The sequence below is a fragment of the Glycine max genome, chromosome 5, assembly GCF_000004515.6.
Source record: "Glycine max cultivar Williams 82 chromosome 5, Glycine_max_v4.0, whole genome shotgun sequence".
Taxonomy (NCBI): Eukaryota; Viridiplantae; Streptophyta; class Magnoliopsida; order Fabales; family Fabaceae; genus Glycine; species Glycine max.
Genome location: NC_038241.2, coordinates 35,599,386 through 35,740,199, shown reverse-complemented (window position 1 = coordinate 35,740,199; position 140,814 = coordinate 35,599,386). Strand labels below are relative to the sequence as shown.

The following is a 140,814-nucleotide window of genomic DNA, read 5'->3' as shown; positions in this document are numbered from 1 at the left end:
TAGAAAGGGGATATAGGGGTATAAATAACAAAAGTCTATTAAAAATACTTAAAAACACTGTACCTTTGGTTTCGAATAAGTATATGGACATTTTAAATTTGAGAATTGCTAATACTCACTTTTTTCAGTTGGAATAGGTTATCTACACCAAAAATTTTGGAAAAAAATAATTAGTTTTTGTTTTAATAAATTACTTTAGGGATATTAAAGTCATTTAAATAGGCCAACAGGTTCTCAAATTCTTGGGCAACCAAATACTTAACGGATTGAATGAACAGAAAGGTGCCCCCAAAGTCGATGATGGTGTTCCTGTCACAGTTAGAACCAAACCTTTTGAGAGTCAACGAAATGTTGAAGCCTGAAATTTTTTGGTGAAATGCAAAGAGTTTTTTTTTTAAAATAAAATAAATACTAAATTTAAAGAGTATACATGGATTTTAAGTCTAGAGGTAGTACATAATAAAATTACTAATCCTACTTTAAGAGATTAAGTGTAGATTTGATTTCAGTTAGAAGATCTTCAAACAGTCGTTAAATCACAAATTAAACCAAAGAAACCCTAATTGCAAAATGATCTACTGTAATAAGTTATGTTTTCAAGCATTCTTAAATCTTAAGGTCATTGTCGTTATGACAAAAGAAAAGTTATTAACCCAAAGTTCATACGGTGAGTAGGTGTGACCCAACACAAAATCCCAAAAACAATAGAACAACAATAATTATTAACTCTAGAACCGAAACAAACAAAACAATCCAAAAAGTCCTATTCAGACACACACACACACGAACGAGCCGGTTGTTTCCATCTTACAATAAACAATTAAGAGACAACCAAAAGATTATTATGTACATAATTACATATTTGAAGCAAAAGAGGTAGAAATTAATACCCAGTTGAGTTCACGAAAATGTTTAAAACAGTGAAAAGTTCACAGATGATGACAGAACAGAACACAAGTATCCTCCTACCCCACTAGTATTTGATTTCTTCTTCTCCAGTGCTTTAATTTGTTGTTCTGATTAGTCTTTTAAAACCTGCAAGGCTGCAAGACACCGATGTGCGTTTCTTTTTGGCATCTGGAATCTCACTCCCTAACGTGACATTACAAGAGCTAGGAATTAAGATACGCACTTTCCTTGGATTTCGAGATCTACAATATCTTTCCAACTTTTACATGCTAAGAAACCATATTAAACACTGCATGCAAAATTGTGCTTATTTTGAATCTCTTTTTTTCCCCATACATTGATGCTAATAAGATCTACGTGTTTACTTTTGGGACAATGATTTGGAAAGAGGCACCATTAGAGAGAGGAAGAAATAAAGGGATCGAAGTTGTTAAAATGGAATAGAGACCGAGCTTGTAGAGCTTTTTTTTTTATATATAATTAAATCTTATTTAAATTAGATAAAATTATTATACATCATAAAATTTTTCCTTAAGTGTTATGTATTAGAACTTAAACTCGAGACATCTAATTAAATTTGAAATAATCTTATGTCAGTTGATTTATTTATTCATATTTGAGTTTGTGGAGTTGAAAAGTTATTTTATTTATTTATTTATTTATCTGTTTTGAAATTAATGTGATGGTAAATTTGTTTCTTAACTTTAGCCTTAGCATTAATAAAAAATAATAAAGTGAAAATAATATTTTAAATAAAAATAATTTAAATGTAATTGTCTATCATTTGTATTTGTAATTAAAATGATTTAAATTCGTGTATCATTGTTATCTCATAAAAAAAAAATAAGGGTCCTGTTACTTAACCGGGGACAATCCAAATTTCGGAAAAATAAAAGGAAAACACACACACAAAAAAGTAGTGATATGTGATCAATTCATCATGCATGATAATATGGAATGATCCATGGTATGTTTAGGACATACACATAGTCATTCATACGTATACATACAATGGGATGGATAATGGTGCTGGCTTTAAATGCGGCTGAAGATCCAGTGGGCCCCACTTCCAGTACAAGATCTTCCTGTATTAAAAAGTTAATTCACTATTTCTGGCAGTTAATGCAAGTGCTGCATTGTGGTGTGAGAAAGTGTTTATGGCCATAGGGTGAAAATGAGCTTTGGGGGAAAATAATAAATAAATAAGACCTTTTATATTGTTTGAAAACATTTGTCCATTCACCTGAATAAACAAACTGGTCTAAGATTTTAGAATATTAGTAAGAAAACCAATAAAAAAGTTTTACTACAATGACAGTAGAGTTATCCTATTAAAAATTAGAATTTAATAATCATCAATGCAAAATAATTTTACTTAATCAATTAAAAATTATTGATAGTATAATTTTTAAGATATTTATTATAAAAATAAAAAATATATTACATATGATAATTTATAATTGGTTGATAACATAAAATTTTTTATACTATAAGTACATAATTTATTTTTTTTAAAAAAAAATATGTTAGCCATATATTGATTATTTTTATATAATGTCTAAAATACTTATTGTTATTTCATCAATGCTACCAAAATGGGTAAAACAATATTGATAATTTTATAGAATATCTTATAAATTTTGAAAAAAATTATATTGAAAATATTTTATAAATTATATTTTAATAAATAAATAAAATTTCAATATAATACACGTGATTTATTAATACATGAAATATTTTAATTTTAATATTTATTTACATATAATGTTTTTAAAAGTTGAAAACATGAAAAAAATGTTACAATTTTTTCACATGCTGTTATTTTATTTATTATTGATATTATTCAGAAGAAAAGAGTCATTAAGGTAAAAAAAAATTGAGACATGCCATCTAAGAACATGAGGGAAGCTTGAGTTTTAGCAGCCATTTAATGATCAGAAAAAAAAATAGAACCAATTTTCACCATCTAAATAAAAAAAAAAGTTCCTAAACAGACAAAGCATGAGTGATGAGTGTGACATTGGCATTACCTAACTGTCTCTATTCTAGTCGTGTGTAAACTTTAGTACAAAAACGGTATGACCCATGCTCTGTGTAATTATTAAAATAAGGTAAAATGATGAAATTTGGAGGCATCGGAGTACAATGGATGTGGTCTGAACTTGACAGTCTTGACTATATAAATAAGAGTAAGGATATGTACGCAAATAAGAATTTATTATCAATGTCCCTTTGTACTGTTTTTTTAGTCCATTTAAATTAATTAAACATTTTTGTAGTAGATAATTGAAGAGCAATGATAGACGAACAACAATTTTTACAATAAATTGTAAAACAAATATTACATCAGCCAAAAAATCAAATTTTAATTTTAATTAACAAACAAAAAAGATAATTAAGTTTCCATTAAAAAAAATTAAGCAGGGTTCAATCCTAATTACATTTTTTATACTAAAAAAAATCAGATTTTCTTGTTTTGTGGTCTCTCTTGCCTCCACCTCTATCATTGTTGTTCTGGGAAGCAACCATGCATAAATATGGCAAGAGCTTTTGTGGTTGTTTCACGGTACAATAATGGTAGAACATTTATGATTTCCAATAACGTGGGAGGAGATAAACCAACTTGATGATGGAGTAGTATTATTTTTGAAAGTTTTGAATTTGATATCAATCATAAATGTGATTTGTAAAAGATTTGGGGTTAATTTAGTTAAGATTTTAAATTTGATATTATTCTGTTAAAAGATAACACTGCTACCTTTCTATTTCTTGTATCTTATTTTGTTCATGTGTGCATAATCACTGGTTAGAACCATAGTTGCCTTTGTGGTTCCCATATAATTTCTTCCGATGACTTTTTATTCTTCATTAATTAGAATTAAAATTTGATTTTTTTTGGCTGACATGACATGCGTTGTACAATTTATTGAAGAAATTGTTGTACGTCTATCATTACTCATAATTGAATGATAATGACTCAGCCTTTCTATTGCTTTGGAGGTGTATATACACACAAACGATTATAAAAGATAAGATTCTGGTTAACAACCTGGTATATAACAACTTGTTGTGTTATCATCAATTCAAAGCAAATACAATTCAAATTAATAACAAACAGACAAGTCTAATTAATAACAAACAGATAAGCATAAAATTCCTTGATAATAGGAGATCAATTGGCTGGCCTAACAATTTTTCATTCGAGTATACTTCGCTTTATCATGGGTAATTTTATTGTGTGAATTATTGGTTTACAATATTAATGTTGTTCATGTTAATTGCCACCTTCCAGTTTAGGCATGGTTCGACTCAGAGTTCAGCATGTGTTTGTTTGGTTGCTATCTATTTAGTCAAGTGACATGAAATAATTATTTACTATTGTTGCTAAAAATCTAGTAAATGTCTCTGTGTGTGCTACATATTTAATGAATTTGTTGGTTCATCTTTTATGTGCCAATTGCATCTATACTAAATTTCTTTGTCATGTATGAATAGGTGTTGCGCCCTATTGGTGATTCAATTAATATAATGATAAAGTATGGAGGTTACACCTCAGAGTTCCTATCTGACAAATAGTCAAGCAAGGAGAAGATGGTAACTCTGGATTCCATGTTGTTTGTGTTGTAAACCTGTAATATGCTTGCTGGTACACATTAGTTGCCTTTTAGTTAAATTCATTTCTATATTGAAATGATGTCCAGGGGTTGTACCACCTTGTGTTTTGAATTATTTAATTTACTTCATAATAAAGGATCTCAAAGCATAGTATTATTATCTATTATATACGTATCTATCTATATTATCATTTCATATCCTTTTTTATTTCATTTTTGGTATTTAACTTAACTTTTTACATGAGCAATGTCAAGACCAATTGGTTTGATATTTTTGAAACAATCTGTCATTTTGATGCCAGAACAAAAAAGGCTGATCTTCATTATAACAGGATCATATTAGTGGGAATTTTTTCCTAAGAGGGTAAATTCTGTACTTTGTGGTGACTCCCAAAACAGGATCAGGCCTTGTGCAAAGTTCTGCACGAATGTGCTTGGTTTCCATAGAGAGAATTATTGTAACTTGCGAGTTTCCTTAGTCAACATTTAGCTTGCTTTATTTTGAAAACTTCAGAAATTTATCTCTTAGTAAGTAGAGATTGTAATCATCAATTTGCTTTAGTTTTTCAGTGAACTGATTCTGATTTTCGTTTTTTTTTTTGTTTGTTTTGAATCTAGACACTTTTTACATACACTGACTCTTGAAGTAGCTAGTTATTTCTTAAAGAAATAGACAACCATAAACAGGACTTTATGTCATAGCCAAAGGTGGCATGATTTATTATTCCATCAGTGAGTGAAGATTCAAACTGTATAGAAATGTTTCTACATTCATTTCATCAATTCTTCTTCAGGATATATGTCTTTCTCTCTTCTTCAGGGCATTTCCGTTTACTGCTTTGTTGACTATTGCATGCAAACAAACTGAAGTACTGACATGAGGGTTTTAATTGTTAGGAAAGCAAAGAAGGGATTATTACATTAATAATTAGCAATGAAATAATTAATCACAGCACATAAAATTCCTGTCTTGGAGATCCCAATAGCTTCATCCAGTCCAGGTGGAGGTGAATCCAGTAACTCGACACTATAGGCAGGAGAGGATCTCCATCCTAAAATTATAAATCTTAAAAATTTTGTAAGAAAATCTGCTTGAGCCAGTAAGACCATTAAGAATAGAAAAGTTTTTCAAATATTTGAAGCGACTACACAAGAACTTGAACTCAAGACAAAAATAAAAAACTTTTTACACTGAATTAAATTCTTTAACTGTATATTTTAAAATTCAAATCCTGTTATTATTTCACATGCAATGTATCACAATGTGGCCGTCACTACTTAAAGTAATTTTAGTCTCTAAATATATATTATATTATCAATTTAGTCTTTTTTTTAAATTTTGGATTGTGATTGTTTGATTTACATTTTTAGAAACTTTAAAAAAAATTAAATTGAAAGGCTAATCTGATAACATTTTACAAATTCAAGAACTAAAGTGATCCTATTAACACATTTACAATTGGTAATTCGATCATAGTTTATTATCTGACACACTCATTTATATTAAAATAGTCTCTTTAAAAAATGTAATATTTTAAATAAGAAAATATATCTTAGTTTTAAATTCTCTAGAAGGAAGAGGCACTACTTTAATCTTAAGTTTAACATCAAAACCCGCTGCGACAGAGTTCACAATTTCACATTACTTGTTTGAAAAGAAAGAATTGTGACAGACAGAAAGTTGAATTTCCTCCGAGACCATAAATAGAAATACAAACGATAAATAGGTAGAAAATTGATCATAAAACATTCCTTCTAAGATCTCACTCATTATTGTTGAAATCAAGACACGCTTCCTTCAACAAACAAGTAAAACACAATCATGACATGTTCCGGGAACAATAACAATGGAATCCTGCTGGATCTGTTGCCAAAATCAAAACGCCTCTAAAAAAAGGTGCAAAGAAAAACCCTCATTCAACACATTACACCTACAAATCAAGCTTGTTAAGCAACCAATCCGTGATACACCTTCTGTAACTTTACATTTTAGGCAATATTTTGACAAATTCAAGTCCGGCATTCGCAATTTAATTCATGAATTTATCAAATTAAGCATCACATTTTTGAGAAAAAAAGTATCCAAAGTAAATGTCATATTTAACTTTTTAACATGATATTAATTACTTTTTTACTAATATCCCCAATAAATATCATTATAGAGTTTCAATTTAATATTAATACTAAAACTAATTTTGTAAAATTATCACTTTTATTTACTTATTAACTTTTCTTAGTACATGTAAGATAATATAAATCTGACACTTATTTTGAGACGAAAAAAATCCTACTTTTGCATCTCACTCTAATACCTACAAAGATATTAAGACAATAAAAAATCTTATTCCACGAAGGTCTACATAAATCACAATGCCATAGAGTTCAATTAAAAACCAAAAAGATATATACGTGAGATTTATAAATTTAAAAGACTAAGTAACTACTCTAAATAAATAAATACAAAAACTAAACTGCCAGTGAAGGATAATTTTTAGGAATAAGTAGGCTATACTTCAACAAGGAGTTTATATAGTAAGAAAGGTACATCCTTGGTAAAAGCATAAAGCAAAGCTAATCTAATGGCACACACAACCATGAGTTCATGAAATCCAGTCATTAGTTACATTCGTTGTTGGTGTGACAATATCTTAGTAAAGTACTCAAAATATAAATTAATAGATATAATAAAGTATCTAAATGATGGTTCCCCCATCAGACAAAAGACCAGTTCATGAATACGAAGGCAAGGCAGTGATTGGAATCATCATCATCGAGAACTTTCCATGCAATGGCCTGCTCATAAGACACTGGTCGATTCATACTTGATACACATATTCCTGCTGGCAGATATGCAAATCCCTGAAATGAAAAAGGACAAATAAGATAAGAGCACTAATTATTGACTTGTACACACTAAAAGGATATATAAGGTGGGTTGGTTGAGGGAGAAGGGAAGGGAGAAAATGTCAGCTTTCGATCCCCTCTGCTAACAAAACAACATTCTAACAAGTAACATTTGCCAATAAAAAAAAGTAAACACTAAAAAGACCAGGACATGAATTTGTTTACAAGTGAATCACCTGTTGCATTATCTTGGAGAACTCAATGCAGAGAACCTTCCTGCCAGCTTCATCAAGAACTTTATCCAGCATTATGTCTTGAAGAGCAACAAGAGTGGTTTCAAGCATGTCAAGTCCAGCTTGGTTTGCAAAGGTGAACACCGGAGATGCCTGCATAATTTTGGCAGTCAAATGCCATACTTGATAGAGTTTATTGGACTAAAAATAAGAAACTTCTGGAAAATTAAAAATTGAGGCAGATTAGGATTATATAGAGGCAGCAAGTGATTTACATCTGTTTTTACAGAACAGCACAATATTGCATCTGGATGGTGCCAAAGTTGTTTCAAGATTGCATCACCAGATGTGGACTCAACGCTGAAAAGCTCTGTGCAGGTGTGGAGCCTGAAAGAAACAATCTTTACCATATCATACCAGCCACAGGAAATAAGATGGTAAAATTTGTGCAATTTGTATCTGAAACTGAGCCTTTTTCAGACAATTACAGGACACAGCTAAAAATTACAAATACAAGGTGAATAACCAAGTTAACAAATACAAGGTAAGTTATTTATACGTACTTTAACTAACCTTGAAGACAACTCAAGACAAGGATATCAAATGATTTAGGAAACTACATTAATCATAACAAAAATAGACTTACAGACAAGATCAATGGAAGAATACAAACCTGTAGCTTCTGCAGATCCATCTTGCTAAGGTAAGAGCCTCTGGTGGACCAGGAAATGACTTTGGCCCCAACTGTGTACTGAGCCTAGAGGGAGCAATTGCCATGGCAACCCTCTGAACAGATCGCACAACATTACGCACATACTGGCGAGCCATAACAGCCACATTGTCCCGCAAATGGTTCTCAAAGGTAAATTGGAATGCAATTGTGAGGACCGACCTAAGGTTGTAGTTATTCGAGTCACTTTCACCAGCTGAGCGGGCATTACCAGATCCTGTTTCCAGTGTTGATGCTAAGTCCAATGTCCTAGTTGAAGCCAAACCATCCTGCAATGCAAAACATACAGAAAAAAGAAATCTAGTTAGTCAATGCATGCTCATATGTAGTAGCATAGCATCTGTAAGAAAGGGTTGGTTTTGCTAAAAGCCCAAATCACTTCATTGAAACAAATGTGAACTAAGACTTCAAGATAGATAATTATTTAGTCAGCCAATTAGACAGCCAAGGTATAAATTGTATAAAAGAAGCACCAAGATATGACAATTATGAATTTTTACAACCTGGATGGTTCATGCTAATTTTAGACCCTCAAACTAAAGATAAAATGAAGTAGTGAAATGGCAATTGAACATAAAAAATAAAAAATAAAAAATCCAACAAAATATCTTCATGACCAATTAATTCCCTTCAAAACTATCAAGCTAATGAGAAATGTCACTAACTGTTTTAGGATCCAATGGTATGATACGGAAACCAGAAGGCAGTAAGAGAGCATCATCTGCAAATGATTCATCAATAGGTGCAAACACAAGCTGTGCACACGCTCCAATTGCATTTTCATCAATTCCACTGCACAGCTGCCACATCAAATTGCATAATAAGGTAAATAAAAATCATTCACAGTAACAGTTACTAGTTACTGCTTAAATAAGATGAGCAGACCAACAACCCGAACACAAAAATAACTTTACCTGCATTAGATACATATCACATGCCCAAGCTACATCATCAGGGGGAAATGCATTACCCTCAATACGAACTACCTCCAAGAACTGCATCATTGCAGTGGGTGGAAAATGAGCATATAAAAAAATAGGAATTATAAAATGAAGTTCATCAATCATTCACTGAAAAAGATTAATACCTCCTCATGCTCAATAGTATGAGCAAGTGGTATAATGACATGGCTGCTTGGGAAACCACTAGGTCTTGCACAAGGAACTGCATAAGGACTAGCTTTGAGACATGCAGAAGAGTATGCATCAACTTCATAATTAGCCCACTCTGAACGATGCTCCCTCAGAAAACGAACAAGCAAAGCAGGAGGAACATTCTGCAGACCACCGTTTTATAATTGAGTATAATGAAGATAAACACTCCAAAAATCCAGAAGATTCTAGCAAGTTGGGACATGGGGGAACAAGGAGGAGGAGTTCTTGGAATTGATTGCTGCTACTATACTAGAGTCACATAGATTGGTCTGAGAAGTACCTGTAGCAGCATTGATGCCTTGGCACACATGACCCCACCTCCAAATGCTGGAAGCATTGATGTATTGTAATGGGAACCGAAAAACTTGTTGGGAGACGAGTTTATGGCTATGGTCACATCTTCCACCCCATCATTACCCATCAGTGACCAACCATCATCCACAAACCCGTTGACAGCATCATTGAACCCTCTAAATCAAATTTTAAAAAATTATTAGTCAGCAAGGATTGATGAAGACAAAGTGATTAATCAAATGTCCAACTATGCAACCACCAAATATGAAAGGGCCTTACTTGCAAAGCCTTTGACTAAATGTCCTCAAGACAGCAGGTTGACGACCCCCACCATAATGAACATCTCCACTTGATTCCTGTGCAATTTGTCTTGCATGTCGCAATGCCTGCACAATAATATTTGAAATTTAAATCACAACTTTTGGCATGGTGAAACATATAATGCAGTGTTAGAAGAAATCTCACAGCAGTAGTCAATTTCTGAGCCAAGAATTTTGGTGATTCATAGAGGGGTCTAAGTACTTCAGGAACACTCCAAACCTACATCAAAAACAAAATTAATATACTTAGGAAGAAGAAGTTCAAATATATGGAAATTTAAAAAATGATTTGAATAGCATAATCTTCCTTACATCTAAATCAACATGATCAACAATGTGAATGATAGATCCACCACCCTCACAGGATCTAATTAGATAGCCACTGGGAAGCATTTCAGCTCGTATGAAGTTTGAAGCAGCTGGCCCTGTGGGGCCACCAGTTGAAGAAGTCAAGGACCTCTCACAAATCTGCAAGGCAAAAAAAAAAAAATAGCCATTCTGTCGAGACAAACTCTTCCTAAGAAAGAAGCCACATCCTAAATCAAGAAAAAGACAACAATCAAGATTCCACTCAGTACCACAAGACTTCCATCTTCCAAACTAGTAGAGTATCTCAGAGTCCAGAAGTCTCTTGCAGCTGCCAATGTTGTTGGTGCATATGTCTGGAAAAAAAATCAAATTTAAATATCAAGAAAAAAACAGAGGAATAATTAAAAAATAATTTAAACTACAGTTCAACTTTTTTCTTTTTGCATAAAATAATCAGTAGACCTGCATGTACATAAGCTCTATTGTGCCCCCATTCCCTGCGGAGACTACACTCAATACATTGAGGCATCGACAGTCACGATACCATGATGGACGATCTTTGAGAATCTCGGCAACCTGAGATGATGTGGAAAGCAATTAGTTCAATAAAACAAGGTTTCATTGTTCAGCAATGAATAAGCTTCATTACAGCATAATACCTTTGTGGGCTCTAGGCTCACAAGGCCACAGGCTCTTGCCGCTACGCCACTACAGTTGCGGGAAACAGCAACAATTCCAATAGAATCCGGACCAGGCTACATTAAGACAGAAAAAATGAGGCAAAATATAATTATACCAATATATTTATGCAAGCAATGACCATGAAGAAGTAGGTCATACCTTCATCCCAATCATCTGGACCCAGTTGACAGCAGTTCCAGTAGCTTTGGAAAGGAACTCCACTAGGGTCTCCTGAGCAATAGCAAGAAGACTGGCAGAATAAAGAATTAGAGACCCGTAATGATGGTGAATGAGTATATATTAATTAAACAAATTTGTTTGCATAATGAAGTTACTTACCCAGCTGGGTTGTTGGCATCCCACTGGGGATGCTGAGTTTTGGGGTTTTGCGGTTGGTGTTGACCACTCACTACCACAGACTCACAGCTATTGTCAGTAGTAGTAGTAGTAGTAGCAGATGCCTGTTAAGAAACCAGTAAATGAGATTCTTCAATAACAATAAAATAGTACACTACACATATTCTTGTATATAGATAGAATGGTACACCAATGAACATTCAGAATGATAATTGAGAAGAGCAATTGCTCAAAGGTTAAGTTACTCACAGTATGTATTTGTTGTTTCATGAATCCATTATCATAAACCAACTGTGAGACCTGCTTCTGCAGTCGGTCGTTCTCTTCCATTAACAACTTGTTCATTGAAGACAGCTTTCTATTCACTGTCTGCAGACGAGAGGCTTCCTTCCGCTGCTTTTCACGACATCTACAGAAGAAAATTGGCAGAGTATAAGGCAGGTAGAGTAGGTCATCTTTCCCATACAATTTACCATAACATTGTATGATAGTCATTCATTATTCATTTCACTCTTTGAAGTTTCCCACTTTACTTTTGGACAAGTCCCTTACACTATCAGACCAAGACTATTATACATGTTAATATCCTTAACAAGAATTACATACTAAATTAAAATACCTACCATCAGACCAAGACTAAAACTTGTTTTAATCAGTCAATGCAGAATTGCAGATAAAAGGTTAGAAACATGATATATGCATGTTGATTTAATAAAAAAAAATATTAATGCATGGACAAGGTGAAAAAATTAGTTCGAGCAAAGTTTAGAGTGTAGAACAAAACATAATCTCCTCTCTTCCGTAATTCAAAAGGAGAAAATATTAGAGACATGAAAAAAAAATCTTTAAAGAGGAAAAATGAAAGAAAAAAAAAGCTAAAGTTGAAAACTGATTAATCTAGTGGGAAAAGTAATTAAAATCAGCTGTCATTATCCTTCATCTTATCTATGACCAATCCCAAAACAAAAGGCAAATGATCATATGAGCATTTCTGTTAAAGCATCTTACACAGAAACATCAGAAAATGATCTAAAACAAAAATGATGAAGGTCGGAGGAAAGCAGATGAAAAAAACTCATCAGCAAAAATGAACAGCCAGCTGTCATTATCTCCCATTTAATCAACTCCAGAAGAGAAACTCCTTTTCAGAGGAAATAAATAAATAAAAACGATCGATCTTAACTAGTTAGATAACCACAAGGAAAATGACAAAAATGAAGTAACTTTCCCAGTAGATCTTCCTTTCAAGAGGGATGACTTTCTCTTTTTTCTCTAAAATTGAACCCAGATAGCACATTTAAAAAAAAAATGCAAATAATGAAAAACCACTTTATGACATTCTACTTTTGAAAAGGAAAAAAAAAAACCCTGAATAACAAATATACTACACCAAAAAACTCAACTTTACAAAGAGAAAGAAGCTCAGAAACACCCTTTGAGCATCCTCAACCATAGAACACACACACACACACACACAAAACATGACAAAAACAGTTTTTTTATGATGTGGCAATGTTGAAACCAAACAATGATATGCATGTTTTGGTTCTCTTCTTCCCTACCTGCGATTCTGGAACCACACTTTGATCTGCTTTGTTTCAATGTTAGCAAGGAGTGGACACTCCCTAATGATTTGTTGCCTTCTGGAAGAACTAGGCTTTGGACATTCAACATACACCCTCTCCAAAGCCTCCACCTGTTCAGGTGTGTACCTCACATACTTGCCACAATCCATGAGCAGCTTGTTTGATGCTGAATCTCTCTGCTGACTCTGCATACAAAGTGCCATAACAACAAAACAAAAAAAAACGTTTTTTTTGGGGTTCAAAAAGACAACACTTGTTTTGTGTAGTCCTCTTCTTCCTTGCCCTCTCCCCCAAGAGAGCCTCCACACTCCTTCATCAGATCATGCTCTCTCAAAATCCAAACTCTGAACAAAGTTTCAAGAGTTAAGGTAAAAGGGTTGTTGCTGCTGTGAGTGAGTGAGCTTTTTATCTTGAGACACACCACAGAAAGAGATGGAACAAAGCACTCTTTTTTCCTTCTGTGGAACGGTGAATGCAAACACGAAAAAATAAACGGGCACTGCAAAATGAAAGGGGCTGATTGGAACAGTGGTGGCTCCTTAAATTTACTTGGATTTTTTCTGCAAAACCGCTCTCTCTCTCTTTCTCTCTGATACTCTGTGATGCCAAAATGAAAAGCAACAATTTCTTTTTTTTATCAAAAAGAGAGAGAATAGCAAATGAAAGGACATGGAGCTTATTTTTAGGCCCTGCCAACAAAAGCATAGCAGAATCAAAAACAGACTTTTTTTTACTAATGATTACACGATTTAATTGTAATTTAGTAATTTACGTCGGTGAAAAATTTATATGGTTTGGTTTCATTTATTTTGATAAAAAAAAAAACTATCATTTGTCTTTTTTTTAATAACATCATCTGTCTTTTTTACTTATCGAAATTTCTTTTGAAAAATAGTATACGATGGATCCTTTGCATTTTATCAGCTGGAGCTTTTAAACTAAAGATCTCATTGTAAATATTCTCTTACTTTTTTATTAAATTAATTAATGGGTGTTTAATAAATATATTTGTGTAAATAAAATCATTAATATTGGAGTAAATTATACATATTTCCCATGAAATTTAAGGAAATTGTATATGTTTTTATTTTTATTTGTAAAACTTGTACATTTTTCTTCTTAGAAAATTACACATGTTTTAATTTTACTTTGTAAATCTATATAAATATATTATTTAAATATTTGATAGTAACAAGTTATATGTGTATTTGTAATTTTGATTAAAAAAGTTAAAATATATTTTTGTCTTCATAAATATGAAATATTTGAAATCTGTCCCTAAAAAAAAACTATTTATTGTTCGTTGTTACAAAATTTAAATCTGTTATTTTTTACCCTAAAATTAAGTTTTAATACATCCAAAGTTACATGTATGTTTATTGTAGAAACGAATATAACTTCAGACATATAATCCATGTAGAAAAGTAAAAAATCTAACATTTTCAATAACAACATACACATAGGGTCAAATATACCCGAACTTAGCTCTAGAAAAAAAAAATAACAAATCTAATTTATTTTAAATGATGAAAAATAGACAAAAAAATTATAATTACATATTTTGAACATTTTCATATTTATAAAGACAATAAATATATTTTAACCTTCTTTTAATCAACATTGTCAATACACATGATTTGTTGTTGTCAAATGCTTAAACAATATTTTGAAAATTTATGTAGGTTTTTAAAATAAAAGGAATATATATATACGTTCTTTAAATTTTAGGGGACATATGTAATTTTTTAAAAATCTCATAAGAAATATATGTAGATTTTTTAAAAGGAGTGAAGACATATGTAATATTTTCAAATCTCAAGAGAGGATGTGTAATTTATCCATAATATTTTTTCTTCAAGCAAACATACTACTACATTGAAAATACAAATAGTAGTTTTTGGTTTTCCCAAGGTCTCTTACTTCAAAGATAATCATGTTGAAAACAAGATTGAATACTATACATGAATACTCCCCCCATCAAGTATTTAAACATTAATTCACTAAGAGAATAACTACTTCCCCCGAACCCAACTCCATTCGTATACAAACAATATTTTAATCCTTATATATTATCATTATAAAATCAGTAAAGCAACCAACAGCACTTCTTAAATTAATACACCAAAGTGAAAAGAAACTAGAACCTTTCCTAGAATATGTCAAGAACTACTTCCAAAAGTAAAACCTGACCTAGAAATAAAACAATTAATGTAATAGACAATATAGAAGGAGTCTTGTAAATATAATAGCCAAAAATTTACTAAGATGTTTTTGTAAAAAGTAATAATAAGATATTGAGATACTAATAATTTCTGATAAATTAGAAATCATTTTTTTATTTGTAAAAATAAAAATACTTATTCACGTATTGTATTTAGTTAACTGAATTAGATTGTTTACCTAATAAATCAATTTTATTAAGTTAAATTATGGTTTTCAAATTATATTTAAAGATGATAGGGGTTTTCCTCCCTCTTGATGATTGTTTATTACTATTTAGTCTGTATTACTTTTGTAATAAAATTAAAATAGAATTAGAGGGGGAAAATAGTATATCACACATCTATAATGAGGAAGCCTTTTGGCTAAAAAATGCTTAATTAATAATCTATCTCCTCTTTGAGCAAGACAAAGATATTGGTGGAAGTACATTTTGTCTGTGGATCAATTAAAGGAATGCTTGGTACAATATTCACTAATTCATTATTTCAAAACGTTAGGTGGCAAGTATTAATTCAAAATGTGAATTTAAAAGAAATAAAAAAAAAAAAAACAGATGGTGGAAACAATTTGGGTATAGGGTTAATCCGTTGGATAACACTATTTCATTTCATGACAAATGGTTTGAAATTCAATGTTGATGGGTTGTGATGCATGCATGAGTGGGGGGCATGTGATGCATGTAGTATAATGCATGTGCATAGATGAGAGAGAGATGGGGATGTAGACATGGTACGTTAGGCGTGAAGGGAGTTAGCAGACAGGAAGATATGGCCAAGCGTTTTGTGTGCTGGTTGTTGCAGAGTGTGGTGTAGGGTGTAAAGGTTCCAGGTTCGCAAACTTTGACCTAAAACAGCATCTCGCGGTTAAGGGAATAACGTAATTGCACGTACATCTGCCACAACAACAACATGTATTAAAATAAATAGTAGTACAGTTTTTTGTAATGTCAAAAACCATATTGATTAGTAAGACTAATTTTAAGAATTAGATTTACATTTTGCTTTTAGTCTTCCTTTTAATCACTTGAACATTGCAATGAATACCTTTTAACTTGGCCCATTTACGAGGATTTGAAATTGGAAAATGATAAAGAATACGAAAACAAACTAGACAAATTAAAGAGTACAAATTGAATTCATACAATTTGACGGGTAATTTCTTTTTTTTTCATTTTAACTCATCTATACGTGTGATTTATACACATCATGATTGGTTAAAGTACCTATTTGTGACATTTTGGTATTAACAAATTCGTACGAAATACTAGCAGCATCTTTGTTTGAAAATTCGTTCGGTGCCAACTCCCACGTTACGTACGTGATTGAGTGAGGAATGCCTTGGCCAGAATGAAATGTTAGAGCATTGTATGGGGTTGGAAGATTTCTTGAATCTGGACCACAATAAAAGTTTATATGTTTCATATCCAAAGAGAATAACAGGACAAAAGTTAAAAAAAAAAGTTACACTGTAAATAAAAAATTGTAGTAATAAATATAATTTTAAGAATAATTATTATAAAAATCAATAAAATTATCTTATGTAATAATTTGTAATTGAATAGATGCATGGCTTTGCATGATTGCATCCTTCTGGATAAATCAATTTGCGCCTATAACTTCTTGGAAGAGGAGGAGTTTTAGGACAGAGTGGGTGTTGGGTCCACTGAAATCTCCTTTTCATATATAGTATAATACATTAATTTCTTAACAGAAAAACAAATATAAATTAAGGTAGAGATCCCCTTCAAGTCCCAAGGGGGGGACCTAAGGGTTTTTTGTTCCTTGGTGGACGATGGGTGATGATCTATTTCTTGACATGCACCAAAAGAGTGTCCTAGACTTTTGGGTGATGAGTGATGATCTATTTTCTTTACAAGACCCCTCCCACCAACTTTCTCAATTAATCTAGAGTGTCTTTACTTTCATTTTAAACTTTTCCTGAATCTCACTCTTGTTCTTGAGGTGTCAAAGGGATCCATGCAAGAGAAGAAACATGTAAGGTTGATATACAGAGAAATTGGATAGAGTTTTTTACTCTCTTTTTGTGTGACATTGCACCTATATTAGAAGCTTGGATTGGAAAGCCTATGATGAGATACTTAATTGGAAGGAAATATAAAGATGGAAAGAAGTGTGAAAGGGTATGTCGACAGTTATGAGTCTGAAAAATCATAGCTCCATGTTGACAATAAAAGGAAGCCCCGCGATTATATATTGGTTGTTTATGTAATGTCACTGCAATTAATTATAACAAGATATCATTTATTATTGTCATGGTTAGTTGCGGTATTTAACAAATTAAATACTGTGAATTTAAATGGCAAGTTATACTCGGATGTGTTTATTTACCCGACATAATATCGATTAACAATTAAGTTCCCAACTTGGCTGTCTTGTATCAGGAATTCAACCTGCATAAATTGATTCATTCTTTTACATTTATAGATATTACTAATCAGTACCTTTAGAATATTAATTACAAAATTAAAATAAAAAATATTTATTATAAAAACCATAAAAGAGTATAAAAAAGTTATAAATAACATAATTTTATACCTTTCAATAAAAATATTTTTCTTTTTAATTTTTTAACGAATATCACAAATAAGACTTTGGTATTTGCTTAGATTTATTTATCCATTTTTCATGGGTGGGTCATAAAGGAAGCTCAGGTGAATATAAAAAAAGAGAGAGAAGAAGAAGAAAACTCATGTGAGGAGCTCTAACGATGAAAAATGAAAATAAAAAATATTATGTTGAGATGGACAAAATTCATTCCAATAGTTGATTAATTTAGTCATTCATTATTAGAAAATAAATATATTTTAATTCCTTATATTTTAATTCAGATCTTACTCTTTGTATTTCAAAATTAGTAAAAGTGATCCTTGCCGTCCTTATATTTTTAATCTTACTATTTGTATTTCAAAATTAATAAAAGTGATCCTTCCATTTCTGAAAAATTGTGAAATTAAACTTTCACTCATAATGTCATTAAAATTATTTATTGGCTAGCTACAATTAACATGACATGACAGGCACATGGTTGTCACGCATAACATAGCTACCATGTACATCAAAAAAACTATTTAAAAATGTGAGAATCAAATTCATTAATTTTAAGAAATAAGGATGTAGATAAAATTGACTAAAAATACAGATCACCCAAAATTTAATAAAAAAATAATAAATTTATCTCCTTAACTAACCATTTTTTTTTGGAAATCCTATTGGCCAAGTTAATTGTATTAATATTATAATTACATAATTTAACTGTTATATATAATAAGTATCTTCATTTTTAATAATTATAATAAAATTAACTTAGCCAATTGATTTTCACATAAAAAAAAAAAAGAGGTCTTCAGAGAATTTTATTCTATTCAATTGTATTTTTAGGTAAAATGCGTTTTAGAATCCCTCTAATTTCAGTCAACTTGATCTTAGTCTTGTATCTTAAAATTGATTAATTTGGTGGCCATATTTCTGAGAAGACATATTAAATGTGTATCTCTTATAGTGGTGTTGGTAGTGCAACACAGAGCGCCTAGAATTTGATGTTTGTTTGGAATAGTTTTACTCTGGGTGTTGGCTATGTTGAAAACTCCCTGAAATGGTTAGCCTCGTGGAGATATGATATATGTATAGGTTGGGTAAAATTTAATTTGACTTGACACATTTTTATACTCAATAAAAAATTCATTTACTTCAAATTTGTGGATCTTAATGTTTGGGATGAAGAATAATGTAATATTAACACACACTAGCTTGATAATATCATCCATAATTTAACTAGAATGTCTATAAAGAAAAACACAGGATTGAAAATTAATCATGCAAGTCCTCTGGACTGAAATGTATTTTATATATATATATATATATATATATATATATATATATATATATATATATATTATAGTATACTACTCAATTATTGCTGGAATCAAGTCAAGCCGCCAAGACAAGTATTCATAATCTTCAGAATTTGGAATGCGCTTATAATAGTGAATCATCAGAAAAAATTGATGCTATTTGAAGAATGGTATAACGTACCAGCAAAATAATAGGAATAATAATGAGTAGGTAATGTAAGGTTCATTCAACGATCAGTATCAATTCATATGTGAACAAAAGGTTATAAATCTAAATTTTTCATGTTCTTGGTAATTCAAAATCTGGGTCACAAATAATTAAGAAGTTGTTGAAGTCAAAAGCATTATTATTGTATTTCTGAATAAGATTCCCAAACATGATTTTATCGGTACTCACTTTTGGTAATTCTTACAAACTTTGACTCCGTCAATTTCCAAATTTTGTTATACAATGATAAAAGAAAAATACAAGAAGGCTGATATACATATATTAATAATAAAAAATATATTTTTTGATGAGGCTAAAATAAGAATTTGAACTGCTTTATCCTTGGACCGAGCCTGAGGCTGATTGTAAAAGTGCTGCTTGTCCATGATAGGGAAATGCGTTTATTGATTAATTAGTTCTAATCCATATATGATGTGCCTCTTTTGTTACATTATATTATACCACAATTTAAAGGAGCTCTACTTAAATCCTAAATGCTATGGACTTTTTTATTTTTTGAAAGGTAATGTTATGGGCTATGATTAGAGGGCTTAGTGTAAGTCTATAATAATTTGACTGTTTTTCCGTGTAACCTTTTAGCAGCATTATTAATGATGAGAATAGAATCATATTCATAGGTGGACAAGGGCAAATAACAAGGGGACACTGCTAGATCCGTATAAGCCCAACTTGAAAGTTTTTTTTTTAAAAAAAAATATGTGTTACTAATTAATTTAAAATTAATGACCCAAATAAGAATCAAACCGATTTTATATCACCTTTTAATTCGAATTAGCAAAAACAATGTCTCCTTGCATAATATGGATTTCAAACATCCATAATCTGGATGTGAATGAGTCGAATTACTTATCCCTGGGTCTTTAACTTTTAAGTTATTAACATCACATTTTAACCAATTGAGCTAATAAACAAATTATGTTATAAAATAAATAATGTTGTTATACATAACACTAAACTTTCTAATGTGTATTTAATGCGCATGTAAATTTAAATAATAAATTTTGTGATAATTAATTTTGATATAACTCATACGAATTATTTAATCCGTATGAGTTAAAAAAAATACTTACAGATCACGTAATTCGTAAGTGTTTTTTTAATTTATTAATATATTAAATTATTTAATAGTAAATATATTTTATTTATAAAAAAGTATACAGATTAAATAATTTGTATAAGTTATATCAAAATTAATTGTCACAAAATTTATTATTTAAATTTACATGTACATTAAATATACATTAGAAAGCTTAGTGTTATATATAATAATATTATTTATTTTATAACATAATTGGTCTATTAACTTAGTTGGTTAGGACGTAATGTCAATAATAATCTGAAAGTGATAAGTTCAATTCTTACTTAGGGGATAAAATGAGAAATTTGTGAAATTATTGGATGTAATAACAATTTCACTAAGTTACGTGTAGTGGTGTGCCCATAACAACGATGACTAAGAAGTTTTCTTTGATCCAACAACCTCTGCTAAATAAGAAAACAAAAACCACGCAGTTTTTTTTTTTTTTGTAACAGTAAGACAAATACTAAATGATTGCTGGCTAGATTCACTTGACAATCAGATACTTGCAACTAAAAGATGCCAGCAATTCCCTTTTGAACTTTGAGGTCCCTCGTGGTTAGCAAATAATTGACGAATATGGTTAGTAATGACGGCAAAGAATAATTTCTCTATCCATTTCCTTCGGCTTTAATACTTCTTATGAATAATAAAGAAAGAAAAATATTTAAATTAAAATAAAGAAATGAAGATGTTAAACCCAAATTAATTTTTGAAAAATTTTCCTTTTTTTTTCTAATCAAGCAAGGATAAAACATTTTTTACAAATTTCAAATCCCATTTTTGAATGTCACATCATTATATCAACTCACATAATCTCTAACACGTCATTATAAAATTGATTATAAATTAGATTTAATTAATTATAAAGGTATGGAGATTTGATTTGAACAATTGAAATGATAGGATTAAAGCCTCTCATTCATTAAATTACCTATCAATAACTCAATTAAGCATAAAATCTATATATCTAGAGTGATTTCTGTTGGAACATTTACTCGTACCAAAATAAACTCCAAACCTTGTATTAATTAAGAAATTCTGACATTATGTGATTCGATCATATTCTCCATAATGTGATACGTTGGGCTTTGCTAGGCTCTGTCATCCATTGATGATCTTACCTTAAATAAAATTGTCTTCCATAAAGGACATCAAAAACCTCACATTGCATTTCAGTCCATTTGCAGAACTTGGAAAGCTAAATCATGCTTAATTAAATGTCAATAGACAAGCATTGTTAATTATCATAAAGAGAAATCTAAGAATGCAGCAACATGCTAGAGATTAGAAAAAAAACAAAGAGGAAAAGAAAGGAATAAAATGGGAGACAAAAGAAAGCCTTTTAGCCAATAGTAAATATAAAGATACCATCGAGTTGCAAACCACATTCTGGGCCAATCAAACTAGGCACATTATCATATTCAGGAATTGCTCAGCAAACAGGTTTCAATGTATAACCAATAAACAGAAGTTATAAAGCAAAGAAATCAGCAATAACAGCATAATCTGACATCAACATTATTCAAATAGATGCTAACAAAATTTATGAATCAATTTCTTGTAGGTTCCATCTCAATTGCAGTACAATTTTCAGGCACATAAAAGCACTAATATAGCAGGAATTCAATAGTCTAGACGAAACTAAGAAAAAAAAACTCATTATAATAAGACAGTAACGAAAAGAAGCAACATGATATGATAAACTCGTAGTCTACTTTTCCTTGCTGGCAACGCAAACAAAAAGACACAATCTAGTAGATAGAATAATTCTCACTAGCCCCAGGCCAGAAGTTTTTGTAGATAGCCTTGGCAATCGGAAGAATAGCAATAAGGGCAATCTGAAGCTGGTCTGAGCTACTTGTTCTCACAGAGATCTGTCCACTGAGCTTGTTGTTCAATCCAGCGCGAACAGCCACCTTATAACCTCGTCCAACAGAAAATTGGGACTGAAGATTAGCCCCCAAAGCCAGGTCTCCTCTCCACTTCACAAGAGAAAGGCTCAGTGAAGACTGGTCCTGGCCAATTGGAAAATCTGCCTCTCTAAGCCGCACTTCAACATTGGCACCATAAGCAGAATCAGTTTGAGACTTCACAACCCCTGTGCTACCTACTAATACCACGCGTTTCCCGACAGCAATCTGATCCTCAACTTTCAGCCCAGTAGACACATTTTCACCAAAAAATGTCACAGACACACCAGCAGAAGTTTTATTTCTTTTGAAATTTTTTAATTTGGTCTCTCCTCTAACAATGTAAGCTAGCTGCTTTCCAATGTTTTGAATGTCAAAGCCTGCCATGGCTGATCCGTTCTCTCCAAGTTTTGCAGCAACTGAGGAATCCAAGTGCATGCTGAAGTCTTTCTTATCCTTTGTTACCTGAACAGTAACAGCTGCTGGGAATTTATTGATGATGGCTAGACTCTGTTCAATGTTTACACCATCATAACCACAATCATGATCCCACCCATGGCTGTCTAAGACTGGCCTTGTCAGGAGCTGAGAAGTTGGCTCTAAGAAACGGTATCTATAGGCTGGATTGTCACTGTCAAAGGATGGTGGCAGGGCCATATCAGGCAATGGAACTGGCACTGCTGCTGGACTTCCATTCTCTTGATCATCTTCTTCCGTGTAACCATAGTCATTTTCTTTAGTGTTACCTTTTTTCTTCATCTCTCTCATCCTTCTCAACTCCTCTCTCCATTGCTTTTTCTGTAGAAGTTTCACCCGATAATCGTACTCCTCAAAATATGCTTTCTGCTGCTCTTTAGTAAGCTTAGCAACCTGAGATTTCTTCATAGGCTTAAATGGTGGGAGCTGGTCATACTCATCCTCATCTTCATCTAGATCAGAATCAGATAAATCAGCCATTTCAATATCAGAATCACCATTGTCAGCCCCACCCTGATCAGCAGGGAGTTTTGGGTAGGTACGTGTCTGCAATAACCAAGACAACAAGTATGGAAGTGGTGGGGAGCGAGGACGAAAACCAAACAGCCTGCGCTGGTCAAATGGTGATTCTTGAGTTTTTGAAACGTTACTGGCTTCAGAAAGAATCTTCATTGAGTAGCATAAGAGCAACAAGAGAGGCCTCCAACTTTGACCATTAGGAAGCACCTTCTGGCCATCTCTATTTTTCCGACAAGAAGGATGATTTTCAACAAGAGAAACTGGATTCATTAAGCTCGGATTCATAAGACGTAGGTCCCCAACAGCTTGTCCAATGGTTTGTTGAACTATGTGAGATCTTTGAGCAACAAATACATCATAACTCAATGGGGCACCTGATGGCCCGTCTGGAGGAGCAGAGGCAGCATGGGTCAGAGTGACTATGACATTTCGCCATATTGATGAACCCAGGACACTGGTAATTGATCTTAACATTGGCAGATCATTCATATCTCTAGTTTGCAGGTCCAGGCGATCCACGTACAGCACAATATCAGGGGGAGATTTTTTAGTCAATTTCTTCACCGCGGACAGGACTTTTGTATTGAAATTTTGTTCAAATGCAGAGGACTTGAGGCCTGGTGTGTCAAAAATCCTTATCTTCACTCCATCAACCACCCCAACAATTTCTGTCACAGCAGTAGTAGCAGGACCACAAGCATTAATGCTGGTCTTCGTCTCACCAAAAATTGAATTGATCGTAGCACTCTTGCCCACACCTGCTTTCCCAAGAACCAGAATATTTACAGAAAAATCAAAATTATCTCTTGCCTCAGCTTCAAGCTGGGAAGCAGTCTCCTTTGCAGACTCTACGCTAAACATTTGACCACTTTGCCTCCCCGCAACATGTGTCATCCGGTACAGTACCTGAGCTGCTATTGATTCTTCGGTAGTAAAACCCAGCCTATGAACCAGTCTCAAGTATTTGACCCTAATTTCATGCAATTTCTCCAGTTTCTTTTTCTCCTCTTCGCTCAAATTGCTATCAGAAATGGCACTAGCTCTACTAATGGAAGGAGTAAAAAGACTCGGACGAGTTTGCCTCATGGCAGGTTTACCTGAGGAGAGCGATGATCCCAAACCAGCAGGGCGCTCAACAGAGAAAAGCCTGGACCCATCTTGAGAGGTTATTGTGATACTGCCGCCATCCTGGTCCGCACCAGACGCCGCTTTCAAAAGAGCCGCCAATGTAGCAGTATCAAACAGCTCCTTGCCATCTCCTTCATCATCAGTCTCCTCTTCTTCATCCGAATCGCTAACAATCTGGCCATCATCCCGGGAACTCCCGCTGGCACGTGATTGCTGTAATTCCAAATCCTCCAGGAACTTATTGGCAGCATCCGTGCTTCCAAACACCACTCCATCACCCTTCTCATCCGACACCGAACCATTAATCTCCCTGTCACCATTGGCACCAATCTCCTCCACCTCCTCCACATGGCTCCCAATTTTCCCATCCAATTCCGAATCATCAATCTCCCTGTCACCATGATGACCAACCTCCTCCTCCACACGGCTCCCATTTTCTCCCTCAACAACATCACCCTCCATCTTTACCTCATCTTTCTCAACAAACTCCGAACCTCCACCACCTTCCTCGGGAGGAACAACAATGTCACTCTTCAACCCATCTCCATCATCTCCATTCTCACCAGACACATCATCCCCACCAACGACAACACCTTCAGCACCCGATTGACCATCACCCCCATCAACAAGCTTATCAACAACCTCCTCCTCACCCTTCTCAATGGGCTCAAAACCATTATCCAGACTCACCCCACGACTCTCCGGCTCTTCTAGCCCTTTAATCTCAGACTCATCAACCCCCAGCTCATCCCCAACAACAGCAACCCCAGACCCCAACACATTAACCTCGACGCTATCAACAACAGCATCTACACCACCACCATCGTCCTTTTCAACATCAACACCCTCACTCTTCTCATCCACCACAGAATCCGAATTGTCGGTCCCACCGTCGTTAACTTTCTCCTCCACCTCCTTCTCTTTCGCCTCTTCCTCATTCAATTCAACAGCAGCAGCCTCAAACCCTTTATCAGTACCACTCAGTTCGACTCCATTCTCCACGGCAACAACACCACTCTGAATCTCTTTAATATCATCATCACCGCCAGAAGCCTCCACAAAGACCTCGTTACTATCGCTAAAATCCCCCTCCTTCATTGCCTGCCCCGATTCCTCTTTCTCGCCGCCTTCCTCCAAAACGACATCGTTCGCAACCTCAACGACGTCGTCCGCGCCCTCAACAACGGAACCGTCTTCATCATCGTCCCCGGACACCTTCGCAACGGGCCTGTGGGCATCGTCGGGAGGAGAATCGAGGACGGGCTCAGAAGAGTTGACGAGAAGGGGGCGGGAGGGTTGGGCCTCCAAAGCGCCATCTTCAGCGCTTACGAAGCCATGGTGGTTCTCAGAGTCGGAAGCGGGAGGGAGAGAGGGCGATTGGTCAGAGAGGAGAACAGAGGTTTGGGGAAGAGAAGGGTCGGAAGAAGAAGAAGAATCCATTGGAATGAATTTAGAGATAAGGTTTTAGGATTGGATGAGGCGCAGCGAAAGGGTTTTAAGCTCTCTCTCTTACGCTACGGACTCAGCCATTCTTATATGTCTATCCATCCATCCATCCAGTAATGTTATCGAATCCCCACTCAGGATCACTGCTACTACTACCATACAACAACGCTTGTCGTCCAAACCCTTTTTTTTTTTTCTTTCTTTACTTTTATTCTAGCTAAATAATCAAAAATTTAAATTTAATTCTTCAATGTATAAAAATATAATAAATTAACTTTCTACATAATTTAATTACATATTCATCCTAAATTTAATAATTTAATATTAAATTAATCTCCAAAAATACTCCTTATTATCAAACTAGTATTTGACCTTTACAATTTGATAACAAAATCATATTTTTTACACGTTTAAAAATTAATTTTTTATTTTTTATTTTTCAAGAATTTATTTATCATCATCATATTATACTTTTAAAAGTAAATTTAACTATTTAAAATTTTTATTTTTATGGTATGTACACTTATAGTAAAATGATTGGACATAAATAATAAAGGATTAATATATTAAAGTTAATATTAAATTGTATGAATATTATTCGAGTTTAAACTTTTGAAAATAGTAATTTTTAATCAATCTTTATTTATTTTACTATTCAACTCTAAAGTAATCAGGAATTTTTTTCCTCTTGAATTGAACCATTAAGAAAAAAAAAACTAATGCATTTATACCCCACCCGAGTCTTATTTCTATTTATTTATCTCTATATGAACTGTTGGCTTAATTATCTCATCAATCACATAAATCTTTTTTTTCCTAAGAAACCTGAATACATAATCTCATGTTCCTCTTAAAAAGAATCATATGTTCACTTTTTTTTATAAAAAAAAATCAAGAATATAGAGATGAGTTGCAAAGAGAGTTTAGAGTTTATTTGGTGGCTAATATACGAAAAGATAGGATAGTTATTTTACAATTGTTGTAAAGGTTTTTTGTTTTGCGCGGATATGATATGACAGATGTATTATCCCTTATCCTATATCTTGTAATAGAAAATAATACATTTTTCTTTGATAATTTCATTTTAAACCAAAATATTGTCACTCATAAAAATATTTTGCGGTCTTCTCCAAACAAAAATATATATAATTTGCGCCTTTTATGATATTTGTTTATTATCCATATATATACACACATAATTTTCATACCTTCACTCTCTCTACTCCCTCGCATTCAATTTTGTTTGAATATTCTCTTTTCATTAATGGTAAACTTTATGATACAAATTATTTTAATGATAACTGATGATAAAAGTTATTTTTTTAATAGTAATAGAAATAATTATGATATAAAATACTTTTGAATTAATGATGACATAAATTACCATTTTTAATCAATTGAATTAGTTATGATTTTATCATAATTAATTTGGTTACTGCTAAAAAAAATTGTATCATAGTTAATTCAATTATTTATTATAAATGTTAACTTCTATTATACTATTCATACCTAATTTAATTTCAATGAAAATAAAAATTATTTGTATCATATTCGATTTCTATTAAAAAGAGAAAGTTATGTCATAATTAATTAGATTTTTTACTACTATTAAAAGGTATGCATTGGCAAACTTGGCATGTGATGTCATGATGATTTTATGATGTACGAGCAACTTCCTTTTGTCTATGAATAAAAAAAAAAAATATGAATCAAAAACTTCCTTCGATTTTGAGTTTGTTGCTCCCAGCTTATCTTAGTGGAGTGTCAACTCCTCTTTTATTTTAATGTAATTTCTCTTCTTTGGCCCTGTTGAACTGAAAAAAAGGCATTTTTTTAAGAAGAGTTATTTTACATCTAAAATTAATTACAGAACATAAATGTGTTTTTGTCGTGTATTGTGCATAACTAAAATGCATTTTCATTTTATATGGAGAATGCATCCCTTAATTTAATGAAAACATGTTTTCATTATGTATAGTGTACACCAAAATTGTATTTCCATCAAAGGTGTGTAAAAAATAGAAATAACAAACAAAGTTTTGGGTGTTAAAAGCAAAAACTAAGGTGGAAAAAGCATTTTCTATAATTGGGTTGCTGCATAAATTATGATATAAAAAACAGCAATGTACTAGACCAAAACGCACGAAATAGCTAATGTGTAACCGTGTGTGTTTCAATTTCTGATGTGCAATGCAATTATTTTAAAAATAATAATTTAAAATAGTATTAGAAACATAAAATAACATTATTTTTTTTCTGATTCTAGCCGAGATTTCCTACTAATCATGAATGCCCTCTCACAAGTGCTATGACACAAATAAAAGAGTCCTTTATGTTTGGTATATCTTCTGAAAATAGATTCTACAATTCGATTATGAAGTTTTTAGAAGGTCCCTAAACCAAAAAAATTATTTGATAAGAAGGACACTTATAAAATAAGCAAAAAATGCTGCCTTTCAAATACAAGGAAAAAAAAACTTGCAATTATAAGTGGGCTTTACATTATTTAGTTGTTATCACTACCCTAAGGGAGGAGGGGAAGGCCTGGAAGACTTGAAGTTCGATTGAAGTTTTAATAAGAAATATTGGCTAATTGCTGAAAGAAAGTCAATATGAAAGGGAATTGTGTGTCATGCCATTCATACTTTTAATACGAATTTTCTTTCGTACCAAGAAGCATTTCCGAAATAATTATTATGTTTATAAAAATACTAAAAAAATATATCAATATAAAGACGCGTGAATAAGCTAAAATTATTGCCTTTTCTAGATTAATGTTTTCTTGGATTTGTCCCTTGACCGGTAGTAGTATGTTGTGTTTTGTAGTGTAGTGTAGAAAGGATAACTTAATGGATGGGTTTTCTTATGAAAGGAATTTTGTTGGTATATATGCTCGTGTTGTTATTTTCTGCTTGGTACGTGTTTCTCCTTCCTTCCTCTTATTCCTCATCTTAATTGAAAGGTTAAAATTGGATACTTATTTCCTCAACTGAATATTCATTTTTTTAATGTCCATTTGTTTTTAAATAAATTCTAGGTGTAGTAATATACATCGTTTAACAATAAAAAATAATTTTTGGAGCCCTAGAAATTGGTATCAAAATTAAAAACAAAATGCGAAGTTAAAAATGGAAGATTAGAAAACCCGAAACTAGAATCACACATGGACACCTAGCAAGTTCTCGACAACATTTTCCATCTTTGATGGTGGCTACAAAGGTTGAACACTTGAGAGGGTAAGGGAGAGAGTGAGAGAAAAAAAATATAAAGATGTAAGGTAAGGAGTATTTTAACTCGTAATGCATTACTCAAGGTCAATTGATCAAAACGGTGCCCATAAAAAATAAAATATAATGTCACTCAAGGTTAATATACTCTATACTATTGCCTTTTCACTTCTCAACAAAACTAAAATACTTCTTTAAGTTTACTCACTATATGAAGTCAATGAATTATTCAACAGTTACTACAATCCCCTTAAATATTATAAAAGAATAATATAAATAGTGGAGTAAACATGGTCACAATTGTACTTTGAATCCACAATTCTGTTTATACAAGACCTTTATTATCGCTTGCAATGTGCCTGAAACTTACCCAGCCTAATGACTCATATTACAAACTAGTCCTACTGGCAAGGCCCAGATATTTCCACTGTAACTGGGTAAGTTACAGCAATTTTAGACCAAGGTGGAAGGCTTGAAATTGTAAATTTACACATGATTTAGATTTTAGTGTCAAGAGTTGGTAAATGTACACCTTAACATCTTATGATTGAAATGTGAATTGTATAGCATTTACAGGCCAAGTTATAACTATGCTAACAGTGGTACCTGGCAGTAAAGGCTATTTTGCATCAGAGTGGGTTGGTAATCTTCCTATAACTATAGATGCCCATGTAAACAAAAAAGTAAAGTTTCAAGTAATGAAATGTACACATTTGTATTGGATATCCATTATAAGAAATGAGTTTCAAGTAATGAAATGCACCGTAGTTTAACTTTGTAAAACAAAGAAAGTACTTTGCACCATAATAAGGAAAATACATTGTTTCATTGTTGTCAAAACTCAAAAGGGCAACAGTCATAATTGAGTACAAATTAGCCACATGACATGTATAACTTATACAGTTATACAATACAGTGTTACTGTCAGTGACATTGGCCTTTTCAGTGGATTTCAGCTTCAGTCATTATGTCAATGAGTATCTCTACTCTCTAAACACACTTCAAGTGGAACACCAAATACTTCCCTTGCCTCATTGGAGACGAGAACAAGGCATCAACCAGGAAAAGGAAATTCAGCCAAAACCAAAGCAGACACACACAATTAGCAATTGCCAATAGAAATAGAATCAATTAAACTAAGGAACCACCAAAATTATTCACACTCTCTGTCCTATGGATACATTAAATAGCAAGGTTCTGAAATCACTTACACAATTTAACATAAATTCATGCAAGGAAATGTAGGGTAACTTAATTTCGATAGGGTAGAACCAAGCTTTGAACATAATCATCATGGGAGAACAGCGGCACTTTGTCGTTGAAATCTTCAGTACGGACTATTCTATTATCTCTCCGATTATAGAAAATGTATTGGGAACGCGGGTAGTTTGCCAGCAACATGACATCATCATTTTCAAACATACACAAAGGCGCTGCCAATAATTGCCAAGGTGGAAAGAGTTGAACAAGCTCAAAACTCATATTCAGCCACGGAGTCCAAGAGTTTTCAACTCCAAATTCCCTCATTAGCCAAACAACAAAACGGGTTCTGACTTGCTCCTGACCATGATAAAGACACAGGCAACCCTTCAAAACCCCAAGACTAGGGTTGTCAGCATGTTCAGAAAGACCACCAGGCAACAACAAATACTTATATGTCTCCATGTTTAGATCATACGAAAAAATTACCAACTGATTCACAGTATCGGTTTCCCAGCGAACTGCTAACCAGTTAAGAGTGCCACTCACAAGCTTTCCATCGCGTCCTCCCCAAAGTGGGAAATCAGGGCAAGTTACAGTTACAGTATTTCTCCAACAAGTGTCAGTGTCACCCAAGCAGTGAACTCTCACCTCCCAATTGTTTGTTTTAATGTCCAAAAGGAGAAGCACCACCTTGTAAGTGTCACTCAAATCATCGTAACCAAACCCAAAGCCAGGATCATGATCCTGGGATGAATGGAAAGTTAAGTGAGACAAATTTAGGGACATGATCCTTGTGGCCGGGTTCCAAAACCGGACCCGGTATTCTATGGATCCATGTCTAACAAGAGAACGAGAATGATAAAGCAAGGAAACCAAGCCATTGCAGGAACCTATGAAAAAGTATCCGGGGTGTAATTGGTGGCAAGCATCATCAACAGTGGATGATGGGTTCTCAAGTAAACCGTGAATAGAACAGGGTCCGATGAATTCGTCAGACAGATTAAGCATGCTATCTCGGCGGCACCTTAATAGGAGGTGGGTGTTTTTGGAAGCCCTTTGATGTTGAAGGTGCAATTTGACGAATGCGGGATGGAAGATGAGGGAATTCCAAGACTTGGAAACGCACCTGAAACGCATCAGAGATTTCACTGGAACCCATGTTAGAATTTCCACTATCAGGTCCTCACTGAGTATCGCTGCCATCTTTGTTAGAATAGAACCCTAGGAGACCGGAACAAATTAGGGGTGGAATTACACATTAGTGCTAGATCTATGCTCTAGCCTATTATGGATTTTATATATATAGATTAGATATAAACAAAGTATTGATGATTTGTTATATTTTATTTGATAACTTGTTTTTCTTGCAAGTATTCTCTCTTGAATGACTAATTTTTTCCATGTTTAGTAGAATTTCAACATTGATTTGTCACGTTATAAGATACGAATGACAAAGATGAGAAAATAAAAATTAAATAATATTTCAAAAATATGTACTACAAAAAAATACGATTCTTATCATAATAACTAGATTTTAAACCCTTCGATTAAATCATATTTTAAAAAATATTTATATGTAGTATTTATATATAAAAAAATTATGTAGATTAATAAAAATAATTTTTTTAAAAATTTAGTAGCATATTAAATATAATTATATTAAAATTGATAAAAATAATTAATTACATTTTTAATTGATAATTATGAAAAAATGTAAGCAAGTTGAAATTTATTATGAATTATTCTTTTTCCAACTAATATTAATGATGTAATACTAATATTAGATGTATAAATAAAAAAAATAAAAATTATATTCTTTTATATCTGTATTTAGTTTTTTTAAAATATATTTATATAAATAAAATTATCAGTTGTTAAAATATTTAGTAATATATTAAATATAATTTTATTAAAATTGGTTTAAGAAAATAATCCTAAATTATAAGATAGTTAAAATTCCTATTATTGAAATTAAATTTTTTATTTATTAAATTGAGTATGTATTGTATTTAAAAATAAACAATAACAATAATTAATGTTATTCAAATATAAATATATTTAGTTGTATATTATAAAAATATTGCATTAATAACATTAAAAATTCATATTATTTTTTCTTGAGTTCATTTTAATTTTTTAGTTTTATTTTTTTAAAATATTGCAGGTTCACAAAATACACGTGATACCTTACATAGCACTTCAAGACATGTATATGTGTTTGTCCCTTAACACTCGGACTTCTTAATTGACGTGTGTGTTACCTCTAACATCTTATGTTTAAATGTATGTATTTGAATATCTTTATATATTCGCACGTAGTTAATTGGCTACAAAGTCACACACATTATTTACAAAGTCACACACGTTATCTGCAAGGTACAATCATCTATTAGTTTTTATCTTTGACATTATTTATAAGCTAGCTATTATCTATAATCCGATAATTATCTGTAAAGGCTATAACGGTCCTTACAAACAATGACCCACTACTCTACTCTTCTCGTGTAAATGTCAGGTTCCCTCGAACGCTCCGCACATTACAAACACAACATTCACATTTACTCACACCTCGGACTTTCGCCACTTATATGCATATACTTACTTATTTCTCTTAACTTATATTCTTATTTCAGCGTCAGAGTCCTTTTTTTGCAGGTCTTCCCTCCTGTCTTCTTAACAAAGACACCTTTCTAAACCAACTTGTAAGGTATGGGACCCCACATTCATCCTGTCAATCCTAATGTGCTCAATTTCTAGATTTTGGTAAAAACAAATATTTTCATGAATTGAAGACATATTTCATCATTTATATTTTATATTAATTAATTGTTGGGCTTTTTGTTAATATTATAAAAAGCTTACATGATTTATTCATTTGTAGGTTTTAATTTATATTCAACTAAAAAAAGTATACTATATAATTTCTTCTTCCTTTGACAGTTCTTTTTTACCAAAAGGAGTAAATGTTTTCGTTATTTTCCAATCGGGGATATGTTATAAAAAATGACCCAAAAAGGAGTAAGTCGTAAAAGTGTTACGATTTCTGAGTTAAAAGTCGTAAAATTATTTATAACTTTAGTTTTTTTTTTTTTACAACTTTAAAGTCGCAAGAAATTTTTATTTTATTTTTTGGTTTTACGACTTTAAAGTCGTAAAGCCTTTTTTTATGGTTTACGACTTTAAAATCATAAACCACTTTTTTGCTTTTTTTAAAAAAATGTTTAAGTTTTTTTTTTCAAATTTATAATTTTCTTAAGTTTTTTAAAAAATATTTAAATGTATAATAAATAATATTAACTTGACTTATTATTAGTATATTTTTTATAATTTTATTTGATATGTTATTAATTTATTTTAATATTTTATTATTTAAAACATGTTATATATTTTTAATATTATTTTATTTAAATATTTTTGTTCATTTAAAATTTAGATAATCTATTAATAAAAATACATAATAAAATTAAAAACAACATAATCAATACATTAGTATAAAATAATAACTAAAAAAATAATTGAATATATATAATAATTTATCTAACTAAACCCTAAATTAATAATATCTAAACACTAATTAGTAAAACATAAAATAATAACTAAACAAAAGTAAGTTAACATGTATAATAATTTAATCTAACTAAATCCTAAATTAATAATAACTAACCCTAATTAGTAAAACATAACTATACGAACGCGTATACACCAACAACATGCCATCAATATATGGATATATACAAAATAACAAAATGAAGAGTGAAGTCGTGTGATCTTCCACTACTTCAATAATTCAGTTGGAGCAGCGCCATCCATTCTTCTTTGATGCTTCAATCTTGACCATTGAATCCTCAACAGTGAAATTGTAGGAAGGAGCATGACTTTGAAGTGGTTTGTTTCTTCTTGACTTCTTTGCGGGCGAATTTGCAGTTGCTTGGTCTGCTGTTTTGGGCTATTTTCATTGCATAATGCACTTATATTTTTGCGTTTAATGCAGAGATTAACATGCAGTTAAAGTGATACAAAATGCTGAATAAGACTGCACCATTTTGGTTTTACATGGAGCTTATTTAATGCAGTGTTTTAATGTGTGCACATGATATCTCCTTTTAAGTTTATTAAGTATTTTTATTAATAAATTATATAATTTTTAAATAAACAAAGATATTTAAATAAAATAATATTAAAAATATATAACATGTTTGAAATAATAAAACATTAAAATAAATTAGTAACATATAAAATAAAATCATAAAAAATATACTAATAATAAGTCAAGTTAATATTATTTATTATATATTTAAATAATTTTTTTAAAAAAATTTATAGAAAAAGAAAAAAAAACCTAAAAAAATTATAAATTTGAAAAGAAAAACTTAAACATAAAAAAAAGAAAAAAAATGTTTTACAAATTCAAAAAGAAAAAAAGTTTTACAACTTTAAAATTGTAAAACTAAAAAAAAAATTATGACTTCAAAGTGATAAAAAAAATTAAGTAAATAATTTTACGACTTTCGTTAAAAAAAATAAAAAATTGTGTTATCACTTCTAACTCAGAAATCGTAACACCTGTTATAACTTATCTCTTGTAAAATAATTTTTTAAAACATACTCGCATTAAAAAATAACGAAAATATTTACCCTTTTGATAAAAAAAAAGTCTCCTTTGACGGCAATATGAGAAAATGGAATAACAAAAATCAAGTTCACATTTCATAATTGTGATTTAAATGTGCAATACCATTATCTTTTTTATTTTTGGTAAATCTGATGCTTTGTTGTTTCGAGACTCACATATTTTCTAAATTAAAATTTTTTGAAAATAAAAATTATTTTCAAAAAATAAAAACACAAAATGAAAATAGAAAAAAAATTAAATTAAATACACCCTTAAATTTCTTAAGTTTTCTTCTTTTTTAGCATGAAATTTATAAAATTATACAAGGAAGTTATATTACGATGCAGAGGGCAATAATTATATTTGGAAATGCATATTATTAACTTAGTTAACATTTTTAAAATTATATACTTACTAAATATTTTTTCTCTGATAAAAAAATACTTAATACCATTTATGTATTCTGTAAAAAAAATATGATTAATGTATGCAAATTAAGTACTCGTTAAATGTAATTAGGTCCCTTTAATCTAATCAGGTCCAATTAACGGATATGCAAGAATCTGAGTTGAAAACATATGCTTCTAACTTGATTGCTTTGTTTAAAAAAACTTAATTATTTTTTAAAATTATATAATAATTATCATTAATGGATCAATTTAATTTCTCATTAAATGTAATTAGTTGCCCTTGAATTGATTTTGATTTATTTTTATAAAAAAACAGACATATATTTAATTTTTTGGCACATAAATATTTTTTAGTTTGTTTGATAAAAATTCCACTAAAGTTTATTTGATTTTTAAAATGGAAAATTATCATAATTTTTTTTATAATTTCAAAATCAATTTAAAACAATTAACTCTTTTTTGAAAACCCAATTCATGTGTGTAAACAAACAAAAGATGGAAAGGATTAAAAGAGACGCAATGAGAAATCACAATTATGAACTTCCACAATTAAAAATGAACCTAATGAACTCATACAAGCATTGAAATAAGACATACTCATGACATAGATGATACCACATATAAAAACACACACAAAGAATAAAGACGTTCTAAAGAAAAGGAGAAGAGATGAAACACGTAACAAAAATCTTTAAAAAAGGATGAAGACGTAAAAAGAAAACACAATAAAAAAATGTTTATAAAATACGAGAGTTTTTTCATTATTTGTTTTCTCTCTTCTGATCAAAGTTAATTGTTTCTCTATGCTTATTTTTCTTTTCTGAATCTCCAACACTATCAATTAATCGCCTACCCCACTGCTTTACTTTTTTCTATGTTCAGATTAAGTATTATTGTAACACCTGAAGAAAAAAAAAATGCACTATAAGGATTATTACTCAATTTTAGAGATAATGATGATTACTCAATTTCAAAGATAAGAATGATTACTTAAAGTTATTCACCAACTAAACAATCATTTTCCTAAATTCAAATATGTGTATGCACACAAAACAAAAATATGTAAGATAAATGAAATACAAATTCACATAAAGAAAATGCCTCAAGAGAAGAGGCAAAAGTAACAAAATCTTTTAGTAAGATAAATAAGATTCAAATTCAGACCAGGAGAATTCACAAAGAGGATGCAAAAAATCATGAAATTCAATGGAGAGATGAAAGAAAAGATTATGTAATTATTGAGGAGGGGAGGGTGAGTGGAAGAAAAATGTCTTGAACTTGTTAGTCAAATCAATGGCCTCTGTGGACTTAAAATCTCAATCTAATAACTCACAAATGTAAGTATGATGTATATTTATTGAATGATATAAATTAAAAATTTGATCCAACAACTAATAAATCTTAAAGCTTCTTTTACATATCAAATCTATAATTGTTGATAAATTAGAATTTTGATATGACTAAGTTCAAGTTTACTTTACAGGTAGTATATAGATAAATGATTACTCTTCGACCTTACAATTTATTTTTTTAAATCTAATTATTATAACAAATAACTATTATTAACTATTACATTTTAAAAAAATGATAAAGATGAGAACAACATTAAATGAGTTACTCAATTTAATCTCTCCTATTTTTTATAGTGTTATTTAAATAAAATAATAATAAAATAACATTACGTAGTAAGAAAATGTCCCGTATCTGATTATAAAGTATTTTAATACCTAGAGGATAATAATTTGGAATATAATTTTATAATTATTTAATGAATTAAATAATAGTTATTGATAACAAATACTATATTCTTTATTTTATTTCATTTTATTATATTAGAGTAATTTATAATTATTTATTATTATGGAAGTTTTAAAGAAATATTGCGGATTTTGTCATTACATTATTTGACTGTACTTTAGAATTATAAATATTATTTTATTATTATGTCTAATTTTTATGTAATAATTAATATGAATGTTTATATATATATATATATATATATGTATATATATATAATTGAGTTTTTATCATTAGTAAATTTAGTTTTCTTTTCATAAACAATATTATAAAATAGTGATATAGTTGAGTTTAACGTGTTGATGCAGGTAAAAAAATTAAAATGTTTTTTTAGTTACAACTTTTTTTTAATAGATATAAAAGAATCATATAAAATGTATGTAACATTTATTTTTTTCAAGTAACCCGTGCAGGCGAAGGGTGGCAGGACAAATTCTAACGAAAGACGGGATTCATTTCAATATCAGCAAGTCATGTGAATCTTATTTATCTATCTATTAATCACTGAACAAAAACAACTATCAATATCCATCACCAATCATGGTTGAAACTTCTTCGACTGTCACTAGCAAGGTAAATAAATACGATTCAACCAAACAAAACCCCAATCTCTAACCTCTCTACAGAACCAAATACAAAGAAATGCTCACCATAAAAATCTCCCCTACCAAAGGACAATATTTGATAAATCACTTCAATTTACATTTTACCTGCATCATGCGACACCCTAACGCTACCTACCACACACCACCTACAGTGTTGTACAAAGCTAGAATGAAGCAAAAGTGGGATATCCAAAGCAGGTATTATTGATATTGTGATATACAATAGATCCCCACTGTCTAAGGTATCATCATTTCTGTAGTTTAGGATGCCCTATCTGATGAAGTTTGATCATTTTTATTAGAATTGATATTGATATTGGATTGTGATTTGTCAGCTGATGCCACATCATCATTCTGATTCTTGTCTTTCTTTGAATTCAGAAACCGACCACCACATCCTCTTGGTCTTGTCAGTGCATGCTTGTGTCGAGATTCATGCAAGTATGGCTGCAAGATTTATTATAAGAACAAGTACTTCCAGAGAAGAGAAGCAGGCAGCTTACAACAATAACAACGCTACTTTTGGTGTCATTAGAAAGAACTATAAAGATGCAGAGAATGATATACCTTCCTATTCCTTATAATTTTATTTTCTGATTCAGCTTTCGCACGGTATTGTCTACGTCTTAATATACCGTGATATTGTTTTGCATTGACAAACACAGGCTCCTCAACTGCATCAGTTGGCAGAGGAACACCAGCTTGCTGAATTCCCATTAACTGAAGATGGACCTGGCACAGGATAAGGCTTAATAATTGGAGGATCAGAAAAAGACACAAGAAGCCACTATAATATTAATAGAATCAACATTAAAGAATTAGAGCAAACCATTGGCTGCCCACTATAGGCTTGTGGGGGATAAGGTTGTGTATCATAGGGAGCAAAGATGCTTCTATAGTAAGGATCTGGATATGGATACACATGTGGTACCTTCAATTAGATAAGAAAGTAACATAAATTAGTACAATGCATAAGAAATTTACATTTTAAAATCAAATACCAAGAACAATTCTAGTGCAAACAGTGATTCTGAACAAACTTTAATATCACATCTAAATAACAACTGACACCAGTACTCACTCGGGCAATTATTCATTTACCTTCAATATCCATGACAAAAAACTCTGGTTTCTTAAAAATCAACCTTAATTCACCAAACACAACCTCTAAAGAACACTTTTTTATAAGAAAAACTTCAGATTGCATCATTATTTGCCAGACCAGAAGCCTTAAGTTTTCGCATGCCAAAGTAGGTACTGATTAAGAAATTCAATTTTAACTATTACACGATCAAGAAATTTATGGCATCCAGAACTCCTTTCATATAATAGCTACTTTTCAAATTAGCCTGCTGTGGCAAATTAGGAATGCCACCTTCACGGGGAAAAAAAATTTAAGAGCCAATTTATTCATGAATTAGAGGAAGAATAAACCTGGGGAAAATTTTCATCATGATTTGCTAATATTCAGAGTCAATTTGCTTCAATGACAAAACAACAGCAATGTGTGTCTATCTTATACCTACAACAGCCAAGACACATTGGATGATATACAATGGCTATGGCCTATATAAAACAAAATATTCCTTAGTATTTCTGGAATTGATTAAATATTAGGACGCTGATTCAAATTAGACTGATGATGTCAAATCATTGAAGAAATTTATATTTTGTTCTTCCAAGACAAAATCAGAAGAGAACCCAAAGAAACTTGAAGTTCATACCATTGCATGCCCAGTTCCAAGCTGGCCAGGTGCTGCATACTGTACATTGACATTCTGGGTACTAATACCTGGATCAGATATTCCATTTACAGATGGGGGCTGCATTGGTGATTCTGACTGCTGCTGTCCATCATCTTCATTATCTGGATAGACATTTTGCTACATAAGTTCAGACAGTAAATTTGTGCTTGGGATGGAGTGAGGGAACAAGTGAAATGCTTCAATAGTTCAATTTAAGAAAAACACCAAATTTCCAATAGGATAATAGCAAAGAAGCTCAATAAAAAAGTAACACTATCTTAAAAACGAACCTAGTGTTTTATAATGCATGAGCTGCAATCAGAATGCAGAAGCATATATCACAATAGGAACACAAACTCCAGATTTATGTTGAGTTTGTAAATACAGAAGAAACAGTGATTGTCAAAAAACATTAGTTTGAAGTGAATTTTTCTGCCCAAATCTCTCAACTACCAAACATGTGAGCACTTATAATTTCATTCCTTTCATCTTAAATTTACCTATCTTCAACTTAATGCACACTTTTTTTGCTAGAAAATAATTTCCTCAGCTACATAACAAGATATTGCTTCAAACTCCTGCATTCTAAAACTAATCCCTTTATGAATTTTTAAAAAATTAGCCTGGATGAGGGCTAATTCAATAGATCAGTCAAGAAAACAGAGAATCATAAACAAAGGTGGAAAAAGAAATACAAAGGAGAGGGAAAGCAACATAAATATTCTCAAGCAATAGATACAAATGACTCTTCATTTCTTACTAAGTCAGAATGCAAAGGGGTCTTATGTTCAAAGAGACAACTTTAAGGGGGAACTGATATTTTCACCCCATACCATGAGACAGGGAAATAGATAAAGCAGAAATAAGAAAGGCGAGTAATCACAATAAGTAGATGAATATGAATAATACCTAAAGACTAATATTATCTAAAGTCTAAGCCCCTCCGCAGTCCACCCTCCAGCGAGACAGAAAGAGGAAAAACATGAAATAGACATTTTGGCTTCACTTGTTCCAGGTATTAGTATTGTAGTACAGCTATAGCATATAATATCTTAAAATGTGAGTTTGAGCCTAATTCAACTTCAAAAGTTAACTCATGGGGTGAGGGTTGCCTCCCACTTTATATACTCTGTCTTGACACTATCTCTAACTGATGTGGGACTTGGGTTTTTTCCAATACACCCCCTCACGTCCAACACTTTTTGGTTTGGTACGTGGATAATATGGTGGGTGACCCTTTTTGATGAATCTTGGATAGGCTTTGATACCATCTTAAAATGTGGGTTTGAGCCTAACTCAATCCTAAAAGCTAACTACTCATGGGGTAAAGGTTGTCTCCCACTTATATACTCTATCTTGGCACTATCTCTAGCCGATGTGAGACTTAAATTTTTTCCAATACAAATATATGAACACATTCATAGTTATTAGTTATTGCAGTTCACCATTTTCACACAGTGAAGTTTAGAGTCTAGAGTACACTAGAGTTGCTGAGGGCTAGGTTCTACTCTAATGAACAGCAAAGCAGTAACAATACATTGACATATTTTGCAGGTCAGACGGGTGGCCAGTGCAGGAGTTAGGTAAAAACAAAAATGGTTACTGGATTAGAGGAGTACGAGACTTATTAAAGTTGAAATAAGTTTTGAAGTTCAAATTATGAAGATAAAATAAGATACTTTAAGTTTAAAGATAGTGTAAGGTGAAGCCATGTGTAATAACGAAAAATAAAATAGCTAGGATATATTGATTGCAGTCCCTAGGCAAGACATACAAAAAAGATGCTTCTCAACGCATGATTAAAAGTGAAGCTAAAATGTCTATTTCATGTTTTACCTCTTTCTGCCTTGCTGAAGGGTGGACTGCGAAGGGGTTTACACACAACATAATTGCAAAAGAAGAGGATGAAGATAAGGCATAAATCATTTTATGCAGCTTCTGTGCAAGAGTATGGGTTCATTGACTTACATGATTAAAAGATACATAGGCAAACCCAAAAGCTAGGGAGCTATAGATCTATCACACTGAGTGGTCAAAATAATCTTATAACAAAATAATTTTCACAAGGCAACTAATACGGAAAGGGTAACATCCAGTGTAGTTCCCTATGAATTGTAGCCAAAGATTAAAAGTTACTAGACAGTAAGAAACATGAGTTTTATGCAAATAAAGAGTTTAACTTTCTGTTCGTGAAAATTGTCATTTTTTTTTTCTTTAAGAAAGGTGTTTTTTACTATTTCTTATGATTTTCACTAAGGAATAATTCCAGCACACAAAATACAAGATAAAAGAAGATTTTACTACACTCACAACAGTAGTTATTCATCTTTTACATCTTCAACTTTACTAATTTCTGTTGAATAGAAGTTTCTCCATTAACAATTCCATTAGACTGAGACAAAGCTATTGTTGTTGTAACAATCCCATTAGACACAAAAACACCAATGATATTGCTCCATGTGTTGTTATTTGTTAACTAAACTTGAAAGATGCGGGTAATCCACTCATTATAAATGGAAAAGTTACAGTAAAACAATAAAATGGATCAAGGATATTGCTCATGTAAAATACCAGTAAGGTCGTGAGCAGAGGTCATGTTTCGTGAAGCACGTAACACTGTCCAAACCTGGAACCATAAGAGAGATTGTTAACAGAATTTAGAAGTATTTCAGGTGCATTCTATACAGATAAAACAGAGTGATAGAAACAGAAATGAAAACTAAAACACCAGAAGCCAATAGTATATACATATTGGTTATACCATATGTTAACATATATCCACAAAGCCAGAATATAGAGAGGTAAAAGCACATATCCAAGTACAAGTGACTCAAGGGTGAAGGAAAAAAATTCACATCCCAAGCACAAAACCAAAATCCACGTTCATTCTTCACAATAAGTTTCAATCTGATTAAGAAAAATGAGGGCATAGTTAAACCCAATTTCAATACAAGCAGAGAAAGGGATAACGGAACATTTGAATAGCATCCTAAACAAGGGAATTCCATTAAGCCAATCGAAAATAGGAAAAGTGAATTAGTTTCGTGGTTCCTTGAGGTGAATTGGAGGGAGGAAAATTAGGGTTTAGAGATTGGAAATGAACCTTTGCAGTGCAGCAGCTGAATTATGTCGTTGGTTTGAGAGAAAAGTCGGTGTTATGTTGTGTTGTGGGTACACACATGTACTACGCTGAACCCTCCCTATCCGCACACCAAATCATTATTTTTTATGATTCCACCTAAGTGTAATAATTTATAATACCCCTTCATCCGATCTTGAATTTGGAATTGAATCAATTTTTATACTACCAATACAAGGGTTTAAATACTTTTTTTCCGTGATTTAATGCATTTTTTTATTTTTTTAATTATGGCAAGATGTGTTTATTTTTTTCATCTTTAAATTTATAAGTGTTTTAGATAAAAAAAATTTACTGTTTAATTTTTTTTAATATTGTAAAGACAAAAAATAAAATAAACTTATTTTATCAATTTTTATTTAAAAAAAACGTTAAATTTTGGAAAAAAAGTATTTAAACCAAGAGAGCAAATTACATCGTTAGGCTCCGATGCCACAATTAAAGTAACTGGGTGAATTGTGGCCGTCGCAATGGGGTGCTGGGTAACAAGAAGGGTAGTAGTGTCCTCAGAGAGGTGCAGGAAGCAACTGCCTACAAAAGCCCGCAAAATGGCATCAAGAAACCCAAAAGCACCACCGCAACAACCAAAGGAATGGATCCCAAGTTTCTGAGGAATCAGAGGTACGCCAGGAAGATTACCAAGACTATTTTTGTCTTTAATGGTAAACTTTGTTCGAAATCAGTGTTTAGTAGCATAATTAATTTGCTCACAGAGAATACTCTCTTATAACAGTTTTCCTGGTTTCTGTCAAGACCCTTGAATTTTTTATCGATAGAATGTTAAGCTGTTTTTGTGTGTGTGTTTTTTTAAATAATTTATCAATTAATTGTTTTCTTTAAAACATAGTAAATTAATAAGTAAAATTATTTTTTGAAAGACTAAAGCATGTACATTGTGGGCTTCACCGTTGGGCTGGCCTTACACATTTAGGGCCCACTTTGTTCTCTGTTTTGCTGATGTACTATACGAATAGATATCGCAATGAGACATGGCGGAGACAGGTATTGTCTTTCCAGTTCTTGGCTCTGACTTCTCAACATGTATTCGTATTCGATATCCGACGGATTAAACAGGTATTCTTGACCCCATCCCATTTCCGATTCAAATTATAAAAATAATTTTTTTGTAAAGAAAATATTAAAAATTTGATTTTAGAAAAAATAAATTGATTATTAAATATTTATTTTTAACTACTTATATATCACTAAATTTATTATAGCGCATGTGTTTACACAAATGATTAAGAAAAGAATATTAAATTATGTAAAAATTCTAAAATAAAATTAACTAGTAATAAAAATTCTAAATCTTTTGATTAAATTATGCAAAAATTTTAAAAATTTTAAGTGGTGGGGTGGGTCCGAGTTTGGGGTTGGGGCGGATGGAGTAATCCTATATCCGTACTCGACTTTTGATTATCAGAAAAAAAATCTGAACCCATACCTGATCAACTTGGATATTACCTGTCAAAGCTAGGACAAATTCGATTGAATATTTACGAATACAGATTTTCTTATCATGTTTATGAAAGAACAGAATGATCCAAAGGCCAAACACAATCCATCTCCCATGAACCCACCCGGTGGTTGTGCCAACACAATACATAGGTACAAAAAAGTGAACATTCTACAAAAAAATAATATTATTCTTACAACATTCTTCATAATTCAATTTTCTCTTTATTTTTTCTCATTACATTACTCATCTAACCAGCTATCTCATTTTTTTTTCTTTATCTCTCTCTTATTTATATAAATAAATGTTCAAAATTGAGCTACATATGATTCCTCTTTTGTACACATATCCCGAACAACCAAAATTTTCTGGCCCAACTACCTTTCAACCCTAACAATCTTTCAACGAAAGGAAGGTTGGGAGTGTGAGAATAAGTTAGTTTCAAAGTGCTAGTAGGTGCAATGCAAAACTGCAAATGGAAAAGCAACAACATCAATATCAAGACACCACCAACATTCCCTCTGCATGGGGTTGTGTTCTCTCATATCAACAACATATATCTACCACTTTAGAAGAGGTTGATTCAGCACCCCAAGTGTACCTCCATGCACATAGAAACAAGGAAACATCATCATGGAGAAAATGCATGGAAGCTTTAATTATGCCCTTCCATGTGTTATATAATCAGCAGCATAACAAAACCAATTAAGCAATGCTCCATATGTTGAGTGATATATCGTTTCCCAACCAACAATAATGATTGCATATTTGAGTGTTATGTCTCGTTCTTGCTTTATTTTTGTGCTGTAAATTTCAAGTTTCTTTCTTGACACGGTTTTCAAGAGAAAAAAGAAACAAAAAAAGATGACGAAGTAGGGGATATAAATTTTGAATCAAAGTCATTATTGAATATAATTAACGTACACCGAATGCACTACTAATTTTGATCAAGCATATATTATCAATTTTAATTAATAAAAAAATTGGTGAACGTTTGTTGAATTATCTTATTTGTCTTTTAAAAATTATAATGTCACATTACAAGAAAATTGTTAAATTTTCAAAGATACTTATTGACTAAAATAGATGATAGTATAAGGTTGCTTTGCATAGACCAGTTGTTATCAAGTTAATGGATATTTTGCAATAATAAAATGATTAAAAAGAACTCAAATTTAATACAAAATTAATTAATTTTATTTTGATGTCTTGTTTGTATAGTTTTTTTTTAAATATTGTTTAATGATGGAGGTTGGATTTAGTAAAAGGAATTAATCTCATGACGAACTAAGTTTCAGAAGAGGTGGTATATTTAATGTTTGAATATTTCTTAAATAAATTTGTCTTTAAGTGAGAATCGTTATGAGAAACAAAAAAAAATATTATTTAATAATTTCTTAACACATTATTTAAAAAGGTTAAATCTCTAAAATAATGGTAATGATAATCAAATTCTTTAATAATTTGTAATTTATATTGAATGTTTATATCTTTCATACGAATTTTCTACTAGATACTTTGGTTAAAAGGATTCTCTCCATCTCTCTCTATATATGAGATATATGTAGTAAGAAAATTATTTCTATATAAAAGTTAAGAGAGTAAATTTAGTTGTATATAACTATACTGAATATTTACGATTAAAAGTTATATAACCATTCTTTAAAAAAAAAAATACATGATGACTTTTGAACACATAATTATACATGAGCGCGATCAAAGTTGTTTTAATCATTTTCATCTTAACTATCTATATGGATTATATGGTTAAAATTCACTCATCTTACCCCTTTCTCTCTCTCTCTCTCTCTCTCTCTCTATATATATATATATATATATATATTAGATGTATTTCTTTCCCTTTTCATCAAATTAAGGAAGTCTTATGTGGAATGGAGAGAGACACATCATGGATCAATTCTTTATTCGGTACTTCTTTTTGGAGTACATGAACACTTACAGGTGAAGCATATAATCTGCAAAAAAATACTTGTAATTACACTAAAACAAGCGTTGTTGAACTTGGAGTTTATCTTCTGTTTTTTCCTGGTACATACATGGATTGTATCTTTTTAATTCACATTCGAATATGGCTTTGCCCTGTTACTTTTTCTTTTTTATTTGTTTGTTCTTTTATCTTTTATACTATTCCTTCATTCTACGACTTTTCTTCACAAAAGCAATTCTATAACAGGAGTGAAACCCGGCAGCATCTTCGGAATTTTCCTTTGGAATTTCTTGTCACACTCCTGCTTTACTTTTTTTGGTTTTTCCTCTTCTCGGCAGGCTCGTACTTACATAGTTAAATTCTGGTTATGGCGGAAATTATTCCTAACATTTTCCATGCACGTATAGTTAATATTGAAATTGTACCCATTACCCAAAACAATATATTTAAAGCTGATTTTTTTTATCAGAAAATAAAAATATATTGATTGCTAGGTACGAGGGTACCAAGAACCCATATACAAGAGTATATATATAAAAGAAAAAGCTACACCAAGAAAAAGTATGAGTTTAGTTAAGATGCATTGTGGATGAAAAGTATCAACTAATTAGAAACTATTTTTATATAACTATTAAAGTAATTATATACCATACATAACAATTTATAGTTGAATATTAATTTAAAAAACTTTTATATTGATAGTACATTCCAATCAATTCATAAATTATGTGTAAATTAAATATTTGATTTAGTATTGAAAACTTCATTCACAAGGAAAATGACTTACTAACATATTTAAAAATTGGTAATGAGTCAACATAAAAATATTTAAAATAAAAAATATGTATAATTTCAAAAAATTAAATTTAAAATTAAAAAAAATTAAGGATTTGATCCTAGCACAACACATACACTTTTTTTTTTTTACGTCAAAGCTGAATATTTCACAACACATTTTAAGAACTCACTTAATGATTAGGATAAAGACAATAGTTAATTAAATTTTTAGTTCTTATAACTTTCATTCCATTACATGTTTTTGGTTGCCGCTGTTAGATTTTATATTTAAATGATGATATGATATTGAGACTATTATGTGGACTTATTTTTTAATTATTTAGTGAAATTTATTTTTGACATTTAAAAAACTAAAAAAAATGTTTAGAAAACTCGTTTGAAATATATTAATTGATTTTTGATAACTTGTAGCCGTTAAAAATTGGTTTTCTCTTTTTCGATCAAACCTCTCTCTCATGCTAAACACACCAAATTTTCAGATTCGAACTACAGATCTCAGGTCCCTTAAACTTGAACACACAAACAGCTTCCATGAGACTCACACGTTCGGAACTCATATATTAGTCGCATCCCTATAAAATCAAAACCCATTACGTTATCATCTTAATGCTTAAAATTCTCCATATATAGTCGCACTAGCTAGCACCACTAATCTAATTTAACAACGCAAACTATATTGCATGTCAATTACTAATATGGGAAGTGAGAATAAATTACAATTTTTTCAACGACAAACTCGCCAGATTTCTTGGTATATCTACGTACATATAATGAGAGTTGACCTTAGATTGATTGTCTTGCGTCACTTTCCACAACTCTTTATAATACACATGACTCGCAGTCTCGAACTTATCGTGTTCAAATTCAAAGTCTTCTCTTTATGATAAGAAATTGTTGGCTTAACAAATAGAATTTTCACTAATATGCACTGACTGTAGTAATGTTTGTATCCATTTTATGATTAAATTAATACACTTAACAAAGTTGATGGTCATGTGCTCATACTATATACTCCCTTCCCCTACCTGCTTATAAAATATAATTAACAATTTTTTTTCTCTTATTATAAAAATTCATTTCACCTCTCATACTTATTAATTATTGTTTACTAAAATATTAATTTTGAATTGTTTTTTATTTCTCATGTAAAAATTGAAAAAAATAAATATATTTTCAATAAAATTAAGGATAAATTTTAAAAAATATTATAATTATAGATAAATTTAATATTAATAACTAAATTAATTAACTTTCTTAACAAACATAAATTGGTCTGTCTTGTAATCAGGAGAAAGGAAACAATATTTTCCTTTATCTATGTTTGTGTCAATTTAGTTACCAGAGCTTATTGTTTTTTTTAATATACATAAAAGGAGAAGAAAATAAAATAAAAAAAATCAAATTTTTGTAATTAATAAACTTGACGAGAATACTTATCCCATTATTAACCAAGCTTAAAGAAAAGAAAAAGTGAGTTAGTAAAAAGACAAAGGAGAGAGCGGCGAGGGTGGAAGAGGAAGAAGTAACCTTTAACTCGGACAATTTTCCACACTCAGACAAAACAAAACCCACTCTTCTTCTCTTTCTTTCTTTCTTTCTTTGACGTTCTTTAAGTTTAAGCCTCTCTCTCACTCTCATCATCGCTCATTTCAAAACGACACCGTATTCTCCACCACACTTCCATCTCTCTCTCTATATGCTTCCTCTTCCAACCGTCACTCCAAATTCACTCTTATGGAAGTAGTTACCTTCGCCCTCGCTGTCTTCGTGCCACTCATTCTCGCCGGAGCTTCCTCCGCCAGGGAGCTCCGGCCGTCGGACCACGGCCTCACCTTCCAGACACTCTCGCCGGCGGGGGCGCATTCCTCGCCGGAGATGCGATCCTTCTTCAACAGCGCCGACTCCTCGCCGTCGATGTCCTCCTCCTCCGACGTGGCACTTCCCAGGGCCATGGACTCCGGCGACGCCTCGCCGCCGGAGTGGTGGAAACCTGACGGAGGACACTCCGGCGAGGGCGTGGGGAAGGCGCTTACGGTGGCGAGCTTGGTGTGCGGCGTGGCCGGCGCGGTTCTGCTAGTGGCTTCGGGTTTGATCTATTTGTTCAAGTACCGAAACAGAAACAGAAAGCAGAAGTTAAACGCAGCGTTTTGCGGTGAGAATGAGAATCAAGGTGGAAATGATGAGGACAAGAACAAGTTGCAATTGGTGGTACGCAACCCTTGAGTGAGTATTGTGTGTTCTTGCTTTCATTTTGATTTTGATTATGATTTTTCCTTGTTTCCCACTAACTAGCTAGTGTTCTATATATGATTCCACGTTGCATGTAAAGGGTAGCGGTTCTAGACTTATTATATGATATTATTTGTTTATTTAATTATTTTACTTTTTTTCTATTCATCTTGTGCTTCTTTTGATGACCCGAATGATCGATTGACCAAAATAATTATGTTTATAGTTTAAAATCTATTTTACTTTACCATTTGAACAAAACGTAAATTAATTCTGTCATTTTACTTTTAAAAGGTGGTGTTTAAACATGAATTATTATTTTAACATCAACTTCATTTAAGAAAAATCTTAAATTTAAAACAAAGCCTTAATTTTGAGTTTCTTCAAGCATAAAGTGCACTATTGTTGTATACTACTACGAATTGTCGCATTGATTGAAAAATTAGAAACCATATACGTTTTTTTAGGAAAAATGTGGGATTAATGTGTCCACATTTTATTGTTTACGGGCTTTTGTTGCCATAAAAAAAAAGGTCTTTTGTAAATAATATGGTATCATCTCATGGTCGGATAAAAATAGTAAGAGTTCACGCAATAAATTCATTGGAATTCCTCTAAAAAAAGATTCATTGGAATTTGGAAGTCAAAGTTTTCATTTTTTATTTTTAGAGATCACAACTTTTCATTAGTTCTTCTTGGTCATACTCCATATTAATGGATTTTTTTTAGGAATACATATTAACGGAATTTAAACCTTAAACGGTGTGATTTCTTTGGAGTCATACGCTGTGAAAAGTTAATCAGGTGACAGACACTTTAGCCAACAATGCTCACTCTATTGATGGTAGTTTGCACATTTTTTTATTTTGTACTGCTGTCCTTGTGATTTTTAGCTCCTTTGTGGTTTTTCCCTTTATTTCACATTTTTTTTTTACTCAAATTAGTTTTTCATTTAGCCATCTTGACAAAGTAACTAAGTTTTAATTTTAACGCGGAGTATGAGTAGAAGATGGTAACAAAAAATATGAGTCAAAATTACAAGCGTGCCCTACATTTGTACTAGCTAGGATTACACTCATTCTCTTGTTGCTGGTACTTTTGACAATACACGTACATTTTATTTTGATAATTACGTAGATAATTACCATTAAATAAGAAAAAAGGTCGAAAAGGAAACAAAAGAGAAAGTAGATGTATGATTATTATTATTCTCATTAAATAATCTATTTGATTTTTCTGTAAAAAATATATATTTGATTTTGGGATATACATTCAAAACGTGGGTATATGAAGAATAAAAATACAAGAGTTAAAAATGATTATATGTGGCATTAATATTTTGATGTTCAAATAATGAATGTATATGTGGCATTTATATTTTGAATCCAACTATATGGCTTCACAAAACTTAATTTGTGACCACTTTCAACCACCAGCTTCGTAAAAAAAAAAAACAGCTTCATTGAGAAAAATTATAAATCTTCATATAATATTATTTTTACTATTCTTTTAAATTATTCAATAAAAATGTGTTAGTACTGAATTAGTTTGTGTTAGTATAACCTTTTTTCTACTGAAAATTAAACTAGTGTAAGACTGTCATAGAGACATTATGAATTTATGTTAACAAAATTATATATTATATTAACAAATTTTGACAATATAAAATATTGTTATATATTAGCAATACATCAAATATTAATATAACATATTATATCGTTAATATAAATCTTCAAAGTTTATATTAATAGTTTAAATTTCAGAACCTAGTGCAGGGGATTTCTTGGAGGAGAGTTTATATTAATATGTCCACCAAGCGAGAGAAATAATGTCGAGAAATTCAAACCAATACCTATGAGAAAGGTGGGAATTCACACCGCATTTACACGAAAACTATTCTAATGAAAGCAATTCTAGCACTTGATCATTTTTTGGAAGTTAGTATATGACAAATTTTATAGTAATATCATATATATATATATATATATATATTTTCTAAATACAAATAATTTTATTTTTATTTAATATTTTAATGAAATATTATAAAATTATTAAATAATATAGCATTACTATAAAAAATTAATAGAACCAAAATCATCAATAACTTCAAACTTTAGATGCTCATCATGAAACCTAAGATAATCAATTATGCGACGATTTGAATGAAAGTTTAAAGTAATGCAGCTCTTGAAATCTTTCTTGACTTGGATCATCTTGCTGTCCACTCAATCGCCAAACATATGAATATTAAAAACATTGCAACTCGCAACTGTATCTCTTTTGTCCTAAATTCGTTTTAGTGCTCTTCACAACATGTCACCCCAATTTCTTGCATTGATCAATCCAAGAATGCTTCATTCAATTCTAATAATCAAGAGGTATCCATTCGAGTTCTAAGTCTAATTCTCCAGATTCAACGTTCTGGAGCTTGATTGACATGTCTTGTTTAACCTTACCATCAACAATATTAACTGTGCTATCATATATAAGCGCATTGTCTTGGGATTTCAGCCATTTTCCTATCTGCATATCATCAAACATTCTAGCATCTCCGTATGCTATTGCGGATGTTATCAGCGGCTGAAGATCAATATCTGCTTCCCCCATTATGTCATCAGCCGAAAACAAGTCATAATCAAATACATTCTGCAATGCAATTAATGTAACCAAACCATTAGAATAAAGTTTCATGTTTTTACACCAGAAATTAGTTTTGTATCTTCTGTATCCAAACACAGAGAGACAAATATATAAAAGTATCACATATGAAGATCCAAATAGAAGTACCACCAAATAAGCATCACAGAATTTGTTTCCATTTTCTAACAAGACAAGATGAAATTGAACCTTACCAAATTCAATATTCCAAATTGCTGAGGAACAGACAGCATAAGTTCCTCATTCCAGACTGGATTCAAATTACTCTTTATTACAGTTGTCTGAACAGTCTGAAGGCATATAGCACCAAAGTCAATTCAGAAAGAAAATTATCAACATCTACTACTCTTCAATTAAAAATAAAAGATAAAGAGCAAAAGTTTCCCATGAATTAATTTATGCTAATGAGAACTGAGAACAACCAACCTGTTGGCCAAGTTTCAAGATAACATATGGATCACTTGTCATCATATCTCTGACAGCTAAATCTGTGCCTTTGATCACTTTCACCTTTAACATTCCAATAAATTCTACCATTCCTTCCTGTTTTAACCATAAATATCAGTCAAACATCCAAGTAAACCACTCACGAAAAATAATTTCGTTTCATAATTACTACCAAAGTAGTAAAGTTGGATGCATGCAACAAGTGCTGTATATATATAATTATCTCGATCAATTAGAAGGCTTTCATCTGGGTACAACATCAATTTAACTCAATTACCTTTGATATGCCAACTCAACATGTGGCCAACAAACAAATACATCTCCATTCAAAGGAACTAAAGTATAAAATATAATTACCATATGCTGTGAATCACTAGTAATTCGAAAACTATCCTTAACCCCTTTGGATATACTTGATGGGGGATTGCTTTTTCCTGACACAATGCGCAAACTAGGTTTCAAAAATTCTTGACGCTCATACTTTAACCTGCGTGCAGTAAAAATTTCCACAATTAAAATGCCACTCTTAACTTGAGCATTGGTCAGGTTTCTATCATAGATGATGCTACCATGAGCAATATCCCAACGCAATGCCGGTTAGTCCATTATCAACCTAGGACAATGGACTGCAATTAAAAAGAGTATAAAAAAAAACAGAAACTTGAACATAAATGACTCAGCAAAGCCAAATGGTAAAAAAGAAAAACATGAGAAGAAAAAAATTGCAATGAGGGCACAGAAGTTCGTATCTATATCATATAAAGTTGATTACATTTTTTACCCATTTTATGGTGACCATAAATATAACATATAATAGATTTATAAAACAAGCAAAATGATGTTAAGAATGATAGATGTAGGTGTAAAGTTATTAGATGAAAACATATCTAACCGGATGAATTTCGCACGCTGCTCATGACTGGCATCTGATCCAGGTTTTGTATATCCTTCGGGAAAATAAGCCTCATAAATTGAATTAGCAGAAGAATTTCCTCCAACTTCAATCATTGCATCTATTTCATCACTTGACCATTCATCCAATGTCACAGACAAAACCTGAAAGTAAGAAAATAATGTCCCAAGGCTTTAATGCACGACAAGACCAAGCATAAATAAATAAGTTCAGCACACTATTAACTTGATAGACACAACTCATTAAAAAGAGAGCATGCATAAAATTATTAAAAAAAAGCAAAAAAAGCTTCATGCACCATGCCTCAGTGGCTTAGGCACGCCTTTCAGCACCTTTGCCTATAATACTTTCATTAGACGAAATCCTAACACAGGTAACAAGTAGAACAGAGTGATAAATTGGGAGGGGCCGTTAATGCACTGGTAGAATAATCAGACTATCTATCATTTAGTTATCTGTGTAGAACTGAAGATTTATTTGGCCTAATTTCATGCTACATAAGCTTTAAAGCTTTACTTGACATGACTAACTTTCTTAAAATGTTGATCATAAATTTAATAAAAAAATCCAGTGCAATGACCTTGGTAATCAAAATAGCAAGTTTACTTCTTAGTCAAGAGTTGCAGAGATTCCTTTCTCACTTCTCATTATTACAGCTAGAACCTGTGTCTAGTTGTTGGTTCTATCGGCTTTGATGTAAAAATTCATTAGCATCCTATATCTAATATAAAATTTGACAAATTCAGAATTTTTATTTTAAACCGCGTAAAGAATAATATGCATATTTGACAATAAAGACCAAGAGAAACTCAAATAGCACGATCCAGTGGCAACACTAAATTGGACGTTCAAATTTCATAATTAGACATGAGAAGAGATACCTTGTAATAATTTATCTATATGACATTATTTTCCATTCCTACGCGTGCTATTCATTTAACAATGAAAATTACAGATTAGTGATTACAACTATATTACAGGATAAATAAATAGTACATTGAAAAGAAACCCTTATTTGGAAAGTTTTCACTTCTAGTCTCGGATCACTAATTTTAGTGTTTCTTTTGTCTAAATTTCACAAGGTATCATACCACAGCATGTTGTGGGATGGAATCTAAGAATAAGGTTGCCCTGCAAACTCCCACAACATAAGACAATAAAAATGAAACAAAATAATGCACCCCTGACAAAGTAAAGTTCACCGGGCTATTTCATGAGTATAGACATATAAGAGTGGTTGATTCTTTTCTCATCAAATTAAGTTGAACCCAATTCAAAAAATAATTAGCTACGTCTATAGGTATATTAGTCTCTCAATTTGTTGTAGACAAACGAAGAAGGAACTCAGTTTAAATTCCTTATTAGTAAAGTGAAAATCTTCTTTCTAAACTCTTAAGTGGATTAGGAATAGTTACCTTTGATATTTGAGAGCCAAGACTTCTGTGCACACCACAACATTTTAAGCATACAAAAACTCCAATATTGGCTGACCTGAAGAAGCAGTTAGAAAAATGGATTCACAACTAAGAAGTAATATGCATTCCACATTATCAATTTAGGAAAATTCATGTAGCTATTACCCTACAACTTAATCACAAGGATGCTTTATAAATTCTTCCCAGAAAATATTCAACACTCAGACTCCAATTTTGAGTATTATAATCAGTGACAATGACCATAAACCACACACACACCGCAAAAAAATGTACAATGGTGAATACACTTACGCCCATTTAGGATCTGGAGCATTGCAATCAGCACAAAAGCGATTATCTTTTTGAAGCAATAAATCCTTCATTCTTCTTTTACCTGTAAGAAACCTGCCAATCATTCAACTTCTCAAGAAAAATAAATGAAAATAACTTTACATTCACAATTAGACATGGAAATAAGAAACATCAGATTTGCCTTAAACAGATTAAGCCTGTTTTTCAAACATAAAGTTTGAGTCCAGTCTATTATAAGAAATAGGCTATTCGTTTTCTGCTTGGCCTAACTTAAAAGGCTTACTTTGCATTATAGCTTTTACAAAAGCCAACAGGTCTGAGCCTTGGTTTTCAAGAGATACAATTTGTTGAAAATGTTTTTGTAATATATTTGATAAAATTAATAAACTTATAAGTATATTGATGAGCTGTTCAACCCATTTCCACCACAATTTGAAACATCCCTTTATTTCTACGTAATAGAATTTCTAAAGAATCTTAAGCTTCTATGCTTAAAATCAAGCTCTCTGAGTCCAAACAATTGACAAGAAGACCAAATATTCCAATAAAGCATGGTATAGAGACAGTTTCCAGTCACAACCATCCAGTCATTATTTGAAATCCCAGAAATGTTACAGGCACCAAAATAATAAAACAATATTAAAAATAGGCAACAACATTGACAACAAAAATGCAACCTAATAAAGATGGAAAAATCTTCTTGCTTTAAGTCTTCCCTCTGGTAGGGTGAAAAACCACTCACCAGGGATCATGAAGTTAGTCAATAACTACTAAATACACCAGAGAAAAGCTGTATAAATGCATAAGCCATCACGTGACCCAACAGCCATTCAAATACCATATCAGGACCAATCATTCCAATTTCAATAAAACATATGGATTCAAATCCTCCGGAGTTTTATCAATTAAAAGTATGTTTGATTTTTCATTAAGAAGCTTCAAACGAACGTTCAGTTCAATAACACTATCGATGGATTGGGTTGAATGTGCTTTGGGACATTAACAAACGGTTGATTATTATTAGAAAAGAAATAAAATGATTGATTTTAATAAGGGTAAATCAGTTAAATACATGAGAGTATGAAATTAAGAATCATAGCATACTTGAGACAGGCCTCCCAAATTCCAACCGTTGATTATTCATTGCCACCCTTGAAGCCAGCAATCGTTCAAAACTGCAACTTCAGTAATAGCAGCCAAGCTAAACTACCTGGAAAGAAAGAAATATCTGCTTATAGACTAACAAAACAAATCACTCAAGAAATGCTATAATAACAAAACTTTTCTGCTACAATAATCCTTAATTAGTTCCTTAATCTCTCCCCCAACACCCCAAAAAAAAACAAAAAAATATTTGAATTATTAACATGATCAATAATAACTCCATTTCAGATTAGTCTGATTAATCTTTAAGGGGAAGATAGATAGATAGATCAAGCATAAAAAAATAAGAGTTAAAAAATCATTGATCAATGTCATAACTTGCTCCATATTTAACCAAAATTTCAGCTTATGAGACACAAATTCTGTCGGTCATAGTTTAGCTAGGAGGCAAATTCTTTAGCTGGTCTCTATCAGTTCGGTGATCTTCCTACATGTATTGCTGACATTGTTTTGAATAAATTAATATGATCCAGTTTCCATTAAGAAAAAAGGTCAAATTTTGGTATTATCAGCAGACATCAAAATTGCAATGTTGTACGTGTGTTAAATATTGAACTTTTTTACACTAGTATTAGATAAATGCATGCATTTACGTACATTATTCGTTCATAATAAATAAATAATAAGAATATGAGGTAACCCCCTCCCCCCATTTTCATTTTCCAAGTGATGAAACCCCCCAAAATGTTCATTAAAAAAAAAGTATTGAAACCACAGCTACCACAATATTTTCTCAGCAACCAACCTTAAATTTAAGATATCTTCGGTAACAACGAATTGGAGAATAACGAAAATGCTCGTCAAACTGCCAGAAAATGTTGGATATCGATCTAATCTGGGTGTTAGGAAAAAAAATAAATTTCAAAGAATAATGTTTGCATTAAACGAATCTTCTTTCACGTGAGGGAAGGAGAAGAAAATGAACAAAATAGAGAGAAACTAATAATTGAGCGTGTAAAGATAGATTACGGAGAAAAAGAGAAGAGAATAAAAATACCGGTGAATGAATGAATTGAAAGAGATGAGTTTGAAATCCACAAGAAAAAAATGATATATAAGGAAGGTGGTGATATGTTTTTCATCATTTTATGTCAGAATTCGTTGGCTCCAACGTCGAAAAAAAATATATTTATACACTAACAATGTATCAAAAATCAAACATAAACATAAAATCTATTAATTTATCAAATATTAAAAAATAGTGAAAGAACAAAAAATAAAATTATTATTTTATTAAGAATTCAATATAAAGAAAAAATTTATTAGAACATAAACATAAAATTTAAATATTTATAAGATAAAAACATATTTTAGTAAATATATAATAGTAATCAATTGCTGTTATTTGAAAGAGAAGAAAAGTGAAGGAAATAAAAGTATACTCAAGGTTGAGAAAGCTAAAATTCAAAAGTAAATCTAATAATGAGTTTTCATAAAATTAAAAATCATTACTTTTTATAATAGTTATTTTAATAATAATATCTAAACTGATTTTTAATATGTTAATTGGTAGTATAAAAAAATACACTAATAAGTATATCAAAATTCAGTAATATTATTCATTACGAAAGACATAAGGCACAAAACGCATGAATAATGATGTGGACCAATGTTTTTTATTTTAAAAAATTAAGCACGTAAATGAATGAAAAATGCTATATTGTACGAATCCAAATTCATGAAAGTTTAACGAAACAATATGATTGACTCAAAATGTTAAATTTGAGCTAGATACATTAAAATCAATTTTTATAGGGACCCATTATGTATGGTTATGAATTTCTATAGCTTTGTACTCACTTTTGTAAAGATTTTCTCATACCAAATAGGATTACTCTGAATGAATTTTGACAAAGATCATCCGTTCATGCATTATTGCACGAAAAGTCGTGCGTAGTTTCCATCAAAATCAAAATTAAATTAAAAAAGTTTTCCTCTCAAGAAGAGATCTCTTAACTTCTATTCTAAACTATGAAATAAAATAATTTATTGAAATAAACATGTGTAAATTTGGAGGAATTTTTCTAACCTTTTTCCTTCTCTCATCTTGAACGTTAACAAATTAAAACTTCCCTTCCTGTATTTCTCCCAGGCCTTTTTTTTTTCTCTTATATTCATTCTTCAAATTTCAAATTGTTTGGTAAAAAGAAGAAACAGCCCAAACAATTATCTCAATTGATCTTAGAGACTCACTTAAGTTCACAATTATCTCTCAAATCCCAAAATGTACCATCTTTGTTTCTTAATTTTACAACCATTTTCTTTCTTTCTTTCTTTAGAGAGAATTGTGAGACTAGTGCGAGTCTTTGGGATTTACTGTTTGTGCTGCCTCTTCGATCTTCTTGTCAAACAATTTGCATGCGGGCGTGCATAGTACTGTTTTTCCTAACTCATCAAATCATGTAATATGAGAGTGAGATTAAGCTTGAGAATTAATAAAAGAAAGCATGATGAAGTGCGAACGAGTTTAGAAGGATAATCGAAGATAGTGAAGAAGGCTAATAAGGTGCCAGAAAGAAGGTGCCAAAATAATGCATACAATATATAATCTCAGGTACTCAAGTTTGTAATCAATGTGATCATAAAACAAATAATATTTATTATTATAAGGAGGTGATCAAATAAGAACGAAGAGCTAGAAAGAAAAGAAAATACCTACAATATGTATAAGATTAATATTTGGTTGGAAGGAAAAAAAATAGATAAGAAAATAGAGATAATTAACGATCTTTTTCTCTAGTTGGATTGGAGAAAAAATAGAAAGCAAAGGGGGAAAAAAAGTTAATTTTTAAAAAACAAAATTCAAAATTTTCTTTTGACTTTTCTTCATATTCAATTTTTAAGTTTTCTTTTCTTCTGTCTTTCTCTCATTACAAAAACAAATTTTTTGAAGGATACAAGGAGTCAAATACAAAAAAAAGGCTTAAAGAAACAATTATTAAAATTTAAGAGATAAATATTAAGCAAACTGTTAAATTTTTTTTTGAGGGGTAACATTGACGTACACCCGAATCTCAATGAAAGAACTTGGCCGTGATCTCATTGTTTACATAAAATCATATAAACATATATCGCCAAGATATTTAATTCATTTCAAGAATCAACAGAGGTTGATGATGTTGATATGCTTGTTATTCATGTCAGTTGAATCTAGCTTAAAACAACTAAAGCCCATTAATTAAACATGAAATGGGAATTATATAATATTGCTTATACATGATAAATAAGTAAAGATTGGAGTTACCAATCATAAAATAGCATCCTCGATCACAGTCTAAGCTGTTCCATAAATAGAACGATGTACAGATTCTTACAAAAGTAATGTGCAGTTGATATGATGAACACCCTCTAGATATCAATTTAACACATAATATTAAATCCATTAATTCTGAAGCTCAGGTGTTCCTATACGACTCGAATAGGATCTTAGTTGAGTTGAGAATACTTGTGGTCTAGACCAAAAAATTCTGTCTGAAAGGATCATCCTTGCCAAAGTAGATTGCCCAAAGTAAAGGGAAAAAGTTTGACACCCAAAGCCTCTTTTCTCGCTTTATTTCTCTTTGGCAATTTGCTGCCACTAAAAAAAACTCAAAAGGATGAAATCAATGCCAACTTTGTTTTAAAGTAAACTTTCACAAACTATCATGCAATGTTGCGGGTTTTATTTAAGGTCCTTCCTTGCACATGCTCCTAAAAGCCATAACTAAAAGAGACAAAGGTCTGCTCTCTTTAACAAGTAGAGTTAATTCAGTGTCTCCTACTGTTCTCAGATTTAAAGCTTTCTTTTTTCATTTAAAAATGATATCAATATTTTCCATTAAAGTTTCTAGGACCAAATTTTTTTGGGTCCTTTCCCTTTATTGCAGTGTGGATGTCAACTAGGATACTCATAGTTATACAAACTTTAATTACTAAGCTCTCAAACCCGTTTCACAGGCATGATTATCAAAATCACCATTTTACAAGTTTACGAGCCGATTTTATATATAGAAATATTAATATATTTTTTATATTGAACAAACTGAGTTTATGAGTCAATACAAATTAAGTTTATAGGACCTTCACGAGTTGAAAGTACAATCACGGTTTTGACAACCATGAGGGTGCTCGTTTCTTCCTGAACTACATTGTGCTGAATGAAGTGACTTTTGGAAACAAAATTTTCTTTTTGACTCATTCTGACTAGTTGGTTTCAGATCATTAATGTTTTATCGTACCTTTGCAGCAATTAATGGTTGGTTGCGGTGAAGCTTCACGGTATTTTTTTGGCTTCTTTTGAGGGACAAGCAATCTCTTGGAGCTTCTGCTGTTTCTTTATTTGGCAGTCGTTTTGTATATTATTTTTAGCTAGTAGTATTGCTGATCAGGTGAAGCATTTTAGTGAATGGTGGGTCACTCACGGTTTTGACTTTTGAAGAATGGTTCTTTGGATCTTTTGTGTTGACTACACTCCAAGTAAATCCCTAACATAGAGTGGTTTTAGTAGTGCCTAACTCTTGTTTTATGAGCTTGAGCTTGCTTCTACTCTAAACTGGTGCTTTCTTTTATAGTAATATTTTTTTTATCCAAACAAGTTTTCTACCGATAAATTGTTTCGTGATCAACTGCATATGTCTTTTCGCATTTGTGTATGGCTCTTTATCTGTGCAGTTCGGTCCTCTTTATCGGAGTGCTTTGGCAATGTTTCCCACACGAACAAAAATTTTAAGGTTTAGATTTATGATTTTTCTCTCATGTTCAACTTTTTCGCTTTTATTCAATGTTGACACTTTATCTCACTCCAACTATTTTCTCAGCTGAGCTTTTGTACCATTGGATCTGTCTTGACGGAAAACAGGCACATCTAGACCATTCCCCACTAGCACAATCCGTGTGCTCCCCAACTCCACCAATCCGCAGCTTGCCCTTGAGCCTTGTGGACAAGATGGTCTCTTACCTTCATCAATCAATCTAGAAATACTTGTCCTTAGTTTTCACGCACAAGCAACCTTTTACTTCCACTTTTGCCATTGCAATGGCTTCCTCGGCCTTGACCCAAAGCAGCTCCTTTTCGTATGACGTGTTTCTCAGCTTCCACGCTACAGACACACGCAGCAACTTCACAGACTTTCTTTTTCAAGCTCTCATAAGAAAAGGCATCGTTGCCTTCAAAGACGAATCCAGAGCACCCGACCAAGCGATTGAGGATTCTCGCCTTTTCATTGTGGTCCTTTCCAAGAACTATGCTTTCTCCACTCAGTGTTTGCATGAACTATCACAGATCTTCCATTGCGTTGAATTTTCGCCAAGACGTGTTCTGCCTATTTTTTATGATGTTGATCCATCAGATGTGCGAAAACAGACTGGATGGTACGAGAAAGCCTTTTCGAAATACGAAGAAAGATTCTTGGTAAATAAAAAGGGGATGGAGACAGTGCAGACATGGAGAAAAGCTCTGACTCAAGTGGCCAATCTCTCTGGTTGGTATATCCGAAATAAGTAAGTAACCCGCTCTCATCTCATGAAAGATGTAATTTGCAAATTGGGTCCAAATTTATTATAAATGTTTGATGTTTGATGCAAATGGTATTTAAAAGTTGAAAACTACTCTTCTATTATCTTCTCCTGTTTTGCTTCTCTTGGGTGATGATTTCGCATTCTTCATTTTCTTTAAAATTTCAGGCCTCAATATACAGAGATTGAAGAATTTGTTCAATATACAATAAGTATATTGAGTTCTAAATTTTCAACTCTTCAAAATAAAGCAGAGGGAACATTGTCAGATAAAGATGAATTTTCATACAATGAGCTGTCAGGTGAAGCAGAGGGAACATTGTCAGATAAAGATGAATTTTCATACAATGAGCTGTCAGGTGAAGCGGAGGGAACATTGTCAGATAAAGATGAATTTTCATACAATGAGCTGTCAGGTTTGATGAGGATAAGAGATTTTATCAGCCTTGTGTTGACTTATCCTGTGAAATTAGTAGAGGAAGATATTTTAAGATCTTGGATTAGTGCATTTCCTGAATGGAAAGCTCAGTTATTGTCCACTGGTGATGATACTGTTATGGACAAACCATGGTGTGTACTAACAAAGAAGGCACTGGGATCTATGAAGGGATTTATGCCAATGGAAATAATAAGTAAAGTAGAACGTGGTAGGAGATCCATCTTCAGCCGCAATGATGTTGAGGCAATACCAGAAGCCATTCTCCACCAAACTGTTGACCTCGCAGTTAACCAACTAATTCAAACTTTGTTTTGTGGGGATTACTGTTCACGCTATATCAGACTGTTAACCAGAAACTTGGCTGAAAAAAGATATGTAGTGGACAAAATAGTTGCAGCCGTTGAAGATAAGCACAACATGTTCGGAATTGACAAAGATTTTCTTAGAGCCCTATGGATCAATGCCTCAACATATGAGACTGATGCAGAGTTTCGAGTTCAAGAAGAAATCAATACGATGATGGAAGTTGATGACATGTGGCCGATGGAAGTTGATAACATGTTGGGTACACTTTTCATTGAAGAAAAGATGGGAAGCAATGGGCAGTTGGTGATTGTAGTGGATGCAGATAGCAACAAGAAGCTGGACCTCCAAAAGTTGCGTTTTCCAACTGGAATTGTGGTGTTGATAACAACTGAGCCGTCAACACAAGCAGAGAAAGATGGTGACTTCAGAATTGCATGCACAATGGATTTGAATATTTGGACCCAGGATCATCTATTGCCTTGGAAAGTCTTCTGCAGCTATGTGGGCAGTTGTATCAGCAGTAGCATGGTAAGTTCATCAATGGCCATTCAGAAAATTGCAGTGGAAATAGTTAAGGAATGCCATGGTCATCTTCTTGCCATTGTCCTTTTGTCAAAGTATCTTATGTATGTGCAAGATTTTAAACAGTGGGAACTTGCACTTGACAAATTAAGCAGTCTGAATCCTTCCTATGATTATCAAGATAGTGACCGAATTGGCATTAGTAGAGTCATGGTCAATGCATTCGTAAATATTATCTGGGAAGACATTGATGATGCACAAAAGCTTTGCCTTGAACTCAGTTTGCCTGTTCACAACATTAAAAATGGGGTGAGAGATGATATCTTGGTGTCTGATTGGGCCAAGATAATATTAGGATACACGCAAGAACTTGGTGAATACAGAAGGCAATTACAATATCACATGAAGGAGCTTCTAGACCGTTTTGTCTTGTTGAAATATGAAAGTGGAGATGTCTATTTGCCAATAGAAACCTATGATATAATAAAATCATTGCACACCTCAAAGCCTTCCATCCTAAGGCATGGTGCATTAGGATTGACGGAGCCACCCTACATTGGACGATGGCATAGTCTTATTCGGATAGAATTGATGGACAATAAAATATGTGAATTACCACAATCACCAGATTGCCCTAAACTCAAAGTGTTGTTGTTGCAGGGCAATGTTGATTTGATGGATATCCCTGACTCATTTTTCAACCACATGCCCCTGCTTCAACACTTGGACTTATCCTACACTAGTATAAGGGATTTACCCCCTTCTGTCTCTAAATTAATACAACTTCAGAAATTTTATCTTAGAGGCTGTGATCTCTTCATGGAACTACCACATCAGATTGGACAGCTAAAGAATCTCAAAGAGCTTGATCTTGATGGGACTTTGATCACCCATCTGCCAATAGAGATCCGAGAATTGATCAACCTGCAAATCTTAAGCCTCTGCTTTGATGGAACTTCCAGGTCAACAATTATTCCTCCAGGATTGGTATCAAATCTTACTCAATTGAATTATTTAAGCATCAACGTTGACCCTGAAGATGAGCAATGGAATGAGAATGTTATTAGTGTTTTGGGGGAAATTTTTTTTGGATTATGGAATTTGCAGAGGTTGAGTATATATATCCCAAAGGCTGACCTCTTGGAATTCATACCAGCCGAAAAATCTCTCAATTTCAGATTGGTTGTTGGTCAACATATGCGACGTTTAATATCGCGTGTACCACCTGAACTGGAGACAAAATTTAAACACTGTGACTATAGCATAAAGTTTGTTAATGGTGTGAATATTCCAAATGGAGTGAAAATGAATCTTGGGCGCTTCAAAGCCTTGTACCTAGACCGACATATGACCATCAAGAGTCTCTCTGATTTTGATTTGAGGAATTTATGGGGGTTGGAAGTATGCATATTGGCAGAGTGTAATGAAATGGAAACAATTGTCAGTGGAAGCAATTCACCTGATGGGCCAGCTTCTCTAATGTTGAAGTTTTTGAGTGTATTCTATATGAAGAATTTAAGAAGCGTCTGCGAAGGGAGTAGTCCCTTCTTTCTCTTCTTAAAGTCTATAGCATTACACACTTGCCCCATGTTAACTACCATCTTCACCTTAGATTCTCTTAAAAAACTTTCCTTTTTGGAGGAGATTATTGTTGAAGACTGTCCAAAACTAACCACCCTGATAAGTCATGCCACACCAGAACAAAAACCAGTGTTTTTCCTCCCCAAGTTGAGAATAATATCACTTCTCTATCTTCCTGAATTGGTCAACATTTTTAATGGCATGCATGTTGGACCTTTTATAGAAGAAATGATATTTTATTATTGCCCAAGACTCCAAAGTCTTTCCAAATCTGAGTTGTCAAGCAAATCTTTGAAGATCATCAAAGGTGAAAGCATCTGGTGGGAAGCATTGAAATGGAATGAAGCAGAGTGGGGAGATGCTGGTCGACCCAATTATTTTGAGCGAATTTTTTCACCAATTAATGAGGAGGCTGACATGATGAACCAACTAGCTGCACTTCAAGAGACTCAACTAAATGAATATCACAATACGACATATCAGGTAATTTTCAGTTATCCTCTTTTCAAATTTCATGGTGTTATTGGCATGTTGGTATTTTCCAATGACTAATGAGTTGATTCTTAATTTGTTCCATGATTTATTTTTACTATTTAAGTACCTGAACAAACTCAGAAATGGGGATATCTTACTCATTTTCCAAAAAAGAGCCTAAAGAGTAATGTGATATATATATCTGATACTAGTAGAATTGTTTATTATTGTTGAAAAATCCTAAGAATTATGAGATTAAATAGATTATGAAATCATGTAATTATTATTTGTTGATATGTAATTATTAAAGGCCAGTTTGTTCCATAAAAAAAGTGATTCTGATAAAAAAAAATTAATTATTTTTTAGATATTTAAAAAGAAATAGTTAATTTATGTTTGTTTACAATCATAAAAAACACTTCTTTAAAAGGAATCAAAACCCTTTAACTCCCAAGTCTTTTGATGCCTTATGCACACAGACACCAGCCAAACCCCAGGGTGCTACAAAACCTTGCACTCATTTCTTTGCTGACATTAGTCATTCCTTCCAAATAACCCAACATAAACTCAACGGGAAAAAATTTCAAGAATGGTGCCAATCAGTTCTTGTTATCAAGGGGAAAGGTAAGATGTGCTATCTTACTGGAGACATCTCTACACCAAAACTCTATTGTGAAGACATGGTTAATCAATTTGATGGAGGCTAAAATTGGCCAAACCTACTTATTACTACAGACTTTCTTTCTGAAACAATTTATGGTAAAAGACCTTGGACACTTAAAATACTTTCTTGGGATGGAAACAGCAAGCAGCAATAACAGCATTTTAATTTCTCAAAGGAATATACCTTTGATCTGTTAAAAAAATCAGGGAAATAGGGTGGAATGGAACACCTCTAGAAAAAATGGAAACATTAGTTAAGTAGATTCTCCTGTAGAGGGAATTGTTAGTAGGAAAATCGATCTACCTATAACTTACTACTACAGGCATTGCTTACAAAATACGTGTAGTAACTGAATTTATGCATACTTCTATGACGAGACACTTAGGAGCTATTCTGCCCTGTGCTTGATTTGTATAAAAGTAGGCCAATGATAGCAGAACAAATTTACATAAATAGTTTGAGAACAAAAAATATGGAATAACAACGCAGACAATCAACAACTCAGTTTACAATGTCTAGATGAAATATATATGTTTACTATATGTATAACACCGAATAAATTGGTACATTTCATTAGTTCTAGTAGTTGAAAAATTCTGCAATAATTAAACTCACGTAAGTCTAACCAAAGTAGTCAATAGTGCGTTATAGTGACGCTATAGTGGAGTAGAGTAGCCTGGGCTTGCTGTGGGATTCAAATAACAGAGTAGTTGTCAATAACAGTCATTGTGACTGCAATAGTAGCCAAAGTAGCAGCTTTTCATGTGCTATAATGGTGTTACTATGATACAGGCTTCAAAAACACCTTTTTATCCCTGAAACAACATTGGTTAGGGGGTTTGGGGTAAAATTATGATTTCTCCCCTATTTTCTAATGCCTTTTTTACTTGAGAAACACAATAGGATTACAAACCCTTCTTCCTTGACCATACAACAAAATGTTATCTGTGTTTTTACCTCTGTTTCTTCACTCTTTGCAAGACCATTTTTTCCCAAGTTCACATTTATGCTAATTTTTATATAACTCATTATGTTCTTTTTTTATTAATTTCACTATCAACTTTCATTTCTTTCACTTCATTACTATTACTATGCCTTTTTTGTTCTTAGATTGATAGTGACTCTGTGCATAAAGTGTGACTTATTATTTATCATGAATTTCTTTAATTTTGGATTTTTTCTTTCTTGTATTTAATATATATGTAGTATAAACTATTTAGTTTGCATTATGATGTTTAATATAATGACCATCCTGCTTCCTGCGATAGTGTTTTAAACTATGCACTTCTATGTGAGCGAGCTGATGACGCGCAGATGCTTCTCATATTCTCCCAACTCGCTAAGTGGGCTGAGTGTCTCGCTTAGTGCATGATTCTCGCTAAGCGCACAAGCCTCGTTTAGTGAGACACTAGCTAATAGCCTTCATAATTTTCATCATTTTTACCTGAAATTGAAGTATAAAAATGCATCAATGCTCAATATTGGGTATATCTACTAGCAAAATAAAACTAAACCAAAAAATATGTACAAACCTACAAAAAGAACCATAAATTGGAGAAAAGCTATACATTTTATAAAACTTTTCTATACAAAAGTTAGTTGTAAATGACGACTAACAAATACCCTCTTAACTTTTTTTGTATTTTATTACTTGAATGTTTTCCTTTCAGGGAATTTCAAGTTCTAAACAGTCGATAGCAAAAATATTAGCCCCAGTTTCATCTGTGGGTAGGGGTAGTTCAAACAGTGAAGCCCAAAAGCGGAAAGTCGTTGCTGAGCCAAAGATATTTCAAGAGGTAACAAAAAAGGTAATAAAGCAGGTTTGAGATGCCTTGTCACCGTTCGTGATTGATTGCTTTTGGTTTTCTTATATGCACGAGTTGGTTTACTTATATTAAAGGAATGTCTGATAAACCCTTAAAATTATAAGTCGAATGTATTTTTCTTAAAAAGATTATAATTTTAAGTGCTAAAAAGCTCATTTAAGAAAACTTAAAACATTTAGATGCTAAACATGGTGACACCAAAGGAAATTATTGTTATTTAATTATTCAGATAGGGAAGTAGTTGCTGCTTTATTCATTCAGTATCGGCAATGTGCTGAATGTATTCAACATATTTCACGCAAAGAATTATTTTAAGTTTTTATATGACTAGTTGCCAATAGCAACAAATAGTGGTGCTAGCGCGGAATTGCATTATAGAGCGGCTAGAGCATGCTACGAAAATTGAAAAGTGTATCAGTTTGAAGTAGCGGCCATCACAGCTGCCATATCTAGCAAAATAGCATAAATTGCTCCTGGAGCAGGCTTTATTGGAGTGGGTCACAAAAAAACCTATTTTAATTTAACCATTAAACAACTTTATTTAGGGTATTTTAGTGGTCAATGATTTTTCCCCTTTCTTTGAATCACAACTGAAACTCTACTTTTTCAATCACTTACACACAGTTATGACATATTGTTATCCTTTTCCCACCAATACACACCCTTTTCTGGCAACATTTTTGGCATTTCCCTGCATTTTCCGTCCCCAACCTCTTCAGTCTCTATTCTCCATAGTCTCCAGTCATTCCTGACCTATATGGCCATTTTCTGGCGAACCTGTCACTGTTTCTTGCCAACCGCGACCTTTGCTTCCGTGCTCTATTCACTGTTCTGTCCTTGCGTTGTTCATCTCACTAATACAGATCCTTCATCTCTCTGTTTTGTGCTCTCTTCTATATTTCTCTTCAACATTTAATTTACTATTTTTCAAATTTTATTTTATTTTTTTATCAATTACGAAATTATTGATCAAAGTTTTATAAGAAAGTATAAAGTATTTCTAGCATTTTATTTTCAATATATAAAATGACAATCATTCAAATTATTTCGTAACATAGTTAATATCAAATAAGATTTTAGTATGTAACATAAAAAAGATTGGAGTAATTTTAGTTTAAAAAACTGCTTTCAAGAATAATAATAATTACTACTATTACTAATAATATTAGAAATAATGCATGTATTTGAAAGAAAAATACAATTTTTGTAAATAAACAATATTTTTAGTGAAATATGAATTTCTTTGTCAATACTTCTTGCAATATCTTTATTTTAAAAATAAATAAAGATTTTCAATATTATAATTCTCAGTAGAACTTAAAAGTATTTTCAATTGTTCAATTAATACAATCTTAAAATTAAATTCTTAATAATAAAAATAGTAATATATATTACTATAAAATTTATCACCTAATAATTCAAATTAATAATAAATATTTTTTAAAAAGTATAAATTTTTTTAGGCTTAAGGTAACTACTTAAATGGCCATGGCCTTGTGGTTGCCACAGCCCTAGTTATAAGTGAATCTTATAGGGGTCTGAAGGTGCTAACAGAGTCGGATTCTCTCCATATTTAGTGGAATTTGCTTACTCTTTATCAGCAACTTAAGTTACTCATTGCTGTCACGAAAAAAAGAAAAGAAAAGGAAAACATCACTTTGGAAATGTGTCAATCCAATGAAGGTATGATGCATGGCCATATAAGTAGGGAGTTATACGCCTGCAACTTGAAATTGTTTGTTCTCTACTTTGACTATGCATCAATTATACCACAAAAGATTGAGAAGGTAGATATTCTCTATTGCAAATCAATCTTTAGCTTCAACACAATGTAAGCTACTTCCCCAACTGAAAAATAATGATGATAGTTTTATTCATGAATCGAGATCAAATACTGTTGCTGAGTTCCTCTGTGAAGATGTGTCCGTAGGTGTGTATAGTCTTTAGTTAAACAAAAATAAATTTCATGAACCTAACATGTTGAATAAAAGACTATTGTGGTTTTTATATTTTGGCATGGCAATTAACAGGGTTATAAACGAAGAGAAGTTTGGACAGCAAAGATACGTGTCAATGCGGAAGGGTGTTATGATGATGGATATATCTGGAGAAAATATGGGAAAAGGCAAATTCTTGGAGCTAAGTATCCAAGGTTAGTTAAAAGCTCTTTTCTCATTTAACTTTTTCTTGTTATAAATTAAACAGGTTTAATTAGCAAATTTTTTTCCTAGAATAAGTTTATATAATTGGCATCTGATTTGAATGTGACAGAAAGGTTCATCCCTCTCGTTTAGTTAGTACCAGAGGCCCTAATGGAGCGTAAAGGGGAAAATAAAATATGCATGTACAATGAGTTCTCTTTCCTTGTTTTAATGGTTCTATGCGCCCGGTGTTTTTAAAATGACCTGGAATTTGAAAATTTATCCAGAGGATCATGTCAGCTGGTTTCAAATGGGCCCAAATTAGTGCTTTCTGTTGGATACTTGTTATTGGAATTCTCAACAAAAACTTGTTCATTTGACAACTACCTTTACTAAAATTTAAAACCAAGAACAACCACAAACTCCAGATAACATCTCATTCTTGACGGTGACTAGGGTGTGAAAGTAAAATTACTTTTGCACCCAACGCAAGTTTGGGTAAAAATATCGCGTTCATCCGATTTTAAAATTAAAAAATCAAATGGTAGAGATCTGTTTGGGGTACCGATTGTAACAGGAGCCCTCCCCTTCCATTGTCTTTGTCACGAGAGTGACATCCAGCACCACCTCAAACACCTCCGCCGTGACCGCTAGCCTCCCCTTCCTCCCCTCCGTCGCACCTTGCAGCCGGATCTTGAAGTCCTTGACCTCCGCCACGCGGAACCTCAGCCCCCACGCCGCTGCCGCAAACTTCGCCACAATCGCCGCCACGGAGCACTTTGACATGAACACCGCCGGTGTCTTCCTCTTGCTCTGGAACATCCTCAAGAGGTCAAACCCGGAAGACACGGATGAAATAAACTCAAACGTGTTGAAGAACTTGGGCACCTTGGAATTGTTTTCTTCCTCCGTAATCGTAAGGGCCTCTTGTTTCTCCAACTGGCACAAGTTCGACACATAAAACGAAGAAAAGCCCTTCCAGAACCACGACACGCGAGTTATGGCGGAAATCGTGGTTCTCTTGGCAGAATCCTCCGCCGCCACAACCAGAACCACCGTCACCAAAGATCTTACATTGGGTGCGAAAAAAGTTTCACTTTCGCACCCTAGAATTCGCCCTCATTCTTTATTTTTGGACATAGACTATTCTATAACATTCACAGAAACTAAAAAGATAAAAAGAGAATGTAGGTTTCCTCTCCAACTTCCTTATCAACGCTTAAAACAAGAGGGGCTTCTATTAATATTTTTATTTGCTGTTCGTACCATACTAACTTTGCCAGTCTAATAATGTTTATATCAAGAACATAAAAAGAAGTTATTTTCTAGTTTTGCCGAAAAATTGACAACTAGTTTGCATTGCAGAGAATATTACAGATGCGCACATAAATTTGTACATTGGTGCCCAGCAAGAAAACGAGTTCAAAGGTTAGACGAAAACCCAGCAACAATTGAGATAATCTACGAGCACAGACATACATGCGCCAGAGAACAGAATTTGATCATTAAGAGTGGGGATGAGGCAAGTCAATCCTGCAAGTTATAAAAAAACTTGTCTTGCAAATGTGCATTACTAAAATTAAAAATAGACAAATTTAAAATATATTGTTGATGTTATCTACATTTCAGTAAAAAGTTATCAGTAAATAATATTATTTAATATGATCATAAATACATTTCATCCCAAAAAATGTTACTGGCAATCCATCAAACTTAGAACATACAAAATATCAAGCTAGTATCCAATGAATGCTAATCAAAGATTGTTCCAATGCATGTAATCTCTTGTTGAATCATCTTCATCATCAAAGGTAGCCTACATAACAAGACAAAAAAATACCTCATATTACAAGGCAAAAAAAGTGGGAAAAAAAATGGGTTAAATGATTTTACCATCAAGAATGTAGTGAAACTAAATTGATTTTTGGATGTTCGAAGAGGGGGGTGGGGGGATCAAAAGTATTCATGATAAATTAACATAAGATTATAAGAACAAGAAATCATCAGTTGGCCAAAATATGTTTTTTCCCATGCAAAATACTCAAAAGTGTTTTTAGTCTATATAAAATTTTGTCCGTTCCTGGTCCTCCATGTTCACCTCAGAGAGCGCAGTGAACTTCTTCAAGGGAGGGCCGCCCCTGGTGGTGGTGCGTAGTTAGCTGTCACAGATTCGCCATCATCTCAATCACTTTTTGGGGGGTTTCAATTACCACTACAGAGGACAATGACGTGATTTGGTCACGAAGGGTGTTCCTCACCAACGAGATTTGGGCTTCGATCAGAATTGAATTAGTGAAACCAGATGTCACCGAAGAGGATGATGGCCTTGGCATTGAACATCTCAGTGTGGTTCCCACAGCAGCGTTGCCCCACTCTCTTCAAATCCTTTCCATCACCATCATCAACTCAACTCAGTGTGGGTGAAGATTTGCTTGCCAACTACAGCAAAAGATGCATCATTCTGCTCCATCCGACAACGTTTCGCGACCCCTATGGCATGGGCGACCTCTTCATGCCGCCACCATCTCGAACCTTCATGTTGTTGAACCCTAGTCGGGAATCGAATCCTAGCCCATGTTTAAGCGAACCAGGAGCAATGCAAGGAGGTGTTGTTGCTCTGACGAAGACGATGAATGTTAGCGATGGTGATGAAGAGACCCACGGAGTCGTTGACAAGCACCAGATCTGAAACCACGGTGTTGGTTCCGATGATTTGTTACGAGGAGACATCGATGTTGGTTTGTGGCGGGTGTGGACACAACGGAGGAGGGAGCAGCTTAGCCTCTTAGGAGAGAGAGAAAATGACTACGCAAAGTGGAAAAAGGGAAAATTTTGAAAATTTTCAGTCATTCAATTTCTAGCGGTGTTTAGATGCCAGAAAAACGTAACAAACAATACATTTTTGGTACGGTAACTTAGCGTTCTTTTTTTAATTTTTATCCTTGCAATTTTTTTTATTAAATTATATTTGTTTTATTTTTAATCCTTAAATCATTTTAGATAATATTTTGAATAATGATAAATAAAATAAATATAATCTATAAAAATAAAAAATAAAAAAATAATTTTATAAAAACCAAAAGTTATTTAAGTTTAAAATAAAATAATAATAAAAAGGGTCAGATCATCACTAAACATTATCACATGGTCATGAACAAAATAAAAGTTAAAGGAACAATCTATTTCCAAAAATTACAAGAAATAAAAACTTATATGATTATCAGAACATTAAGGAGATACTTATTTCATAATTTATTTATTTATGGGAATATGAGGTTGCAAAAAATATCTCCACATTTGTTAGGAGGTAACATGATAATTATCATTGCATATATTTTATTCTTGGGAAAGTGCCCATTATTTATTTTCACATGAGGAGATTGGAGAAGTTTATTTCCATTTCATAGGAAGTCTTATTCGTGTGTACTGTGTAGGGATGATAACAGCAAATTTGCATAAGTGGAGTAATTTGTTTAAAAAATTACATGAATGAATAGATTTTTAAAATATTATATAGATAAGTCGCATAATTTCATATAAAAAAATCATGTTTTAAAATATAACTTCAAAACGTTATAATTTTTTAAAAAAAAAATATTGAAATCATGTTTTGAATCACAATTTTAATATTTTTTTAAAAATAAATAAATTTTTTGAAGTTGTGATTTAAAACACAATTTTAGTATTTTGTTTTTAAAAAAATATAAATATTTGAAGTTGTATTTCGAATCACCACTTTAATATATTTTTTAAAAAATTTACATTTTAAAACACGATTTTTATATAAAATTATATTTTAAAACACGACTTATGTATATATTGTATAATATTTTCAAAATCTACCTATTTCTATAATCTTTTCGAAAAATTACCCCAATTATGTAAATTTGCAATCATAAGACAAATTTACTGTAGGGGGCCACTTTTAAAAAGTATTTACGAATTGGGGTCCCTTTTTAAAGAAATTGCAAGGGGGGTCTGATTTGTGGTGTGCCGCCAGTCGCTTTGGCGGGACAAAATAAAAAAAAATTAATTTATATATGTTTTCCTAGCTGATGCCGCCAATGATTTAAGCGGGACCGCAACCCGCCAATGCAAATAGCGGGACACATGCTAAAGAAGCATGCCGCCAATACAAATGGCGGTACAAATCTATTATTTAAGCAAAAAAAAGGATTCCATTGTTAATATACTACAAATTTTGTTGCATGTAAACAAAAGACCATCATTTGTCAAGGTTTTTTTTATATAAACTAAATGATTAATTAATAATATTATTTTACTAAAATATCTTTATTTTTTTTCAATTTCTTTAAATATGTTATTAAATATTCGAAGATTATAATAATAAGTATATATTAGGAGACAAAACTAAAAATTTAAAATAAAAATTTTAATGTTTTATTAAAAATTGAATACACAGTTAATATGATTTTTTAAATGTCAAAAGTCAATCAATTTAAATGAAGAATATTTATTATCTATTATTATCGTATTCTTGTCTTATTTTTTTAATAAATTTTAATGTAACTTTTAGTCGAAACTTTTATTCATTAATTTCTTAATTATTTCCTTTAAAACACTGATTACGTGAACTTCTTAAGTTAAAACTCTCTTAAATATGCAATGTTAGGGATAAACTTTCTCATTTATTCCTTGTTTATTTTGGCCTATCTATCTAAACAAATAGTAAGATTTATTAATAATTCTTCTAGACATAAACAGGAATAGATATTATTACTTATTTTACTATTAGTATTTTATATGATCTAAATCTGATTAAATTTGCTAGTAATAAAATGAGTGGCTGCTACTTTGAAGCAGTCTCGTGAAGCGAAGCACGTGTTTTTATCAGCATTCCTGTGTAGACTTGAGTGAGTGTGTGCTTAAATTATATTATCTGCAGCTAGCTAAGCTATTTGTATCTTTAACAAACATTGTGCATGTACCGCCATTTGTATTAGCGGCATGCTTCTTCAGCATGGTCCCGCTTAAACTATTAGCGGCATCAGTTAGGAAAAAATATATAAATTAATTTTTTTTATTTTGTCCCGCCAAAGCTATTGGCGGCACATCATAAATCAGACCCCCCTACAATTTCTTTAAAAAGAAACCCCAATCCGTAAATACTTTTTAAAAGTGACCCTTTACAGTAAATTTGCCCAATCATAACAGAGCGGGCAAATACGAGTAATAATTATCCCCTATTAGTCCCGTAAGACAAATATACTAGCCTCGTGCCAGTCGCTTTATTGGAGGTGGCAAAGATTTCTTTGCATTGGGCCAAAATCAAAAAGTAGTGAAGGAAAAGGTAACAGATGTTAACTTTATAGTTTGACTAGAACAAAATAAATTCCGAGAGCTACATAGATATTATTCTTAATTTATATATAACTAGCACTTAAAGATACCCTGAAAGTGAATATATATATATATATATATATATATATATATATATATATATATATTGATTTTTTTTATAAAAAAGTTGGTTATAGGCAAGCTACGCATGCACCTGCATGCTTTGATCTTCAACGGCATTATTTATTATCAACCCTAGTTATTTCAAGAGATGGACATTAATTAACGAAGATGAAGATATTCACAAGGTGTTCCAAAAACAAAAAAGTGGATGTAGAAATTCAGGAGGCTGTTTCACTGGTGCTGTCCATGGTCGAATCAGCAAATGCACGTGAGCAATACCATCGCATGCTTGAGAAATATCGTAAAGCTAAGGTAAATAGTAAATTAGTCTAAAAAGCCAAAGAGGAATGGAAAGTGTTTGCATTTTATCAAAGCAGAACAACCAATATACTATCGACTATCTCTTTATCGTCTGTGTTAGTATGCCACTAATTGAAAGAAATAAAGGCAAAATAGTAACCATACAATTGCTCTGTGCTGTCAATGCATAACTATGAAGCACGGACACTTCAGTCCTTTATCGTGTCCGGTGTCCGACACGCGTCCGTGTCAATGTCCGACACCAACACGACACCCGTATCACATTCTATATTTTAGATATTACAGTCCGGTGTCCATGTCGATATCGGTGTTTCATAGATGCATAACAACTTGTCAATTCCCTTGCAGGCAGAAATTACCGGTGCGAGTGACGAAGCATCATTATCAACTTCTGTAGGAGATGCCTTACAACTCTACTATATAAAATTTCTCTTGTATATAAAGCAGCGTTGGATAGGGATTTTTTGTTTGTCACCAGAATTATTTATTTCAATTTTTATCTTTATACCCGTAATAAGTATTAAGTATTGACATTTATCCAGATTTTATTTTTTTCATTTTCGATTGACATTTGATAAACGAGGAAAGACTTTTTGTTGTAAATAGCCGGTTGGTTGATCCGGAAATGCATGGGAGCAAGATGCACAAAAGAAAGGATTGAAGAGCTTAGTCTGAGAAACAAAGAATAAGAAAAAAGGATGACTTAAAGCAATCAAAGAGAATGAGTCAGAAAATGAAATGAAATGAAAATGAGTTCTCATTCTCCTAAGACTCCAAGACGATGCCCCTTCGGAGTCCAAGTATGAAAATTATGATTCTTAAAAATCTTGTATATGGGTGATTAATGAAAATCTTTACATAAATTTCTTAAAAATTAAAGAGTTACACGTTATATAATTTAATAAATTAAAAGTAAGATTTTCACCTCTTTCCCAAAAAAGTTTTTATAAAAAACTGGTTAAAAACATTCCCAAGAAACAAACAGATATAAATTTGCGACACCAGATAATAGGAATGTACATGCCAGATATAAATTTGCGACACAAGATAATAGGAATGTACATGCCATTCCATTATCATTTCTTCTCCTCCTCACTAAAGGTAATAGGAACATAACATATATGCTTATCCTAATATCCTTAGGCATGTGCCGTGTGTTTAGTTTAGTTTTGTTATCATAATTTTTTAATTAAGAAAATGAGAAAGACATCCTCATTCCCAACTGTTCTGCATTTAAATAGTAAATAAATCATGGGACAAATTAAGAATGAACTGATTAATCATTTGGAAGAAACCAATATGCCAACCACATAATAAAATTTGAAAAGACAATAACTAAAAATTACCTGAAACCCATTGTGATCTGTACTTAGTTACGTCTCCTGATGTGCAGCTAGTTCAGTCATCATACACTGCACATTTAAGTCTTTCGACCAGCATCTCCCCACCTTGCTTCAGTCCATTTCATTGCTTCCCACCAATTCACGAAGATAGAGTAGTTTCATTTAAGTATTTTTGTTGTTGTATAATAGCTTACTTAAGTTGGGTCCTGAAAAGTTTACTAGGGTCAAAGTAAACTTCAATGAGCATTAATAAAGATAGTTACAAATTATCTATTAATAAGGTTTTCAGAATAACAATGGAAATCAAATTTGTATCCTTGTAAAATATGAATATATTTTTTTATCAATTGGATTAACTTTTATTTGTTGCAATGCAAAGTTATTTGTGTTTCAAGGGGAGGAAAATTATTTAAAATTTAAATAAAAATAAAACTTCACTTTTTAAGAGTAAATAGAATTTATTCTTTGAATTTATATATTGTTGTTATTTTAGTTCTAAAAATTAAGAAAAAATCAAACAAATACGTTAAGTTCTTTAAAATATTTTTCTTTCTCATTTTAGACCTTTATATCAGATTTTAAGTAATAGTAACATATATAAGTTTAAAGATTAAAATATAAAAAAAATTAAAGACTTAAATTTGTTTTTGGGGGCCATTTCAAAGACTTAAATCAAACCTTAAAAATAACATTGAGATACAAATTCAGCATTAAATTAACTAGTCGTGTTTAAACTTTAAACTTTATAAAAGTCTTTTTTTTTTTGTTTGTTTTGTCTCTAAGGTGTGACCTTTGAGCTTCGTCTTCTCTGTATAAATAACCCTTTGGCGCATTCTCAAACCAACCTTGTCATCCTTTAATCTCTGAACACTGTCTGTCATTTCCGGTCGGTTAGTCTCCTCTTTACTTTTCTTTGTTTTCAACCATTGCATTGCATGGTTCTCAATTCTGGTTAATATACGACGAAGGTACCTAAGTTTACGTAGGAAATACGATTATCTCAATTCCATGCACCCATTGACAACCCCATCAAGAAACCCCCTCCAACTTTGTTGTTCCTCTTTACTTTTCACTTTGTTGTTTCCTCGTTCTTTTCCCCCCATTGTGTTGTGTGTCATACCAGTAGTTTTCTCTTCTACTATTCATGGTTTCCTTCTACTCTTGAAGCTGATGTCATACCAGTAGTAGTAGTAGTATTGAAGTTCTTGTGTCATTTCCTAAAGGCAACCATTTTGTATTATTATTATTTGTTATCTCTTTAAATATGCATAAATTATATTTCCTTTGTTCAGCTTGCACATAATTGCTAATAGGAGTGTATCAGGTGAGAACTTTTTGATATCGTGAAAATAATGAAAACATTTAATTACAACGATTAGATTAATATGAATGATTCAGATTGCATGTATGGCATCAGGCAGTCTATTCAGTTTAGTTATGTTTTGATAACGTATTTTGTATTAATTGAAGATAATAGCTAATCTGTTTGCAGCCCCTGATGGCTGAGTCTAGTTTTGGTGCGTGGGTGGATTAAATTCATTGCAAAAATAAACCTTTTGGTGGGTTGTAAGAGCAATTAGATGTCCGGTTATCTGTGTAGAATGTGGAGGATTAGAAATTGAATACAGTGCAGCTGCTGGTAATTAAATTGATTGTTCTAGGTCTAGGCTGGTAAATTGAAATGATTATATACCATTGCCAAATGCCACTTTAAACAGGCTGACTAAGATTTTCCTCTATGAGAGAATATGATATGCTGTTCTTGTTTCTGATTTTTCTTTTCCAGAATTCATTTTCGGGTGCCATGCCAAAGAGAAAAGGAAGAGGACGGCCAAAAGGGTCACATGTTCAGAAGGAGGTTAAAGAGAGTGCGGATGGTGAATTCGTCATTCCTCCTAATATTCCTTTGAATGTGTTGAAATCTGATCCTGACTTTATTGAGGAACAGGAGGAAGGTACACATGGATTGACTTTATCTTATTATCCTTTTTATTTGTATTTTGCAGGAAAATGCTAACTGTTGTTGTCATATATCAACTTTGTGACTCAGGTACCATTATGCCTAAGAAAAAGGGACAGGGACAACCAAAAGGATCACAGGCGAAGAATTGTCAAGAGAGTGCCCATGGCAACTTGAATAGTTGCACTAATCCATCAAATATGGTTGAAGTTGCTCCTGGCTGTGAAGAACCAGAAGATGAAGGTATGTTTAGTGGTTAGGATAACACCTGGGTTATGATTTCTCTTATTTTATTGTTTATTTCATCTCCCCTCTTCTCTATTCTATAATGACTCTTATTAGCAAAAATGATGGATTGGTATTGATATTAGGACTTAAGAGAACCACATGCTATTATAAAATTTATTTCCCTATGAAAATATAATGTTTGTTCATATCAAGAAGCTTATCCAATGGCAATACTTTCTAATAATAATAGGCTAAAATAGCTCTGACAGTAAGTGTTATTTTGGTCCTTTATAATATTCATTTGTAATGATATTAGGAGTTTCTTTTTTTGTTTGGTATGTTGATTAAGGTAATGTGATTAGTTACTGTGTTAAGAAGAGAGTTCTTCACTGTTGTTTCTCCCTCTCTCGCTGCTTCATCATCCTCTGTGTTACCTATATTGTCATCAATTTTCTCTCTGGTAGTAGTCTTATATTCAATATTTGGTTGTATTTAAATACAGTTGTGCCCAACAAAAATGGGCAAGAACAACCACGAGGGTTGAGGCGGCAGTACTGTGAAGAGAATGCTGATTGCGAGAACTTTTACAGTAATCCATCAAATATGATGGAAGTCAGTCCTGGATATAAGGAGGAGAAGGAGGATGGTACTACTGATTAGTATATGTTTTATTGTCTTGTTTATTACTTATATACCCTCTTTTCTCTAATTAAAGGCAATTTTAAGTTTGTCAGAAAGAAAAGGCATGTATAATATTGCTATTAGGCAAAAAAATGACATTTTTTCGTTCAGATTATTTTTCCATGAAAGATATCGTGTTCGATACCTAAAGGCATGGCATACTTATTAATTGGCTTTAATAATTCTGTTGTGGTATTCAATTTTCTGGTTGTCCTGTATGCCATTATTGGAATTGATTGCTAGGAACAATTTCAACAACAATTCAACTTTTTTTGTTTGTGTTTAAGATGCAGTTGACGTGCCTAGGAAAGGGGGATTATGGCAACCAAGAGAGTCAATAAATCATGAGAACCATCAACAAAATGCAGATGGAAAGTTGGATGTGTTCATTTAAGTGGTGGTTATTTTTTCTGGCTTTAAGGTTTTATTTGACACTTCTCTTATTTTATATGTTGTGTTTCAGATATAACTGTCCAGCCTAAAAGAAAGGGAAGAGGACAGACAAGAGGTTTGACGCTTCAAAGGAAGCGTCGAAAGAGTGCAGATGGAAAGTTGGATGTTCTCATTCATCCTACAAAGCTGGTAGCAGTAGGTCCAGGACGCAATGATTTCATAACTGATCTTTCTCTTATTGTTCGCCAAAATGCCCGTCTTAATGTGCTCCAGTGGAAGAAAGTTCCACAAAGTACTAGGGATACAATAGTGCAAAATATTCTGGTACGTTTGGTTTTAATTGTGATTTGTAGATGATTGACGATGCCTTTATTGGATAAATTTACTTTTTTGCTGGTTGTGGACGGCATTCCTTGATTTTGCTTCCCTGGGAATGGGGCTTATTTTAACTAATATGCAGAGAGAGATGTAAAATTGCCTTTGAGCAAATTGTTGACTTTGACCAAGGATGCTGGTATGCATGAGGGATCATCTGTTTGTGGAAGTATAAAGGAAAGGCATGGCTGTGATTGTGGGTGTGAGAGTGGTCTAAATGTGGATTTGAATGTGCTGATAGATTTTTTGGACACTAGAAAAACAGACAGAGTTCTAAACTCCTTTATTATATCATTCCCAGAATTCATAATACCTTAGATTTTTATACAATTCTGAACAGTTTTCATTTTGTTATGCAGAAATAAGTAGAGGGATATATGAACTAGTCTGGGCTATTTGGATCATGATAATTACTTAGTGATTCTTTTTATCCAATCCTTTTATGTGCAAAGACTGATTTACTTCACCCTGTTGATCTTTTCTTTTCTTTGTTTCTATTAGTAGAATATATTTCATCCTAAGATATTGTTGTTTGTAAGGCCGCTCCAGTTGGTCTCTTTTTGCTCTTAAGTTCTCTACTGGTCCTTTTGTGCAGTACCATTAATTTTCTGATTATATATCTAATTTTTCCCCATTTTCTTTCATAAGCTCTCTATTTGTACTTTCGTGTAGTACCATTAATCATGTGACTAAGTACAAAGTTATTAGAGCAAACATGTGTTCAGAGCCTTATGAAATTTCGTATAGTGTATATATATTCATTTTGGGTACTCCATTGTATTTGTATCTGTGCACACTTTAAGTAAGATCTTTTATGTCTCTGAGGGAGCTTCTCATTTATGTAGTATTCTAATATTCTCACTCAATCCGCATATAAAAGGTCACCATGGGTTACCTATCAAGGTGAAACACTAATTTTAGTTAGAGAAGAACATTACAACCTAAAGAATGACACTTAAGTTTTATATTATCCTAAATAGAATAGAAGAAGAGAGGAAAGGAGAAAATTGGGGCCTTTGGGATAGGGAGGTGCAGACCCTCAAAGATATGCAAGTTAGGCTGTTGTTAAGGTGACAATTCCCTTTTTTTTTTCTGACAAGATACTAGGTTCCTATCACTCTAGCTTGTTCACTTCTTTGTGTGTATGTGTGCTTTAAGTGAAATCTTGCCTTGTTGTTTGTAAGGCTGCTCTATTTGGTCTGTTTTGTGTAAATTTTTTATCCTTCATTTCTTAATATTAATCTATTCAAATTTGTTTGGGTAAAGTAGCTTTCTTTGCTTTAATTCTTGTTCCCAGAACAATTGGAGACTTCGAGATACAGATATGGTACGGAAGGCTATTCTGCGTACAGCAGGCCGTTTATATCAGAATTGGCGCTCCAGGCTTCATGATTATTACTTAAAGTTTGAAACAAAGGAGGAAGCCTTGAAGCATGTCCCTGATGATATTAATGATTCTGATTGGCAATTCTTGGTTGATTATTTTAGCAGCCCTTATTTTGAGGTACATTAATTTATGCACGTCTATGCACCATTCTGCCCTGTGAATGTCAATAAATTTCATAACATGCTCTATGTCAATCTTCAGATAATGAGCGTACAAAACAAGGCAAATAAGGCAAAACACCGGATACATCATACTGCAGGCTCAAAATCCTTTCTAGCTGTCAGCAATGATGCAGTGAGATTTCTGTTGAACTCAATGTTTGCTCTTATGATTGTCTCATCTAATTTTATGACATTTTTTGTATAATGTTTAATAAACATAATTTTAACAGCGTGACCCAGTGACCGGAAAGGAGCCTGATTTGCAGACATTTTGCCAGTTGACACACAAAAGGGGAAATGGGGAATGGATTGACGAAGCATCTAAGGAAATCAATGTAACTGCATTTTACATTACTGCTATATTTTCTTATATATGATTTGATTTGATGTTCCCCGTCTTCTCTAAATGACCAATTGTTGTACCAATTCATTGTAGGACAAAGTTGCTGAACAAACTAATGAGAAGAGATGTCAAATAGAAGATTCTCCGGAAGTGGTGGAAACAACGGAACAAGAAAACATTGATACTGCCTTCAAGACAATGGTTGGGAAGAAATCATTTATGCAAGGTTTTGGAGCAGGACTAAGGTCATCATCATCAAGCTCAAGTACAATTCAACAGCTGCAGGCTGAACTGGATGCCCAAAAGAAGGAGACAGAGAATGCTAGGAAAGAATGCAATGAAATAAGAGCTAGACTTGTTGAGGTTGAGTCCTGTCTAGAGGAGGAGCGGCTGAAACGCAAGGAGATAGAAGCTCGTCTATCGGATCGTCAAAATGAGATGCAGGAGATCAGCAGTCAGGTTCAAACCACCATCCAGGCTGCATTGTCTCAGTATCTTCCTCAAGTAAGTATAAAAAAGATAAATGTATTATTTGTACATTGGTTTAAGTTGAGTTACATTTTGAAATAAAGTATTATTTTTTTAATATTTGAGATACAATGTTTGGAGTTTTTAGTCTTTGTTTTGGGATTGAGATTACTAATTAGTTGTTTCTGTTCTAGATTTCTTTCTTGAATCTTGTCACTTTCTCCCAGTTCTAACTAACAGAATAAGTTATTTACTTGCTAGTTAGATGCATACATTATTAAATTATGCCTTCACTTTCTGTGCGTTTATTTTATTTTGTTTTTCATATTTCATGTGAATGTTCCATCTTTAAAATTTTCCACTGTCGTGTTCTTGTTTCAAAAAATGGCATTAACTACTGTTTTATCAATAGAAAACCGAAGCACAGACCTCATCAAAAAATAAAAGAAAGGTCGCAGAGCTTGAAGCACTACTCCATGAGGCAGAGGATGTGATAACAGATATTAGATCAGAATTAATTAGACATCGTATGGATTAGGAAAGTGAAGGATGCAATTACAACCTTTCTGGTTCATATATTACAATCTTAGTAGTAAATTTCTTTTGGATTATGTTTATATTCGAGTACATGCTATTGCTAATTGGTAAACGGAGTTATTTATATGCCTTAGCCTTGGCTGTGAACATCTTCGTTTTCACTTAATGTTTGATTTAGCAAAATAGAAACAAATATTCTTTGGATAATAATCGTTTTCCAATATCATTACATGTCTTGGGTCTTTTTTTAATCGTAAGAACCAATACTCTCTCGGACTCTCTGGGATTCTGTTACTCTATGTTTTAGATGAAAGGAATTTTCATGAGGAATATAACTAGTTGTAATTACTTGTCAAACACTATATTCAACTCTGGCCTAATTTTCATTCATTAGTTAGCTTTTCAGATGGTCTCGGTTCTCATACCTTACACGAGGCCAATCAAGTTGTGGATTTGCTAGCAAATAAATGAAATTATGTCAATACTATGGAGGGTCCCATGTTGATATTTTAGCATATGCTACTTCGATGATCTTTCCTCGTGGCTTTTAGTGTTTTTTTTAGCCCCTTTCATTCAAAAAAAAAAGTTAGCCCTTTTCAGTTTTCCTTGGTGAAATTCGTTATTAACTGACTGATAAATTAAAATGTGAAAAGATGTATTTATATACAGATCAATTTATTGAAAAATAAAATTATAGCTTTTATTTAAACACATTATAAACAAAAGATCAATTTTATTTAAACAAATTAAATAATAAAATAAATTCAGATTTTTTAAATATATTTATTCCTTTGGTCCAAGATCTCACTTTTAAATCTTGTGGAGAATTCTACCAGATGTGATTAGTAAATTTCTTTAACGGAAATTAGTCATGAACAAAATCAATAGATATTTTGCATCAATAATAATATGATAAAAAAATGTATTTGATTAAAAAATAAAAATAATTGTACATATTTTTTTAATTTAATCATAATCAATACTATTAACCTTCCAAAAAGAATAATCCATACCTTTACTTTTTGTCCTATATTGGTATCGAGCCGACACCACACACTAAAGTCAAGTGATAAACGCGTTGACTTTAGTCCATTGTGAAACAAACAGAGCAAGCAATAATCAAACACTTGATCGATCATCTTGCAACTGCTGGCACTCGCAGAGGTACACAATCATAATCATAAATCTTTCTTAACTGTTGCTTCTGATTCCTCACTCACCCTTGAGATGGATCTCGACCACTCTTCAGCCTTAAGTAGTTTGATTCTGTATGAACTAAATAAGGAATAATTAATTTATTGTTTTAATCTTTCTCTAAAATACAATAATTTCAAAAAAATATAACTTATGACACAAAAGTTTTATGATTGCTGTTTTTTTTAATTTTGTCTGCTAATTTCCAAAATTGATATTATTTTATTCCTTCCTAATTAATAAAACTCGTATTTTCAACAAATTATATTTGTATATTTAATTATTTCACTTTTAATTTTTTTTATAAAATATGTTATACCTAATAATAGAAAATAATCCATATCTATCATCTAAATCTATTACATTTTTAATTATACATACGCAGACTAACATATATATGGAATAATCAGTTTATTAGATAATTTTACTAAATATTTCATATTCAATAACTTTCAAACTATATCTGACAAAAATAATTCTAAGCTAATGCAATGCTTAAAAGTCATTTTTTTAACTAAAACTTGAAAGCCATTAAGGTAGAACAAACTTATAAATTAAATAAGTTCTTGATTATTTGAAATGACTTATCAAACACATTCTTGGATGCACTATATTTGGTAAGACTCACTAATAAAATGGCTTAAAGATGAAGAACTATTTGAACTCAAAGTAGTTAAGCTAGGTCATTTAATTAAAAGTGTTCTATAAAAGCATATGTTGAACTAACTAATAAATGTAAAATGATATGAAGAATATATTTATAAATATTCTTTTTTATTTTGTAGTCAAAAGTATTTTTTTAAATGTATATAGATTAAACTGACATATAGAATAATCAAATGTATTTTAATCAGTAGTATTTATTTTGGTTGGTGCCTGTCCTCCACTAGTATTGACTTACCCATCATTTTGCAAAATATGTGGACAACAGCTGCTGGAAGAGCTAGACATGCATGAATCTTTCTTTATTGTTGCTCCTGATGCCCCCGAGATGGATCTCAATTCTTAACTGTTAGCAGCAGAGGTACACATGAATCTTTCTTACTTAACTGTTGCTCCTGAGATAGATTCCAATGATTTTGTATATCAGTTTCAACAGGGACGGATTTAGGGGAGGCAAGCAGGGGCCTTGGCCCTCCCTCAAGATCCTTTATATATACTTGAGAAAAAAGAAAAAGAAAACATTGTTAGTAAAAAATGAATAAGAAAAATAGAGTATTGAGTCAATGTTTGTTTAATTTTTTTTTCAAGTAGTAGATTTTATCTCTTGTTTTACACATAAAATTAATAAAAAAAAATATTTTTGTGGAACTTTTTTTATTTATTACATGATTATTTATTATAAGTAAATAATTAAATAATTGTGTAAAAAAAAATTCGCCTCCCTGAGTTTCAATAAGTTACTACTTTTAAATGATGCTACTTCTAGTCTCAAGGTTTATATATACTATATATACGCACATACATATACAATGCTTTTTGTGTTTCTTAATGATTGCTTTAGAATTTAAGATTTTATTGTAATTATCTATATTTGAATTGTTTTTACTGCCAAACAGAAAAGAGAACTAATCCAAGGTGCATAAATAATGATCAAGTGTGTTACTAAAGGGTTGAATCATTAGTTTTTACATACTGAAGTTCTGGTTTTGGGAGTTAGATACATATTCATATTGAATAAAGCTGCTATTTTTGTGTATGCTTCAAAATTTTATACCGCTGACGTCTAGAATTTCTATACGTTGATTTGGTGTATTATATGAATATAACCTTTTATTTTATTTTCTTTGTTAACGTATTGTAGGCTTTGAAGTTTCATAATGTCTGGGCTTGAGGTTGTAGCCCCTCTTGTTGGAGAGGTAGGAGCGCATGGCATTGGAGAATTACATTCTACAATTGCATCTAAAATTGCGTCTTCCAGAAACCTTGATGACAACTACAACATTTTGCTCAAAGACATGGAGATGCTACTTGCAATAAAGAAGGATAAAGAGAGGGAGGTTCAAAGAAACAACCACAAAGATACCACTAATGCTTACAAACTGTGGACAAACAGGGTATCAGATGCTGCAGAAGAAGTGCAGAAGCTGAAAGTTAAATACGAAGAGAAAATGCTACCCTGGTGGCGTATTCAACGGCGTTCACATCTGAGTGAAGAGATGGAGAAGAAGTGCAACTATGTTCGTGAACTTAAGAAGGATGAATGTTTAAGAGATTTTCTTGTTGATAAACCACCAGAGCCTGTCTTAAAGGAGTTAAATGTCCCACAGATAAGTGGATATCCAACCCTTCAAGGTGCCTTGAAAAATATGCTGGGTTTGCTAAAAAATAATAAGATTAAAGTCATTGGAGTGTGTGGAACAAAAGGGGTGGGGAAAACAACAATAATGCAGAACCTAAACAACAATGAAGAGGTTGCTAAACTGTTTGAAATTGTCATTTTTGTGAAAGCCACAGCGGATGACCATAAGCTTCAAGAGAAAATTGCTAATCGGTTGATGCTGGACATAGAAACCAACAAGAAGCATAGCGGTGATGTTGCAAGAAGAATACACAAAGAGCTAGAGAAGAAGAAGTATTTATTGATTTTGGATGAGGTTGAGGATGCCATCAATTTGGAGCAGTTGGGAATTCCTAGTCACGTCAACAATGGCGGTAAGGTAGTAATTGCCACTCGACTCCCTCGAGTTTATAAGTTGAATAAGGTGCAGAGGGTCATCAAAGTCATGGAGTTATCTCCTGAGGAAGCATGGAAGATGTTCAGAGATACTGTTCATGCCTTTAATCCTAAGATTGATTCCCTTGAAATTCAACCTATAGCCAAACTTGTATGCAAAAGGTGCTCTCGTCTTCCACTTCTTATTTACAATATAGCAAATTCTTTTAAATTGAAAGAGTCTGCTTCAAGTTGGTCGGCGGGACTTGAAGATCTTAAACCTTGGCCTGAACTTCAAAATCAAGGTTTAGAAGAGTTGTACTCATGCCTGAAATTCTGTTATGATGAACTCAAAGATAAAAAGAAGCAGAAATGCTTTTTATACACTTCACTGTATCCTGCAAATAGCAAGGTTTACACTGATTATTTAGTGGAGTGTTGGGCAGCACAAGGTTTACTCGGTGATATAAATGACAAAAGGTCATATCGAAGTGCACGCAATTGTGGTATTAACATATTAGAACATCTTGCTAATGTCTCTTTACTAGAGAAAGGGGAATCAATGATATATGTCAACATGAATCATTGTATGAGACAACTTGCATTACACATATCCTCTAAAGATCCTGAATGTAGCTTTTACCTCCAAGATGGCGAAGAATCTGAAAATCTCTCAAATTCAAGAGCTTGGCAGCAGGCTAGGTGGGTCTCTATGAGACAACTGCTTGATTTTCCAACAAGCCAAGATAGCAGCATGATTTTGACGTTGTTGCTGCGAAAAAATCCAAAACTAACTACAATACCACCAACTTTTTTTGAGAACATGAGCAGTCTACTTCTGTTAGACTTGTATAATAGCATGATTACACAACTGCCATCGTCTTTATCAAAATTGACTTGTCTACGGGGTTTATTCTTGAACAGTTGCGAGCTCTTGGAATCATTATCATCTGAAATTGGATCACTTCAATTTCTAGAGGTCCTTGACATACGAGATACTAAAGTAACATTCATACCTCTACAAATTGGATGTTTGACTAATCTAAGATGCCTGCGAATCCCATTCATTGTAAGTGAAGATAATGAAGCTCAAAATGTTCATGTGATTTCAAAGCTTCATAGGTTGGAAGAATTAACCATTCAAGTCATATCCTATGAACAATGGTGCAATGATGCTGAAAATGTTTTACAACATGTGGCTTCTTTGGAAAATGTAACACATCTCAGATGTTGTTTTCCCTCCTCAATCATTCTTGGAGAATTTCTTTCAAGAAGTAAATCATGGAGTTGTAAGCAGCAAAATTCATTTAGATTCTTTGTGGGATGCCAAAACTCAAGGCGACCTCAAATACTTGAATCTTTTGAGTATAAAATTACTAATTATTTGAGGTATTGCAATGGTGGACAGAAGGATGACTCGGCAATTATTGAGGTACTACCAAAAACTGATGCATTTGAATTAGTTTGCCATAAAGATATAAAAAAATTGACAAATTTTGCTGGCGTAGTGTGTTTGGAACGCATTCGTGGTCTTTTGATTACAAGATGCAACAAAGTTTTAACAATTGTGTCAGCGGATACAAGTAGCAACACCATGAATGGAATCCAAATAGAAACAAGAGTCATCTTACCAAATTTGGAGCAATTATATTTGGAAAATTTGCTCAATTTAAAATGTGTTTTTAGAGGTCCCTTGCACAGTGGAACCTTTTCCAGATTACAAACGTTGTCATTGAAGAATTGTCCTTCACTGAGTGACATTTTCAGCAATGGAGCAATTCAACATTTTTCAGAACTTCAAAATCTGAAACTTGAAGATTGTTCAAAAATTGAAGTACTTATCAGAGAAGAAGACATTGAAGGAGAAAGGGATGTGCTTCCAAAACTAGAAATACTTCTGCTGGTTAACTTGCCTAACTTCAAAACTATATGCTCAACTCATACATTGGCTTGGTCCTCTTTGGAGCTGTTAAGGATTCATAACTGTCCTAAGTTGAAAACTTTACCACTAGACAGTGACAATGCAGTCAACTTAAAGTCCATTAAAGGGCAGCAAGAGTGGTGGGATGAGTTGGAGTGGACAAACAACAAGGTGCGTCCCATCTTTGCTGCCTCCAATGAGTATTTTTCTTAGATATTTTCTTTCATGCATGTAACAATTCCTGTTAAATGTGAAAAATAAATGTGTTTATTTGTCTTTCTTTAGTTTATTGCAAGAAACTCGAGAAAAAATAGCTTGGATTGTATTATTTTATGGTTTGTTGTGTTTGAAGGTTTGGGACTAAAAGTTTGTACTAATGTATATATTTGGAACTAAGTTATTTGGAATGTGCTTGAGGTTAAAGAGAACCAGTAATGTTTTTGCAGTTAATCTTAATAGGAAAAAAATGAGGTAAGAACCTTGTCTATAAGCATCTAGACTCTAGAGTAAGATTGGGGAGCTTGAAGAGCAACTCCTCAAGCAAACAATGTGATAACAGATGTATGAAGGTGTCTCATTATTTAGCAATAATCGCATAAGTGGTTTTATCATTAAGGAGTCTAAATTGTTACTTGCAAAAACAACTGTGTAAAAAAAGAAATGGATTGACTTATCCTCGCAAATCGTGAAGTGCACGTAATTGTGGTATTGACATACTAGAACATCTTGATAATGTCTCTTTACTAGAGAAAGGGGAATAATGATATATGTCAACATGAATCATTGTATGAGATAACTTGCCTTACATATATATCCTCTAAAGATCTTGTGCTTGGCAGGCTAGGTGGGTCTCTATGAGCCAAATGCAAAAAAAAAAAAAGACGTACAAGATACTAAAGTAACTTTCATAACTCTACTGATTAGATGTTTGACTAATCTAAGATGCCTTCGAATCCCATTTATTTTTCATTTTTTTGTACATGAACGTTTTTAATATAAAATAAATAAATTAAAATAGATACAACATAAATAAATAATAATTTAATATATATATATATATATATATATATATATATATATATATAATTACAAAATGTTTTCCTACTTTAAAATTATGCTACTTTAACTATATAACATTTGCTTTTCATTTTTTGTCCATGGACGTTTTAATATAAAAAAATAAATTAAAATATATACAACATAACTTAAAAAATAAATAGAATTACAAATGTTTACCTACCTTGAAATATGCTACTTTAATTATATAATAACATAGTTAAATTCAGTTTGTTATATATATAAAATGAGAAGAAAAATATTACACTAATTTATTTTTCAAAAATATTTTATTTCATTAGACTTATAAGTTATTAAAAAAAGGAAAAATATACTATAGAATATTTCTCGTGAACATAACATTTATATCATATAATTATAATAAATTAATAATATTATGAGTGATTCTACGTACCAAAATTTATGAGTGATTCACATTCAGATAATTAATAATTAATATGAAACAAAAAATAAAAAACATGATCAAACGTTTATTTTTATTTTTTCTCCATGCACATTTCAATATAAAAAATAAAAATATATACAACATAAATAAATAATAACTTATATATATATGAATTACAAATGTTTACCTACTTTAAAATCATGCTACTTCAATTATATAACATAGCTAAATTCATTTTTTGATATATAAAACTAAGAACAAACAATATTACACAATTTTTTTTCAAAAATATTTTATTTCATTCCACTTATAAGTTATTAAAAACATAAAAGTACTATAGAATATTTTTCGTGACCATAACATTTAGTTTCAATATTTAAACATAATCATAATAATAGTGTGAATGATTCTACCAAAATAATATTGTAAGTGATTTACATTCAGATATGAAGTAAGAAAAAAAAAAAACAAAAAAGATCACGTGTATATTTTTCATTTTGGTTCATGGATATTCTAATATAAAAAAAAATAATTTTTAATAGATGAAAAACTTATTTGACTATTTCCTAAACAAACTTTTTTTAAAATACTACATAAAGTATTATTTTTTAAAACATTAGCTTCTAATTTTTTATATTTTCTTTCATTTTTATTTTTAATATATTTATTCAATTTTTCAGTTATCTTTTTCAAATAAATTATGATTTTACATTTTATATTTTTCTCTGCTTCAACTATTAATTTTACCAACACTTATAATTTAATATGTTAACCTTTCAATTATCAATTATAAATTAGTTTTTCATCTTCAATCTAAATTTTTAACTTTCAATTAATTTTTTAGTTAGTTTTATCCGACATAGCTTAATAGTATAAAATATCTTATAAAATGAAAACAAACAAAAAAATGTATAAAATCCGTGTTATACAAATTACATAATATATCAAAATAAGTATGTTAAAACAAACTTAATTTTTGTCCGTTGATTTGTTATGTAAATTTAAGAAGTGAATATTGTAAAATAAGAGAAATTCAGTGTAAATCGTGTCCAAAAGAATATAACAGAATGTTGGTTTATATAAATAAATAATAATAATTACACACAAATAGAATTTTTTTTTTCTAAATCAGAACTTATCAAATCATTATGCTCATGTAAAAAAATAAAATCATTAAATTTCTGACTCTCATCTAAACATATATTAATATTATATTATGCAACTTTATTTTTTTTAATCAAATGTAAAAATTATTTTTATATGTTAAAAAAAAACTAAAGAGATCTTAGTTGGTTGAGATGCATAAATTATTGTATTTAATTAAAACAGATAAAAAAATATAAAAAAAATTCACATAAACTTATTTTAAAATATTGTTAATTTTTTTTAAAACAACTTAAACGACATTAAAAAAAAATGCACTTGGAGTTGGAAGTGAAAAAGAAAGAAATAAAGAGGGAGGAGGGAAAAGAAAGCATAGCTTAGCATAAAAAGAAAAGTAAAGGAAGGGCGAAGTTAAAAAAACCAAAACCCTTTGCGAGTGAAGCCCTAGACTACACTACACACTTTGCAATGGCGGTTGTTGCGCAAACCCCTGACATCGCCGGCGAGCGACAGTCCGGCCAAGACGTTCGCACCCAAAACGGTATCGTCTCTCTCTCTCTCTTTTCTTTCACAATGAAAAACGTAACAACCATTTCTAACATAGTTCAATCTCTGTTAATGCAGTTGTGGCATGCCAAGCCGTTGCCAACATCGTCAAAAGCTCTTTAGGCCCCGTTGGCCTCGACAAGGTACTCTCTCTCTATACATAGTCAGATCTTAGACGAAGTAAGCAATGTCTGATGCGATTCGTTTCAGATGCTCGTCGACGACATTGGCGACGTCACTATCACCAACGACGGTGCCACGATTCTCAAGATGCTTGAAGTGGAGCATCCTGCTGCCAAGGTGAACCACACTCCACTCGCTCTTCGCTTTCTCTCTTTTTTTTTTTTTCGTTCCATTGCTTTTTATTACTCACCTGTGTTGCTTTTTAGGTTTTGGTGGAACTCGCCGAGCTTCAGGACCGAGAAGTCGGAGACGGCACTACTTCGGTCGTCATTGTCGCTGCTGAGCTTCTCAAAGTAACTGCATCGCTCTCTGTTTGGTTGGCACTTTGTGTTTTGTGTTTATCTCAGATGTAGCTAACTAACGAGTGTGAGTGTTCTTTTCTGCAGAGGGCAAATGACCTTGTCAGGAACAAGATTCATCCTACCTCGATTATCAGTGGATATAGAGTAAGTGTCTTTTAATAATTTCTTAAACTTAATTAATTGTCTATTGCTATATTTAAACTTTGTACCATTATGAAATTTTGCTGTTCTGCTATTTGAATTGTGAATTTGCACGGTTTAACTAACTTCTCTTTATGTTGATTATTCTTTATAGCTTGCTATGCGTGAGGCTTGTAAATATGTAGAAGAAAAACTAGCTGTCAAGGTAAGATCTCCTTAATAAACTTTTTTATTTTGTATGCATATTTTTTAAGCTTAAGTAATCAGGGGCCCTAACCTTTTTTTCTCTGGTCTCTTCTCTCCTCCTTTGATTGTCGATAGATGTCATTGTTAGAATATTTGAACGCCAACGATGTTAGTTCCTTAATGATTATTCTTTCACATTTTTTGTAGTCATGGATCTGTAGAGTCATTGTATGCTGTATTCCACTCATTATGAGTTCTTATGATTTGATTTCCTTAAATATGCCATTGCCCAATAATATCACACTACTTATCAATATGTATGTGTATTGTTCATGTCTTCCTTCCATCAATGTTACAATCATTAACTAATGCAAAAATAAGTTTGGGATGTGAGGACTGAGGACGAAAGCTTGCATCTCTTGGTTATTGGTTCCCTGTTTTATATTTTGAAAAGCTAACTTTGGACCATATGACCATTGTTATGTTATGCCCAAATATTAATTAATGCATTTGCAAATTGTTGTATATAATGTGTTACTCAGTTGGATTGTTCTCTTGACTTTTAGGTTGAAAAGCTGGGAAAGGATTCACTAATTAACTGTGCCAAGACCAGTATGTCCTCAAAGTTGATAGCTGGTGATAGTGACTTCTTCGCCGTTTTGGTATGTTTGTAATTGCATTGCTTTTATATAAAATGTTGAGAGTTTATATCACATGATTGATGCACACCATGTTCTGCTGCTTCTGCAAATTCTAGTGCATATCCAATCTAATGAAGCTTATATGAATTTTCTGTTTCTTGTATCAATATTTAGTTGGATTAGTGATTGAAAACTTGATATTGATAAAGCTATATTCTTTTCAATCCTCATCTCACTTGAAACCTGATTTTTTTAAAATAAAAAATCTCCTAACCTTGCTAGATTTTACACTTTCTTTCTGCTTTAGAGGAAAGGAGTTCACATATTTCTTGATTCCATCAGTTTCTACTGTGTTTTAAATGTGTAAAATTATTTATTGTTGACCATATTTGGTTTGGCAGTATGAGTGCTGTCACATGAAACTGAAATAAAACTTTATTGTCAGTACTAGGAGAGTTTTTAAAATCAATCAATTGAATTTTGGGGATATGGTCTAAGTGACTTTTGAAAGTTCTGTTTCTCATTATGAAGGGTTATTTTCTGAAGTTATTGATTAGTTGCGAAAAGGATGCTAACTGCTATTTTGGACAGTTTTTTTTGTCTGTAGAGTGTAGATTGTAGGTATAGGTAGTCACTATTTTTTAGTGAAATGGACTTGTGTGCAATTTTTCACAGGTTGTGGATGCAGTGCAAGCTGTAAAAATGACCAATGCTCGAGGTGAAGTTAAATACCCAATCAAGGTTGGTAGTAGAATTCCTGTGATTTCAGTTCTTTTCCTGGATGAAAGATGCCAATTTGAGCAATATGAACATCTGTAGTATATATTTTAATCTTGCTTCTTACCTGCTTTAATGTTCATAGGATTTGAATGGATTTAATTTCTTACTTATTTTGTGCCTCATGTTCCAGGGAATCAATATCTTGAAAGCTCATGGAAAAAGTGCTAGAGACAGCTTTCTGATGAATGGTTATGCTCTAAATACTGGCCGTGCTGCTCAAGGAATGCCTCTCAGGGTTGCCCCTGCAAGAATTGCTTGTCTTGATTTCAATCTTCAGAAGACAAAAATGCAGTTGGGTGTTCAAGTTTTAGTTACTGATCCTAGGGAACTAGAGAAAATTCGTCAAAGGTACTGTCAGTATGATCATTTGGGTTCTATATTACTATGATACCCAACCTTCCTGGATTCATTTTCCTTTAATATAATAAGAATAAATCTATATCTTATTGAAAATAAGCTGTTATTTGGAAAGACCCAAGTCCTACATTGGTAACCCTCACCCCATGAGCTAGATTTTGGGGTTGGGTTAGGCCCAAACCCCCAGATTCTAAGAGCTGTATAAAATAGGCATAAATAGAAAACTTTTGGATGATAGGCTTGAAATCAATCCACAGCCCTGTTAAGTTAAATACTCAAAATATTATGGTTAATTATTGATTTTTGTAGTTCTTATAAAGACTATTGTTAATTGTGTAAGCCAGCTAATGTTTTCATTGTGGGAATTTGCTTTTGCTTTGTTTGGGACAATTCTCCATCCATATCATCTTGCAATATAAAGTAATATCTATAATACATTTTGACTTGGGCCTTTTTTTTTCTAATTGCAGAGAGGCCGATATGACTAAGGAACGCATTGAAAAACTGCTGAAGGCTGGAGCTAATGTTATTCTGACAACTAAAGGAATTGATGACATGGCTCTTAAGGTATATTTCTTTGATATTTTTCTTCGAGCAAGAGGATTTAGTTATAATCTTACATTTAGGCTGTCAAAGAAAGTGTTTGACTTTATCTTTTTGTATTATATTATAATATATATCTGTTGACAGTTGAGCATATCATGTTTTGACCTCGTATAAATTACTCATCCTGATCAATTACAAGGGTTGTTTGGTGGCTGCTTGGGTATGTGAAGTTCACCTCTTAGATTGGAGTTTGGTGTTTGATGGATTATTGATTTAGGGAAAATTCAAGCTGAGTATTAGGGGTTTGATGGGGGAGTTTTTAATACTTTCAGCTGATGATATCAGATCTGATTATGTGACACAACTGAATGATAAAAAAGATTTTGGATTTAGTAGACAATTTAAATGAGGCATTACACCCAGGAATTCATGACATGACAGAAGATAGGATTTTTACTTAAAATTTTCTTTTCATTCACTATACATTTTTTTTATTGCGGTATCATTACTTGTATTGGACTATAGTTAAAACTGAGGATCAAATGGTACAAAAGGTTGAAGTTATAACCCTTGCGGCTTGTGCGAATTCAGTTACCAAGGTCCATTTTTAGGGAATAAATGCCTGACCTTACTAACTTCAAAATGATGAAATTACACCAAATTTGTGACATTTGTGCCTATGGATCTTTAAACATAACTTCTGATTTTTTGCCTTTTGCATTAATGGATTTTGTGGTTCTGTGTTTAAGATATGCTCTTTTACTGATTAATGGCATAAAAAGTCATGAATTTATGCATTTTTTTCTGACTATTTATTCTTGTTTCAGTACTTTGTTGAGGCTGGGGCAATTGCTGTAAGACGTGTGCGGAAAGAGGACATGCGCCATGTTGCCAAGGCTACTGGTGCAACATTGGTAGGCTTTTTTTTTTTTTAATAAATTTAAATTGCAATTTTAGCAAGTTGACAGTAAAGCTGAATATTTGTCACAATGGAGTGTTGATTAGATAGGGCTCCATTCCTTTTTTAACTCCCTTTTTATTGGTTGAACAAAAAATTGTTGCTATTTTTATGGGTTGGGGGGAATGCGATTGATTCAATGCATTCTAACAATTGATGACTCTGAATATTACCTGCTTAAAATCTTAGATTTTTAAAAGCTTGCCATCCCAAGAAACCCTTTTGCATTCTGAAATATGAACGTTGTTAATGTCAATTTTAAATTGAACTAAAGTAATCTTTGTCTTACCCGGGGGGGCTCTGTATTGGAGAAGGGATTTATTTTCATTTTGGGCTGTATCTTTTCATCATTCTGGCCGTAAAATGGCTTTTCTAATTTCATTGCATTTAAGTTTCTTGATGTTTTAAGATGGTTCTCTTTTATATATGCCTTATCATTACTTAAATAGTGGTTGCTAGGGCATTTTATTAATCCTATTTTGGTTTCTCTTTTGTAATTAAATATCTTCTGGCACAAAAAAGAAGAGCTTTGTGTCTTAATTAGCAACCACCAGGGATGAATTTGTAGTTAATAAAATACCACAACCAGACAAGTAATCATTATCCTCGATTCTATTTATTTCAATTTTCATTTTTATCCTTCCCCTAATAGTTAGACTTTCCTTGAAATTAATGCCAAACTTCTGTGTTAACAATATCTCAGTTATATTTTTTGTCAAGCAACATCAATCTCTTGTATAGTATCCACTTTTTCGGATAGAAGTTTTGAATACTATTTCCTTTATGTATCATTGGACTTGATTTTTACTTTGACACAGGTCTCAACATTTGCTGATATGGAAGGGGAGGAAACATTTGAACCATCTTTTCTTGGATATGCTGATGAGGTTGTTGAGGAGCGAATTTCTGATGATGCTGTAGTTATGATCAAAGGGACCAAAACTACAAGTGCAGTAAGTTTTAGATTAACTTGTAGATTATTTTCTTCTTTCTCGATGAAAGAATAAATTCATGAGACAGAAAACACAAGGAGTTTTGGACATCTATTAAAATTATATTTATAATTTTTTTAAAGAAATATGATATTTTTTACTCATCATCTTCTCACACACCCATGCAACGTATGGGGGGACACTGATAGTTTATTATTTATTATCTAGTGCACATTGTGGATAGTTTGCGGTATCACCTGATTCTGTGTTGTTCTTCTGTAGGTCACTTTGATTCTAAGAGGTGCAAATGACCATATGCTTGATGAGATGGATAGAGCTCTGCATGATGCATTGTCCATTGTCAAGAGAACTCTTGAATCAAATACGGTATCCTGCATACGTAGCTTTCATCCTACTTTGGTTGAAATCAAAATGTTGCTTTAGATTAAGTTTTTCAAATGATGTCTTTTTATTTTGCCTTCCCTGTGCTTGATTTTTTAATATATAAAATTCAGGTGGTAGCTGGTGGAGGTGCTGTTGAAGCAGCATTATCAGTTTATTTGGAGTACCTTGCTACAACTTTAGGATCTCGAGAGCAGTTGGCTATAGCAGAATTTGCTGAGTCTCTATTAATCATTCCTAAGGTAAGTTACAAGCTAAATTAATGGCTTAAGGTTTGGATCTTCTGCTTATTTTACAACTAACTAGGGTGGTTGGGCCTAGTTGAACACATGGTATAAAGTTTGAGTTTGCTCTTCATCTCCTGTCCAATAATTAAATTCTGTAATTTTAGTCTAGTGGACTTTCATGCGGGATTAGTGTGGTTAACAATTTACTTTTTGATTTGATATTTAAATTTAAATGTTTGGTCGTTTCACTCTTTTGAGACACTTAGTTTTAATTGATTGGTTCTTATTTCCAAACATTTTGGCACTGAAAATTTATATGTTGGTGTCACTTAACTGGTGCAGGTGCTTTCTGTTAATGCTGCTAAGGATGCCACTGAGCTGGTGGCAAAATTACGGGCCTACCACCATTCAGCGCAAACTAAAGCCGATAAGAAACATTTATCAAGGTATTTGCTTACTAGTAATAGTATCTATATTGTTTCCTTTGTATTTGTTTTCTTCCTAGCTTCGGGTCTGTTTGTTGAATTTATCTTTGTTATGTCATTATATTTGTAAACATTAGTATTTCTTCCAACCTGTGTTGGAATGGTAATTCACCTTATATGATTATTATACACACTCACTAGAACTTCGTAACCATTTTACATGAAGCTACTGACGTGATTTTGGAATATCACGTGCCATATTTTTGGTTATTTGGGTGTTGTGTGCAAGGAGAAATATAGGACAGGATATGTTGAATTTGGTTATATAGGATTTGGACTGGTAAAATAAGTTTGTGCATCTGCCCATAATATGCAGATTCAAGTATCATTCCAACATGTGAATATGTTAATGAATATTAGAGAAAAGTAACAATGGAGAATACATATGAAATGATGCTTGATAAGCTTTGGCATTCTTTTCCATCTCGCTAAATATTGTTATTATTTTTCTCTTTTTTCCCCAGTATGGGTTTGGACCTTTCGCAAGGGAAAATCAGAAACAACTTGGAGGCCGGAGTCATTGAGCCTGCAATGAGCAAAGTAAAAATTATTCAGGTATGTATTTAGTTAAATATCAACAGTTGTTGACTTCAAGATATAGCTTCCTTCTTATACAGCTGTCTGAGCTATAAGTTTTATTTTTTTCCCAGTTTGCAACTGAAGCTGCTATTACCATCCTTCGAATTGATGACATGATCAAGCTTGTCAAGGATGAAAGTCAAAATGAGGATTAAAGTATAACTGAATCTAAGGAGGTATCTACTTCCCAGTGCTTACAAAAGGGAGAGTTTTGCAGGTTGTGCTGGTGTGCATTTAAAGAGGGTATCTGCATTTTATCTTCAATGCCCTTGTTCTTGGAGAAATGTTCTAATTATTTTTCTGAAAGTAGCGTTTATTTAAATCTTAGCATTTTATATTCCAACAAATTTTAGGCAAACATTTTTGGTCATGCATTGGCTGGTTGCATGCTTGTACATGTCTTTCTGAGGCAGTGTTTGGTTTGTGAAATTTTGATGTTTCGTTGGTAGTAATGAGAACTAAATACGTGTGCGAATGGGATTATGATGCCATTTTATTCTTCTTCCATATTATGAGGGCTCAGAACATCTTCTACATGCCAACTATAATTTGTCGTTGTTGTTAATGTAACAGTAGTATCTGGCTATGATAGATATCATAGTACTGGCGACAAAAATAGTTAGATGAATATAGCTGAACTTGTATCTAATAGGATCAATGGAATTAGGGATGACTTTTTATGTTAAGATTCATCAATTAACAAGTTCAACTGTGTTATTGATAAAATTCAGTAAAATTAGATTTATCTAAACTTGTAATTTTAATATGGTTAGAAAATTGTTCATCTGCTGTATGTTTTTTTAGTTTTAAATGTGATAAAGATATAATTATCATCATTAATAAGGGTGATAAAATCATTTTAAGTATCATGAAACTTTTCATTGTCAATTATGAGAATTTAGATTTTGTTTTATATTTTTTTCTGAATAGAGAGAGAGAGAGAGAGAGAGACGTCCACATAATGGAAGCTATTGCAAACTCGTCAACAAAGAAAAAAAAGTGTAATTGGAGTCTTCAACTTTGTTTTGACAACGGATTCGCAACTCAATTCAGTAATTCACAACTAGGAATTAGGATGGTGAAAAATAATAAAATAAAATAAAATCAGTAACGACTGATAATAGAAAAGAAAAAGGTGCTCACAATTTGCATTGTGAAATGCAAATGTGGAAGGTTGGAAGCTGTTACCGTTTATCATCACTGCTTTGGCTTGAACCTTAAGGAAGCCAATGTAGAGAATCACTCACGCTAGACAGTGACAAGGAATCACACAATTTTCATTTATCAACATATTCATTCTTATATTACAAATTAAAAAAAATTCTTATATTATAAATTCAGAATTCTCATTTTGAACACATCAGTTTTTTAATACCTTTTTTTTAACAAAAAAGTTTCTTCTGCGGTATTTTTTTCCCAAAAAAATCTAAGTTAATTTATTAAATTTTTATGTTACAATATTAAATTCCCAAATTTTAGTTTTATGTAATTTTAATTATTTAGTATTATATTCAGCAAAACAATATTACTTAGTATTAATTTTTTTATTTCGTATCAAATAAATTTTAGTTATGTAATTTTAATTACTCAGTTAATGGTGAAGATTTTCACATGAGAGAGGATCCATTAAACCGAGGGGTATGGAGTTATAAATATAATTTAAAGAAAATAAGCATAGAAGTTTTTAGAGGATATTTTTCTTCTTTTTCAAGTCATTATTTATTGTGGAAGACCACGACCCCACAGACCAAGCCGTTTGTTGATACAGTCAACAATTTCATCACGGAAACATCTTTAGCTTGGTCCGCAAGGTTCATGCCCATGACAAATTACATAAATATTCAACCCTTGCTTTCATGCATTGCTAATCGCATATTGAGGTTACAAGTACACAAAACAAATATAGCCCACTTACATATAAATCATCTTATTTTATCGGAATAAATAAATAAACAAACATGCAGCAGCCAATAGAGAATTCGGTTAGGAAGGGATTAATGCAAGTTGAGGGAGTGAAGAATACGAAACCATTACGAATGTTTTCTTGAAGTGTATGGGATTTGTGGGACATGCCACAAATGTCATGGCCCTTTACAAGAACATACTTTCATTTAGTGTGGCAAGACAAGCTCGTTGGGTTTCGTTTAAAATTTTCTCTAAGGCGGTGGCAATTAAATGTGGAGGGGATGCTAATGTGGGGTATGCTTGGTATGGTGGCTCCTTGGATGATCTCTTAGAGATTGTATCTGCTGGATTCAATGGATGCAAAAACCATAATGCTAATGATGATGATGGTGATAAAGATGAGTGTCATGGTATTGGTATGCCTTTATTTGCTGCCAATTTTTCCATTGATAGGTAAGTGTAAGTATGCAATAATATTTTCTATGAACTAGTTCTATTTTTTTATACCATTTTTATGCCTATGTGAAAATAGAGCTGAAAGGGAATATAATGTGAGTTTGATGGTTAAGGAAAAAAGAAAAAGACAAAAGGTTATGGATTTGATTTTTTCTACTAATTAAACTAACATTCTAATACAATAACTTTGTCGATAAAAAAAAAATGAAGCAATTTTATGTCTATGTGGAAATAGAGCTAAGAATTTGTTCATTTGATTCACAGTGCTATGTGTAAGGTGGTATTAGGCATGTGCTACTATGCAAGGTGATATTAGGGAATGTGGAAGCTGTTCCTGCTGGCTCAAAGCAGAGCCAACCTAGTTCTAAGCAATATGACACGGGTGGATGATATATCAGCACCTAGATGACATTGTGTGGACTGCTTATTTGAATACACACATTCATCCAAATTATATAATAAGTTTCAAGTATAATTATATTAAGGGTATATAAAATATTCTCTAGTTCACTTTTTTTAATACAATTTTTTTATTGCTTACTGAAATTGATTTAAAATTGTGGCTAGGGTGTTTGCATACATGGAGGAATCTTAGAATGAGAGTGTTGTTCCATTATTACGGGTATGTCCTTTTGTAAATAATAGATTGCTGACTACTAAGTTAAGAACACTTGCTAACAAATCCAAAGTAAAAAGTTTGTACAAATTTAACATTTGATATTATCAAGCAACACACTGATTTTTAATCTATCTATTGATTAATTCTTTAGCTAACATTTTTATGACATTTGTTAGCAGAATTTTCTCCTTGGAAACATTGAGAAAAGCAGAAAATTTTCGTCTTTAAGATGAGTAGATTGGTGTTTTTAGGTAATCTGGGATAACATCCATGGGTTTCTCACCATTTGCAAAACAACCAAGTTACAGGGAAATCTTACCAATTTCACCGTATCTAGAATAACTTTTAGATAGACATTATTGATCATAAGCACTCAAATCATTAGTATATGATCCATATAAGTTTCTGGGAGTTATAATGATTTGAGTGCCTAATGTATAATGTAATAATAATATATGATATGATGTCTATTTAAAAGTTTCTCCTAAATCTATCCTCAGCGAAATTGATATGTTCAAGCCGTAATGAAAAATGTCCACCATGCATGGCCATGGGGGGTGTGAAGCCTTTAGGCTAAGAGCCAGAAATTTCTGTGGGTTTTGGAGTTGAGAACAAAGCCTCCATTTTGGCCTTTTCTCTGTACACTAACACAGGTGCACGAACTGTTTTGAATCAAATACTCTGCAGTGTCTATCGCTTTCACCCCTTTCATAGATCCACCTGCAGGTCGCTTATATCTGTTGCCATGCATTCAAATTTCAAACGCAAAAGAAAAATCATAAGTTAGCAAAATAAAATTAACTTCTACACCAGCATTCTACAACTACATACTGCACATATATAAATTCCGTTTTACAAGTTTTTTAATGCATTGATCATGAACCAAACGTGAAATTAATTGATTCTATCATAGAGAAAAAATTAACTAATATCGTATTAATATAATCAATTAATTATAAATAATTTTAAATTATTACAAAAGTAGGCTGTTATTATAACATTCTAATTAAATTCTACTATTAAGTATTCAAATTAAAAATAATCCAGTCACAAAAGGTTACGGACTTTATACATCTTTCTCTCCTTTCAAATCTCATATCAAAGCAGAGATAGAAATGAGTGAGACAGAGGAAGAATTTTGATTCTTTATTAATTTTTTTTCTATTTTCCTTGTTTAAACTTGTAAATGAAATAAAAATGAATAAATTTAAAAATCCTTTTACTTTAATCAAACACTATGGAAACAAACTTGAAACCGTATTTCTCTTCCTTGAGACAAGAATTTAAGAAAATACAGAAAGTACATCTCAAATATAATCCGACATTGGGGTGAATTGGAATGGAAAATAGAGAGAGAGAGAAAAGAAAAGAAAAAAAGGTTGATACAATGAAAAAGAAATAGGAAAATTTTAAGAAAAAAATGGGATGAAAATGAGATAGAAGAAAGAGTGAATGTTTTCCGTGTTGGGCTAGGCTATAGCGGAAACCCCTTAATCTAAAGTTACTTGGCGTATTAGAACTCATAAAAGGAATCAGAGAAACTCCAATAGAAAAATGTGAAATTGAAAGGAGAGAATGAATAATTAATCCAACAAAGCAGTTTGAAGTAGTATACTAACCCTAATAACGCCGAAGTAATATTGCGCTTCTGGCCTATAACTACGACATCAACCCCATGCGTTTTGCTCTGAGAAAGAATAGTGCTAGCCTTGTCTCTTCCATCGGTCTCCACCTTCATCACACGCACCTTCATTTTCGGCTGAGAAACCCTGCATGCATGCTTCATCTCCTCCAGAAAATCGAACCCTTCTCCATCCGCCGCGGCTCCCCCTCCTCCAAGGTCCAGCGACGCAGTGGTTGAGCTTCCCAACGACGGCATCTTCAGGAACGTCGAAATGGTGTGGCGCCACGAGCTAGGGTTCTCAACGTGCAGCAGAATCAGCTCGTCTTGCTCGATCACCGCATGCGCCAGCGCGTACTGCAACGCGCCCGCCGATTCCCGCGTCGGGTCCGCCACCACCATCACCTTGCGGGCTTCTTGCGCGCTCGCGCTCCGGTTGCGGTTACTCGCCATGCCTTGCGCCATCGCTGTCGCTGCAACCACCTCCTGAAAGTCCGAGAAGCTGGCTAAAGAGAAAAATGAAGGTCGCGAGTGGAATATTATAATAATAATATGAGACGCTCATTCTTTTTGTGATGATCCCATAGGAACAGAACAGAACAGCTATGAATTGTTAGCTTCCATTTTTGTAATGCATAATTAGGTGCTTTTTTGTTCTGCACTACTATGTTTAGGGTGGAGGGTGGTCGTGGTCCTTGAGACTCGGTCAAATCGCAATACAATGTGTACACTTTTTTTAAAAAAAAAAAAAACAAAATCATTTCCTTTTTGAAATAATACAAGTTTGAGTTTAATTTCTATTAAAAGAAACACCCTCAATTTCTTTTGTATCATTTCATTATAGTTTTGTGATAAAATTTGATCATAAGTTTTAAAAGTGTTTATTAGTATGAGTCAACCCGTCCGTCCGTAATTCTATTTGATTCAATTATATTGAGTTGAATCTTTAAAGTATTTGGATCATATTATATATATAAATTAAAATCATATAATTTTATTTATTATATATAAATTAATTATTAAATATAAAATGTATTAGAATTTTTAACTCATAATTTATTAAATTAAATCATCAATGATTTTTTTCTTTTTTGAGTTATTTTTATCTTTGTTTTAATTTTGTTTATATTTTTACATGTTAATATCATATTTTATTTATATCTAAAATAATATCATATTAACATTGAAATTATTACTCTATAAGTTAAATATTTTTATAATTTGATCTCTTTTAGATGTACTTAATTATTATATATTTAAAATTTTTTGACAAAAATAAATTATTATTTTAAAAAAATATTTCTTAAAAAATAAAAAATATTTTTTAAGTATTCAGATTCAATTCACTCAAATCAAATCCATTTATGATTGTGTTAAGTAGGATTTGCTAAATAAAATTACGTAAATCCAATCCAACTCATAAAATTTTGATTGAGTCTTGTGTGGCAATAAAATTGAAGTGAGATAATATTTTAAACACTCCATGGATATATTTTATTTCTTTCTATTTCTATCATATCATGTATTAACATTAAATTTGTTTATATTTATAATATTTTTTCAAATTTGTCTTTAAGATTATTGGGAATCTATTCATCTTCAAGAGAGAGAAGAAACAATTAAGAGCAGCAATCAACTATGAATTAAAATAAATAAAAACATTTTAGTCAAAAAATAATTAATGCATGAGATTATTGAAATGAGTTTTGTAGAAAAAGATAATGTTTTTTCAATACCATGTTTTATAAATAAGATCGGAAGGAATAATAACAATAAACTACCATTGCTAAAATGTCATTCTAAAAATTTAAACTATTTTATTAATCACATCCTTCCATTCACTTAAATTACAATTTATAAATCATGAAGTTAAAGAGAAAAATAATAAATGACAAAATAATCATTAAAGATAGTATATAATACAAAATTAGATAATTTTAATAAAAAGCAAAAACATTAAATTATATTTTTTAATTCTTGTCCCCGCCCCAAAACCTTAAAACAGTTTAAAAGGAACAAAGAAAGTAATACAAGGTAACTCTCAGGTAGACGACAGACAATGCATATATAAAAGGGAAGGGGGCAAGAATGAAAGGAGTAAAATCCAAGGTAGCATCCAAGAAACTTTCCACTATAACCAGATGAGAAGAATGTTGATAAAAAGGGTACTGTACGTCGTACACCAAATTAGCACACTTAAATACCTAAGTTAAATATCACGAGCATAATTATAACTTGTATAGAATACAACTTCGCACATGGCAGGAGCGGGCAATATATGGTCTCTTGGGACCAAACAATGGCACATTTTAATTATTAGACCGCGGAAATGCCACCTTCAAACTCACATCAAGACCCTTAAAAACCGGGAGGTTAATAAGATTAGTAGCTGTTTTGCCATATTTGTTGGGACTGCTTTGGTGGTTGGCTTTGAGAACCAGCAAGGGATGCTTCCCTTGGATTCTGCTGCTGATGTTCCAGAGAAATCCCAGTCTGAGAATGGTAGAAGTTAGGGTATCCAAGGGATCCAAAATGCTGTTGTGAGGGCTGCTGGCTTTGCCGAAACCCCCCTGGTTGTTGATTCTGTCCCTGGAAGCTGTAATACGTGCTGGGAGGAACTGCAGACATTGTTCGAGAGCTAGGTCCGTGAACCCACATCGGAGAATTCTCATTCTGACAGAAGAAAACACAAAATCAGTCTACCCCATTCCCTGACAACAAAAAATGACAGTAATTTGTTGACAACAAAATGAAACACAACTTAAACCTTTTGTTTACATGCCTTTAAAAGGATCATGGTTTTACACAAGCACAAATATAAAAACTAACAAATAACTCCATTTTGTAAAGGTTGCACTGTTGAAACCAAATTGGCTCAACTCCCCAAGAGAAGAAATTGTATATGGAAAACAAAAACAGTTAAATGTGCATTAAAATGAAGATCTTTATACCTGCTGTAGAGAAATAATATGATTGTTCTCCTTGAACTGAGAGTTTATAACATCATCATATCCAATAGTTGTACTAGTAGGCGCAGCAGGTGGGTTCAATGGATAATTTCCTCCGGGAATGCTGGTGGAACTTCCAAAACCATATCCAGATGCAACAGCAGCAGCAGCAGCAGACTGAGGTAAGCTACTGACAGAAATGCTATTTTTATATTGTGGAAGCATGGCTGCCAGAGATTGGTGGTATGTGCTATTTCCAGGAAAAGCCTGCTGAAATGCTGATGGCATGTAGGTATAGCTCTGAGGCAAGAATGGATAGCTAATCATATTAGCAAAATGTCCCAGAGGAAGAGTAGGCTGGGAATAGGGATGCACAGCAAGGTGTTGAGGAAGTGCAGGTCCAGTGGCAACATTGGCACCAGGCAGGGCTTGTGGATTAGGTTGAGGTGTTGAAATGTTATTTGCCCTTAGAGCCTACAAGTTGACAGATAAAATTAATGGATACCAAATATCCATGTTCTCCCTCTTAATAAAAAAAATAAAAATAAAATAAAGATAGATATATACAAATATAACATTAAACTGTGCAAATCACTGGAAAACAATTTCAATATAAATTGCACCCATGACGTGATATTATTTCTTAGATTTATGATAAATCCCGTGTTCTCTTTCACCCGCATGTAATGCACAGATACTTGTATCAAATCCATATTCAATACTGATACACTCACATCCATATTTGTGGTTTTAGACTTCCCTCTGTTTTCTAAATATCGAACACCCTCAAAGTACTTGCCAACCATAAAAGTATCACAGGACTTGGCAGCGGGAGAAAGCATGAAACTTGGGTTAGGATAGGATAAGCACAAGTTGATAAATTTAATTTTATATTTTTAAATATATGAACATTTTATTTAATACATATTGTCTCACCAGGATCTTAATTTTTTAAAATAACTATAGCATTCCAAGACCAGTACCTTCGCACGGTGTGTATATATATATATATATCATCTACAAATTTTTCACCCATATTTTTATGGGAAACCAAACTGACTAGTAACAACGAATGGATTTGTCTAGTAGTAGTATAATAAAATGTATATACATGAAAATGGAATCACACAAGATTTATCACAGGTAGATCCCTAGCCATTTATCAGGCAAAGAAACAAGATTGCACTGCAGAGTGCAGAAATACTTGTATTGTATCAAACACAAAATGGGCACAGGATACAATTGATGTGACACCTAGGCATAAAAATCCAAATGCCTTGTCTCATCCAATACATCCTCTTATGTTGCTAATTAAGTAATTAATTAATATAAACTTTGTAAGTTCATATGCAGAAAACACAGATTGGCAAAATATCAGCTCATGTGAAGACACTAATCAGTAATCACTCAAGTAGCTCAAACCAAAACATGCAAAATGCCTTTTGGACACAAGTGATTGAACCAAGATATCATCTTTTGATTTGTGATGCTCTTAATGTAAGTCAGATCTTTAACTGATGTCACATGGAAGTTATCTAGACAGTTGATATTCAATACACGTACATACAAACATTTCCTTAGTGCTTATTATTAACCAAAATATTGGTATATAACTGCAGCCCCCAAACATAATGTACATGCAAATTCCATTACACATCCTCTTTGACCAACAAGAATAATTGAACACTCTGTAAGCTGTAATCCTAGATTTATTTATGATTCAACCTGTCTCAAAAGCTTGTACATAGAAAAACTAAAATAAGCTAGAGCAGAAGTTCACCTCTGACATGTTTATAGTGGGACCACCAATTGAAGAAGCAATATTGCTATATTTTGCAGGCATTGATTGTGTTGCAGGGAAGGGTGAGTATGGGATATCCTCCCTTGCTGTTTGAACAGTTGAAGCCAACAGTGCACTGGGCAAAGAATTTGTATAAGCCTGCTAAACAATAGCACTATAAGATTAGTGCAAATAGCAGAATAACAACATGATATTAATATTAGAAGATAAAAGAAACTACAATAATATATATGGCTTATTATTACAGTAAAGCAATAAATGGTCCTGCACCATATTATAGTTTTCTGAAAAAAGTACAAGTTACTGTAGTAATAAGTTGCCATACAAGTAAAGCAACTGAGCATTGAAATTCACACTCAACTCAATTAACTGTGATAGAAATCATACACCACCCCGACAATATTAATGAAATATCCAAATGGGGGCATTTCTATGCCCAATTCCCAATTCAATCATAAAATATACTTAAAAATGTCCATTTGAAAAGTATTTAATACAGTAAACCAGTACTCTACCACAAGTTCTATTGTTTGGAGAGAATAAGCTTTGATTTATTCTGAAAGAGATGAATAGCAGCACTGATCATCCCCTAGCTTAACACTATAACATATCAAATCATTTTAGAACCAACTCTAATTAACTTAACACCCAAAATAAGACCCAGCCTTGAAATATGCTAAATATTGCAAGTCGTAAGAATTCTATGCATTACCATTACACTAGAGAAGGGAGACAGGTTCTGTATCTGTGAGCTTGTCTGTGAATGAGGGTATGTAACATCTGGCTGTTGGGCATTTTCGTAAGTAAACTCGTGTGAAGAAGGAAATGAATATTGATTTTCCTGAGCAGTTTCAGGGGGTTCAGATTTTAAAGCCTCTGATTGCGAAATGGAGGAATGCTCATAAGTCCCAGCATCCACACCAGTTATGTGAGCTACATTCCCATCAGAGGTAGTAGTAAGATGCTCATCGCCATAATAGTCAGGGTTTCTGCAAGAAAAAAAACATACATTAAGTTAAATAGGAATGACCAGAATATTGCAGCAAAGTGTACTGATGTCTAAGCACATGCCTAACATCTGAGGACCCAATTGTTGAAACATCGTTTGCTCCAGATGTATCTTCCAAGTTACTTTTCAAGGGCCTAGATGCATATGGGCCAGATCCAGAAAGGGAAGCATCGTTTGCAGATCCAAAACTTCCAAAGCTCAGATTTAAGCATTCAGCAGAATGGAGTTGTAAATGATTTGGAATTACTACAGAAGAATTTTCCTCTTCTTGTTCAGTCCCCTGATCATTTGAGTGTAAATTTAGCTGCTCTAAGTTCGCGGCCACTGATGAAACACCACCTTCAGCTGAAAGAAAGATGTTACAAAATTAGGAGTTACATGTAAGCGAATGTTTGATATAATCATGAATGAACTTCAAATAATTGTATTATAATAACTCTCTAAACCATTAGAGATCAGGGCACATGACTATTTTAGTGATAAAATAACTCCTTTTAAACTATTCACATGTTAAAAGGATGAGAAAGAAAAAAAAACAATAATAATAATAATAATAATAACAAAATAACAATAACAACCACAATGATGAACGCATTGATTGACTTGTAAAAGGATATTGAAATATTCTTTCATTATGCTATTTCTATGACTTCAACAATTCAGGCCCAATCTAGCAATAGCATGTGTAATTTGAAGACCAAATCAGCAAATACGTGGACAGAAGAGATAACAACATGAAAACTAAGGAATTTCAAAGCAATTTTACATGGAAGTGCTAGTACCATCCCTCTAATTACATGACAATTATGACCCTATTTGTACATACTTCTCAATAAGAACTTATAGGAGAACAGAAAAAAGGTAAAATAAATCAAACTTCTTTCCTTGTTTAGAAGCTCTTTCATCTAACTTCACTTCTCCAAGAGCTAAGGTGCATAGTTTACTTTTAACTTAAGGGAGAAGTTTGATTTAATTTACCTCCCAAATTCTTTTTCTACAAATGCTTATCAAGAAGTTTATCCACACTAGGTCTTCAAAAATTTTTTTAAAAAAATATATGCTCAATATAAATAAAGATACCAGACATGCAAACTGATAAACATCCTAGTCACCTTCATTAGTTTCAAAAGGATGCCGATGAGATTGGTAGGAATTTATGTCCTTGTACGTGCTACCATCAAAAACAGATGTACTTTCGGGATTCTCTTCAGATATAGAAGCAGATCCAACATTGTCTGGATTCTCAACAGGATCATCTTCAGCTACAAATTCATTTACATGGGTCTTCAGCTGCTGATTAGCTTCACCAGAGTTAGATGAGTTTGTATGGTACTCAGATGTTGGATGATCATCTACAACTGAGGATACAGAAACAGCTGGTTGATGCTCAATCAATGGCCATTCATCATTCTGTTCAACATTGGAGTTAATAGCAAAGCCACGGTCATTATTTGTTTCTGACACCTTGGAAGCATGACCTTGCAATGAATGCAAATTGTTATGTGAAGCTTCTGGGGGTGCAAAAACATTCTGATGGCTGCCACTGTGGAGAGAAGAGTTATGCATGGATGCCTTGGCCTGTGGCCTACCCATCCTGACAATGTCAGCCATTGATACTTGACCTGGGTTCGCCACCCATGGAGATTGCATCCCACCATATTGTGATGAAGATAGACCATCACAGACACGGACAGAATCACTACAACAGTTTCGAACATTCATGAGATGCTCCATCCTATCTTACATACTAAAAGTGTGCTCAGTATTCAAACGCTTACAAGCAATCTTTTGTTTTGAAAAAATTAAGACAAATGAGTAAACAACTAAACACTAACTTTGGCCCACTCAACATATATGCAACATCATATTGATCCTTAAATGATAACTAATGCCATCAGAGTCTTCCTCCAAAAACCAATTTGATGACAAATATATCACTTTGAAAGATAATTTGATTTTATTGAACGACCAATTTAAAATATTTATAATATATTAAAAATTTACAAATAGAAGACATTTGTAATCAATTTGGTGTCTTATATCTTTGGAAAAGAAAAATGAGCATTTGCAAAGTTATAAAGTTCATCCCACAAGATAAAGCAAAACCATAGAGTAATCCAGTGAATAAGTGGGGTACAGAATGCACCAACTGCATTGAAAATAGCTTGCAAAAGTTGGATTGGATGCTTTAACAGCCAAGTGAGCCAACTTGCTTTTCAGAAAAAAACTGGAGGAAGCATAATAAATACCAGAAATGAATACAATTAATTACCAGTCTGAATTTCCAAACAGATCATAACCACAAACTGGTGTTTATCATAAACACAAGAATTCCTTTAGTTCCTCCAGTAGTGCACAAAATTATTGAAGGAAAATATACCTGTAGGATGGTAGTTGCCTGTTTACATTATTGTCCAATGCGCTAGAAGCAGGAGCAGTAAGACCTCCATAAGCAGGTGTTCCGTTTTCCTTTTTGAGTACAGGTTTTCCCTGCAGGAGACCAGAATCTGACCTCCAAACATAGGTGATGGTGATGATGATGACAACAACAAAAACAATAATAATAAAAGCAACAACACACCAACAATAGAGACATAAGAAATACTACTTGGTAAAGTATTAGGTTAAGAGCATATTAATTAATCCAAACATTATTCAAAAATAGCAACCAGCATCCGCTTACCACCACCACTACTAAATTGAGTAGCGCCTCCACGCCCAACATATCGGTCAGCGCTAACCCTAGCACCACCGCCACGGCTAGATGTATTGCTTACCACACGAGACCTGGAATCCGTTGTGTCCTTACCCTGAAGAATAATAATAAAAGAAAAACAAAAAATGTCGTCACTGAGCATCACAAGCAAGTACATAAACAAAAGTATTATCTAACTCGAGTAACTCCTCATAACAAGCATCTACAAAAATAAAAACAAAACGAACTAAAGGTAACTCAAAACGCACCTCTTTTTTCTTCTCACGTTTGCTCTTCACCTCGTGAAAAGTATCTACAGAACGAGAAACGAACATACATAAGATTAGGCACGTGCGAAGGAGTGATTGTGATAGAAATTGAAAAACCCTAGTGCAGTGCAGTGCAGTGTTATACCTTGGGAGAGGAGGCGACTAACGGCTTCGTTAGGGTCCATGTTACAGTCTTTGAGAGTGGCGTAGATCTCGTGTTCGGGGATGTTGCTCACTATCTCCTTCAAGCTCTGAACCATCTTCCGACTGGCCGGAGGAATCCCTGCCTTCTGGCCGCCACCGCCTTTGCCGCTCATCCTCCTCGCTCGCGCTCCGATCTGCCTTCGCCGCCCCCGCTGCCGTTCGACTCGTTAGGGTTCCGCCGCGTTTAAAATATCTCTCCGCGCGCAGGTTCTCTCTCCTGTCAATGATTTGCACCCGAAACGGAAAGAGGACGAAACGAAACAAAACCCTCCTTTTTCTCTCTTCGGAGTTTTTTCCTTTTCTTTTTTTTCCTCCTTTTTTTCTGGAAATAATAACATCAATCAATTTGTGAGAAACTGAAAATCTTCGTTAATATGGGATTTGTTTCTGCTTTAGTGCTTTTAACAATGATTAATTTATGCTTGTGTGTATCTTTTTTATTTTCAAACGTAATTTTAGAGGAGTGATAACAATATTTATTCTAAATAAAATATACTCCACTTAGTTCATTTAATCGGATTATAGTTTTTATGAGCGATAGAATCTTTACTAATAATGGTAATAATTCTCTTGGTAAGAAAATTCTAATAGTTAATAATTAATTAAAACAATATAATAACACTAATAATATAATATACTCCGTACAGTACTAATAATAAAGGGATTTTTTTTTAAAAAAATCACTTTTCCTTTACCTATTATATCTTTAACGGCATATTATAACGTACATACAATTTTATTTCCAGCCTTCACTAGGGTTCATAAAAGAATTAAACATATACCTATACACAATTTTTTTTTTAAAAAATAAAGTTCTTTTAGAATTGATAATTTTAAAGATTAAATGAAAAATGAAAAAAAAACTTAAATTCTATAAAAAAAAAAGGTTAAATTCGTTCCAAGTGTACAAATAAGTTGTAAGATATTATTAACTATCATTTTTATTGTAATTTCACTTAGAACTTTAAATGATGTAAATGCAGCCCAGATCGATTTTAATAGGATAACAACTTCTCCTTTAAAAGTTCAAATCTTCTTTCTAATTTTAGGTTAGACTATGTTAATAGTAATTATATTGGCAAAGAATATTCAATTCCAGTTATACATGAGGTATGCGTTTGTTTGTTTGTTTGTTTTTTTTGTATAGGTATGCATTTATAGTATATTTGGTTGCAAAGAAATTGGAGAGAAAGGAAAAGAAAATATCAAAATTTGATTTGGGTCTCATTTTTTTTCTATTTTAATTTAAATATTTTTTTTCTCTTCTCTCCAATCAAACCATTAGGCCTTAGAACAAAATTCCATATTAAATAATTTAGAGGAATAAATACATCCTACCTTATAAATATTTTTACTTATTTCTCTCATATTTTCATATGCATCGAAACATAGCGTATAGATGCAAATAACCTAAGCACTATTCCGGAATAATAAAAAGATTAAAAAAAAAAACTAAGAAAAATATGGTTGTATGGTTGTTAAACCAAATGAAGATAGTTTTGGTTCTGTGAATAATCGGATGTGGGTTTCAAGTCAAATATGGAGTAAAAGTGGGACCCACAGGAGTATTGATCCACGAAGAATACAAATGTATACTACTAATATTATATTTATTGCGTATACTTAACAATTTGCCGAAAATATATCATTCAACGATGCTCTCTTTTTATATTTCGCCTTCTGTATTTTCGGGTCGCGCATTGAGTATTGTATAATGTATTACGAATTTACCGAGTTATGACTATTGACTACTGCTATCTTCTCTGCCTCTATATGATAATGAGATGGTCCATGTTTGGTTTATGGTTGAAATTATTGTTCCACACATTTTAATACAGATCTAATGAATAAAAACAAAATGAAAAATCCTAATCCTTTTAAAAAGTAATTTTTTTCTTCAAAAGTAATTTTTCACCTAATTTTCAAACATATTCATCATAATTATTAATTAATAATTTGCATTCTTCAGGGACATGGATTTGGAAACCTTGAATGAATCTTGTTAATTTCTTCAATTACTTCAAATGTGAGCTCAATCTTGCATGCATTTAGAACCTCCCGAAGCTGCCATGATTTGGTGGCCCCAAAAACAGCACTAGCAACAAGGGGGTGTCGCAAAACAAAAGCTGCTCAAAACAAAAATGAACAGGAAATAAAATTAGGATAAAATAAAAAAATAAACTAATGCCCCACAAATCCACAACCTCTAATGGATAAGCTCAAGGACCACAATCAGTAACATAGTCAATGGATGCTTTTAAAAAAATGAAAAAGCATGAGTTAATTGCAAATGATGGATAAAATTGCATTATGCGTGCGCATTAATAACTATCTCCAGCAATGATAAGATACTACTAAATTAAACCATTTTTTGGCAACCTTTTAAAACAGCAAGACAAAAAAGGAAGAAAAAAAAACAGAACATTCTTGCTTATTTAGAAGAAGCCAATGTACGGCATCCAATATCATTAAGAAGCAAAGGAGCAAAAACTCCAACTTTGAAGGCATGACTTGTCCCAATTTACCAAACTTCTACCAGACTGTCCATTATTGAATTCTACATACGCAGTGTAATTGATTACCTATGAATTTACTTAAAACATATGCATGGGACTAAAAAAGGGCAATGTCAGTACAAGCGCAGCTATCAAACTACTTTAGGTATTAGCATTTAGCAACTCCTCCTTGTAATTGTGAACAGTATCAACTATCAACCAATATGGTGGATCAGCCACATGATTTAATATTTGATGCGTTTGGAGTCATGCAAATTACATCACTCGATATAAAAGGGGGTGGGGATGCGGGATTGCACATGAAGATCTAGGAAAAGATTATCAAACCTATAGCCAGAGATACAGGATGAAGACCATGTGTTTTTGCAATATTAAGGTATTTCTGCAGAAGGGGAAATATATGAATATGGGGATTAAAATCAGTAAACTGAAGAAATAAATAGGAACAAGAGATTCTAATTAACAACAGTTAACCATGAGGTTCAGTTTTAAATGTTCACACCTATGATAAATTAGCATCTAGCTATTGCACATGTTTTTAAGTTCCAAGGCTATCAGTTCAAATTAAAACAATTTTCCCCATTCACATCACATCATATGCTCTTAAATTAAGAAAACTTTATATATGCTAATCAAAACATGCAAAAATGTGTTTTGAAATGTAACATTCAGATTCCAATAAGCTAATCAAAGTATTAGCATTGCAATCTGCAACAATGCTGACAAGAATCCACTTACCACGGTAGCTGCCTTTATAATTTTATTGGACAAGTTGTACCTAGATTCTCCTTCTGAATACTTCCCTGGGAATAATAACAATAGTATCAGTTGGATAAACTCATACTTACCAGGAACATTTATTTTTCCCTTTCCTTCATGTTGGGAAGGAGGGCAAGAGGTGAAAAAGCTTGGTAAGACAAAACATATCTAAAAAGATGTCAATTAACCTTTAAAAAGATTTAAACGAGCATCTGTTGGACCACCGCCTGGGGAAAAATATTTCCCTGAAAGTATACCCATTGCTAGGGGACTGTAGGCCAACAAACTAATTCTGAAAAGATAAATAATTATCAAACAATGAGGCTTTCATAGAAAATACAGAAGAATGATTTAGGCCAACAAATGTAGTAAACATTATAAATTTTCATGCATTAAGCTTCCAATGTTCCATCCATCTGAATTAAATGGAATCTTATGACTCTTCTTGTATTGAATCTGATTTATATAATATAAATCTGCTTGTTAATGTTTAATCCATTATGCCCTCTTAATTATGTCCCCAAACCCGCAACATTTCATATCAATCCGAGAAACAACTTCTCAGAATATCTTAGATAGCCTTCTTTTCGGAAGACCAAAATCAAGTAATATCAAACTTATATTTTAATAATTGTTGTGAACCAACCATCCTAGAAACTCAAGTTGTTGGGTGAAGACACATAAATGATTTTATATATAACATGTCCCCCTCTGCAACCTTTGGGCTTAAAGTGCAGACAATGCACTAGCCCACCCTACCTTGTGCTAAAATTTAACTTTTACCTAGAAGAATAGGGTCAACAAAGATCAAACTCTAGACCACTTAGTCATAGAGGATTTGATACCAATCATACAATGTTGTAAACCATCCTAAAAGAAAGTTTCTGTGCGAAGGCACATAAATGATTTCATATCTAACAATAATATTAAATACCTCTCATGATGGCAGCATTCGGCCATTGCAGAATCAAAAGTTCTACACAGCAGGCTATATGAATTCTGTCACTAAAACAGAAAAAAATTAGTGTCAGAAATAAACTTTCATAGAGGGAATTGTAGGGTGAGGGTTCCATGAGGAAAATAAACAAAAATACTGCCAGATTTGAATCGTAAGTGATCAAACCTGCAATGATACTATCTTCAGGTGTGAAGCATATTTTTCAGCAACCTGAATAAACTTCATCAAGCCATAAGGTGTTTCATTACTAAGACCAACAAATCTGATCTGCAAAAAATGCATTCATTTTCATACTCATGAATCATGATTCAGGAATTACAAGAGTGACAGGTTGACAATTTGAAACTATTTAACAATACCACTTGCCTTCCCAGCTTTCACAGCTGCACTGAGAGCTTCAAGTTGTTCATCTATACTAATTGAAGCATATTGTTGGACCGGGTCATACTCAGTTTCTCCAAACATTGGAACATAACTACAAGGTGTAACATTTCAAGAGTTAAAATCCATACTGCACGTCCACGGGGACAAAAATAAGAAAGTCGATGAACATGTAATATTCAAAAACAATGTAAACAAATGTCCAAATCTTCAAACTAACAAAACATACAAACCGATCAGGCCAATGAATTTGATAAAGATCAATATAATCCATTTGCATCCGCGACAAACTGCATAAATTCAATAACAAAAGCTTTCAGAGTTTATTACTAGAAAGAGAATCATAAGATGCAAACTTAATAATATCTTATATCTCTTCCAAACAAGCATCCCTCCTCCCCAGTTGCACCCCCACCTTAATGTTTCTCTTGAGTGTATATTATGAGCCATCACAATCTAAAACTCCATCACTATTGTTCTGATCATTTTTTCCTTTCTTATTCTATAGTCCAGCTGAAATGAAACTCTTTACAGGTTTTTTTGGAGGGGTTGTTAAAAAAAGACTTGCCGGAGTATCAAAATGATTTGTTTTTGGTCTAGTTTTCTATATTAAGGTTTTGTCCATATAGATTTCTCCACAAGTATTTATAGTACAAGAAAATAAGAAGGTAAAATAAACTGAACTTCTCCCGTATGCTAAAATCAACTTATGCACTTCAACTTTTGGAGAAGTTAAACGAGAGAGCTTCTATAAAACTTAAGTGCATAAGTTAATTTTAGCTTACAGGAGAAGCTCAATTCATTTTAGCTTCGAGCAAAAAAGACCTGAAACAGTTTCTACTAGTATTATATGTCCAGTCCAGCATCTCTCTGATCTTATAAACATGAGATAGTGACTGTAAGAAGGATTAACTGAAACTCTGCATATACGATATAAAAGATTAGTCTGCATGTAGGGTGTGAATAGAGAAAGAATTAAGAGAGGAAGTAACCTATTATCAATGGCTTCAGTAATATTATCGGCATCCAAACATTTAGGACCACCTCTAATCCAAGTCATCTGCCCAGAAGGTCCAGCAACCTAGTTTTGCAATAAGAACAAGTTGAGCTAAAGAAAAGAGACATAGCAACGAACGAGACAGAAGAAGAGAACCTTAGATGCAATTACGAGGCTATCCCTGGGGATTTTTCGTTGTGAAATCCAACGGCCGAGATACTCTTCGCTCCTGCCGCACGTGCGAGGGCGCTGAGGCACAGGATACATTTCGGCGGAGTCGAAGAAGTTGATGCCGGCATGGAAGGCTTGGTCCAGAAGCTGAAACGACTCCGCCAGCGTGTTCTGCTCCCCGAAAGTCATGGTTCCTGCCACCCACAACCACAAGTGTCGTGTAAGTGAATGAATAGAATTTAATGGTCGGGGAATGAGGTGGGGTGTAACCTAAGCAGAGCCTCGAGACAGTGAGATTAGGAGCGAGATTGAAGAGAGGAACACCTGACATTGTCCTCGGCTACATCATACATACAAATACCGTCAATACAATAATCTTGAATGACGGTGATTGGTTCAAGAAGAACCAACACAATTCAGTTACCTGTATGAGTGTCAAGGGAGAAAGCTCGCAGAAAAACTAAGTCTGGAACAAAGATGGATAATGTGAGAGAGAGAGTAAGCTATGGTTTTCGAGAAGAAATAAAATATGGATTAATTATGTTCTTTATTTTTCATTTTTTTTTTAAGTTTTCACTTTTAATTCTTTAATCATATTTTTTTAAACCAACCTTATTACCTAAACTTTTATCTCATCAAGGATTTTATTTCCTGCCATCAAAAAGCACACTTGAATGATGATGTGTCGTCACGTTTAGTGGCGTTTAAATTTCCGACGGTAAAAAACAGTCATAAATTATTTTGCTAGAATAAAGTAAACAATTTTCCGCGGTTGAAAACCACCCAAAAATATGCTTTTGTCTAAAGAAACCTTTTTTTTTTTTACCAACAAGCAGTTTGAGTCTTTATTCTCAAAATTACATAGCCGATCATCAAGTGTTCTATCACTTACAGTGTTAACACACAATCTTAGTTTCGAAACATTGATTCACAACGCTCTCTACACAAATCCATTTTTCGAAAGTGAACACACATAGATGCATGAGGGTCTTGTGCTTGGCGTCGGGGAGCGCCACGATCATCTTCACGAGCTAGGGCGCGCATGAGGGCCCGTACCTGCGGCACACAGAGGTCCAACATGGAACTCACAATCTCCACGATGACTCCACCATAAACAGGAAGCAGAGGAATCGCACAAATTCTTATTTCGTTGCAACGCCGAGGGGTTGGATCTAAAGGAGTAAAACTCCATGTGCCATCCGCGTGTAATGACAATCTTGTTTTTGCTTCTATCGCCGTCAAGAAACTTTGAACGTGCTCTGGTCTCCGATCCCTCCTCACGCGCTTCCTCAATTAGGATTGTGATTTTGGGAACTTTTGCTTGCTTATAAATTTTGCTTTTTGATTTGAATTTGGAATTGTCAATTGGATTATGGTTTTTTCTATTGTGGTGGAGGTTTTGGGTGATGGCAGAAGAATAAAGAAGATGAAGAGGATGATGGGTGACAATATTTTTCAAAAGTTTATAATTTTTAAAATAAAATAAAAATAGTGATAATTTTTAATTATAATTATTTTTAACATTTTTCAAAGAAGATGAAAAGGTACTGAAATTTTTAAAAACATAAAAATATTAAAATTTAATATAGCAAAATAAAATAAGCTTAAATTTTAATGAGTCTTGGGTCTTGTCTTGGGCAGGGATGAGGGGATGAAGAGTGGGATCCACCTACGGATCACATAACGAACGAGTGAAGTGGCGAGGCCTACATTGCTGAAACGATGTTAGTGAAACAAAAAAACAAAGCAGCAGAAGATGAGTGGCTACGTCTGTCTGAAACTCTCGCCACCTCCAACTTGCCTCTCCAAACATCCTCGTCTTCCCATTCCCTTGGTTCGCAACACTCTCCTCGGCGCTGCTCTCTCCTTCGGGCTTGTCTTCTCCTTCCCCTCTGTCTCTGCTTCCCAAATATGTCGTGATGTGGAACCCATACAAGAGACGCTCCAAACAGCTCCCGAGGTTGTCACCAACGAAGGCCTCGTCGAGGAAGCATGGCAGATTGTCAACGACACCTTTCTCGACACTGGTCGCCACAGATGGTCCCAGGACACTTGGCAGGTAACTAACATCATCTACTCATACTCTCATAGTGTCTTATGGTTGGTTGGTTCATGGTTCATGGCTCGTGCTAATATAGCGCTTCTTGTTTCCAGCTGAAGAGGGAAGCTATTTTGAGCAATTCCATTCAGACAAGATCAAAGGCGCACCACATCATCAAACGAATGCTCTCCAGCTTGGCCGATCCTTATACTCGCTTTCTCTCCCCTGATGAGGTCATTTTTCATGTGTCCTTTTTACTGTGTTTGTTAATCACTAGTATTAGTGTTGGAAAGTCCCACATATCTGCTTCAATTCCTGTGGTGCAGCTTATATGCCTACTTGTTATATCCTCTCTCTGTGTATCGCCATCACCTGTTTTAGCTAGCAGACATCTATGGAAGGGGTCTAAACTTAGGATTGAGCCTAACTCAATCCTTTAAACTAAAGCTACTTCATAGTTTAAGGGTTGCATCCCACTTATATACTAGTTTGCGTGACTGTATATTTGTGTTATCAGGTGGTCTAATAACATGATAAAGACCCAATTATGTGTGGTTCAATAAGCCACAAAACAACTACTAGGATAGGCTTGGATACTATTTTGCTCATATCATTAGTCACTTGTCAATGTGAGATCTCGAAGGAGTGTTGGAAAGTCCCATATAACCCATCTCAATTCAATTCTTGGGGTGGAACCTATATACATGTTGGACAATTTCACTTAATGCCAACTGATTTTAAGATGAAATCTAACAATTAATGTGTCTATATGGTTTAACTAAAATATTTACAGACACACACATTACATATGAATCTTCCAAAATATTGCTGCCCTTGCATTTATTACAGTGAATAAGAAACTTGTGATGCGTTCTTGTATCATTGTTCTCTTCACTGTTATTTGTTTTGCTTATGTATGAGATTATATAGACTGTGGTGATTTCTATTGCTGTGCTTCTGATGTTTCTTACTTAATGAATGGCATATGGACTTTTTCCACTGTTAAAAGTTCTCCAAGATGGCAAGGTATGACATGACTGGTGTTGGAATAAACCTTAAGGAAGTTCCTGATGAAAATGGAGACCTCAGACTGGAGGTTCTGGGAATTATATTGGATGGTCCTGCTCATTCTGCTGGTGTTAGACAGGTACACAAAGATGATGAACATTCTTAATAATTTGCAGCTCTTCAAATCATTATCTTCTTCACCTTCAAAATCTACACATAAATCTCTCTTGCCTTCACTTCTATGTTTATAATCGATGAAATAAATGTCAAATAATCATGCTTTGCATTATAATTGCTATTTGCTACATAAGCAATCTCTGGTATCCATTACTTCTAGAAACAGAGTGTGATGCATTTCTTTTTGTTTGCAAGAGGAAATAGGTGAACAAATTTTTTTGCTTCTTTTAACCATTCAAAACAACTTCCCTTTCTCAGTCCTTACCATTTATCAGAATATACTCTCCTTTAGTTTCTCTCCTAGAAGCAAATGGGGTAGGCACAAAGAACTATTTTGAATAATATAATATGTTTCCTTTACTTTTTCTGTTTCTCTGCTAGGGGGATGAAATATTGGCTGTCAATAACATGGAGGTAAAGGGAAAATCAGCATTTGAAGTATCATCCCTGTTGCAAGGCCCTAATGGAACATCTGTGACTATTCAGGTTTTGGATTCTAATTCCAAGTTAGTTTGGCACCTGCTCTAGCCTTTGTTTACAGTTTTATTTAGTTTAATTTTTTTGTTCAACTTTAATATTAGCATCATTACTGTCAGGTCAAGCATGGCAACTGTGGACCCGTTGAATCAATAGAAGTCCAGCGGCAACTTGTTGCTCGTACCCCAGTCTTTTATCGGCTGGAACAATTGGACAATGGTGTTACTTCTGTTGGGTATATACGCCTCAAAGAGTTCAATGCATTGGCCAGAAAAGACTTGGTCATTGGTAAGCTTTTCTCAGCTTCATATGTGTTTTTTTTAATCTAAAATAATAATGTTTTCTCAATTAGAGCATTTTTTAAAAGCAGTGAAAAAATAATTAGCAGTCTTCTTTTACTAATTCTTACTCTGAGTGATGCTAAATTAATTTTGAGACCAACTGATTACTGATACATATTGTTTTGAGGAGAGAGAATTGACTTCTAAGTCAGACTTGTAAAGGATGGAGATGAAATACAATATACTATGGGGTTCTGTTCTATGCTTTTATCAAGTCTATCTTAGAAGTCAATTAATGACCACAATCGGGTTTTGATTGAATAATGGATTTATTGGAAAATCAATGTAAAATTACTCTAATATTTTGCTGTTTTCCTTTTCAATTGTAATCCCTTTCTTTAGTCAGATGTGAGCTTTTTCGTGTTTCTTGCCTCAAGCATTAAAAACCCCTAGCATGTTAAGTACACCTTTCACCTCTGAATAACTTGACATTGATCTGCCAGGGGTTTTTTATTTACCTTATGTTGTTGTTAGTATAAAAAATTGTCATCTAGGCTACGTAACCCATGCAAGAATGAATACCATACATTGTTAGTAAAGCAAGGCTGCTGCTTTTTTGGATCCTTATATTGATTTGTAATATAATTGCTTCTGGACTCTTTTATTAGTTGTTTCCATTTTTTATACGTGACACTAGAATAAATAATGGATTTTGCAGCAATGAAACGACTTCAAGACATGGGTGCCTCATATTTCATATTGGATCTCAGAGACAATCTTGGTGGGCTAGTACAGGTTGCTTTTGCATATAACCCAATCTACCTTTACCATTTTGACTCACTTCTTTGAAATTGACTAGTGTATATGAAATTATGAATTAAATATATTACCGTGTACCTAATCTTCAAGTAGCACAAATGGTGTATTAAGTAAGTTGTCATTAAACCATTTCTGTTATGAAATGGATTGGATTCGTTTTTTTAGCATGTCCCTGCATATGTCTTGAACATAAAATCATTGACTTGACAAGAAATTTTCAAAGAATTATGGTTGACATGAGCTGATGGGTCCTCTTTGTAATCTTCATTGACCATAGTAATTTTTCTCATTATTTTGCCTATGAATATAGACAGTGGCGGATCCAGAAAATTTTCTTAGTGGGAGCAAGAAATAATTTTTAATATTTTCACAAAAGTAAAATACCACAAGGAAAAATATATAATATCATGATAAAAGAAATCTAAAGTACTTAAGCTTCTATAAATTACAGTTGTCATCTATGCATTTTCATACTTTGAAATTGTTCTATGATTTTTTTATTGTTAATACTAATTTAGTGTGTGAAATGGAACACCCTTCATTAAAATAATCAACCCTAAAACACCATTAATCTTGACTTCTTTATATCAAGAACACACTAAAAGAAAAATGCTCATAAAAGAATTATACCGCAGAAGTTTTGAAAAGGTACGTCACCTCTTGAATTTGACTTCTTCGTTATTTTTGCCTCAACAAAAAAATTTCACTTTCTTCCTTCTTCTCAATCCTTAAACAACTTACTAATATCAAGAGAGACTTTTTATTTGTGTTATTCTAGAAAAATGAATTGTCTATCCTTGTATTTGTACGTAATTTGAAATTATATCTTTTGAGATTTGTTTAACCAATCTTTCTTTATCTCTTATTTTTATTATCTTTATCCAATCTAATATATTATCATACTAATGTCTTTTCAAAAAAGATAATCTTTATCTAAATAAAGATAATCTTTATTTGTAAAGGAAAAAATTTCTATCTTTTCTTTTACTAACAGATATATTTAAATAATCTTTATCTAAATAAAGATAATCTTTATTTGTGCTCGTGTGTGATGTTTTTTTGTTAATGTAACATTAATGAGAATTGGGCTAAATTGTTTGGGCTTGAGCATGTAATTTTTGTATTGAATGTCTTATGCTTGTTTGGACTTTGGGTTAAAAAAATCCAATGGAAGTATATATAATTTTTTATGCGAGCAATTTTCTTTTACATACATTAACAAATAAAAAATCTGGTGGGGACAATTGCAGATAACAGATAAGGTGCTTCCACCAATGGATATAGACCTATAATTTTTTTGTAGGTTGACATGGGTTGACAATGTCCTCTTTGTAAACTCTGCCTATTTCACTTCTGTTTTCAGCTTGCACATGACTAGCTCTCTAAGAAAAATTAATCATATATTTAAATTTGATATTTTTTAGTCTCACTACCACAAAAGAACCTGCGAACTGATTTGCAGCTTTGAAGCTCTTTACTTTTGAGTCACTAGTTGTGTAGCTTTGAGGACTAATTGAATTTATATCAATTCACTTGTGTTGGAGATCGCACATCGACTAGTGATATGACCAAAACAATATACATAAGTAGGAGCAACCCTCATCTTAAAAGCTGGTTTTGTAGGATGAGTAAGGCTCAAACCCACACATTCTAAGAACTTGAATTGTACATATTTGGCTGTTTGCATATGTGGACACCTGCCTTTGCAGGAAGGTACTGTGGCATGGTAGCAAGAAATTATATTCTCTTATTTTCAGAAATTTAAGTATATTTGTATTCTTTTGTCATGTTGTGCTTACATATGCTTTGGTTGATATAAGATGGCAAGATAAATGATGCCTGCATTCTATTGAATGTAGTTTTTCTTTGCTTTTTAAAACTGCCTAATGTAGTTATTATGTTTAACTCGTTCAGGCCGGAATTGAAATTGCAAAGCTTTTCCTAAATGAAGGAGACACGGTATGTCGGTTTTATGCTCATTGCTGATTGTAATGGTTAGGATAAATTTTGCTTGCCCCCTTCAATTTATGATCACATGCCAATAATACCTTAGGGTCTGAAATGGTGCAAACGAGCTCCTTGCCCTCGCATTTTGTGTGAAAAACACTCTCCTTAAGAAAAGCACTAAATATCTAATAGAATTATCATGTGACATCCAAAACAATGACTATTGAAATTACAAATGAATGATGTCTTTATTATTATTATGTCAAAAACAATCTTTATGTCCAGCTTACTAAGGAGTCCTCAAAGAAACCTTAGTAAGCCCTTTTTGTGTGACTTGAGGTGACTAAGGGGGGTCACCCCTATTTATTGAATGAGATTGGGCGAAAGGCTAGAATACCCAATCATTCTACATTGGATGATCCATTCACTGTATTCACTATATTCGGTCAACCTCTGTCACCCGACTGTCACAGCCTCAAGTGCTGAGCCTAAAGGGTGTGGATGCTTCTAATGGTCGACTTTTTCTAGGCAGGACAGTCCACAACCCCCTCAAGCGTTGAGCTTGAAGGGCTTTATTGCTTCTAACAGTCAGCCTTTCCTGGGCCGAATGGTCGAAGTTGATAGTTGCTTACATGTTGATGTAGTAACATCTCCAATTGCTTTGGCATCCTTTTTTTTGGTTTTATGATTTCATATTAAATATCTGTTATCTATCATGTGAATTCAGAGTTAGCAATTGTTATATATATCTGTTGCTTTATTTTATTATACTGTAGGAAACACTGATCTTTAAAAAGTCTGCTATTTTGCGATACTCATTCAACTGTTCTTTTGAACACATTTTAGTTTCTTAGACTTGTCCTTTTCTAATGTCTTCATGACAGGTGATCTACACTGTTGGAAGAGATCCTCAGTTACAGAAAGCTATTGTTACAGATACTTCACCATTGATTCAAGCTCCTATTGTTGTAAAAAAATTTCTACATCTGATTTTTTATCATTGAATTTACTTCCTGGAACTATTTCTACTTCCCAATTTCTTTTTTGGATTGTCATTGGGGCAGGAATAATTCAAAGACATTTGATTTGATGAAATTATTGATTGTTTGACTGATAAATAGTGATTCTAGATGCCCATTTCATAAACTTTAGCAAGATGAACATTAGATATTCCAAAATACGAAGATAGGGAAAAAAACCTAAGATACATTGAATTTATTGTGGATTTTTTTCCCTTTAAATAAAGGAGCAGATAAAGATTTTAGATTTGTACAGTGTGTGAAGCTATGGTGAATATGTTATGTATGATAGGTAATGATTTAAGTGCAAACACATGGAGCAGTAACAGAATTTCCTACAATTGAAAACTCTGATGGATATGTTATGTATCATGGGTCAATGATTTATTGCCACCATTTGAGTAAATACAAACTTTTCACCTTTAGGTACTTATTACTTGCACATTCAGGAGCCAGTGCTCAATTTATTATTATTGTAGATGATAAATTCCTAGTTGATAAGTTGAATTTCTAAATTTGGGTTGTGGAGACGAGCTTTTGAATGAAAGTGTTTTTGGTTAAGTATACAAAGTGCCTTTTAAATTCAAAGGCAAATTCCACTGGGTAGCAATAAGACTAGCCTAGAGGTGATAATGTCAAGGTGGATGAGTGACAAAAAAAAAATAAGAATAAGAGCAAGTGTGTATTTGAGACAAAAGTGGAGCATGCCCATTGAGGAAATGATGGATAGTTGGGTAATATGAGGACTGAGGAGAAATCCAACTGGTGACCCTATGCTAAAAATGGATCCAATGGGATATAGTTTGATAATAAAGGATACAGGAGGACCGCAGAAAAAAATTAGGAAACCATTATTCAAAAATGTATTTATTGAAAATTTGGTTTTTGATTGGGTCCAATTCTCAAATGTTTGATCAATCTAGCTGACTCCCCGAGATAAGGCTTTATTATTAGAAAATTCCACAAATTCATTATAAATAAAATAAGTTAAAGAACATCTGAGAATATTCTCAAGTTTTCTGGAAAATTCCATTACCCCCTTGCAAATGACTAGCTAAAATTTTGAATTAAGTTGAGATCTATATGTGTGATCATTTTAGAAGGTTATTCTTGATGTGTGATAAAGTGTTTTCCCGTCATATTGACCAAGGTCATGCAAGCGAACATTAAAATAGTCTCCTTATGAGTGTTCATCATATATCATTGATCAATGGAATTTTCATTTTGAGGACTTAATGACAAGGATTATGATTCTTTTTGGTTTGAACCCTTGCAGATTTTAGTAAATGACAAAACTGCTAGTGCAAGTGAAATAGTGAGGAGCTCAATTTCTCAATATATTATTTGTTTGCTTTTCCACTTACTTTGATGATGTGACTATAGGTGTTGTACTTATTTCAGGTTGCTTCTGCACTTCATGATAATTGTAGAGCTGTTCTTGTTGGAAAACGCACATATGGCAAGGTTTATGAATATTTTCCATCACTGCTGTATGGTTTAAACAATGTAGACTTTGATCTGCATTCTTTGTTCTGAAAACCCCATGTCCATCTGAAAGCGTTTTTCTTTTAATCACGTTAGTTTTACTTTATGGTGTATATCTTTTGAAGGAGTACCACAAAGACTGCAGCGTTGTCTTTGCTTCTATAAAATGGGTTTCTTTTCTCATAATGATTCTCTTATTAAAGAGAAGATAATAGAAGAAAATCATATTGATGTCTTTCAGTGACTTGTTATTAAAAAATAAAAATATTTGCAATGGTTTAGCTCTTACACGTGTATAATTACGTGATGCATTCAGTGTAGTTGTAACAACCTACCTCTTCATGACACTTCAATGTGCAATGGTTCTATCAGGGTCTAATCCAATCTGTATTTGAGCTTGATGATGGATCTGGTGTGGTTATCACTGTTGGGAAGTATGTAACACCAAATCACAAGGACATAAACGGCAATGGAATAGAGCCTGACTTCCAGAAACTTCCAGGTACAATTTGATTTTTTTTTTCTTTTCTTTTTTTCCCTCGTAGTCAAAATGGTAATATGGTGCATGATCTGAGCCCCCATTTTTGCAGCATGGGATGATATCAGCCGACATCTTAAAAAATGCAGTATGTCACAACAGGGATAAAGCAGTCTCTTTGGTATTCCGATGCAATCTATTGCTTTGGACTTATCATTTTAATTGAAACTTTTGATGAATCTGCTCGCTGGAAGCTGCTTTGTATATCTCAAGAATTTCAAGTTAATATAGATATATGCCTGAATGGTCTGCCTAGCCTTCTTGGCTACAATGGCATTTAATTCAACATACATTGGCCTAACACCCAAGATTGGCTTGGAATATTTGTAACCGTTCCATTCAAGATGAAGTGTATAGTGGATACGACATGAGAAGAAATGACCCTAGGAAGCATGCAAGAGTTTTTATTCAAGCAGCCAGTTCAGAACAGAAGTGACTAGGGTTTAATGCATACTAACATATAGAAGCTTTGTTGTACATTTTTATGAACCTTTTGATACTATGTTCCTTTTTTACCTCGCACCACATCCTCCCCAATATTAATGTGTATCAGACGTATTAGTTTATTGTTCAAGTGCTTGGAAAAAATGCCACTTTATTGGTAAAGAATTCATTACATATTGACAATGACGAAAATGGAAATTGGGAATCATTACTGCTTATATTTTCACTATTCTTTGAACTATTATTCTTCAAATTCCTGATGTTAACAAGGGAAGTCCCTTACATCGATGCAGAATATTATAGCGTTGAAATGTAGCGACAATTTCATTTTTATGCAGAATTCATGTTTGATTTTGTTTAATTTTGAGGATAAATAGTCATTTTTGTCCCTAAATATATAGATTATTGACATATTTATTTTCGAAAGATGCAAATTTTGGTTCCTAAAAGTAAAAAAAAAGTACGACAAATTCATCCATTCACTAACTTCTGTTTGATACCGTTATTGAATGAGTCTACATGACACAAAAGGACGAAAATGTTACAAAAATGATTGTCAGCATGACTGTTGAATATATTGGATCAAAATGTAAGTAAGCTATCATTGGACCAAAATGTATGTAAGTTATCATTAGACCAAAGTGTTATTAAGTTACCATAAGACTAAAATGTCACTAAGTTTCCATCGGACCAAAAAATTAGTATTTTTTTATCAAAATGTTAGTTCGTTTCCATTGGACCAAAATGACAATTAGTTAGCATTGGACGTACATGTCAATAAGTTATCATTAGACCAAAAAGTCAATAATTTTCTATTGGACCAAAATGTCAATAATTTTTTTTATCAAAATATGAGTACATTTTCATTGGACTAATTTGTCATACCCTAAATTTTGTTAAGGCTAAGATATAATTTAATGTTCATTTTTCCACCTTTTTTTATCATTGCAAGCATAACTTTACAATATACACTTAAAAAATAGGGAAGCAAACATAATGATAAGTATAATATTGATTAATAAGCATAATTTATTTGTTGTTATGAAATTTCTAATGTGACAGTACTTTGTTTAAAATATGAAACTCAAACAAAAATACATAATCATTAAGTTAATCCTTGCAAAAAAATGAAGTCCAACTTGATTGTATAACTACCTAATGTTGTCATAATATAAAATTTTCAAAATAAACATTCTATTAATGTACAAAAATAAACATTGTAACAATGCACCAATCATTACAAATTTATCCAAATTATAATAATTAGTCAGAATCTACTAGAAATAAAAGACAAACATATCTCATATTTCACTTATTTGAATCTTGCCAGCAGGACAGTCTTGGTATGGGTATGAAACTCATGAAATTTGGTTGGTTCATCCTATTAGATAATACATCTACAAATATAATTTGAATTGGTGCTAAAGGCCTAAGTTGAGGTGGTCTAAAAGTAGCTAAATGGTGGAGGTATGAAACTTATTTCCTATAACAATTATAAATAGTGACTAGTTATGCATAACATAATTTAACAATAACTAATCAATTATATGTAAAAGTCACTCACAACACTAGGAGTTGGAGTACTTTGAGTGATAGCTGGATTCAACTTTAGGGGTTGGAGTACTTTAAAATTAGTTAGAGGTTGTTCAATTTGTGGAGCAAATTAAAAACAGCTAATCTTATTCTATAAATATGTAACATCAAGCATAAAAAATTTGCAAGCAACAATAAAATAATTCATCAAATTTTAAAAAAAGTTATTGGTGTTGTTGTTGTTGCATTTGAGCTATAGTGTTTATTAAAGTAATTATGCTTATTAATTAACATTATACTTATTATTATGTTTGTTTCTCTATTTTTTTTAAGTGTATATTATAACAATATGCTTACAACGATAAAAAAGGAAGAAAGATAAATATTAAATTATATTTTAGCCTTAAATGAAATAAAATTTAAGGTCTAACAAATTCGTCCAATGAAACATACTGACATTTTAGTAAAAATAATTACTTACATTTTGGTTCAATGAAAAATTACTAACATTTTGTTCCACTACTAATTTACTGACATTTTGGTCTAATAGAAATGTACAGATATTATAGTCCAAAAAAGATACAAACATTGTGGGCCAATGGAAAACTATTGACATTTTGATCCAATAGTAACTTACTAACATTTTTTGTCCAATGATAGTTTCCTAACATTTTAGTCAAATTTATTCAACAACCATGTTAACAATCATTTTTATAACATTTTTATCTCTCTATACCACGCAGATTCTTTCATTAGCGGTAACAGACGAAAGTTAGTGGATGAATGAATTTATCTCACTTTTTTTCATTTTCGGTTACTAAAATTTAAATTTCTATCTTTTGGAAACGAAATTGTCAATGTTCTACACATTCAAAAACAAAAATAACTATTTATCCTAATTTTTACATTGAAGTAACTTTATACACTCCAAAATGATCGTGCATTGCATGGAATAAACTTATTAGAATTGAAAAGAAATAAAAAGGTTATAACACATGGAAACGTAACAATCTTCATTTCTTCATTCTTGTCTTCCTTATACTATTATTTTTTAAATCATGTTATTGGTACTAACTGTCGTTAACTTTGTTGATGATTAATATCTGTAGAAAAACTTGATTGATCATCTTTGGTGTTAGTGGGTCTTTTCCAGGTACATTTTTTCCATTAATAAGTCTGAAGCTTAAATCTTACTTAAGATATCTAAATTAAATTATACTCAAACTATCTACTTGTTGATTATTATCTTGTTATAATAAAAGGGTACTCTAATATGAAAGAAAAACTATCTAATGAATTTTATACAGTCATTTAATCAGACATCAATGTTTATAATAAATTTGTTAATTTTTATAAAATTACTTTAAAAATTATATCAATGATAATTTGTGATTACTGTATAAAATTAATTTATATTATTAGTGCACATCATTAAAACTGTTATATAGGATTTAGAATATACACATTGATAAAGTAATAAAAGGGCTGGAACTCTAAAAGGGTTAGAATACACTTATTTGAAAAACTAGTTGTTTATGCTTGTATTGAGCGACAAAACGGACTATCCGGCCCATTGTGACATGACTCAATGCAGGCCATGGGTTATTTGGTCTCATAATTCTATGTCCAAGCCCACCTGAGTGGGTCACAAGCTCTTAAAGTTGATACACCATTTTTTTTTGTTGATTTTTTTTTAACTTTTCTTCAAAATTCAAGATTGAAGTATAATGTGATAATTATTTCTTTTGACATATTTATTTTAGTATAATAAATAAAATATAAAAAAATTATTTTATTATATTATCAAGGATTTAGAAAAAAAGATTGAAATGTGATATCAATATATTTATTTCTAATAAGAAGAACACTTATAAGAAAATCTCATTTAACATTTTATAAGAAATTCGGTAAGAATAGTTATATATTTAATGAATTACACATATAGATAACATATAATAAGAGAAAAATATATTTTATATAAGAGTGAGAGAATTAATCTGAATTGTACAATTAAGATTTAAAAGTTACATGACCTTTTTTAAAAATTCACATAATTAAATCAGCTAAATTGATTTATTATAGTGTGCGTTTGCTGTACATTTTTTAATATTGTCTTTAATTCGTAAGGATCAAACAAATATAGTAATTTATATATTTAAAAATATTTTATTTATATTTTATGTATATAAAATAAATATTTATTCCTTGCAATCCAAAAGCTAAAATACTAATTAAGCCATAAACCTATTCCACGCGGAATAATTAGATATTTGAACGATTTGAACTTAATTTGCGCATGGCTCCACTAGATGTGTTCAAATAGTGAAAAATTAGGTATTTTATGAACTCACATGCGATTAAAAATTCAAATCTTTGTTCCACAGCTATATGAAAAAGAGAGAGATTTTAAGTTTGCATGTATTAATTAATGTCTCGATTGATTATTCACTGGAAAATTGATTACGCATAAATGATAAATCATTCGAAATCTGATTTGAAAAATTAATTTGATTTAAAAAAAAAATAGTAAAAGCACGTGTTCATAGGGTATAAATTACCTGAACTGAAGACACCAACACCCACAAGGTTCAAAAGCAACAGGCAAATCAACTTCGGTGTCTCCTTGCTCTGCTTTTGTAGTAATTTTCCTCCTTTCCTTACTTATGCTAGTTTGTTTGAATTTCTTTCTTTCTTAAGAAAATCTATATTTTATTTAAGACATGTTTAAGAACTTACGTTAACTGCGTTTGCACTATTTGTTTTCTTTATAATAAAAAAGTTACGTATAAAAAAAAGCTTTTTGAAGAAATTATGTTTAAAAATTACTTTATTTTAAAGCTTAAGCAAATAGGAGTTTAGAAAATAAACTTAGTGTCCAATATATAAGGAATGTTTTATTTTTTGAGATGATGTCAAGTAACAATTTTATATTTATTTCCTAAAAAATATTAAATAAGATTATTTTATTTTTAATTCAAATAAATTTAATTAACATTAATATAATAGATTCATGTTAATAAATTAATTATCAATCAAATATTAATATATAAATTAGTTTGATCAATTTGTATTATATGAATTGATATATATGAAAAATATACATTATGTATAAATTTTATACCTATCACGAGTTATATGAAATGATGCATAGACGAATTGTTAGAACATTTTAATAATAAAAAAATTGATAATCACATTATATGAAAATATATTAATATATATGAAAAAATTAGTACTAATAAATTAGTGTTTGATTGATAATTAATTGATGCATTGAATATATTTAATTTTTAAATTTATTATATTTTTTACAATCAAAATTTATTAATAATGTTTATAGGATTACAACTATGACTTCTCTTTGATATTCTCTTCATGATTGTTGCAAGTGAGTTATTAATAATGTTTATATGTTGGGACTTTGACATGCCCTTATTGCAAAATTGAGAATCTTTTCTTTTCAGCTTCCGATCTGATTTTGAGTTTCCTATTTTTTTCAAGAATATCTTATTTTCTTCTAACTGTACCTTTCCATTCCAGCCCCCAAATTATTTTATAGCAGAAATATTTAAAGTTACTTAAGTTCTGCAATAGGCAGTTTTTTTGGTTAGTTACAGTAGACAACTTAGATTTGAGACAAGGTTGCTTAAGCATGACAAGATTATCCCAATTTCTTGTTAGACAAGGTAGCAGTAGCATAACTTGAGTTTCTTAGGCAGGAGAATCGTACTTGGAAAACATTCTAGAGGAACCACTTATAAAAACAATAGAAGGGAGACAACATTCTTCGTTACAAACCCAAAAGGCAAACCACTTGCTCAGGCTTTACTTTTTAGTTCAGTCCCATAAAACAGCAGAAAGAGTGGCACAAAAGAGAAACGACGTTGCAGAGACATCACCGTCACATTAATTACATATACATTGCAGCTCTCAAGCATCAGATCACCCTTTCACCTTTCACCTTTTTCCTTTCCCATGCACCTTTTTTCCCCACAGTTTGCAGCCTCTCTTGCTTATTCTTCATTCTCTCTTTGATTCTTCAGGATTTTATTATATATAAAATATAAAAAGTTTAAGTAATGAAATTTCTCTTCACAGGAACAGACAGGAAGCTGCCCTTGTTTAATAAATCTTAAGGAAACACCTGCAATCCAAGCACAAGCCGACCTGCAGCAATGAATGCTAGAAGCTGCCACCTCGTGTTGTTATTCTCCTTATGTCTTTTCTTTGGTTCAGGTACCATTTTTCCCATGCATTTATAACAAAACCAACTTTGGATTGAGAAGATATGCAACTCAAGCCATTAATTATATCGAGGGCCATAAAATTTTGTACACAATTTATCAATCGAAAATATGATCGAAGTTTATCTTTAAACTTCAATCATATTTTAGATAGATAAATTCTGCTACAAATGATGATAGTTTCCAGTTCTATAAGATGTCGTAGTCATGCATGCACACTTCTATGTACAACTGTAACGAACTTGATTAGGTGCAATTTGCATAAATTGATGGTAGCTTTAGAAAGGGTAATTATTTAGCCGCTGCATCACAAAAGTTATTCTCATTTGACCTACCAAGGAGTTAAATAACGGTTTCTTTTTCCAGGTCTAGGAACAACCAAAATATTAACAAATGACAAAAAACAGGAAATCTTCTCATCATCGGAATTGGGTACTCAATTAGATGATGTCCCTATCGTGGGAAACCCTAACACTCCTCCTCAAACACCTGACACATCAGGGCAAAACCCCACGGCCCCAAACACAAATCCAACAACCCCAACCACAACACCAACATCATCAGGTGGTCAATGGTGTGTTGCTAAACAGGGAGCTTCGGACGCTGATCTACAGGTTGCTCTTGACTATGCTTGTGGGATTGGACGTGCAGACTGCTCAGCAATACAACCAGGAGCAAGCTGCTATAATCCGAACACTGTCCGTGATCATGCTTCCTATGCATTCAATAACTACTACCAGAAGAATCCAATACCTAACAGCTGTGTATTTGGAGGAACAGCATCCCTTACAAACAATGATCCAAGTAAGAATTTCTTCAAACTTAAAAGCATGATTATCTTCTTGTGATCATTTTCTTGATATTTAAAACGTAAAAACGTCTCTTAAAATGGAAGAATAGAATTTTGTATCCGAGGCTGCATGGCAAGGGTAACACGTCATGTCAGGCCCTACAAGCATAGTCAAGAGCAACCTGTAAGAAGGTCCAGCTGCAGTCTGTTGAAGCCTTTCTCAGCAACAAATGAATGTCCAAAATTAGCTTACTTTCCTTACATCATGACTCTAAGGATTCTGGGCTTCATTTATTTAACTGTTTTTTAATAAGGGGATTAGGCTGCGCCTTTAAACAATTTCTACTTTGTCCTACGTCTGTTGCTTGTGCTTCTCTACCTTAAAAATAGAAAAATAACATCTAACTCCATCACAGGTTACAAGGATTGCAAATACGCATCACCCAAGTCAACAAGGTGAGAATTTGCAGCACCTATATATCTCCTTTTCAACCTATATTAATGAAGATGCAGTCCTATACATCCTAATATGTCATCTTACCAATGCAGCACAAATCAACCATCACAAGCACCAACAGTTATCAGCCCACCAAGTGCACCAACAGTTGTCAGCCCACCGAGTCCGCCATTATTTGTCAGTCCACCAACTCCACCAGGCACGCTAAATCCCGGTGGCGGATCAAATGTCTTTGGTTCAGAACCAAAAGGAAACCCCAACACAGCCACATCTGCATTTTATTCCCTGCTTCTGTTGTTCACATGTGGCCTGTTGGCTTCCCTTCAACTAGCAAATTACATCTAAACGATAAACAAGGTCCACTGGTTCTTTATGTGATGCGCTGGAATTCAATCAGTCTTCCAGCAGTTTTTGCAAAATTTCAACAAGTCTAGCAATTAAAATTACTTATACCTTTCATCTATGTATGGCTGTTAGTTGATCAAGCCAAAAGGATTTATAGGTAGTAGAAAGTTTTTCTACAGTATTGGCTTGTCTTCCATAGAAAATCCTTGTAGTTAGTATCAACTAGCACACCATTTTATTTACTAAATAGAATAAAATACATTAAAGAACTGTAATTTTTTGTATTGAATGTCTTATCTTTGTTGGAGCTCTGGGTTAAAAAAAATCCCATGGGAATATATATAATATTATATGGGAGCATTTTTTTTATATACATTAACAAATAAAAAAATCTGGTGGGAACAATTACTCCCACAGCAGATAACAGAGATAAGGGGCATCCGTCAATGGATATAAAATGAAGATTCTTATGCAAAAAGATTGAATTGTGATATTATGACCATCAATACAATTATTTCTGGCAAGAGAAACAGTTATAAGAAAATCTCATTTTATAAAAAATTCGGTAAGAATAGTTATATATTTAATGAATTATACATATAGATGGTGTATAATATGAGAAAAATATATTTTATATAAGAATGATAGTCTGAATTATATAATTAAATATAAACGATCAAATTAAATTTAAAAAGTCACATGATTTTTTTAAAAAAGATCTATATGATTAAATCTAATTAAATTGATTGATTATAGTGCGTGTGTGTTGTACATTCTTTGATATTATCTTAAATTTCTAAGTATCAAACAAATATAATAATTTATATATTAAAAATACTTTATTTATTATAAATTTTATTTATATAAAATAAATATTTATTGCTTGCAACCCAGTGCTCAATTTAGTATTTTGTTAGATGATATATTCCTAGTCGATAAGTTGAATTTCTAAATTTGATTTGTGGAGATAAGCTTTTGAATCAAAGCGTTTTTGGTTAAGTATACAAAGTGCCTTTAAATTCAAAGGCAAATTCCACTGGGTAGCAATAGGACTATAGCCTAGAGGTGATAATGTCAAGGTGTATGAGTGACAAAAAAAAAAAAAGAATAAGAGCAAGTGAGTGTTTGAGACAAAAGTGGAGCATGTCCATTGAGGAAATGATGGATAGTTGGGTAGTATCAGGACTGAGGAGAAATTCTACTGGTGACCCTATGCTAAAAGTGGATTCAATGGGATATAGTTTGATAATAAAGGATAGAGGAGGACAGGAGAAAAAAAATTAGGAAACCATTATTCAAACATGGATTTATTGAAAATTTGGTTTTTGATTGGGTCCAATTCTCCAATGGCATCATTTGATCAATCTAGCTGACTCCCCGAAATAAGGCTTTATTATTAGAAAATTCCACAAATTCATTATAAATAAAATAAGTTAAGGAACATCTGAGAATATTCTCATGTTTTCTGGAAAAATTCATTACCCCTTGCACATGACTAGCTAAAATTTTGAATTAAGTTGAGATCTATATGTGTGATCATTTTAGAAGGTTATTCTTGATGTGTGATGAAGTGTTTTCCCGTCATATTGAACAAGGTCATGCAAGCGAACATTAAAATAATCTCCATATGAGTGTTCATTATATATCATTGATCAATGGAGTTCTCATTTTGAGGACTTCATGACAAGGATTATGATTCTTTTTGGTTTGAACCCTTGCAGATTTTAGTAAATGACAAAACTGCTAGAGCAAGAGAAATGAAATAGTGAGGAGCTCAATTTCTCAATATATTATTTGTTTGATTTTCCACTTACTTTGATGATGTGACTATAGGTGTTGTACTTATTTCAGGTTGCTTCTGCACTTCATGATAATTGTAGAGCTGTTCTTGTTGGAAAACGCACATATGGCAAGGTTTATGAATATTTTCCATCACTGCTGTATGGTTTAAGCAATGTAGACTTTGATCTGCATTCTTTGTTCTGAAAACCCCATGTCCATCTCTGAAAGCATTTTTCTTTTACTCACGTTAGTTTTACTTTATGGTGTATATCTTTTGAAGGAGTACCACACCAGTGTACCACAAAGACTGCAGCGTTGTCTTTGCTTCTATAAAATGGGTTTCTTTTCTCATAATGCTTCTCTCACTAAAGGGAAGATAATAGAAGAAAATCATATTGATGTCTTTCAGTGACTTGTTATTAAAAAATAAAAATATTTGCAATGGTTTAGCTCTTACACGTGTATAATTACGTGATGCATTCAGTGTAGTTGTAACAACCTACCTCTTCATGACACTTCAATGTGCAATGGTTCTATCAGGGTCTAATCCAATCTGTATTTGAGCTTGATGATGGATCTGGTGTGGTTATCACTGTTGGGAAGTATGTAACACCAAATCACAAGGACATAAACGGCAATGGAATAGAGCCTGACTTCCAGAAACTTCCAGGTACAATTTGATTTTTTTTTTCTTTTCTTTTTTTCCTCCTTAGTCAAAATGGTAATATGGTGCATGATCTGAGCCCCATTTTTGCAGCATGGGATGATATCAGCCGACATCTTAAAAATTGCAGTATGTCACAACAGGGATAAAGCAGTTTCTATGGTATTCCGATGCAATCTATTGCTTTGGATTTATCATTTAAATTGAAACTTTTGATGAAGCTGCTCGCTGGAAGCTGCTTTGTATATCTCAAGAATTTCAAGTTAATATAGATATATGCCTGAATGGTTTGCCTAGCCTTCTTGGCTACAATGGCATTTAATTCAACATACATTGGCCTAACACCCAAGATTGGCTTGGAATATTTGTAACCGTTCCATTCAAGATGATGTGTATAGTGGATACGACATGAGAAGAAATGACCCTAGGAAGCATGCAAGAGTTTGTATTCAAGAAGCCAGTGCAGAACTGAAGTGACCAGGGTTTAATGCATACTAACATAGAGAAGCTTCTTTGTACATTTTCATGAACCTTTTGATACTATGTTCCTTTTTTTTAACTCGCATCACATCCTCCCCAATATTAGTGTGTATCAGACGTATTAGTTGATTGTTCAAGTGCTTGGAAAAAATGCCACTTTATTGGTAAAGAATTCATTACATATTGACAACGACGAAAATGGAAATTGGGAATCATTACTGCTTGTATATTCACTATTCTTTGAACTATTATTCTTCAGGATGTTAACAAGGGAAGTCCCTTACATCGATGTAGAATTTATAGCGTTGAAATGTAGCGACAATTTCAATTTTATGTGGAATGCGTGCCTCCTCTCACGTATCATGTTTGATTTTGCTTAATTTTTATAATAAATAATTATTTTTGTCCCTGCATATATAAAACGTTAACAAATTCATTTTGAAATATGAAAATTCAAATTTTGATTCATGCAAGTGAAAAAAATTTGATAAATTTATCTATCATTTGTTATTGTGATTAATGAAAAAGCCTACCTGATACAAAGAGACAAAAGTGTTACAAAAATGATTGTCTTGAATAGATTAGACTAAAATGTTTGTAAGTTATCATTGGATTAAAATATCTCTAAGTTACTATTGGACCAAAGTATTAGTAAGTTACCATTAGATCAAAATGTCATTAATTTTCCATTAGATCAAAATGTTCTAATTTTTCATTGAATCAAAATGTTAGTAAGTTTCCATTAGAACAAAATGTCACTAAGTTATCATATGATCAAAATGTAAGTAATTTTCTATTAGACCAAAATATCAACAATTTTTTTTATTAAAATGTCAACACTTTTTCATTAAACTAATATCTTATACCCTAATTTTTTTTCATTTAAGGATAAAATATAATTTAATCTTCATCTTCTTATCTTTTTTTATCGTTACAAACATAATATTACAATATACACTTAAAAAATATGGAAGCAAAAATTTGTTAGAGCAAAACATAATAATAAACATAATATTGATTAATAAACATAATTTGTCTATTGTTATGAAATTTTTAATGTGACACTACTTTATCCAAAATATGAGATTCTAACAAAAATACACCCATTAAGTCAATCCTTACAAAAAATGAAGCTCAACTTGATTTTGTAACTACTTAATAGTGTCATAATAAAAAATTTCTAAAATAAACATTCTATCAATGTGCAAAAATAAACATTGTAATAATGTATCAATCATTATAAATTTATCCAAATTATAATAATTAGTCAGAATCTACTACAAACAAAAGACAAACATATCTCATATTTCATTTCTTCGAATCTTGACGCGAGGTGGTCTTGGTATGGGTATGAAGCTCATGAAATTTTGATTGGTTCATCCTATGAGATGATACATCTGGGATTATAATTTGAATTGATGCTAAAAGCCTAACTAGAGGTGGTTTAAACATAATTAACAATGGTGGAGGTATGAAACTTGTTTCCTACCGCTGTTATAAATAGTGACTAGTTATACATAACGTGATTTAACAATAACTAATCAATTATATGTAAAAGCATTTAATCTAGGAGTTGGAGCACTTTGAGTGATAGCTGGAGTTGGAGCGGGAGCACTTTCAACATTAGGGATTGGAGTACTTTCAAAGTTAGTTAAAGATTGTTCAACTTGTGGAGCAAATTAAAAGCATTTAATCTCATTCTACAAATATGTAACATCAAACATAAATAATTTGTAAGCAACAATAAAAATAATTAATCAAATTTTAAAAAATGTTACTAGTGTTGTTGTGGTTACATTTGAGCTACCATGTTTGTTAAAATAATTATACTTCTTATTATGTTTCTTTTAACTTACGTTTACTTCTCTATGGCTTGAGTGTTTCTCATAACGGTAAGCTTACAACGATAAAAAATGAGAAAGATAAAGATTAAATTATATTTTACCTTTAAATGAAACAAAATTTCGAGTCTGATGAATTAGTCTAATGAAATGTGCTGACATCTTGTTAATGACTAATATCCGTAGAAAAACTTGATTGATCATCTTTGGTGCTAGTGGGTCTTTTCTTGGCTATATTTTTTTTTTACTTTAGATATTTGAATTAAATTATACTTAAACTATCTACTTATTGATTAATATATTGTTATAACAAAAGGATAATGTAATATAGGAAAAGACTATGTAATGAATTTTATACCATTATCCAAATAAAAAATATTTATGATAAATTTGTTGACTTTTATAAAATTATTTAAAAAATTATATTAATAATAATTTATGATTGAAAGATAATATAAAATTAGATTAGTA

At 32.3% G+C, this 140,814-nt stretch overlaps 14 protein-coding genes, 1 long non-coding RNA gene and 1 pseudogene across 24 annotated transcripts; 8 read left to right on the top strand and 8 right to left on the bottom strand.

Annotated features, from left to right (window-relative positions):
• Positions 1-7,011: 7,011 nt before the first annotated feature.
• LOC100806322 (homeobox-leucine zipper protein ATHB-14) lies at positions 7,012-13,695 on the bottom strand. The gene is made up of 18 exons (XM_003524945.5): positions 13,008-13,695; positions 11,695-11,854; positions 11,428-11,549; positions 11,248-11,338; positions 11,067-11,162; positions 10,870-10,983; positions 10,677-10,760; positions 10,411-10,566; positions 10,244-10,318; positions 10,058-10,164; positions 9,765-9,954; positions 9,418-9,606; positions 9,245-9,325; positions 8,996-9,130; positions 8,274-8,599; positions 7,876-7,987; positions 7,604-7,753; positions 7,012-7,382 (listed from the first exon to the last, which is right to left on the bottom strand). The coding sequence occupies exons 1-18, from the start codon at positions 13,232-13,234 to the stop codon at positions 7,236-7,238; spliced, it is 2,562 nt and encodes an 853-aa protein (XP_003524993.1). The 5' UTR covers positions 13,235-13,695; the 3' UTR covers positions 7,012-7,235.
• Positions 13,696-21,977: 8,282 nt separating this feature from the next.
• Positions 21,978-26,042, bottom strand: LOC100777600 (translocase of chloroplast 159, chloroplastic). Its single transcript, XM_003524182.5, has one exon. It carries the CDS (start codon positions 25,907-25,909, stop codon positions 22,187-22,189), a length of 3,723 nt encoding a protein of 1,240 aa, XP_003524230.2. The 5' UTR covers positions 25,910-26,042; the 3' UTR covers positions 21,978-22,186.
• A 3,868-nt stretch (positions 26,043-29,910) lies between these two features.
• On the bottom strand, positions 29,911-31,684 carry LOC102662843 (F-box/kelch-repeat protein At3g23880). Its single transcript, XM_006580151.4, has one exon. It carries the CDS (start codon positions 31,546-31,548, stop codon positions 30,394-30,396), a length of 1,155 nt encoding a protein of 384 aa, XP_006580214.1. The 5' UTR covers positions 31,549-31,684; the 3' UTR covers positions 29,911-30,393.
• A 5,951-nt stretch (positions 31,685-37,635) lies between these two features.
• Positions 37,636-42,715, bottom strand: NF-YA04 (nuclear transcription factor Y subunit A-4). Of its 4 annotated transcripts, none has more exons than NM_001362790.1 (6): positions 42,618-42,715; positions 42,086-42,140; positions 39,494-39,636; positions 38,599-38,700; positions 38,337-38,501; positions 37,636-38,216 (listed from the first exon to the last, which is right to left on the bottom strand). In NM_001362790.1, exons 2-6 carry the CDS (start codon positions 42,108-42,110, stop codon positions 38,031-38,033), a joined length of 621 nt encoding a protein of 206 aa, NP_001349719.1. In that variant the 5' UTR covers positions 42,111-42,140; positions 42,618-42,715; the 3' UTR covers positions 37,636-38,030. The 4 variants fall into 4 exon arrangements, with proteins under 4 accessions (NP_001349719.1, XP_014631211.1, XP_006580213.1 ...); XM_014775725.3 differs by having other exon boundaries at positions 39,494-39,652; positions 42,618-42,697; XM_006580150.3 differs by lacking the exon at positions 42,618-42,715 and adding an exon at positions 42,276-42,611 and having other exon boundaries at positions 39,494-39,652.
• A 5,653-nt stretch (positions 42,716-48,368) lies between these two features.
• On the top strand, positions 48,369-49,250 carry LOC102662390 (uncharacterized). The gene has a single exon (XM_006580148.4). It carries the CDS (start codon positions 48,590-48,592, stop codon positions 49,076-49,078), a length of 489 nt encoding a protein of 162 aa, XP_006580211.1. The 5' UTR covers positions 48,369-48,589; the 3' UTR covers positions 49,079-49,250.
• A 2,059-nt stretch (positions 49,251-51,309) lies between these two features.
• On the bottom strand, positions 51,310-56,637 carry LOC100777084 (ADP-ribosylation factor GTPase-activating protein AGD12). The gene is made up of 8 exons (XM_006580146.4): positions 55,934-56,637; positions 54,830-54,911; positions 54,518-54,593; positions 53,082-53,245; positions 52,547-52,676; positions 52,169-52,285; positions 51,937-52,032; positions 51,310-51,730 (listed from the first exon to the last, which is right to left on the bottom strand). Exons 1-8 carry the CDS (start codon positions 55,971-55,973, stop codon positions 51,449-51,451), a joined length of 987 nt encoding a protein of 328 aa, XP_006580209.2. The 5' UTR covers positions 55,974-56,637; the 3' UTR covers positions 51,310-51,448.
• A 3,764-nt stretch (positions 56,638-60,401) lies between these two features.
• LOC102661979 (uncharacterized) lies at positions 60,402-83,270 on the top strand. 2 transcript variants are annotated; one of them, XM_026128484.2, is made up of 14 exons: positions 60,402-60,702; positions 60,790-61,471; positions 61,655-64,817; positions 67,143-67,280; positions 78,314-78,482; positions 78,578-78,730; positions 79,218-79,361; positions 79,690-79,767; positions 79,860-80,113; positions 81,462-81,668; positions 81,753-81,845; positions 81,943-82,047; positions 82,149-82,559; positions 82,936-83,270. In XM_026128484.2, exons 2-14 carry the CDS (start codon positions 61,008-61,010, stop codon positions 83,059-83,061), a joined length of 5,505 nt encoding a protein of 1,834 aa, XP_025984269.1. In that variant the 5' UTR covers positions 60,402-60,702; positions 60,790-61,007; the 3' UTR covers positions 83,062-83,270. The 2 variants fall into 2 exon arrangements, with proteins under 2 accessions (XP_025984269.1, XP_025984268.1); XM_026128483.2 differs by having other exon boundaries at positions 79,684-79,767.
• Positions 83,271-84,205: 935 nt separating this feature from the next.
• LOC102661619 (disease resistance protein At4g27190) lies at positions 84,206-89,259 on the top strand. 3 transcript variants are annotated; one of them, XM_041015547.1, is made up of 3 exons: positions 84,206-84,224; positions 85,186-85,278; positions 86,059-89,259. In XM_041015547.1, the coding sequence occupies exon 3, from the start codon at positions 86,075-86,077 to the stop codon at positions 89,042-89,044; it is 2,970 nt and encodes a 989-aa protein (XP_040871481.1). In that variant the 5' UTR covers positions 84,206-84,224; positions 85,186-85,278; positions 86,059-86,074; the 3' UTR covers positions 89,045-89,259. The 3 variants fall into 3 exon arrangements, with proteins under 3 accessions (XP_040871481.1, XP_006580205.1, XP_006580204.1); XM_006580142.4 differs by lacking the exon at positions 84,206-84,224 and having other exon boundaries at positions 85,122-85,278; positions 86,059-88,342; positions 88,419-88,597; XM_006580141.3 differs by lacking the exon at positions 84,206-84,224 and having other exon boundaries at positions 85,122-85,278.
• A 2,516-nt stretch (positions 89,260-91,775) lies between these two features.
• On the top strand, positions 91,776-99,137 carry LOC100805255 (T-complex protein 1 subunit alpha). Its single transcript, XM_003524943.5, has 17 exons — positions 91,776-91,938; positions 92,022-92,086; positions 92,154-92,243; positions 92,333-92,419; positions 92,513-92,572; positions 92,724-92,774; positions 93,322-93,417; positions 94,072-94,137; positions 94,307-94,524; positions 95,004-95,100; positions 95,907-95,993; positions 96,856-96,990; positions 97,252-97,356; positions 97,485-97,613; positions 97,941-98,044; positions 98,548-98,638; positions 98,734-99,137. Exons 1-17 carry the CDS (start codon positions 91,866-91,868, stop codon positions 98,815-98,817), a joined length of 1,638 nt encoding a protein of 545 aa, XP_003524991.1. The 5' UTR covers positions 91,776-91,865; the 3' UTR covers positions 98,818-99,137.
• Positions 99,138-100,745: 1,608 nt separating this feature from the next.
• LOC102661356 (probable inactive poly [ADP-ribose] polymerase SRO2) lies at positions 100,746-101,413 on the top strand. The gene is made up of 2 exons (XM_041015300.1): positions 100,746-101,020; positions 101,311-101,413. Exons 1-2 carry the CDS (start codon positions 100,746-100,748, stop codon positions 101,411-101,413), a joined length of 378 nt encoding a protein of 125 aa, XP_040871234.1.
• On the bottom strand, positions 101,307-104,023 carry LOC100804720 (uncharacterized). The gene is made up of 2 exons (XM_003524942.4): positions 103,262-104,023; positions 101,307-102,379 (listed from the first exon to the last, which is right to left on the bottom strand). Exons 1-2 carry the CDS (start codon positions 103,726-103,728, stop codon positions 102,211-102,213), a joined length of 636 nt encoding a protein of 211 aa, XP_003524990.1. The 5' UTR covers positions 103,729-104,023; the 3' UTR covers positions 101,307-102,210.
• Positions 104,024-105,373: 1,350 nt separating this feature from the next.
• LOC100776017 (uncharacterized) lies at positions 105,374-112,539 on the bottom strand. Of its 2 annotated transcripts, none has more exons than XM_014775717.3 (10): positions 112,131-112,539; positions 111,986-112,029; positions 111,705-111,831; positions 111,402-111,528; positions 110,134-110,720; positions 109,084-109,366; positions 108,725-109,001; positions 107,992-108,153; positions 106,215-106,685; positions 105,374-105,936 (listed from the first exon to the last, which is right to left on the bottom strand). In XM_014775717.3, the coding sequence occupies exons 1-10, from the start codon at positions 112,300-112,302 to the stop codon at positions 105,646-105,648; spliced, it is 2,541 nt and encodes an 846-aa protein (XP_014631203.1). In that variant the 5' UTR covers positions 112,303-112,539; the 3' UTR covers positions 105,374-105,645. The 2 variants fall into 2 exon arrangements, with proteins under 2 accessions (XP_014631203.1, XP_006580202.1); XM_006580139.4 differs by having other exon boundaries at positions 107,992-108,150; positions 112,131-112,537.
• Positions 112,540-113,992: 1,453 nt separating this feature from the next.
• Positions 113,993-119,510, bottom strand: LOC100775471 (protein tas). Of its 2 annotated transcripts, XM_003524178.5 has the most exons (13): positions 118,864-119,510; positions 118,396-118,437; positions 118,242-118,311; positions 117,957-118,165; positions 117,796-117,884; positions 117,037-117,093; positions 116,789-116,897; positions 116,588-116,689; positions 116,399-116,463; positions 115,653-115,756; positions 115,444-115,508; positions 115,033-115,087; positions 113,993-114,315 (listed from the first exon to the last, which is right to left on the bottom strand). In XM_003524178.5, exons 3-13 carry the CDS (start codon positions 118,300-118,302, stop codon positions 114,155-114,157), a joined length of 1,077 nt encoding a protein of 358 aa, XP_003524226.1. In that variant the 5' UTR covers positions 118,303-118,311; positions 118,396-118,437; positions 118,864-119,510; the 3' UTR covers positions 113,993-114,154. The 2 variants fall into 2 exon arrangements, with proteins under 2 accessions (XP_003524226.1, XP_014631202.1); XM_014775716.3 differs by having other exon boundaries at positions 118,396-119,510.
• A 232-nt stretch (positions 119,511-119,742) lies between these two features.
• Positions 119,743-128,431, top strand: LOC100804192 (carboxyl-terminal-processing peptidase 1, chloroplastic-like; annotated as a pseudogene). Its single transcript, XR_005891543.1, has 12 exons — positions 119,743-120,030; positions 120,126-120,245; positions 121,022-121,159; positions 121,579-121,683; positions 121,794-121,962; positions 122,674-122,750; positions 124,689-124,733; positions 125,606-125,689; positions 127,017-127,055; positions 127,142-127,204; positions 127,598-127,727; positions 127,816-128,431. The product of XR_005891543.1 is annotated as a carboxyl-terminal-processing peptidase 1, chloroplastic-like (transcript).
• Positions 128,432-133,915: 5,484 nt separating this feature from the next.
• On the top strand, positions 133,916-135,576 carry LOC100820380 (PLASMODESMATA CALLOSE-BINDING PROTEIN 1). The gene is made up of 4 exons (XM_026128594.2): positions 133,916-133,976; positions 134,351-134,788; positions 135,191-135,230; positions 135,324-135,576. Exons 1-4 carry the CDS (start codon positions 133,916-133,918, stop codon positions 135,574-135,576), a joined length of 792 nt encoding a protein of 263 aa, XP_025984379.1.
• Positions 135,577-137,382: 1,806 nt separating this feature from the next.
• Positions 137,383-138,197, top strand: LOC102660483 (uncharacterized). The gene is made up of 3 exons (XR_414446.3): positions 137,383-137,490; positions 137,899-138,028; positions 138,116-138,197. It is a non-coding gene; the product is annotated as an uncharacterized lncRNA (long non-coding RNA).
• The last annotated feature ends 2,617 nt before the right edge of the window (positions 138,198-140,814 follow it).

What these genes read in the sequence shown, in the direction of transcription:
- LOC100777600 (XM_003524182.5), bottom strand. Translation starts at nt 25,909, where the DNA reads ATGGATTCTTCTTCTTCTTCCGACCCTTCTCTTCCCCAAACCTCTGTT.
- LOC102662390 (XM_006580148.4), top strand. Translation starts at nt 48,590, where the DNA reads ATGGAAGTAGTTACCTTCGCCCTCGCTGTCTTCGTGCCACTCATTCTC.
- LOC102661979 (XM_026128483.2), top strand. Translation starts at nt 61,008, where the DNA reads ATGGCTTCCTCGGCCTTGACCCAAAGCAGCTCCTTTTCGTATGACGTG. An exon ending in GGTTGGTATATCCGAAATAA is followed by an intron (nt 61,472 to 61,654) that starts GTAAGTAACCCG and finishes TTAAAATTTCAG; the next exon opens with GCCTCAATATACAGAGATTG. An exon ending in TAAGGAGGAGAAGGAGGATG is followed by an intron (nt 79,362 to 79,683) that starts GTACTACTGATT and finishes TTTGTGTTTAAG; the next exon opens with ATGCAGTTGACGTGCCTAGG.
- LOC100775471 (XM_014775716.3), bottom strand. Translation starts at nt 118,302, where the DNA reads ATGTCAGGTGTTCCTCTCTTCAATCTCGCTCCTAATCTCACTGTCTCG. An exon ending in CAAATTCATTGGCCTGATCG is followed by an intron (nt 116,898 to 117,036) that starts GTTTGTATGTTT and finishes TACACCTTGTAG; the next exon opens with TTATGTTCCAATGTTTGGAG. An exon ending in GAATGCTGCCATCATGAGAG is followed by an intron (nt 115,757 to 116,398) that starts GTATTTAATATT and finishes TTATCTTTTCAG; the next exon opens with AATTAGTTTGTTGGCCTACA.
- LOC100805255 (XM_003524943.5), top strand. Translation starts at nt 91,866, where the DNA reads ATGGCGGTTGTTGCGCAAACCCCTGACATCGCCGGCGAGCGACAGTCC. An exon ending in AAGAAAAACTAGCTGTCAAG is followed by an intron (nt 92,775 to 93,321) that starts GTAAGATCTCCT and finishes CTTGACTTTTAG; the next exon opens with GTTGAAAAGCTGGGAAAGGA. An exon ending in AGGCTACTGGTGCAACATTG is followed by an intron (nt 95,994 to 96,855) that starts GTAGGCTTTTTT and finishes ACTTTGACACAG; the next exon opens with GTCTCAACATTTGCTGATAT.
- LOC100820380 (XM_026128594.2), top strand. Translation starts at nt 133,916, where the DNA reads ATGAATGCTAGAAGCTGCCACCTCGTGTTGTTATTCTCCTTATGTCTT. An exon ending in ATGTCTTTTCTTTGGTTCAG is followed by an intron (nt 133,977 to 134,350) that starts GTACCATTTTTC and finishes TTCTTTTTCCAG; the next exon opens with GTCTAGGAACAACCAAAATA. An exon ending in CCTTACAAACAATGATCCAA is followed by an intron (nt 134,789 to 135,190) that starts GTAAGAATTTCT and finishes ACTCCATCACAG; the next exon opens with GTTACAAGGATTGCAAATAC.
- NF-YA04 (XM_006580149.3), bottom strand. An exon ending in CTCTGCTCACGACCTTACTG is followed by an intron (nt 39,637 to 42,085) that starts GTATTTTACATG and finishes ATGTCTATCCAG; the next exon opens with ATAATGAAGATGATGGACAG. An exon ending in CCTATAGTGGGCAGCCAATG is followed by an intron (nt 38,502 to 38,598) that starts GTTTGCTCTAAT and finishes ATCCTGTGCCAG; the next exon opens with GTCCATCTTCAGTTAATGGG.
- LOC100777084 (XM_006580146.4), bottom strand. Translation starts at nt 55,973, where the DNA reads ATGAATAATCAACGGTTGGAATTTGGGAGGCCTGTCTCAA. An exon ending in CTAGTGATTCACAGCATATG is followed by an intron (nt 52,286 to 52,546) that starts GTAATTATATTT and finishes TGGTTAAAACAG; the next exon opens with GAAGGAATGGTAGAATTTAT. An exon ending in AATTTGGAATATTGAATTTG is followed by an intron (nt 51,731 to 51,936) that starts GTAAGGTTCAAT and finishes ATTGCATTGCAG; the next exon opens with AATGTATTTGATTATGACTT.
- LOC102662843 (XM_006580151.4), bottom strand. Translation starts at nt 31,548, where the DNA reads ATGGCAGCGATACTCAGTGAGGACCTGATAGTGGAAATTCTAACATGG.
- LOC100804720 (XM_003524942.4), bottom strand. Translation starts at nt 103,728, where the DNA reads ATGGCGCAAGGCATGGCGAGTAACCGCAACCGGAGCGCGAGCGCGCAA. An exon ending in ATTACTTCGGCGTTATTAGG is followed by an intron (nt 102,380 to 103,261) that starts GTTAGTATACTA and finishes GCATGGCAACAG; the next exon opens with ATATAAGCGACCTGCAGGTG.
- LOC100776017 (XM_014775717.3), bottom strand. Translation starts at nt 112,302, where the DNA reads ATGAGCGGCAAAGGCGGTGGCGGCCAGAAGGCAGGGATTCCTCCGGCC. An exon ending in CTCCCTTCTCTAGTGTAATG is followed by an intron (nt 108,154 to 108,724) that starts GTAATGCATAGA and finishes GCTATTGTTTAG; the next exon opens with CAGGCTTATACAAATTCTTT. An exon ending in ATATTATTTCTCTACAGCAG is followed by an intron (nt 105,937 to 106,214) that starts GTATAAAGATCT and finishes TTCTTCTGTCAG; the next exon opens with AATGAGAATTCTCCGATGTG.
- LOC102661356 (XM_041015300.1), top strand. Translation starts at nt 100,746, where the DNA reads ATGGCCCTTTACAAGAACATACTTTCATTTAGTGTGGCAAGACAAGCT. An exon ending in GCCAATTTTTCCATTGATAG is followed by an intron (nt 101,021 to 101,310) that starts GTAAGTGTAAGT and finishes AGGTGGTATTAG; the next exon opens with GCATGTGCTACTATGCAAGG.
- LOC102661619 (XM_041015547.1), top strand. Translation starts at nt 86,075, where the DNA reads ATGTCTGGGCTTGAGGTTGTAGCCCCTCTTGTTGGAGAGGTAGGAGCG.
- LOC100806322 (XM_003524945.5), bottom strand. Translation starts at nt 13,234, where the DNA reads ATGGCACTTTGTATGCAGAGTCAGCAGAGAGATTCAGCATCAAACAAG. An exon ending in AGGCATCAATGCTGCTACAG is followed by an intron (nt 9,607 to 9,764) that starts GTACTTCTCAGA and finishes GGTGGTCTGCAG; the next exon opens with AATGTTCCTCCTGCTTTGCT. An exon ending in TCTCCAAGATAATGCAACAG is followed by an intron (nt 7,383 to 7,603) that starts GTGATTCACTTG and finishes TTTTCATTTCAG; the next exon opens with GGATTTGCATATCTGCCAGC.